This window comes from Jaculus jaculus, chromosome 9, assembly GCF_020740685.1.
Source record: "Jaculus jaculus isolate mJacJac1 chromosome 9, mJacJac1.mat.Y.cur, whole genome shotgun sequence".
NCBI lineage: Eukaryota > Metazoa > Chordata > Mammalia > Rodentia > Dipodidae > Jaculus > Jaculus jaculus.
The window spans coordinates 79,728,564-79,872,742 of NC_059110.1; the positions used below are offsets into that span (position 1 = coordinate 79,728,564).

Consider the following 144,179-nt stretch of genomic DNA (forward strand, 5'->3'; position numbering starts at 1 on the left):
AGATATTAATCCTCTATCAGGTATAGAGCTGGCAAAGATTTTTTCCCATTCTGTAGGTTGCCTCTTTGCTTTTTTCACTGTGTCCTTTGCAGTGCAAAATCTCTGTAATTTCATGAGGTCCCAGTGATTAATCTGTGGTTTTATTGCCTGAGCAATTGGGGTTGTATTCAGAAAGTCTTTGCCAAGACCAATATGTTGAAGGGTTTCCCCTACTTTTTCCTCTAGCAGTTTCAGAGTTCCAGGTCTGATGTTAAGGTCTTTAATCCATTTGGACTTAATACTTGTGCATGGCGAGAGAGAAGAATCTATTTTCATCCTTCTGCAGATATATATCCAGTTTTCAAAACATTTGCTGAAGAGGCTGTCCTTTCTCCAGTATTTTTGGCATTTTTATCGAATATCAGGTGGCTACAGTTACTTGGGCTTACATCTGGGTCCTCTATTCTGTTCCACTGATATACATGTCTGTTTTTGTTACTATGACTCTGTAGTATAGGTTAAAATCAGGTATAGTGATACCACCAGCCTTATTTTTGTTGCTCAGTATTATTTTGGATATTTGAGGTTTTTTGTGATTCCAAATGAATTTTTGGATTGCTTTTTCTATTTCCATGAAGAAAGCCTTTGGAATTTTGATAGGGATTGCTTTAAATGTGTAGATTGCTTTAGGTAAGATTGCCATTTTCACAATATTGATTCTTCCAATCCAGGAACAAGGGACGTTTCTCCACTTTCTAGTGTCTTCTGCAATTTCTCACTTGAGTGTTTTAAAGTTCTCATTGTATAGATTCTTTACTTCCTTGGTTAGGTTTATTCCAAGGTACTTTATTTATTTATTTATTTTTTTGATGCAATTGTGAATGGGAGTGATTCTCTGATTTCATCCTCTGTGTGTTTATTGTTAGCATATATGAAGGCTACTGATTTCTGTGTATTTATTTTGTATCCTGCTACATTGCTGTAGGTTTTGATCAGCTCTAACAGTTTGCTAGTAGAGTCTTTAGGGTCCTTTATGTATAGAATCATGTCATCTGCAAATAATGATAACTTAATCTCTTCCTTTCCAATTTGTATCCCATTTATGTGTGTCTCTTGCCATATTGCTATGGCTAAGACTTCCAAAACTATAATAAATAAAAGTGGGGACAGTGGACACCCTTGTCTTGTTCCTGATTTTAGTGGAAAAGCTTCCAGTTTTTCCCCATTTAGTAATATGTTGGCTGTAGGCTTGTCATAAATAGCCCTTATTATATTGAGATATGTTCCTTCTATTCCCAGTCTCTGTAGGACTTTTATCATGAAGGGATGTTGGATTTTGTCAAATGCTTTCTCTACATCTAATGAGATAATCATGTGATTTTTGTCCTTCAACCCGTTTATGTAATGTATTACATTTATAGATTTGTATATGTTGAACCATCCCTGAATCTCTGGGATAAAGCCTACTTGGTCAGGGTGAATGATCTTTTTGATATACTCTTGTATTCTGTTTTCCAATATTCTGTTGAGAATTTTTGCATCTATGTTCATGAGGGAGATTGGTCTGTAATTTTCTTTTTTTGTTCTATCTTTGCCTGGTTTTGATATCAGGGTGATGCTGGCCTCATAGAAGGAGTTTGGTAGAATTGCTTCTTTTTCTATTTCCTGGAAAAGTTTAAGAAGCAATGGTGTTAGCTCTTCCTTAAAGGTCTGGTTAAATTCAGCAGTGAATCCATCTGGGCCTGGGCTTTTTTTAGTTGGGAGTTTGTTGATAACTGTTTGGATATCCATGTTTGTTATAGGTTTATTTAAGTGATTAATCTCATTTTGGTTTAATTTAGGTAGGTCATATAAATCAAGGAAATCATCCATTTCTTTCAGATTTTCATACTTTGTGCAGTATATGCTTTTGTAGTATGTCCCTATGATTTTTTGAATTTCTCTGGAATCTGTTGTGATGTTATCTTGTTCATCTCTGATTGTATTAATTTGTATCTCTTCTCTCTTTCTTTTGGTCAGATTTGCTGAGGGTTTATCAATCTTGTTTATCCTTCCAAAGAACCAAATCTTTGTTTCATTAATTCTTTGGATTGTTTTTTTTTTGTTGTTGTTGTTTGTTTTTTTTTTTTTTGGTTTCTATTTTTTTTGTTTCTATTTCATTAATTTCTGCCCTAATCTTTATTATTTCTTCCCGTCTACTGATTTTTGGTTTGCCTTGTTCTTCTTTTTCCAAGGCTTTAAGGTGAAGCATTAGGTCGTTTACTTGTGACCTTTCTAATTTCTTAATATAGGCACTTAAGGCTATAAATTTACCTCTTAGAACTGCCTTAATTGTGTCCCAGAGATTTGGGTATGTTGTGTTCTCATTATCGTTTGACTCTATAAATTTTTTGATTTCCTTCCTGATTTCTTCATTGACCCACTCATCATTTAGTAGTGTATTGTTTAGTTTCCATGATTTTGTGTATGCTCTATAGCCTTTCTTGCTACTGATTTGTAGTTTAATTCCATTGTGGTCAGATAGAATGCAAGGAATTATTTCAATTTTCCTGAATTTGTTAAGATTTGCTTTGTGTCCTAATATATGGTCTATTTTAGAGAATGTTCCATGTGCTGCTGAAAAGAATGTATATTCTGCAGCCTTTGGATGAAATGTCCTGTATATATCTGTTAAGTCTATTCCTTCTATGACCTCATTTAGTCCAGATGCCTCTCTGTTTATTTATAACTGGGATGACCTTTAAATTGATGAGAGTGGGGTGTTAAAGTCACCCACCACCACTGTGTTTGGTGTTATCTGTGACCTTAGTTCTAATAGTGTTTGTTTGATGAATTTGGGAGCCCCCATGTTAGGTGCATATATGTTTAGGATTGTAATGTCCTCCTGTTGGAGTATGCCCTTAATCAATATAAAGTGACCTTCCTTATCTTTCTTGACTAACGTTGGACTAAAGTCTACCTTGTCTGATATTAGGATAGCAACCCCTGCTTGTTTTCTAGGCCTATTTGCTCTAAACACTGTTTTCCAACCTTTCACCCTAAGATAATGTCTATCCTTTGTAGAAAGGTTAGTTTCTTGGAGACAACAAATTTAGGATCCTGCTTTTTAACCCAGTCTGCAAACCTATGTCTTTTCGTTGGGCCATTGAGGCCATTGATATTAAGAGATATCATTGAAAGGTGTGTATTTATGTTTGCCATTTTTTTTTTTTATGGTTCCGGTTCTACCTGTGCTCTCTTCTGTTAACTAGTATTTGAGTATTGCTTGTTTTTCTAGGTTCCTTATATGTGTGCTTTTCCTTTTCTTCAGCATGGAGGATTCTATCAAGTATTTTCTGTACAGCTGGTTTTGTCTTCAAATACTCCTTTAATCTGTTTTTGTCATGGAATGTCATTATTTCTCCATATATTTGAATGGATAACTTTGCAGGATAAAGTAACCTTGGTTGACAGTTGTTATCTTTCAGAACTTGGAATATATCACTCCAAGCCCTTGTGGCTTTAAAAGTTTGTGTTGAATAATCTGCTGTAATCCTGATGGTCTTGCCTTTGTAGGTAACTTGATTTTTCTCTCTAACTGCTTTCAATATTTTTTTATGATGTGTGTGTTTGGAAGTTTGATTATAATATGGCAAGGAGAGGTTCTTTCCAGGTTTTGTCTGGCTGGGGTTCTAAAGGCTTCCTGTATCTGCATTGGCACCTCTTTCCCAATTTGGGGGAAATTTTCTTCTATGATTTTGTTGAAGACACCTACTATGCCTCTGGAGTGGAATTCTTCTCCTTCTACTATGCCCTGAATTCTTATATTGGATCTTTTCATAGTGTCCCGAATTTCTTGAAATTCCCACTCATACTTTTTTATAAGTTTGTCTTTCTCTTTGTTGGCCTGTATTAGATCTGCCACCTGGTCTTCTAGCTTAGATATTCTGTCCTCTCCTTCATCCATTCTACTGGTGAGATTTTCTACAGAGTTTTTTATTTCATTAACTGTGTTCTTCATTGCTAGTAATTCTGACTGGTTTACCTTTATTATTTCTATTTCCTTATTTATGTCTTGTATTGCCTTCTTTATTTCATGAAATTGGTGTCCTGCATCTTCTTTGATTCCTTTGATTTCCTCTTTGATTTCTTTTTTGATTTGTTCTTTGCCGTCTTTGAACATATTTATAATCATTCTTTTGAACTCTTTCTCAGGCATTTCCTCTAACTCTTTCTCACTGGAGGACATTAGGTGTATTTACATCGTCTTGCTTTTTAGTGTTTCTCGTGTTCTAATGTATATATTTTTTCATCTTTGATTAAGTTGATGCTTGGATTTTCTAGCTAGCTGGGTATTCTTAGCTGTATCAATTGATTTGATGTTATATATTTTCAGGGTAGGAGCTTAAGGTCTTAGGTGTGGCTCTTAAGACTCTCAGAGTATCTACAAAGGTGTTCCTAGGGGTAGAGTGTCCCTGCTATGGGAGTATTCAAGCAGGTTGAGTGTAATAAAATACAGGTAGATTCTAAAATTTAACTAAACACTGTACACATTCAATCAAAAACAGCCCCAACTATGTATGCAAGAGTAGTTATTATAACAACCAGATCCTCTATCAACAAAGAGGTTAAGATTTCTGGTCTGTTGAGGGATCCAAGTCAGCTTGCAACCAAGTGAGACCCTGCCCTGGTGCAATCCCATTTACCTTGGATGATTTTGGTCTCAGTCAAGTTGCTGCCTGTGTCATCGGGCTGCTGTTCTGATTTCTGGAGCTGGGCACTGGCTTTTCCTGCGGGGCAAACCGAGCCTGGCAAGTGTGGCCCTGCAGATCAGCACCTCTGCTGCTGGAACTGCTGCTGCTAAAGCTGCCGCTGCTGGGTCTGTAGCCGCTGCTGCTGAAGCTGCTGCTGCTGGGCCCACCGCTGCTGCTGCCTCTGCTGCTGCTGTAGCTGCCACTGCTGGAGCCACCACTGCTGGTGAAGCTGCTGCTGCTGTGTCTACTGCCACTGCTGCCACTGAAGCTGCTGCTTCTGGATCTCCCGCTGCTGCCGCTCTTGGGTCTGCTGCTGCTGAGTCTGCTGCTGCTGCCGCGACTAGAGCTGCTACTGCTGCAGTCGCTGTTACCGGTGCCAGAGCCACTGATGTTGCTGCCGAACTCTGCTCCTGCTTGGGTCCTGCTGTTGGTTCAAGTTGGCGTGGCCAGGTCCTGGGACCGCTGCTCTGTTTGCCAGAGCTGGGCTCAGGCATTGGGGGAGGGGAGGGAGCCGTAGCTGCTCTGGTTCTCTTGCTGTTCCAAATGTGCTTCTACTTCGTGGTCTGCTCCTCCGTTGCTCACCACCTCTCTCTCTTGACGATTTCTGAGTTGCGGAGAGCACCGGTGTGAGTGGAAGCTCCCTCACCTGGCTTTTCCTGCGGCTGGAGCCAAGTCTGGTTGCTTTCTGTTGTGCTGCCACTGCCACTGTTGGCAGAGCTGCCGAAGCCGCTTTTGCCGGCCTGTGCAGGCTCTGGATGCTCTGGATCTCTTCTACTTCTCTGCTGACACTTCAATTTCCTATACACCTCACTTTTTAGTAAAAGTGTGTATTTTGCTGAGTTTTTTTTTGGTCTTTTTTCCCTCCTAGGCTGCTTTGGCGTGGTACCTATGCCGCCATCTTAACCAGAAGTCTGAATGACACATTTTTAAACAATAAATTGGTAGTGGAAGAAATCAAAAAGAAGTTGTAAAATTTCTAGACTTGAATGATAATAAAAACACAACTACCAAAACTTACGGCATACAATGAAGGCAATAACCAGGGGCAAATTCATAGAGCTAAATGCCTTCATAACAAAGACAAAGAGATCACAAATTAATAACCTAACAATCCACCTGAAGGCATTGGATAAACAAAAGAATCTAACCCTAAGAGCTCCCGACAGAAAGAAATAATCAAGATCAGAGCAGAAATTAATGAACTAAAAGCTAAGAAATAATTTAGAAACTCAAGAAATGATGAACTAGGTCATTGGAAAAATAAACAACATTGATAAACCCTTGGCCAATTTGATCAAATGAAAAAAGAGAAATCTCAAATTAACAAAATCAGAAATGTAAAAAGAGAAGTCACAACAGATATCAATGAAATTGGAAGGATCATCAGGACATACTTCCAAAACCTCTATTCCACAAAATTAGACAACCTGTAAGAAATGGATGAATTCCCAGTCACATGATACCTACCTAAACCAAACTCAGAGCAGATTAATCTCCATGGAAATTGAAAGGTAACCAAAAACTTCCCCCAAAAGAAAAGTCCAGGACCGGAAGGCTTCTCAGCCAAATTGGATCAAATTTTCATTGAGGAATGAAAACCAATTTTTCTCAAAGTGTTTCACACAATTAGAGAATAGGGAATGTTCCCCAACTACTTTTATGAAGTTGGCATCACCCTAATACCAAAACCATAGAGATATAAGAAGAAAACTATAGCCCTATTTCTCTGATTAACTTAGATGCAAAGATCCGAAACAAAATCCTCACAAACCAAATTCAGCAAAATATCTAAAGCATTGTCCACTTTGATCAAGAAGGATTCATCCCAGGGATTCAGGGATGGTTCAACATATGGAAACTAGTCAACATAATGCATAACATAAATAAATTCAATTAGAAGAACCACATGATCATTTTTATAGATGTAGAGAAGGCCTTTGACAAAATACAGCATCACTTCATGAATAAAACACTGCAGAGAATATGCATGGATGGTTTATCTCTCAATACATTAAAAGCTATTTATAAAGCACCTAAAGTCCAAATAATGCTTAATGGGGAAAGACTCAAGGAGTTCCCAATGAGATCAGGAACAAGACAGAAGTGCCCATTCTAACCACTGCTTTTCAACATAAGTACTAGAAGTACTAGCCCAAGCAAAAAGACAGAAGAAAGAAATAAAAGGGACAAATATTGGAAAGGAAGAAGTCAAACTTGCCCTATTTTCAGATGACATGATCCTATACATAAGTGACCCAAAAGTCTCCACCTCAACACTTCTAAACATAAGTCCTTCAGCAATGTGGCAGGACACAAAATCAATGTACAAAAAGTCACCACCATTTCTATATGCAAAGACCAAATATACAAATCAGGAATCAGTAAGGCTGTCCCATTTTCAATTGCCACAAAAAAAATCAAATACCTTGGAATAACACTAACCAAGGATATGAAAAACCTATATAATGAAAACATAAAAACACTCAAAAAAGAAATTGAGGAGTACTTGAAATGATGGAAAGACCTCCCATGCTCCTTGATATGTAGAATTAATATTATGAAAATGCAATTCTACCAGTAGCAATATACAGATTTAATGCAATACCAATAAAAATTCCAGCATCATTCTTCACAGATATAAAAAATGATCTCAAAATTCATATTGAATGGCAGAAGAGTTCAGATGTCCATGCATATTCTCAGCAAAAGAAACACCTCCGGAGGTATCACCATACCTGATCTGAAGCTGTAATACAAAGCCATACTAACAGAAACAGCAAGACACTGGTACAAAAACAGACATATAGACAGTAGAACAGAACTGAAGTCCTGGCCTTCAAGTTAAATAAGCACCACTACTTAATCTTTTCCAGAGTGCCGATAACATAGACTTAAGAAAAGACAACTTCTTCAACAAATGGACAAATTGGATAACCACATGTAGAAAGATGAGCAAAAATCAACGTCAAATGGATTAAACACCTCAACATATGACCTGAAAGTCTTCAACTACTAGAAAAAAAAGTAGGAGAAACTCTCCATGATATAGGAGTAGGGAAGGATTTCCTGAACAATATACCGGTAGCCCAGAAAATTAAGCAATCATTCTACCAATGGCATCTCATGAAGCTAAAAAGCTTTTGCACAAACATACCATAAGCAAAGCCAATAAGTTACCCAGAGAATTAGAGAAAAATTTTATCAAAGAACTAAAAAATCTAAGCAAAACTACACTCAAAAAAATGGGGTAGAACCAGGAGTGTTGGCACACGCCTTTAATTCTAGCATTCAGAAGGCAGAGGTAGGAGGATCTCCACAAGTTCAAGGCCACCCTGAGACTATATAGTGAATTCCAGATCAGCCTGGCCTTGCGTAATACTCTTCCTCAAAAGAACAAGAAACAAAATAAATGGGATAGAGAACTGAATAGGAAGTTCTCAGAGGAAAGAGTACAAATGGCTAGCATACACTAAAGAAAATGTTCAACATCCCTAACCATCAGGGAAATGCAAATTGAAACAACTGTGAGATCTCACCTCACTCCAGTAAGGATAGCAATCATTCAAAAATCAAATGAAAACAAATGTTAGTCAGGATGTGGGGAAAGATGAACCATCATTCACTATTGGTAGGAATGCAAAGTTGTACAACCACTATAGAAATCAATATGGAGATTCCTGAAAAAGATGAATATAAAACCACTAACAGACCCAGTCATCCCCTTACTGGGCATTTACCCTAAATGCATCACTGCAGAGATATTTGCTCAACCATGTTTATAGCTGCTCAATTCATGATAGCTAAGAACTAGAATCAACCCAGGTGCCCATCATTGGATGAATGGATAACAAAGTTGTGGTACATTTACACAATGGAATTTTATTCATCAGTAAAAAAAAAAAATGGTAAAATGAAATGTGTAGGCAAATGGATGGACTTAGAATAGATCATACTCAGTGAACACATATAATCACAGAAAGACAAACAGAGCATATTGTCACTCATCTTTGACTTCTAACCTGGATCAGACCGAGTTGCTGGCTTATCAGATAGGCAACTGGAGGCCCAGACAATAGGGATAGAAGGGCTTGAGGGGAAGGGGAGTCTTGGGGGGGGGGAATAAACACAAAACTAAACCCAAAATGAACTGGTACCATAGAAACCTTTCTCTTTGAAGGCAGATTAAAATATTTAATCCTCAACAGGAGTAGAGGGGTATCATGTGAAAAGAAGGGCCCTGGCAAGAGTGGGATGTAGCCTAACCTTCAAAAAGTTTGCTTCTGACCTGTAACTCCCAGTACCAGAAGTTTGGGACATCCACATTGAGCTGTTGATCAAAGAGACCTACAAGATCCCAAAACAAGACAGGCTTTTGTCAAAGTACTTGATAACCTGCCTGAGGTAAAAGGTAAGACCCTATTTCCCATGACACCATATGCTAATGACACAGAACACAGAGAGACATGCTGGAATCCGGAAGAGAACCAGCCTCAGACAGCCTGTCTAAGGTTGAAAAGTGCTACATGAGCTACTGGGGTAAACAGGCCAACAGTGGTGTGAGCAAGTGGGGGTCACCAGCCTGACAAGAAGTACACACCAGTGCAATGGTGGCACACAGCCTTGGTGAGTAACTAACGGCTTTCTGATTAGCTAGGAGATCCACTCAGTGGAGAGGAATAGGGAACCAGGTCAGAATCTTATGGAGACAAAAATTGTGTTCTCCTGCCTGGCATGGTGGTGCACTCCTTTAATCACAGGATTCTACTAGGGAGACACTTTATGCGGTTGACACATAAAATGGAATAGCATGGCTGGAAGCTGGAAGAGAGTCAGTCCCCAGACAGTCAGAGCGTCTAGTGCCAGAAGGTGCTACATGGGTGACTGGGGAAAAATGACCAATATCTGTCAACACTAATTTTCACTAAAGAATCTATTAAAGGAAAATGATTTCCTTTATATCTGAGACAATGAAGAAATTAACAAAATATGTGTTATGTAGGTAAACCAAAATGAGTACTGACTATAAGAAAACACTAGCAAAATTGCCTTTTGAGGGCTTACATAGAGAGAGAAATAAAGTTCACAACAGCAGAACCTGAGTAAAAAGAGGAGTACACGAAATAGACATAGCCGGAAGTCCTTGCATTGTGTGAGAGGGAAATAACAGCTCCAGCTAATGGCAGACCTTAGTAAGTCAATGAGCATGTGGTAACCTAGAGAGATGATGAAAGAACAGGAAAGTATGCTACTCCTAACCAACAGAGGAATAGAGATGGAGTAGTGTATAAATGAATAGATCCAAGATTTTTCTAAATAATAGAAAATTAAGATTTCTCTAAACAGACATGAGAACAAATAATTGAGTTCACATTTATATAAGTGGCATGGTATAGGGATGCAATAGTGAAGACTTATGTCCCTCCAAATTCAAATATTGAAGCTCTCACTCCCAGTATGACAGTACCTGGAGACGGGGACTTTGTGAGAAAGCATTTAGGTCAGTCAGCAGAGCTCTTCTGGAGCAGACAGGAAAGAGCTTGCTTTCCTCTCCTGGCTCAGTGCCTTGAGGACCAGGAAAAATGACAGCCATCGATGACCAGGAAAATAGCTTTTGCTCCCCGAAGCCCTATCTGATGCAATGCTGGCAACCTCTTCTCTGTCTCTCCAGCCTCAGCATTGTGAGAAACAGGTCTGTTTATCAAGCCACCTTGACTGTTCTGCTATATCTGCCCAAACTGACTGAGGTAAATTTATGAAGAGATTACAGGATCGGAAGAGGATCTACAGGGTTATGTGAATGGCAGTTTCATCTATGACAACTATAATATTGTAAGTAAAAGCTGTTCTAAATGTTTTACCTTAAATCATTTAATATATGCATTAATAGTTAGTGACAAATATTATCTGCTATCAAGATAGCATTTCAAATTCCCAGGAAACAACAACCAAAGAGTCTTTATACATGGTCTAAAGAAAATTACAGATCTATTTGGGGGGGGGAAAAACACAATTTAGATATTAAATAGGTGTCATACAAAAATAAGTCCCTGTTACATAAAAATGCTAACTATAATAAAAGATACTATAAAAGACTTGGAATGAAATGACTAAGTAATTCTTATAATCTTGGTATTGGAAAGAAATTTTTTCTAAAATAAGATATATAATCCAGAAGCCACATAATAGAGGATTAACATTTTTAATCTCATAAAATTTTAAAGCCCTTTTGATGAAGAATGGCACCTTCAACAAAGTTAAAGTACAGCAGCAATTAGGAAACATTACATATAACACTTAACACAGGCAGAATTTATAACCAGAGTATATGAAGACATGAATAGGCAATTCACAGAGGAAAATATAAATGTCAATAATCATATAAGAAAATTTACAGCTTCCACTAATCAGAGAAATAGAAATTAAAACAGTAATGAAACATGATTTTTGTACTCATTATATTGCCAAAGTTAAAAAGATCGATAGTAACAAATATTAACATGGATGTAGGGAAGCTGACGCTTTCAGGTACTTCCTGAAACACTGTGAGCTTGTGAGATCATTCGAAACACACTAACCATCACCATCCAACATTTAAATGTGCGCCTCTGCTTCTCGAGAAATGTCATTCCTGGAACCCAAGCCTGAGCAAGAACCAACATGCGCACACGGGTGCTCACCGCCACAGCGCTGTCGCCTGGAACCCAAGCCTGAGCAAGAACCAACATGCGCACACGGGTGCTCACCGCCACAGCGCTGTCGCCTGGAACCCAAGCCTGAGCAAGAACCAACATGCGCACACGGGTGCTCACCGCCACAGCGCTGTCGCCTAGCATGGAAGAGCAACGTTGGAGGGTTGAGGGTGTTTTAAGCAGATATCAATAGGAGACAGAGTAAATTAACTCTGGGATCAGGGATTTCTCTGCACACATCAAAAGAATACAGTAGAGCCAGGTGTGGTGGCGCAGGCCTTTAATCCCAGCACTCGGGAGGCAGAGGTAGGAAGATTGCCATGAGTTCGAGGCCACCCTGAGACTACATAGTGAATTCCAGGTCAGCCTGGGCCAGAGTGCGACCCTACCTTGAAAACCAAGAAAAAAAATAATACAGTAAGTGACTGAGAAAATGCTTGCAAAACTTTATGTTCCAGGGTTCAACTCTCCAGCACTCACATACAGACAGATACAATAATGCATCTGGAGTTTGTCTGCAGTGGCAAGACAGTGATACACTCTTCACCCCCGTCACACATACACATGCAAAGAAATAAAAAAGTAATACAGTACACATTCATGTATTGACATGGAAGATATCCAAGATATATCATCAAGGACAATCAAATTGGAAAATAACTTATGGCACCACATGCATGCATGCATGCATGCATGTATGTACATACATATATATTATGTATGCATATGCATGTGCACATATTTAAATGTGTATGCACATAAATATGCATGTCTGTGTGTATATACATATGCATGTACATGGCATATATATATGTATTTATATATATATATGTATGTGTATATATATATATATATATATATATATATACACACACACACACATACATACATACATATACATACACAACATTGGAAGAATGAACACCAAAGTGCTGACAGTGGTTATCTTGTAAGGAAGGCAGAATGAGTAATATGCAGTTTAATGACAACTTTTGTTCATGGAAGAAATGTTTTGCCCCAAACTGAGACTAAAGCAATCTATGTGTTTAGTATCTTTAAGAATGTTCTGGGACTTACTAAAAGGTTTGAGGAAGGTCAGGCCTTGGGTTTCTGAGAGCTGACACCTCATGGTGAATGAGCTCCTTGTCAGAGATGTAACCCTGTTGCTTGGTACATCCAGTTAATAGTCCCTGATCGATTTGCTATTCCTTACTTCTCAGATATATGGCCTGGTGTTTTTGATTAATGAGTCATGTCTGATGGTGGTTTCAATTTATCCATGCCATGGATTTAGCCCCACTGGTGAGGGGAAATGATTTCTTTATGACCATGTGAAGTCAGACACAAAGTCATGTCCCACTAGGCGACTTTGAGACAAGGAAAAGAGTTCCACATTCAGCCAGGGGAGGTAAATCTCTCCCAGGACTTTTGGACAGCTCACTCCCCTTGCTGTCTGTGCTAAATCCTTCATTAATAAGTAGTAAACTTTGACTCATGTCTGGAAATTTTAATTGACTATGATTTGTGCTGTGCTGTTTAAATATTGTAAAATTCTCAGAAAGCTCTGTTGTAATCCTTTGGAAAATATAGTTATACAAATGACCCCAAAGTATAGCTTTTTATTGAATAGTTTCTTAATCAATGGATATTAATGCCAGAAGCTTAGAAAATAATTTTATGTTAAAAGTGGAATTTTAAGCTCAAAAAGATTTTGTGAACTGCCTGGTATTTTTCACTGGTCCCTTAATAGATGACAAGGAACTAGGTAGAGGAAGGATGATGCAAAAACAAATGACTTTTCTGTCATGAAGTACAGAGTCAGAAAAAGAAGGGCCACAGACAAAGCACTGCACATCTCTCCAAAACCCTGCAGGCACGTGCCCTTCCATTCTTAGCCTGGACTCCACAGGCCAGTCAGCCCTTCCTTTCTGGGAAGGTTCCACTATCCCTGCTTCCCTCTTTATCTCTACTGACCCAGTAAGACCCCAGCCAGGAACAATGGGATGAGCTCATTTCTACACACCAGCCACAGGGCAGCAAACTGTCCCCAGTGAAGACCCCTTTAAGGGAATGGACAGTGTACACTTTAATCTCATGACCACAAAGTTCAAAGCAAGACTCAGTCCCCTTCAGCTCCCAATAAGTTTGTTTAGGTTGGTTATGGAAGGAGCTTAGGTCATGAGGGCTCCATCTTCATGAATGGATGAGCTAAAGCCACTCTTGCTGAAGTAAGTTCTTGTAGAAGCAGGTTATTATAAAAGTGAACTCAGCTTCCTCAGCTCTTTCTTGCTCTCTGTCATACTTTGAAGCAGTAAAAGACCCTAACATCAGTAGCCAGCATCATGCTCTGGGACTCGCTCAATCTGTGGTATTTTGTTATAACAACAGAAAATGGTCTACAATAATCACTACCTCAGAAAACTGTTTTGTAACTTTTCTCGCTCCTGTAACCTCCTCACATTTTGTTCAATAAGAGCACATCATTCTTTCTTTCTTTCAGAAAGAAAATGAAAGAGTAACTAACAAGGCTCCCTCCTCTTCCCAGCACTAGATTCTCATTCCTATCTTGGGGAAGATGGGTACTGCTCCCCTCAGAGGCCTGGGTCCCCCAGAGCTTAACCTCTGTCATGTTCTCCAGAAATTTATGTATTTGAAAATATAAATCCCATGCAAACAAGATGTACACACCTGTGCAGTGTGGCCCTTAGCCATGGCAGGTAACCCATGGCTCTATGACTACATAAGAGACCCATTCAACAGGAAGGAACTCATAGGTGGTACTGGGAACCGAGTCAGAATCCTATGGATACATGGGTCATAGACTCAACTGAGAAACTCCCATTAGTCTTAGGGCAAAATAGAGGATAAACCCATCAAAATCTCTCTTAATTAGTTATGACTATCTTCTTTAACTCATGCTTCTCTCACTCTCTGTTGGAGAATGTGTTTTCTCTTTTACAGAAGACAATGAAAACCAGGTAGAGCCAAAATTCATTAGTAAGATAACAAGAGGTAGCTGATCCCATATATGAAATAAGCCACCTCTTGCACATGAGCCAGGGTCCAGGTGAAACCACAGAGGAAGTGGCAAGTTAAGCCGGAGTGCTGCTCTCACTATTAGCCTGGCAATCTGCTCCAGTGTGACGGTGATAGACACCAAGGATACACAAAATGTATGAAAGCAGAAATCCAGAAGTTGCTAAGAGCATAACACTAAAGTAGACTTATAACATAACAGTCAAGGTGTAGGGAACAATGAAGAAGAGGGGTCACAAAGATTGTAAGAGCCACAGGATGCAAAGGAAAGGCATTGCCCATCCGCCAACAATGACTGACTGCTGCTCTCATAACTCATAACCCATAACTTCATGGTAAATAACACCACTGAGAAGAGCCCTCAGCAGAATGGGGGCAGGGAAGAGGGGAATGGTACCAGTATATGGTTTATCCATACAACAAAGTTTCTAATAAAAATAAAAATAGCCCAATGTGGTGGCACACACCTTTAATCCCGGCATTTGGGAGGCAGAGGTAGGAGGAACACCATGAATTCAAGGCCACCCTGAGACTACATAGTGAATCCCAGGTCAGCCTAGGCTAGAGAGAGACCCTACCTCAATTCCCCACCCAATAAATAAATTAATAAAATAAAATAAAAATAATTTAAACTCCAAGGTTTCCACTCCTCTATCAAAATCTTTCACAGCTTGTTCTGTACTTAGCAGGAAATCCTAGTCCTCATCTGGTCCCCACTCGCCTCTCCAGGGCTTGAGTGGCCTCAGTTATGTCATGATCCTCAGTTTGGAAGCAGGAAACAAACCTCATCCCTATCCCTTGTTCAAATTTTAAATCCCTTCAAGATCTGCCTGTTCTTGTTCACTCCTCAGAACCTTTAAGTTTTCCAATTCTGTTGAGAGTTTATACTTAGGGCTGGAGAGATGGCTTGGTGGTTAAGATGCATACCTGTGGAGCCTAAGGACCCAGGTTTGATTCTCCAGGTCCCATGTAAGCCAGATGCACATGGTGGTACATGTGTCTGGAGTTCACTTGCATTGGCTGGAGGCCCTGGCATGCCCATTCTCTCTCTCTCTCTCTCTCTCTCTCTCTCTCTCTCTCTCTCTCTCTCATAAATAAATAAATAAATAATCTTTAAAACAACCAAGTGTTTATACTTAATATCTGAAGAGTCTGTCTGCTGGGAGCTTGCTCCACCATACTGGAATTACAGTGGGTACTATAGCACACTGAATTCCCAACAACGCTCAGCACTGTCATTTTGTTTACATGCATCCCCATCAGCACTGCTGCACCAAATAACGCTAGAACATTTAATTGAATTAAATTTTTACTATTTGGAAACCCAAAAATAATGACAGATGGGCAGAAGAAAGTTATGTATAAAGACTTTCAATGGAGGAAAGTTAGAGGAATTGAGAGCAATTCTGTAATTTCCTTGAGGCCAATTAAACAAAATAAATTATAGGACTACATGTGCCTTACTGTCTGGTAATGGGAAATATGCATTCTTTGAGGAAGTCATTTCCTGGCACATTCCCTCAGTCATCTTTCTGTATGTGAGTCAGTTGGTAGATTATAGTCTCATCAAGGGTCAAAGAAGAGGGCTAGTCTGAATTTAAGATCAGGGTTCATCCTAAATTCAATAGTAAGATATAGCCTCACTTGTTGTTAGTAATAAGCATGTATACCAGGTTTTTCATGACTGTTAATATCCCTGGATTTAAAAACTCAGTGAAACAATTCAAGCAAAAGGTACCTACAATGCACATGGAAAGCAATGATAATGATAGTGCTGGTGGTAGTGGTCTGGTGATGCTGGCAGTGGTAGTGTTTCTATAAAGGAGGACCACTTTCACATACTGACAGATTCTTAACTCACTGTTCCAGTGACTGCTAACTTAGAATGTCACTCATTGGACTGCCTCAGTGAAGACTGAAACTGTTTTCAAAGTTCAGCATTGTAGACACAGAAAACTGTCTGGGCTCCAGGCATCAGCCTCCTGGCCCCTCAGAAGCTGTGATGGAGCAAGTGTTCAGGAGAGGCCTCAATGCCTGCACTGGGGACAACTTCTGGGATTCTCTATTCACTTTCCACATGAGGACCAAGAGCTTTGGGGTGAAAAATTAATCAGAGAAGCAATGACCTGAAGAGGTGCTAGGGAATGGGGAAGCATGGTACACACTAATCAGCCTGGTGTGGCCAGAAGCCAGTCTGCCTTCCTCATATAGTTCCTATTTCCAAGCCCACCCCAATCTGTCACCAGAGGCCACCAAAGGACCATGGGCTCCCATCTGTATCTTAGGGGAAACTTATATAGGTATCCACATTCCCTCACTAATGCGAGGCAGCTGGAGTACAGGCTTTCATGGAGTGTAAATCTGCACTTACAAACAGGGACTAATCTGTAACTACAGTCAAGATTTAAGCTGCAGTCATGAGCAGAGGTGGGGAGCAGAGAATAGTGTAGTTATCCTCCCATATCCTCAGAAGACTGGTTCCAAGAAATACTTATCCACGCACTGTTGCAGACTCCAAAATCCATAGACACTCTTGTCCCTTGTACAAAATGTTTGCACAAAATATACACACTTTCTCCCATATACTTAAAATCATCTGTAGATTACTCAGAATGCAAAATATGATATGAATGCTAAATAGTGGTATGGTCAGGATCAGAGTTCTATCTCAGGTATATACCATGGCTCTGCCTCTGTCTATTTTGTGACCAAAATAATGACTTAGCTTATGTTCATGACCTATTCATCTTCTCAGAACCCATTGATATAATGTCAAGAGCATTTGCTCGCAGATTTCATTTAACACCTACTTGTGACATGTAGAAGTCATCACCGGGTGAACAAGAGACGGAGACATTAAATATGGCCTCTCACTGAGACAGTAGCGGTCTACATGTTGACAGCTGGGCATTGAGTGATGGGCCTCTCCTTCTACCTTGCTTGTAACAGGGTCTTCCTTGTTGTTTCTTCCATTGCATGTGCATCAGTCTTGCTGACTGGTACAGTTCTGAATTCTGACTCTGCCTCCCATTGCCACAGGCACACTGGGAATTACAGACATGTATGCCACTTTGCATCTGACTTTGTGTAGGGGTCAGCAGGCTTGCAAACAAGGGCATTCCACCACCGAGCCCTTTCCCCAGTTCCCAAACATATATGTATAAGGTCAGAAAGAAAGAAGTAAGTTGCAAAATAAAAGTATAAGCAGAAGCCTGGCAAGGTAGTACATACTGTCTACCCAGCCTGCAGGAAGCAGAGGCAGGAGATCAGGAGTTTGATGGCAGCCTGAAATACACAACAAGATGTAAAGCTTCCTACCTTAAAAGACCAAAGACAAAGCAAACAAAAAAGTGCAAATGGACATTCTAGAAGGGAAGAATGGTGGAAAGCAGCATTTTAGGTCAACCTTAAAAGGAAACAGAAAAGCAATAAGCAGTTTCTACAGGTGGGAAAATCTCTGGGATTTAGATGCAAAACATGCAAGAGTTCAGAGCAGGAAGAGTCAGAAATTCTTATGGCCTTCATCACACAGGCTCCAGGGAACCACATGTCAATCAGTGAGTGTTGATTTCTTCATCTACAGGATGGGGAAATGATAACATTGATCACAGAGCCAGGAAAATAAGTAAATTCAACAGATTATAGCTAGCAATGTCATTGCCCCCTCCCCAGCCACCACACCTCACCTACCTGCCCCAGGCATGCAAACTGCACTCTTTTTTTTTCCCTCCAAGTTCAGGAATGAGGCTATCTCACCAAGACTGTCACACAAATCGGTGAGGTGCTGGTGTCTGGTAGCTGCTGGAATCTGAGAACAGCAGGACCTGGGCTGTCTGGGGCATTTCTGACTGGAACCTTCAGTCAAGGACTACTAGTCTGCAGGCATCCACAGGTCCTGTTAGAACCCCTGAGTAGCATCTGCATCCATGAATAATTAGCAATGGAAGCGTGTTGGGGGGTAATTTTTTGCAGGGGTTTTGGCTCCATGAAATTGTGGACTTCAAGCTGCCTCTTTTATCAGAAGTGCATGTTCTGTGTGATTGCATAGGTCTGTAATCTCAGGAGGCTGACACAGAAGATTGCAAAATCAAGGCAAATCTGGGTACACAGTGAGACCAAGTCTCAAAAAATTATAGTAGGACCTGCCTAAAACCAAAGTCTAGGACTGTGCCTCCTGAGTCAGACTGACACTGTCTTGTCTCCCAGCCTGCCATGGGAGAGACAATGAGTAACAGGGATGGCAGATCCCAAAAGGCAACTTTGATGATCAATGATGCAAAATAACTCAGAATTTTTTGAGTGTATATGTGTGCTTATGCCTATGTGTATGCATGAAAGCATTTACACATGGGATTATGCATGTGGAGGCCATAAATCAACACTAAATGTCTTTTCTGTTGCTCTCAACCTTAGTTTTCAAGACAGAGTCTCTCACTGGAGTTCACTGATTCGGCTAGACCAGCTAGCCAGCAAGTCCAGGGGACCTTCCTGCCTCCACAGGTATCACAAGTGCATACTGCCTTCCCTGGCATTCTACATGGGCGCTAGAGCTCCAAACTCAGGTTCCCATGTGTGTGCAGCAAGTGCTTGACCCACCGAGCCCATGATTCTGAGCTTTAACCTCCCTCCTCATCTAGTTCATGTACTTCCAGCATGGATGGGATTCTCGGGCTGGAGAGATGGCTTAGCGGTTATGCGCTTGCCTGTGAAGCCTAAGGACCCCGGTTTGAGGCTCGGTTCCCCAGGTCCCATGTTAGCCAGATGCACAAGGGGGCGCACGTGTCTGGAGTTCGTTTGCAGAGGCTGGAAGCCCTGGCGCGCCCATTCTCTCTCTCTCCCATTATCTGTCTTTCTCTCTGTGTCTGTCACTCTCAAATAAATAAATAAATAAATAAATAATTTAAAAAAAATTTAAAAAAAAGGATGGGATTCTCACCTACACTCCAAGCATATCATTCCACCAGTGAACAGATCACATTGAGAGAAAGCCTTGATGGGGCTGGAGAGATGACTTGCCTGTGAAGCCCAAGAAGTCCTGTTCAAATCTCCAGGTCCTACAAAAGCCAGCCACACAGTGATACAAGTGCACACATCTGGAATTCATTTACAGAAGCTGAAGGCACTGGTGTGCCCATTCTCTCTCTCTCTCTCTCTCTTTCTCTCTCTCAAATAAAAAAATAGAGAAAGCTTTCACGATGAGCTGAAATTTCTCTTTGGGACAGGTGAATGAGAGGATCTCAGGCACTCCTTGTCAAAGCCTCCCCATTATTCACTCAGCGTACAAGTATTAATTCCATTATCAAATGGTCAGCCCTGGGGAATGAACTTTTAAAGGCTTAAAGCAAGGTAGGTTAATTAAAATCTTTGATCAAAGCCCCATAAACAACATAAAACTTCTCTTTCTTAATTATCCTGGATGGTCTCACAAGCACTGAAGCCAGAGGGGTGAAGATGAAGAGGTGGTGAGATAGAGTAGATGGGAGGAGCTGAGAAGACTCTCTCAACAAGGAGTGGCCACCAGCCGGAAATGGCCACATTAACCTTGCAACCAGCTTCTTTTGCCAGGAACACTGGGGAAGCAGAGAAGCCTATCCTAGCTTAGCTAGCAATGATTTCCTAAATATTTTCTATGGCAGCTGCTCTGTTGAATGTCAGAGCACAGGATCCATCTGCCACTGAGAAGTCTCTGGGGAGGCTAAGAATGGACACTGAGCATGATGACACATGCCTTCGTTTTTGTTTGTTTCAAGATAGGACCTCACTCTAGAACTGGCTGACCTGGAGCTCACTCCATAGTTCCAGGCTGGCCTCAAATTCACAATTCTCCTACCTCTGCCTCCATAGTGCTGATATTAAAAGGTTTGTGCCACCACCATACCCTGCCTTAGAATGAATACTGGGAACTGGAGGTGATAATCTGCTCGACCAGGTAGGAAGAGTCTACAGATGGATGGAGCAAGAGCTTCAACCCTTGCCTAGGAAGGTCAAGGAATGCTTCTTGAGCAGTGGCCTTGAGTTTGGACATGCCAGATATGTTGGAGTCAGGGAAGTGCTAGTTTAGAGCAAGTATCAGCTGAGTGGAAAGGCCTGGAGGTAAAGACATGCTGGACTCATTAGGAGTGGGAGGTACAAGCCCAGGTGACAGCAGTGAGGGACAAAACCAGAGATGAGCAGGTAGATGTTGAACCATTTTAAGCTAATGACGGCTTCCAAGGGAAATTTGTGGGGAGCTTGAGAGATTTAGGGAAGTTGGATAGCTACTTTGAAAGGAGAAGTGCCATGAGAGTTTTGGAGTTACTTGCCAATTCACCAATATACCAACACACCAACACATTTAGAGTCTTACGAATTTAAAGAATTAAAATCCATAGACCAGAGGGTAAGACTTAAAGAGACTTTATTAGATTAAGAGAAGGAGAGCCGGGCATGGTGGTGCATGCCTTTAATCCCAGCACTTGGGAAGCAGAGATCCAAGAAGCCTGCACTGCAGGGTCCTGGCTCATCTAGCAATAAAACTCAACCTTTAAGTGATGTGTCATGGCACCAGAGGGCCACTGCACAGACTTCCTTGCCCCCTCCACTCCCTAACCTATTGTTCCATTATCGACATGCATGTCAGTTATTAACATAATAAATAGTATGCCCATTGTAATCATAATTTTTGATGTAGAAAATTTATGCTTTGGTACTCTTTGTAAAGTATAAATAAGGGCATCCTGAGGAAACTGCAGTTTTCATTGATATTTATCAACATGCAATTCAAGCAGACACAATGTACTTTCTGTGGAATTACAACTTCAAGGGACTATCCTGGGCCTCCTCCCTTTCAATCAGCTTGTTCCTCTTGGGCCTCTATGTGTAGACATTCTGCCATGATGATGTTGACATTTCCCTGAGTACAGTGCTTCAGAAAAATAGTGATGGTTAAAAAATTACCTCCACCCTTTCCGAGTCTGGAGAAGAGATGGACTGCCAAGAACCACCCTTCTGCTGAAACTCAGAAAAGAGAAAGATGACCCCTAGTTGACCAAGACTCTTAAAACAGGATATGACCTCTCCAAAATCCCATCCTTTGTCTTACAAATGATTAGTTGGGTTGTTTGTTTTCCTGAAACTAGCTCCACTCAGAGGTAAACATTTCCTGTTTGGCTGACTGCAACTCTCTGATTACAAAAACAATCCCAACTATAAAATCCCTCCACCTATAACTTGGCTTTTCCTCCCCATTAAAACCAAAGGCGATGCCATCCTGGCATGACTGTGATCATTTGATGTGGGATACATAAATAGAATGCATTGCCTTCTGTGTCAGGGTTTGTCTGACAGGTGCCACCATAATTGCTACCTATATTTTGGGAAGATGACTGACTGCCAAAGTCAGAACAGAAAATGGGGACAAGGTCACATTTTGTCTTTAGGTTCAATCAGCGGTTATAGCCCAGGGAGGAAATTTCTGTCTCCAAGGACCTGAGGCTGTACGAGGCCTTCTTGACAATTGGGAGGATGTGGGTCAGGAAGGAATCAATAGGAGGGAAAGGTTTCTAGGCCCAGGGGCCGAGGGCTCAGAGTCCCTAGGGGGCCCTGCAGCATGCAGAGGCCGAGAGGCTGCTCCTTTAGCAGTCGCAAGCTAAGGGGAAAGCCGCTTTTCTACGTCATGGCCATGTTGTCTGGAGTCTTGTAGAGTCTGAAACTAGGAAACCATGGCATCAAGAGCAGACACGGGCGAGGCTTTGCTTTGCTCCTTTCTCCATCGTACACAACTAACTTTGTGCCCTTCTCTGTGGTCCTGTTTACCCTTTAGGATGAATTCAGATTCCATTGGTTGGTCAGTTCTCCATCACTATAACAAATAGCTGGAGAAGATGTTTATTTTGTCTCATGGTCTTGAAGGTTTCAGTTGCCCTGTCATTTTTAGGCCTGTGATGAGGATGAGGCAGCACACAGTAGGACCATGCATCAGAGTAGAGCTTCTCTCCTCATGTCCAAAAAGTGAGAAAAAGGAGAGAAAGGAGCTGGGGTCCCCCTCAAGGGCATGCTCCAATGATCTAAAGACCTATTTCTGGGCTCTGCTTCCTAAAGGCTCCACTACCTCCCAAAGTACCACCAAGCCTTCAGCATATGGGCCTCTGGACCTGCAGCACCTCCTCTCCAGGCATTCTCCGTGTGAAATGTGGAGTCTGTGGCGCATTCCCTCTCCAGCACTCATCCAGTAGCAACACTGCAATCTATCCTGTCCCAGTGAGTCCTACGGAGCACAGTGAGAAAGAAGCAGGTGTTGAAACCAAAATGTGGGTTCCAACATCTACTTAATGTCTGGCACCCTGTTGCCTTGAGTGTGGTGCTAAGTACCCAGTGAGCCTGTTCATGAAGTCTTGATTAACAGTCTATATAGCAGCCACCTGGGGGTCCATGCTGGGCTCTAGATTCCTATGTAGTGGTTTGGAGTAAGCTTGTTTTTCTCCATTTACCTGGTCCACTAATCAAGGAATCATTGGTGCTGGTCCTAGACCAGCACATAGTTCCTGTGCAGAAAGGGCCAAGCTTCTGTGAGGAGCTGAATGAGTGGGATACTTTATTTTTCCTATTTTTATCTGTATACATCATGCATGACATGCAATAGGTGCTGGAAATAATGGTAGTTAATCATCTCTCTGATACCTGGAAAGTGTCCTACAGGCAGGATATGTGTCTAATTCCCCCATCCAAACACCTTGCACCCAGAAAACTAAACTATGCATCTGTGAGGAAAATAACCATGTCACTTCTTTCCTGTGTCCTGAGTGTACATGCAGAGAATCGGGGCCAACAAGGGACCCTGCCCACTGTTGGCCCCACCCTGCTTCTTCTGCAGGAGAAGTTCTGGCTTCCACAGGAACCCCCATGCTCAGGAGCCTATTTCAGTTAGAAACAGGCTCCCTGCCTCAGCACAGCCATACACAGAGGGAAACAGTTGGCTTCATAACCTTGGGGGTAAAAAAGACAAATAAGTGTGGGGCTCCTTTTCGGTCAGGTAGGTAGTGCCAAGGGAAGGACCAGGCCTGCTGGCTCCTCCCTAGGGGTTGAGGGGATGATGAGCGTTGGACGACTCAGAAACCTCTCCTGGCCACCGGAGAAAAACCACACTGAGTCAGGAGTCTTTTCGATGCAGAAACTTGCAGAAACAACTAGCTTTATTACTCTGAGCAGTTGCCTATATCATGTTGGGGACGAAGGCGGGGATTTTAGGATGGGGGCAGAGATAAGGGCCAATAGTAAACATAACTATTGAAATGGTAATTACAATTGCCATGTGGAAGTGGCAGGCCAGAAACCATTAGGCATCTTGTTGAGTCCTAGCTGGCCAGAGACAGGTCGCCAAACTTTAGCTAGGCTCAGGAAGTTCCACTAGGCCTCACGCCTTGGCCTTTCAGAGTCCAACAAATAAGTCTCCAAAGCTTTCTCAGGGACCTCAGGAAACTGGAAAACATATGTCGCAACATATAGATACTTGACAAACTCCAGCAGCAGAGGAAGCCCTTTCCCTCCCACACTGGCTAAGGAGGACCTGGGGGTGGTACCTCCTCTCCTTCCCCAGCAGGGCTCCATCAATGTCTCATCTTAAGCCTTTCAAGCAGCTGATGAGCAGTCCACCCTCAGCAAGAGATCCTCTTCTACCTCCAAGGCCCCTGCATGTGAAGCTCAGGTACCCTTGTGCTCTTGGGGACAAAATCATCTGTTCCAGGTGCCATGAGGTTGGATGGATTGTCCCAGGGATCAGGGCAAAGTGCTGGAGTGGCCCTCCTCTTCCCAGCCACCCACACCCTCTCCTACTAAGAGTTCTGATTAAAGGTGCTGCTGGGCTTCAGAATTTTTAAAGCTCCCCAAATTCTAATGAGCATCCCAGGTGTGAAATACCTGGCCCAGGAAAGGAAAAAAAGTTATTTTTCAGAGTTTAACTTCCAAAACTAAGCTCTGGAAGACCTTCATGTAGTAGTTAAACAATTTCCATTGTCCTGTTACAGGAATTAATGAGTCAATGATAATAATCAGGCAAAATCCACTTCAGAGAGACAGCCTTTATTTACACGTGGATCTGCTGGCTAATGCCAAAAACCTGACAGAGGCCCTGAACTCAGGTTGTTCTGCACTTATATATACCTTTTACAATCCTTTGTCTGAATTATCCCGCACTTAGAGAGGAGAGAGATTTACACCCATAAGTGTAGGGTTCAGTCAAATAAGATTAAGTACAGGCAGCTGTCTCCTGAGATACGGTAGTTATATATTGTCCAAGGGGTCAGGCTCAGAGTCACAGAATTCTTATTAGCTACCATCAGAGGAATCTCCCCTGCTGCAGTTTCAGAGGAGGGAATTGGATCATCTGTCGTTTCACTGGAAGTCCTAAATACATTTACATGTCTTTTAGATACATTGATTATATTCAACCTAAACTAATATAAGCTGGGAACATTAAATATATGGTATTCCTTCAATAATCTTTGTCACAAAAAGGATCAAATTCTGAACGTCCCAGATCACAGAGAAGGAGGGATGCTGGGCACAGGGTGAGAGCTGTCTCTGTATGTAAGAACCCAGAGGCAGCAGCTCCAACCCACACCCCTGCACAGCAGGGTCTCAGGCAGGCTCACAAGGTAAAGCCATCTCCCTGGCTACTACTGCTCTGAGCACAAGCCCAGCAGGGAGACAAGACCAGTCCTCTGGAGCCCCAAGGCTGCATGAATTATGGCCTTGGGTCAGATCTAGTTCTTGATGTCCCCACCCCTACACCTCATCCAGTGCCTATGTGGCTCTTAGTACATAGGCTGAGTCACGTGGCATGGATTATTTTTACCTCCCCCAGAAGGAAACCTATCTAAGCTTCTCCCTACCAAACTTTGTTTCTAATCTTCCTTTTAATAATCCTATGTTCCACTCAACAGGAAATTAAATTCTGTTAGAAGGGAGCAAGCACAAAGGAAGGAGCTCAAGAGAGGTAGCCATTGGTTGGTAGTCTCCTGCTCCTAGATAATGCTAAGAGCCAAAGGGTTCCTGTGTGTTTCCCACTCCCATCCTTGTGACCCACCTGGAGGACTAAGGGGATGGCATCAGCACAGCAGGTGTGTGACAGAGGTCTACATAGAGTGAGAATATGAAAGAACTTTATGAATGCTCTCATTGTCTAGGCTCTGGGATAGAGCAGGGTTTTGACAGCAGGGGGCGCAAGCAAGCAAGGGTAGGAGGTACTATGCAAAGGCAGAGATGCCAAGAAGGAGCAAATAGGCCAAAGAAATGTAAGCAGAGAAAAGTAGAGGCTGTGTTCACCTGGAAGGGACCACACAGGAAGAGTGTACGTTGAATCAAAAATGGTTTTGTTTCTGCTGAGTTAGATATGGGGAAAATTCAGGCGCAAGTTAAGTTTAGCTATAAAAAATGAAGACAGTTACATTTCTGCACTTAACTATAAATTTCAAACCTATTGTGAGGTCTGTTCAGAGAAGAAGAAATATACACAGCAAAGGAATAGGAAGAGATGCCCTGCCTCAGTAGCCATCCAGCAAACACAAATCAAAACACTAGCATCCGCCATTTGGGCTTATGGAGTAGGAGGCATTTTACAAAGGAGCACCTCTCTCAGAGTAGGTAAAGCTATCAGTCCCTGACGCGATGGCGCTGAACTACACATAATCTCGCAGAGGGACAGCTGAGCAATTAGAATTACAAGAATTACAGTGAGAGTACTCTTGGTGCAGTGACTTTAGGAATTTATTCTAAGGAAAGAATAAAGGGTGAGAGAGAACTTTGGGGATGGGGTCATTCGTTACAGCTTTTACTCTGATTCTGAAAAATTGAGGGACAAAACCCAAATGGCAAATAATGTATACCCAGACAAAATGCTTAATGAAATAATGTGAACCACTAAAATAATGTTAGACATATATTTTGTGGCTAAGAAAGGTGTTTATAATATATTGTCAAATGATAGGTTAAAGTAATGGTCACTGGGCTGGAGACATGGCTTAGCAGTTAAGGCGTTTGCCTGCAAAGCCAAAGGTAGATTTGATTCACCAGGACTCACGTAAGCCAGATACACAAGGTGGCACATACATCTGGAACTCATTTGCAGTGGCTGGAGGCCCTGGCATGCCCATTCTCTCTCTCCTTAATTAAATTAATTAATTAATTAAAAATAAGGGTTACTGATGGTTAATCACTGGACAGATGATAGATTAGAAAGATAGATGATATCTATATATGTATAGATACATATATAATTCATATACATGAAATAATAGAAAGACCTACTTCTGAAACGCAAATAGAGTTTTGCTAGGATAATACAACTACTACCTTTATTTTACTTAGCCATATTTCTAATGTTTCTATGGTAGGCATGTATTACATATGCTGTTCTGGTTTGAATGTGAACTACTCTCAGGCTCATGTGTTGAACACTTGGCCCTGACACTGTTTTGAAAGGCTGTGGAACCTTTAGGAGGTAGATCCTCATGGGAGAAAGTAGGTCACTAGGAATAGATTCTATAGTCCAGCCCCACTTCCTATCTGCTCAGTGCTACCTGTTCTCCCAAGATGTGAGGAGAGGAGGAGTCCCATTGCATACTCCTAAACACTATAGAGGCCCTGCCACCAGGCCTTCCCTTCCATGATGGACTGTGTCTCCTCCCTTAAGTTGTTCCTTGCCGGGCATTTGATCACAATAGTGAGAAAGTAATGACTAGAGTGTGATCTTTGAAAGTTAAAGGGGCAGATTAATCATGTGCTCTTAATTCTGCAATGTCTGAAACCCACTAAGATAATAAAAATAACTTCAAGAGATAATTTTACATCTTTTTTAATAAATGAAAAGATAAAACTGCAATAAGATTTTGGAGGCTGAAAAGCAGTGGGAAAGCAGTTGGAAGGTTTTTAACTAAGAAATGCGTCTTCTTTCTTCCTTCAACTCCTAGAATGTCAGGAGGGCCATAGAAAGATCCTCTCTAAGTCATCCAGGAAAAACCTATAGATATCAACACTGGGATTCCACAAAGGCCACCTACCACGAAGCCTACTAGAAGGGCAGAACTGATGAAGCAAGATGGTGGGTATTGAATATTACCTTCCAAAGTTTTCAAATTTCCATGTTGAAAGGAAGATGATTTCCATACATCTTCACCTAACATGCCTATCAAGTATGTATAAAGGTCAAATAGAGATATTTTCAGAAAGATGTCAAAGAATCTTCCTTAAGCACCATTTCTCATGAAGACATTGAAGATGTTTTCAATCCAACAAAGGAGGTCCACAGAAGAGAAAATCCCCAGGAGAGAGGACACAGGAAATCCTGCCAGGGAGAGGAAAAGAGACTCCATGCTGATCAGACAGAAGGACTCAGGTGACAACCAGGCAGCAAGCTGAGCACACACAGCCCAGAGAGGGACTGGTTGGTGATCTCCTCAGGAAACTCAGAAACACAGAACACTTCATACCTAACATGTGCACAATTGGCACAGTTTGGCACTGGGATGACAATGAGTCCATTGGAAACCAATGACATGAAACTCCTAAGACAATTATTAACTTCATGGGAGACAAGAAGATGAATAGTTACCACATACAGAAGTAACCATATGACTGACCACTCAGGAACGTCCAGCTGTGGCTGAGTTCTTCCCTCAGCTGGGCCCTGACCCAGGCCCAGCCAGTTTGAGTCAAGGGGCCCCCATCCCTTACTTTCCGCATGGATTCTTTACCACATCCAGTTCTCTACATGACAGTTGCTTCTTGAACTTTCTTTTTCTCCTCTTTCTTTCCATGGTTTTTTCCAGGTCCTCCACATGGAATCTCTAGCCATGTGGGTGCCTTTCCTCGGCTCTGTACTTCCTTCAGTAAATGTAATTTAAAAAATAGTTACTATATGACCTGCCACAGTCCTACTTTGAAAGACTTTCTTTGAGATCATAATGCACACCTACCAGAGTGTGATGGTCAGCTTTCTGTTGTTAGGACAAATGCCAGAAGTACACACACAAAGAGAAAAGCTTACTTCTGGCTCACATTTTCAGGAGGTTTCAGAGTATACTTGTGGTAAGTCAGCATATCATGGAAAGATCACACGGTAGAGCAAAACCACACACTTTATGACCAGGAAACATAAGAGAGGAAAACAGCAACCAGACACCCACGGTTGCTGTTGAAGACACATCTCCATTGACTCGAAGACCTCCCACTAGGCCCCACCTGTACAGGTCTACTGCCTCCCAACAGCATACATAGGGGACCAGGCCTTAAACATGTGGACCTTTAGGCACATTCCAGATCACAGTCATTACAATCTGTTGAGAAGAAAAGAAAGAGGCTATGGTAGTCTGAATGTGACTCCGGTGTTTCATTGAAATTAAACTGGTAACTTGGGTCTCCAGCTTCCTGGCTGGAGGAGATGTCACTGTAGGAGGCAGAAGAGGCAGATCCTGAACTCCAGCCCTACGGTATGTTTGGGAGGAGATCTGAATTCTAACCCAGAGGTGTGAAGAGAGCAATTTGAGCTCTGGGGGTCCATGTTTGCTGGTGCTGCTTGCTTGCTGCAGCGTTTCCCTCTTCTTGGATCTATGGAAGTAAGCAGCTTCTTTTGCCATCGAAGGAGTTTCCCCTGGATCTGTAAGCTTGTAACACACCCCTTCCTCCTATAAACTGTGTCTGGTGAGATGTCTGTCCCAGTAACACAGAGCTGACTGCAACAGAGGGTAATGGAGGAAGTCAAAGGGCTAAAGTCTTGTCATTCACAACAGGCAACCAGTAGGTTTGCCCCAAATGGGAAAACAAAGAAATGGCTACTAGCCTGTTTACAGTTGAGAGGTAACTACTAAGAACAGGTTAAAGAGTTGAAAGTTGTTTACTCAGGGAATGGACAAAAGGGAGGACTGCTAATTTCTAGTGTCATAAAACTCACTGAGCTCCTTGAATTATGTATATGTGTAACTTAGATACAAATAAAAATGAATTCTACAAAAGGACTTCCATGTCACTTTTAGCTATAACAATATGTGACTCAAATTGAGTTTTTATAAGTCACAGGAGGCAGCTTTCTGGAACTGTGGTCTTGCAGCATCTCTTGTTAATTGTCAAATGACTCCTCCAGTTAGCAGATCACATTCTCACTCACTCAGTGGTTTAGGTTCAGGTAGATCTCAGCGGGGCCATGCCTGAGCTTCAAGATTCAGCAGCAGCGAAGCACGGGCTAATGAGAGGTGAATTCAAGGCACCTGCTCCTATTCCAAATAGACCTCTGACTAGACAGTCAAGGGCAGCTCATGCCCCTGTGGCAGACTCTCTTGACCCTCTCCTCCATCTCCCTGCACCACCATTTGCCTTCCCAGGGCTGCACGTGTTCTCTGACCCAGATGGCTTGTGGGCCTTGTCTTCACCACCTGTCCACTACCCTGCTACATTTGTGCCCACTTCACATCCACGATGAATACTGGGGGTGCTGGCCTCGGGGCGAGTCGATGCCAGAAAAATCCTTGGGGCCTTTAGCCAGGGCGAAGGTGGCCCCAGCAACCATCCTGAGCAGCTGCCCTGCCAACACAACATGGGTTTCTCCACCAGCAAGCCAGCATTTACTATTTTTAAAATAAAGTGGTGCCACGCAGCATTAATTCAGGAGGAGATGCTGCAAATTCCAGGCCCTTCTAAAAGCTTGTTTTCACAATGAATTAATGGGCCTTAATTTAACACTGCATCAACAAACTGGGCTGCTGAAGGAATTCTAAGTAGCTACTATCTGCACCAGCTCTGCCCCTCAGCTGCCAGGGCCACAGGACCCCCATGGCCACAGCAGCCTCACTCATCAGTGAGCAAGAGAATCACAGCCATGACTCACATCTACCCAGTGCTTACTATGTGTGCAGAGAGACCCATGCTAAATGCCTTGCATGTTTTGCTGCCCTTGGCTTCCACCAAAACCTTTGAAGTAGAAGCATAACACTAGCTTTATTCTACAGAAGAGCAAAGCTTAGCTAGTCAAAAGTACCTTAAGATAACATGTGTGCATTCATTTATTGGTAGAAATCCTCAGAGTAAAAATCATGTTTGAGGGGCCCAGGTTCTGTAAGTACACCACTTTGTGATCAGATCTTCCTTTGGCTACCTATACTTTCTAAATTAGATGAAACTTATCAACCTTAATTGATAGAAATTGATTCTAATGCAGCCCACTTGCTCTGCAGACCTGTGGGCTGCCAGTGTCCCTCTTGTCATACCCCACCCTCAGAATTGTGCTTTCTACTGGACTAGGCCTCCTTCCTTCACAGGTTAGAAGGAACGCCTGTCTGGAACTATTTTCTATTTCAAGACCCACTTATTTGAGTCAAAAAGAAACCTCTTGGCAGAAGAGATGGCTCAACGATTAAGGCATTTGCCTGTAAAGCCTAACAACCCAGGTTCAATTCCCCAGTACCAATGTAGAGCCAGATGCACAAAGTGGTGCATGCATCTAGAGTTCATTTGCAGCAGCTGGAGGCTCTGGTTGTGCATGCTGTCTCTCTCTCTGTCCTTACAAATTAATAAATAAAATGTCATTAAATGTTCTAACAAAAATGCTGTTCTTACTTGGAGCTCAGAACTAGAATACTTCCAAACCCCTATATTCTTAGCCCCTGCTAGCTTCTGCTGCCCTCCTCTGTCCAAGAATCCAATGCCATTTAGCCACATATTTTCCAGCATTTCCTATGTGGTAGACTCTTGGAAGCTCTGAGGAGATAGAGTTGAGCCCACCCCTGTCTTCCACAGCAGCTCATAGGCCAGCAAGTGTGCACCTGTGTGCACGTGCACACACACACTCCTATCTCCAGTAGAAGCTGGACACTGATCCGTGTCATAGAAATATAACAGAAGGCACTGAAGAGGGTACATCTAGTCCCCAGTCCTGCAAGGTGTCAGAGCTAAACCAATGTGTAATCTAGCCCTGAACGATGAGTAGGGTGTCAACCTGCAGATGGGGGAGTGGGGAATACCAAAATTCTGGCAAGGAATGAAATAGTCAGTTGCACTGAGACCTACAGAGAACAAATGGACTGCAAGGGATGGGAGGTGTCTCAAGACTCCACGGGGGTAGAGAAATGGAATATGAGAGGTGAAATTCAAAGGAGAGCCAGGAAAGTAAGAGCTATGGATGTTCTGCCAAGGGTTCTAGACTTTTCTCTGCAGGTATTAGGGAGTTATATATGCTACTGAGCAAGACAGTAACATGGTCTGGCCTGTATACATATGAAGGACATGTAGGTAGAGGACATATTATATAGATAGGAAAAAATCTGGAAATCTGGAAATAACTATAGGTAATGTTTTTATAGTCTTAGATGGAAATGACATTTTATGACACCAATTTTATACTTTTCCGTACAAAGGCCACCCTCAAACTTTCTCAGTACATAATCACAGACAGAGGACTCTCGGAGCCTTTTGTAGAAAACAGCTGCAACACTCAGTCTCCTTGTGAAGAAACCTGAAAGATGAAGTTGAAGTGTATATAATTTGAAAAAGAGAGTGATTCAAATTCAAGATGGTTGGCAGAGCATGCATCCTGTGGTAGTTTGAATGGGAAATGTCCCCCATAGCCTCATGTGTTTGTGATTAATCTTCATACTTGCTTAACTGGTGACAACTTGGGAGGTAGAGCCTTGCAGGAGGAGGTGTGTACTGGTTGTGAGCCTTGAAATTTATTAGCCCAGCTCCAAGCCCAGTGTTTAGACTACTTCCACCCAGATATGTGACTAGAGGTGAGCCAGCTTCCTGCCAGTGCCATGCTTTCCCCACTATGATGAAACTTCCCCTTGAAGCCTGAAGTAAACTCTTTCCTCTCTTGAGCTGCTTCTGGTCCAGTGCTTTGTTCTAGAAATGAGGAGGTAACAGCTACACATACATACCTCCACTTCCTGACAAGCTACATTAAAATAACAGAAGGAAAGCAAAAATAAAAATCACCTTATAAAAAAATGAAAAAAAAATTACCTTATAGCTGCAATGGAAAAGAAGGAGGAAGGGTATTGATTAAAGTTAACAGCCACTTCCAAGTAGTAAGAAGTTAAAATGTAGAGAAAAAACTTTCAGAGAAATGAGGAGAGAGTAATATAGGTGAATACATTAACATATCTTTCTTATAACTGTCTCACCCATTACACCCATAAGGAGACAGAACTTAGTTATAATTGGTAAATAGGATTCAACCGACATGTATAGAATTTCATTACTTAAAAACAATATATATATATTTATAAATACTGGCTAGGATGTGACCATAAAGCAAACTTAAACAAGTTCTAAAAATATAGGACATGTAGAACATGGATGAGTAGATTCTCTGGCTAAAATTTGCTAAAAGTAGAAATATTTAACAATAATATACAACAAACCTACTCACAAAAACTTTAGAACTGTCCAACTAAGAGTATTTAAAACTTACGACATAAGAAGCATAGTGTATGCAATCCCATGGGGGAGAAACAAAGCCCAATTCAGAGGAAAACTAATCATCCAAAATATTGTTGTTATTTAAAAAGAGAGAATGGAAATAAATAGACCGAGCTTTTGCTTAAGTAATCTAGATAATAAACTATGGGATGTTTTTAAAGGTAGAATGAAAGATTTATCTTTGTGGTTAAAGCAAACAAGAATTCATTTCTAAAAATCTATAGAACTGAACAAACTAAAAACTAATTATTTGAAAATTCTAATAAAATGTACAAGCTACTAGGAAGACTGTAAAGAATAAAAAAAGAAACATGAATACTTAATATTTTTTAAAAACTGACTAGAGCTGCAAAGAGATCTAAAGTTGCTGAAGAATGCTGATTACAATGTTGCCAATAAATGTGAAATAATGATTTTCTTAGAAAACAAATACTTCAAATATAAGTGAAGGTTAAGAAAGAATCTGAGATGATCAGGGAAGGTAAAAAAGAAACTAATTGTCTTAAATCAGGGTCAAGGGCTCAAGACATGGCTAGTAGTCAAGGCACTTCCTGGGAAGCCTAAGGACTCAGGTCTGACTCCCCAGAACCCACACAAGCCAGATGCACAAGGTGACGCATGTGCACACGCGGCGCACACATCTGGACTTTGTTTGCCGTGGCTGAACTTCTGGCATACCAGTCCCCCCTCATCAATTAAAAGAAAAGCCAAGTTCAAAGACTTTCTAGGGAATGCCTATGATATATTCATTCTGGATGCATCCCATATTGTTTAAGCTGTTCCATAGGTTAGGAAATTACAGAGCACCTCTTCCATCACTCAGAGAAGTAAAGTCCAGAAAATGACAGCACACAAATTCTGTGTGCACACTTGTACACGCATACACCAAGAATCTATAAACCAGTTCACTTATGAATATAGATGCAGCGATTCTAAATAAAATACTAGCAAATTATATTTAATTGTGCATTAAAAAAACTTTGGCATGTTCACCTAAGATTTATTCTAATGATACAAGGAATGTTCAACACCAGCAAAAATACGAACATAATTTACTATAATAATAGATCACCAAAACATCTACTGGAGGACTTCTGCTTTCAGGGAGATGAAGGATATGTTCTTTTGCTTATTCCTCCTGCTAAGCACACTGAATGCCTGGGCATTATATTACAAAGTAAGCTGGGTGTGGTAGGCCATGCCTTTAATTCCAGCACTCAGGAGGCGGAGATAGGAGGATCACTGTGAGTTTGAGACCAGCCTGGGATTACAGAGTGACTTCCCGGTCAGCCTAGGCTACAGCGATACCTTACTTCATAAAAAAAAAATACAAAAAAGGGGCTGAAGGGATGGCTTAACAGTTGATGCACTTTCCTACAAAGCCAAAGGAGCCAGGTTTGACTCCCTAAGACTCACGTAAGCCAGATGCACAAGGTGGCGCATGCATCTGGAGTTAATTTGCAGTGGCTAGTGGCCCTGGCACACCCATTCTCTCCCTATCTCTCTCAAATAAATAAAGAAAAATTAAAATTGCTGGGCATGGTGGTAAAAATACCCAAAAAATGTAGTCATAAGAAGACATGGGTACATACACTTTTAATACCAGCATTCGGCAGGCTGAGGTAGTAGGATCACTGTGTGTTCTAGGCCAACTTGAGACTAATTAAAGGTCAGCTTGGGCTAGAACAAGACCTTACCTTGACAAACAAACAAACAAACAAAAAACAGAAGAAGAGAAGATGACATTGAGAGATGAAGAGAAGACAAACTGACCTGACACTTCAAAAATCCATGGAACAGTGGGGTGTGGTGGCTTACACCTTTAATCCCAGCACTTTGGAAGCAAAGGTAGGAGGATTGTCATGAGTTCAAGGCCACCCTAAGATTACAGAGTAAATTCCAGGTCAGCCTGGGGGCTAGAGGGAGATCCTTCCTCAAACAAACTGGGCTGCGGAGATGGCTTAGTGATTAGGGCACTCTTCTGGGAAGCCTAAGGACCCATGTTCTCCTCTCCATAGCTCATGTTAGCCAGATCCCCAAAGGTGAGGCAAACTCAAGGTGGCACATGCCCGCTAGGTGGCACAAGTGGCTGGAGTTTGATTTTAGTGGCTGAGGCCCTGGAGCTGCCAATTCTCTTTTCCTCCCTCCATCCCCAAGCACACTCACTCACACTCTCTCTAAAAATTTTTTAAAAAAACCTAGAAGAAAAGAATCCATGGAGCAGCCTAGTGGTAAGGTCCTGGGTTATCCTTTGCCTCATTTGTGGCAGGCTTAGAGCCAAACAAACTGGGCACCTAAACACCAATGAGGTAGACCAAAACAGCTCCAAATGGCCTGCTTCCTCAAGGTGAAGTGCCAGAAAGAGACAGGTTGGCAAGATCAAAAAAAACAAAACTTACTGGTAATAATTTCTTTGCTCAGCAAAAAATATGACATAAAGATATGTTGGCTTCCAATCGATGTATGTCATCAAAGGCTAAATGGAGAGCTTATATGTCACCCCCACCAGCCAGAGGGTCTCCTCCCCAGTGGGATGCTGTTAAATGCAATCTAGAAGAGAGCCACCACCACTACAAGTAACAAGGACACACTACTGTGGTGTCCTCAGAAGCTGCATGAGGCTCGCCAAACATGAGCGGATGAGAAGATGTCAGTGAAAGCCTAGTGGTAAATGAGAAATCCTACCCACTACCAGAAATGGAGAGAGGCCCCCAATTCCAGTGTCCATGGAGCCAAGCATGGGACCTGGAATTCTACCCTCACATAGCTAAGTAGCTAGGATGAATCCCCCTTCCCTGATCAAGTGGGATCAAAGGAATCCACATAAAATCGAAAGCATAAATAAGATCAAAATTTCAGATATGGTGTGAATGTGTCCTTCAAAAATGTGTTGAAAACTTAGTTGCCAATGTGTTGGGAGGTGGGCCTAATGAGAGGTTTTGGGTATGTAGTGTATGCATTAACGTTATCATCACATGAATCATGTAAAATGAGAAGTTTGGTCCTCCTTTCTCTCTCTCTCCTTTTCTTCTTTGCTCCCTCCATATAAAGGTCCTTTTCAAATACTGACCCTTTGATCTTGGACTTCTCAGATTCCACAAGCATGATAAAATATATTGATTATGCAGTCCAAGTAGTCTAGGCTTCAAAATATAAAAATCATTCCAAGAAGAAGGAAGATACAAAACTGAATGAAGATGATTCATAAATGATCTTGTGTGTTGTGTTCCTTCCAACAGACATGTTGAAACCCCAGCCCCTAGTACTATCATAGAATGTGGAAGTTGGCTCTTTACAGATATATTTAGTCATTATTAGATCAGATTGGAGTAATCATGTGACTGGTTGTCCCATAAAAATGAGACATAGAGAGTAATACACAGAGAATGTCATGTGAAGACAGGTAAACATTGGAGTAAAGCATATATGACAGTGCCAAGGATGGCCAACTGCCACCAGCAGCCACTTGAGAGGCACGGCAAGGCTCTCCTTCAGCCTTGGGAGGAGCCAACCCTGACATCTCCGCTGCAGATTTCCACCCTTCAGAGCTGTGAAAGAATTTCTGCTGCTAGCTACCTGGTATGTACCCATGTTTTAGCAATGCTAGGAAACTAACACATGTGGCAACATTGATATAGTAGACAGACTAGAAATATCTGACAGGTTTTTAATCACTGTCAGAAAAGTATTACAAGAAGCAACTAAAAAGTGAAAACAAAAATAGTTTCAGCTGGGCATGTTGGCACACACTTTTAATCCCAGCACTCAGGAGGCAAAGGTAGGAGGTTTGCTGTGAGTTCAAGGCTATCCTAAGGCTGCATAGTGAATTCCAGGTCAGCCTGAGCTAGAGTGAGACCCTACCTCAAAACAAACAAACAAACAAAGGCTATGGAACCAGGTGTGGTGGTACATGCCTTCAATTCCAGCACTTGGGAGGTGGAGGTAGGAGGATCATTGTGAATTCAAGGCCACCATGAGACTACAGAATGAATTCCAGGTCAGCCTGGACTAGAGTAAAACCCTACCTCAAAAAACAAAAGAAAAAAAGGCTCTGGAGCTGGGTGTAGTGGCACACACCTTTAATCCCAGCACTTGGGAGGCAGAGGTAGGAGGATCATAAGAGTTTGAGGCCACCCTGAGACTACATAGTGAGGGAAATGGATAGGGAAAGGACTATACTAAATGAAGTAACCCAGGCTCAGAAAGTCAAACAGCACATATTTTTGCTTATATGTGGATCCTAGCTACAAATGTTCAGATTTGTATGTGAGTTGGAGTAAAAGTCTATAGAGGTCAAGAAGCTAGAAATGGCTATAATGGAGGGAGATGAGAGGAAGACTTAAGAGGAGGGTATTATGGATATGTAAGTAGAGGAACAGATTACTGAGGAGGAAATGGCCTAAGTAGGGTCTGGGGAAGGGTCTGAGTAAAGCAAGGGTAGAAGGAAGGTTAATCAAAATGCAAGATGGGGCTGGAGAGATGAACTTGGTGCTTAAGGTGCTTGCCTGCAAAGCCAAAGGACCCAGGTTCAATTTCCCAGGACCCTATCTCAATACAAAAAAAAAAAAAAAAAGTAGTTTCAACAAAAAGTGATGTTTCAAGGAAGAAGATATGAAATATAATCAGATGGAACATTTAGAATAAAAAAAATATAGAGCTGGCCATGGTGATGCATGCCTTTAATTCCAGCACTTGGGTGGCAGAGTTAGGAGGATCGCTGTGAGTTCGAGGCCATCCTGAGATTACATAGTGAATTCCAGGTCAGCCTGGGTTAGAGTGAGACCCTGCTTTGAAAAACCAATAAAAAGCAATAAATATGAAGGACTCAATGGCCGAGCTCAAAAAAGAATCAGTGGACTTAAATATAGAACCATACAAATTCTACAACTGAAAAATAGAGATTTTAAAAAGACTGAAAAAATTAATGGAACCTCAGGACATGTACAACTATGACAAAAGGTCTAAAAATATCTAATGTTCATGACATTATTATAGCAGAAGAATAGGAACAGGATGATAAGGCTTGAAAAGGACTCTAAATATAGCCAGGAACTCCCCAAATTTGGCAAAAGACATAAACCTACCGAGTCAACATAATCCAAAGAAATCCATCCAAGATACACTAAAGTTCAACTTTGAAAAGTAAATAAAACCAGGATCTTGATAGAAACAACACCTTACCTACAAGAAAAAGGAATTCCCATGAGGGGAGGCTTGGAATCAAAGGCCATGGATAGATACTAGAGCAGAGCACATGGAAAATGTTCAAAGAATTTGTCAACCTACTGAAAATGTCCTTCTGAAATACTGTAAACAAATGAAAGTTCATGTGAAAAGACATAAAATAAAACAAACAGAGTGAATTAAAAACAAGAAAATTACAGATTTAAGCCTCAGCATACCAGTAACTACATTAAGTGGGAATGTTCTAAATACCAAATAGAAGACAGATTGGTAAAACTGAGTTTAGAACATGAGCCAACTGTATGTTGACTATAAGAAGATAACTTCAGAGCTGGAGAGATTGATTAGTGGTTAAATCAGTTGCCTGTGAAGCCTCAGGCCTAAGGACTCAGATTTGATTCACCAGTACCCACATAAGCCATATGCACATGGTGGGGCATGTATCTGGAGTTCGTTTGCAGTGACTAGTCACCCTATCTGCTTTACCCTCCCCCCAAAAAATATTTTTTAAAAACTAACTTCAAACATAATGACATAGGGCTGGAGAGATGGCTTAGCGGTTAAGCGCTTGTCTGTGAAGCCTAAGGACCCTGGTTCAAGGCTCAATTCCCCAGGACCCACGTTAGCCAGATGCACAAGGGGGAGCACACATCTGGAGTTCATTTGCAGTGGCTGGAGGCCCTGGCGTGCCCATTCTCCGCCCCCCTCTCTGCCTCGTTCTCTGTCTGTCACTCTCAAATACATAAAAAATTTTTAAAAAACATAATGATGTAAGTACTAGGAGATAGTGGTATTTATATTAATAGCAGATAAAATAGACTTTAGGAAAAACATTGTGTGAGAAACAGAGAAGGGCATTACATGATGACAAAAGAGTCATTTTTAAATGTTGCAACACCGTACATGAGAGCCACAAAATGTGTGAAGCAAAAATAACGAAATGAAATAATAAAGTATGCAGCTGCATTTGAAGGCTCAAATCCATCTCAACAATGGATACAGAAACCCAACAGAAAGTCAGCAAGCATACAGAATAACTCAACACATCAACCAACAAAACTAGTCAGCGTTTACAGACATTCCACTCAAAACCAATAAAATATACATTCCTTTCAAATGCCCACAGAACACACACACACCAAGGTAGATCATATGCTGGGTTATAAAGCAAACCTCAATAAATTTAAAGGAACAGAAATCATACAGAGTGTGCTTTCTGACTAAAATGGAATCAAACTAGAATCAATAAAATAAAAATAGTGGGAAAATCTCTGAACACAAGGAAACTAAACAATGCACTTCTAAAGAACCCATGGCTGAGCTAAAGAGGCTGTCTTGAGGAAAACCAAAAAATATATTCAACAAGATAAAATTAAAATGTAGCAAATTTTGTGGACACAGCTTAAGAAGTGCTGACAAAGAAATGCATGAGTCTAAATACATGCATTAGAAAATAGAAAGAGTCTTAGATTGATAATCTAAGTTTACACTTCAAGAACTAAGGTAAAGAATAGCAAAATAAACTCATGTCAAGGAGAAAGTAGGAACTAATAAATAGAGCAACAAAAATCAATGGATTTAAAATGGAAAAACAATAAAACAAAAAAAAAATGAGTCTTTGAAAAAATAAAGTTGATTAATTACTAACAATATTAACTCAAAAAAAAAAAGAATACAAATTGAGGCAGGCATCAAAAGAATGATACAGGAGCTGGGGAGATGGTCTGTAGTTAAGGCACTTAACCTGTGAAGTCTAAGGACCCAGGCTTTACTCCTCAGAACCCATGTAAGCCAGTTGCACATGGTTACACATGTGTCTGGAGTTCATTTGCAGTGACTACAGTCCCTGGTATACCCATTCTCTCTCTTTCTTTCTCTCATAAATAAGTATAAATATAAAAGTACGATACAAAAATACTACAAACTGCAGGCTACTCATCAATTTGACAGCATAGATGAAATGAACCAGTATTTACAAACAAATAGAAAAAATCAGCAAAGGACACAACAAAGCCATCGACAGAGTAAAACAAATACATATGGCTTATCCATATGTCAGTGTCACTCATAATTTAAATTTGCAAACATTTTCACCTACTAAATTGACAGAAACCTAAAAGTTCAAGAAAGAGCACAGAGGAGTAAGTTCTCATACACACTACTACTACTATTGAATATGAAGTTCCCTTACATTTAAGTGACAAATGCAAACTATAAAATAGTGCATGGAATTTTTCTACATATTCTACATATTGGAGAGTAGTTGCCTTTGGCACATACAGCATACAGAAGCATATCCTGCCCCCATATGAGAACTTAAGATTTTATATTAGTGGCAAATATATCCTCTTTATTGTATTTTTCTAGTTACTTGAGAAATCCATGCTTATTGCAATAAACTAAACAGTACAGAAATGCATAAGGGAAAGTCAGTAAATTTTCTATGTCCATCAGTGTTGCACTCCACACCCAAGGTTACTGGTGTTGACATTCTGCTGGGTACTCTTGCATACTTTTCTCCATCATGTGCAAACACATCAACATAGAGGTTAGAAATTTTATTTTATTTTTAAAGAAAAGATTATATAACTCAGCTTGCTTGAGAAATTGTTACACTTCATAATATATTACAGTACTAATTTACCAATGCTTTTTAGTTTCTGCATACCAGTCTATCATAAAGATGTGCCATGGTTTAGCCAGCTGCAATCTTGGGGAGATTACGATATTGCCCTACTCCAAATACTGAAGGAAACAAAGTTCTTGTGATACTGTATTTAAGTGTTGCCATTGTTACCAAGAAGAGAATGCTGGGAAAAGTGCATTTGTTCCTGGTAACAAAGAAGGAAAAATCAGTCAAGTTAGTTTTGAAATTTTTGAAGTTTCTATTTTGGAGGTGTACCTAGCATTTAATATGACCTAGGAAAAAGGCAACTTGGAGGAGTCAGACAAAATCAGCAAGGTAATGGCATGTCAGCAGGGGAGGACTGAGCAAGGATAATTATTTTAATTTTTTAAAACGTATTTGTGAGGATACTGAGACAGACAGTCAGTGAGTAGTGAGTTTTGGAAGGCCAGGGCCTCTTGTCACTGCAAATAAATTCTAGCTGCATATGCCATTTTGTGCATCTGGCTTTACATGGGTACTGGGGAATTAAACCCAGGCTATCAGGCTGTTCAAGTAAGCATCTTTAACTGTTAGGACATCTCTTCAGACCCAAGGATAATGTTTACCAAATAATTAGTAAGTGTGGGAGGTGCATAAGCCAGAAAAGAAAGAGGATGCTGACTCCAGAGAAAGAGAAGAACATGTGAAAAGACCTGAACCATATTCATGTTGCCTAGAGAATATCACTGATAATAGGGAAGCAGGGGCTTACCAGATGGCCTAGGAGAGTGATACTCCAGGGTGTGCCAGGCAGAGGGAATTTCTATGTTGATGTCTGGAGTGTGTGTGTGTGTGTGTGTGTGTGTGTGTGTGTGTGTGTGTGTGGTGAGTGTGTGCTGGGCAAGACAGAGAACAAAACTAAGAGATGGGACTTACTCTACATATGCCTGTGATTCATCAAATACCTTTAAGCAGGCAATGGCATGTTGAAAATTCTCAGACACTCACTTGGGGGAGAATCTTATCAGCAGAGTAATCTAGGAGGCAGTGAAGCACATATCTAAGGAGGATACATCTGCAAGGTCATGAAGAACCTTGAAATTGCATGCAGAGGTTGGAAGGAGTTTGGGTCAATAGAGAGTCAAAGGCACATGGATCCATCTAACATCACTGAGGCCTCCTCTAGTGCATTCCAGAACTTGGCAGTCCCTGTGTCTGCAGAAGCTATGAATAAACAGCGTCCCACCCCATGTCAGATATATTAATTCACTTAAGTTCTCAACAGGCCTTCTCTGACCCAGTAATCTGGCCACAGCCTCAAACACTCAGCAGGTCTTCATTCTGTACAGCCTGGCCCAATGTCACTGAAAGTCCTCCAGGGCACCTGGCTAACCATGTTGCTGAAGATTTGGAAATGGGGCTCCATGGAGACCACATGGGCTGAGGGGTTGACAGTTGCCTGTGGACAGATTAAGAATCTCTTCAGTTCCCTGGAATTTTATGGTTTCAAAACAGTTAGCCTTTCCTCCTCATTTCCTTCTTTGACAGACAATGTCCTACAAATGAAATAGAGACATCCTCTCTGATCTCCCCATGTGAGAGGAAAATTCCTCAGCTTCCTTACAATACATGATCTTGTATATACAAAGACTGTGCTTCTGACCTGTCCCTTCTCCTCACACGGGGGAACCAACTGGTTCTGAGTCCTATTCAAAGCACAGAACATGGACACTCAGAAGCACCTGTGCTCCCACACACCTGAAATGTGATATACAGATAGGGCTCACTAGGGCTTGAAGAATGACTCAAGGTTTTTTCTCCTGTGGGTGGATCAGGCAACCAGGAATAGGGTTCAGCCTATAACTTCATACAACTGCCCCATGATAACCCTGTGATGGTAGCCCAGGCATCCTCAACTCCACATTTCACTTAAGACTTGGGAGACCAACACCTTCAGAATTGAGCCCTGACTGTCCAGGGCAGACCTGCCTGGAGCTGTCCCAATATCGATGCCACAGAGCAGCAGGTTTATTACTCAGCATGGCAAATTCTGTTAGAGACACTGTGCAATGGTGTGCTGAGGCCCACAGGGTCTCACATGAACTCCACACCAACAGGGCAGCTCCTCCTTTGTGATTTTTTTGTCTCTTATTTTGGCCCATGGGCTATCTTTCAATATTAAATCAAGAATTTAGAAAATTGCTGAGCATAGTGGTACATGCCTTTAATCTGAGCACTCAGGAGGCCAAGGTAGGAGAATTGATGTGAGTTACAGCAGCCTGATATAGTGAATTCCAGATTAGCCTGGGCTATAGCAAGTCCCTACCTCAAAAACAAAAACAAAACAAAAAAAAAAACCAAAAAAACAAAAACAGAAACCAGAATTTAGAAAATTGACAAAGGAACTCCATGGGCAGGCTATTTTCCCAGTGAAGTTTGTGATCCCAGTTACCTGGATTCACTTAGGCAAAGTCATCTACAGATGAGCCCTGTCATGAATTATCAGGGCTTCTGCATCCCAGAAGATGGTCCTTCAAAGGCAGGAGCAGTCAGGGAGGATGCTGAGTTAATAAGTGGGGATGTGGAGACTTGTTCCTCTAGCAGTGAAGGGAAGATATACTTGTTTTGACCAAAGATGGAAGGAGCGGTAGATTTTCAGCCATGTTAAGAATTCATCCTACAGCCGGGAACTAGGGATGGGGCTCAGTGGTAAAATGCTTACCTAGCATGTGTAAGGCTCTAGGTTCCATCCCTGTCACTGAAAAAAAATGTAGAATTAATTCTACAGCCAGATTCGAAGTTCATTTGTGGCCTTGGGCCAGAGAAAGAGTGTTTTCCTCCTCCTGGTAAGCTAATGCATTTTGTGCTTACTGAATCTATACCAGCAGAACGTCCCTGGCTTGGTGAAATCCAACAGAGTTGCCAAGGGAAAGCGTCATAGAAACAGCATCTCAGTGGGCTGGAGCAGCGGAGAAGGACACACATTAAGGGGCCTTTCTCCTTTGAAGGATGCTGCTTCTCACACATTTTGGGACACAAATGGTCTTGCATGAAATAAATACATGAGCTACAAATATTTTTAACATTTTTTTCTCTTTCTTTCTTCCTTCCTTCCTTCCTTCCTTCCTTCCTTCCTTCCTTCCTTCCTTCCTCCTTCCTTCCTTCCTTCCTTCCTTTCTCCCTTCCTGTCTTCCTTCTTTCCTTCCTTCCTTCCTTCCTTCCTTCCTTCCTTCCTTCCTTCCTTCCTTCCTTCCTTTCTGTCTCTCTTTCTTTGTTCTTTTCTTTATTTTTTTGTGACACAGGGTCTTATGTGGTCTAGGTTGACCTTAAATTTGCTCTGTAGTTCCTAATGACCTTGTAGTCCTGATCCTCCTGCCTCTACCTCCCAACTACTGGAATTATAGGTATATACCATTATGCTTGGCCTTTTTGCATTTTTGAAATAGAAGAAGAAGAAGGTAAAGTTGGGCACAAACAAAGAGGAGGGGGATGTATCTTTTTATGTCTCTCAATGCCTAAGATAAAAGGTATGCTTTTGTCTTTTCCAGAAGAATTTTTTTTTTAATTTATTTATTTGCAAGGAGAGTGTGAGAGGGAAAGGGAGCTCCAGGGCCTCTAGCCACTTAAACTGCAGATGCGTGCGCCGTTTTGTGCATCTGGCTTTACGTGGGTATTGGGAAATTGAACCCAGGCAGTTAGGTTTTGCAGGCAAGTGCCTTAACTGCTGAGCCATCTCTCCAACCCCTCCAGAAGAATTTTATTGATCCCTCATGTAACATAAAGGTTTGGAATTTTAATCACAGTCCAAAAGTTAAGGCCTATAAAATATAGATAACTTAATTTCTTTGTGATTTTTTCTTATTTCCCCTTTGTATTCTTCCAGGATGACATAAACCGGGCAGTCAGGTTGGAGGCCTACTCTCCTCTCTTGGATCATAATCACATTCCTGTACAGACAGTTCTAAAGCAGTTGGAAGCATCAATGTGGTCCATCCACAGAGCACCCCCTGCTATTCCACCATCCTCTCTGTCCCTCACAGGTGCCTCACTCCCATTCATAGCCCTTTCAGGTCTCTCTCTTTTTCTGGCTTGTCTGCAAACCCAGGAATGTTGAGCTAATCAGTACCCTAAGTACAGGACAGGCATTCCTGCAAATAGCCTGCGTCCTTATCCACCTATAACTAATTTTCCTAGGCATGCTTGGAGTCTCTTCCCTCTACCCTGGAGAATGGTGGTCCCTGCTCCCAGAGCCCATAGTCTTTCCTTGGGTCATGCTGCTTCCACAGGGCTCTCCCTAGAAGATATGAAAAAGGCTGCACTGCCAGGACTTGGGGGCAGCTAGACTCAGCCTTCACTCCCTGGAGCTTTTGTGGGCTCCTCCCTGAGCATTTGGAAGTTTTTCTGTTCCAGAGACCAGATGGTGGCTGCACCTCTCAACCTCTTGCTCTTAAGCATTTGTGTCTGAATGTGCAAAAGAGCTCTCTGTTCTGCCTAATAGCATTCGTTTGGAACATAAAAGCCAGGAAGAGATTCCATAACACTTTCCTTCCCACCATCCTTATGCCTCCTTTGAGGCAACATAGACATAATGGTCATAGAAATGGAGGGGATATTATGCTTTGAGATTAAAAGAAAGTCTGTACTAATTTGCAATATCTTCCTGTCATACTAAGCTGTTCACTTTTAATTAATTAATTTACCTATTCTAGTTGCACTGTTGTTGCCAATTGTTAAATTTACAGCCACCTCCTAAGCTGATTACTAAACCATTAGTAACTTATAACTGACCATAGTAGGAACATTTACACCACAAAAGTGGCAAACATTGCACATTAGAGCACCCCCACCTGCCTTCAGAGAGCCATCTGCTAACTTTTCCCCACACACCATCACTTATACTGGCTCCATTCTGTAAAGGAGTTAAGGTAGGTTCTCCAAAGTTTAGTGTGTCAGAGGTGTTACTCATTGCCAGGTCCACTTATGCCATATGTGATAGAATTTTTTCAACCTTGGTTTCTGGTGAAAAGGCTTCCATGTTTGCATGGCTGTATCCCACCCAACCCTACAGATAGCCATGCTAAATAGCCTGGTTGAGCTCCTGACACAATACCAGGCAATCTATTCACTGGGCAAATTCCAAGTGTTGGAGACTTTGGCTTAGTTGAATTTATGTGCCACTCTCGATCTGCAAATGTGATTTCCAAATGGAATGGCCACCACCACAGCATGTCCCTCTTATCATCCTATAGTGTGGTTGTGGCAGAATAGGGACATTAAAGATGGATTTAGACTCGTGTTTTGAGTGAGTAATCCGCAGATGATGGTGCTCTTTGTGAAGGTTGTAAAAACTTTAGAAGGTGGAACTTCACTAGAGAGAGCATGTCACCAGAGAACTAAAATATCCCAAACTGCTTCCTTCCTCACTTCTACTCCTGATCAGTCATGTTGTGAACAGTCTCCTCCACCACCTGCTCCCACTGCCATGAGCAAGTTCCTGTGTCAGTCAGCTGTGGATTAGGCTAGTTAAGAAGGAAGGGAGCTGGATGGATTCCAACAAAGCCTGGAGGGAAATGATGATCACAGCCATCATAGCTCCCCTGATTGCCTGTTCTTCACATATGAAATACATGTATTTCATCCTTACAATAACCCAGCAGGCAGATATTACTACCTTTCACTTATAATGAAGGAAACTGAGACTTGCAGACACAGTGACTGGCTGGTGGCAGATATGAGAATGGAGACCCTAAGAGCTAATTCCACAACACGTGTTCCAGGGTTGTTGAATGTGGCAGAGATGCCATGGAAAAGACACAAGTGCCCGTGGAGCATAAGAATGTTAATAGCTAAGGCTTGCATGGCAGTAGGAGGGGTCAGACCCCATCCTAATAAGTCAGGACACTCTTGGAGACAGTGACACGTATTGTCATTTCCAAGTTCATCAGACTAAACTGGGGCATGGCAAGTCAATGTAACTTGTCCAAGGTCACCAGGTATTAGATAGCTTCTCTCTCTCTCTTTTTGAGGTAGGGTTTCACTATAGTCCAGGCTGACCCGAAATTCACTATGGTAGTCTCAGGGTGGCCTTGAACTCATGGCAGTCCTCCTACCTCTGCCTCCCGAGTGCTGGGATTAAAGGCTTGTGCCACCATTCCCAACTCAGATAGCTTTTCAATTCAGCATGTTAACCCCTCTGGGAGCCTGAAGCAAGCACAAGCCCCTTTCCCCATAGCTCACCCCTACCTCTTGCCAGTATTGCTACTTGTATGGGAGTGCCCTTGACTCTTACATGTCAAAAGCTGAGATTTTTGACCCTTCCTAGCTCTAATCACATCTGATAGGCACACCAGCTCTCAATCAATATGGTGGACCGTGCCTCTGGATGCAGGCACCAGCCACCCTGGCCAGTCCTTCTCAGAGCCTCAGGCACTGAAGCCTGGTTCTGCCTCTCTTGGCCAATCTTCACTCCACTGTGATAAGGGCAGTTATTTTGTGTGAGAAATGGGACCAACAGAAAAAAAAATCACTCAAGCAATTAAAGAATCACTGCATTTTTCATGATTAACTTCATGTTCTCAGATTGAATGCAGGAAGCTGTTAGCAGAGTGTTTCCATTCTGTACCTGACATGAGCAATGGGAATATTTGTTCTGCCCGGGAGGATTACACCTTCCATTAATCTCCGTTTTATTGAAAGTTTAAATAACAGACAGACACAATGTGATCAATTAGCACTGTAATTCCAAGGAGATGTCATAGTAAAATTAAATCTCAAAGACATTCGCAGCAAAGATGCCTGCAAGTTCTCTTGGTTTCCCTCCACCATCACAGTGTGTATAATTTAATTGAAAGTTTATTCTGCTATGTGCCTTGTCTACTAAATTTTAATTTAACATTGTAATGAGGAGGGTGTTTCTGAGGAGATCTTCTCAGGCGAGGTTTCACAAATTAAGAAAACAAGTGAATTGGTAGTACTTTCCAGCAGTCACAGAAGGAAAGGAGACCCCCACTTCACAATCTTTTAGAGAGGATCACAGATGCTCTGAGAACCAACCCAGTAGACATTTGATACCTGTAGCAGATGGACTAGGGGGTGATCACAGCATAAAAGCCACATAGGTCCCAAGAGATTGGGATCTCTTGCCAGACAACTTTGAACATGCCAGAGAATACCTCTTTCCCCTTGCTCCTCCTTCCAGTGTCTCTCTGGTGTCCCCTCATGGCAAAATCCAAGAGGAAATCCCCCAAGGTGAAAATGCCTCTGCGTAGCAGAGCAGAATCTGAAAGGCAGGCCTAAAGGTGAGAGGCAATAGTGTAGGAACCGGCATAACCCTTGAGGTAACTTGCCTCTCTGGCCTTCAGTATCCTTGACTAGATGCTAGGGTTAATAATATCCAGTTCTGAGAGCTCTGGTGAGACTGCAAGAGATGTAGATTGGCTGGGGGGAAATCATAGGATACAGTGATAGGTATATAGACATAGGAAGGTTCCTAGGTATGATGTGAGTAGATGGGAAGGGCTGTTATTTTCCACTACACAAGTTTCCTTTGTTCAAGGTGACCTCAAAAAAAAAAAAGTCACATAGCTGTAGTTTCAGAAGGGTCTTCGCTAGATTAGGAGGTGGTCTGAAGCTTAGGCTGAGAAAAGAAGCAGATTGAGGGACAAGAGCCCACAGAATTTTCAAAAGCAGAGCCAAAGACAAGTGAGCTTTGGTCCGTTCTGCTTCACCACGGCCAGAAGTTGGGCATCCTCTGAGCCACTCCATTATAACCTTGAACTTACACTCCACCAGAAACCTCCACAGTACCTGATCCTTGGTCTACATACATCATACCACAGTACAGAAATGTACTGTGGATTTGAAATGGGGGCAACTAGAGCAACCTAGGTGTTGGGTACACTAGCGCACCTTCTGGTGAAAGGTGGTGTTACAGCCCAGCCTTATTAGACCTTACATGTGCCCTGAGTAAGTCTCCAAAACCTGCCAAGGAGGAATCAAGAAATTTCCAGAAGAAGGAAAGAAAATGCTAATTGTGAGAGTTTAATCAAATAGCCAAGTGTCACAGGACAGGAAAGAGATGTAGTCCCCCTAAATTTATTTCTTCTCACTCTGCGCTTTGCCCACACCTTTGCATTCACAAGCATCCTTGCATTCTTCATACATACAGATTTCCACTGCAGGTGCTCTGCCCTTGCTATCCCCCTTGCCCAAAGTGTTCACTCATAGACTTTCCTAGCCTGCTTCATGATCCCTACTCAAATGTCTTCCCCTCCCATGTGACTCCTCTGACCACTGCATTTAAAACACCAATAATTCCTGTTACTCTTGCTCTGCTTTTCATCATTCCACTTATTGCCTGCCATTATCTTATATACCTATTCATTTCTTGTCTGTGTCTTCAGAATGCAAATTCTCTGAGGATAGATGTCTTTGTTGTCCTATATTATATCCCCACACGTAATATGAGTCATTCAAAAGGCATGTGTTGAATTATTAGAGAAAAAGAATGTGATGTGACTTGATAACAGTACTTTGAAGGTGATTCCTATGTATCCTAACAGTTGTGCTGTGAAGACACTTCTCAGATGAGACATGGCAAGTGTCCTCACATGAGAAAGGACCACCACAGTACAGAAATCAGTGACCATCGGGGCAAGGGGTTAATACCTGACATTGTCCTTCCCTAAATGATCCTCTTTGTTTTCATCGATGAAGTGTACTCCACTGTGAGGTGTAGATTGTATCTGTAGTGGAGGGAGCATGTTGTGATATACTGGTCAGAGTAAGAGGACTGTAAGTAGACCACCAGTGTGCTCAGAGACCACAGGATCAGAGAATTCTGCCTATGGAAAAGTTTTAGGGCCCCACAGTCATTGCACTGTTGCATCTCTTTATATCTGCATAGGAACAGTCATTAAATCCTCATGATACCATGCCTCTCTCCGGACTTAATAATAGAACTCAATGGAGAACTAGTAATCAGTTTACAGGAATCTATTTTGCTCCTGTATTAGTTACTATTTATTTATTTACTGTTGTGACTAAATACTTGTCCAGAAGCAATTTAAGGAAGGAAAGAGTTTGTGCTGGTTAATAGGTTGAGGTTACAGTTCATCATGGCAGTGAAGGCATAGCACAGGACTGTGATGCAGCCGGTCACATTCAGTCCACTGTGAGGAAGCAGAATGATGAATGTTAGTGTTCTCACCTTTTTATCCAGTCCAGGACCCTAGCCCACGAAATGGTGTTGAATGAAGCTGAAATAGGTCTTCCCTCCTCAATTAATTTAATCCATATCACAGGCATGCCCAAAGGCTCACTTCCGAGGTGATTCTAGGTCCTGTTAAGTTGCCAATCAACAGAAAACATCACAGCCCTCAATTTGACAAATAGAACTCATTCTGTGAAGCAATGACCATCCTAAATTTGATGGCATCTAGCCCAACCAGTCTCTTCTCATTGTTTCAGACAGATATTCAGACAGAGAAAACAATTAGTAACTTAAGAACAGAGAAGGGATTTTAAATAATAAAATCTGAATTGTATGGAGGCAAACAAGGAATTCCCTTGAATATTGTTGATGATATGTTCAAGACACACACGAAAGGTGCAGAGGGACTTCTTTTGTAAACTTCAGTCCAGTTGGGCCAAACTTATCACCTGTCAGCTCCTGGTCAAAGTCTTCCAAGGGAACTTCCAGAGTCTGTGGCTTCTGTGATATCCTGGTCCCCAGCACCAGCCATGCGAGCTCTGGGGGGAAGAGGGTTGTGTGGCAGAAAAGTGAGAAAATTATGTTTCCTTTCAATCCTAGCTTCATTTCCCCCAAGCACATGACACTAAATCTCACACTTGCCACTCCTTGGACCCAAAGATTGTTCTGAATCATGACTTCCTTAGCCTCCATATAAGCCCTTCCCTAGAATTTTTATCCAGGGCAGGTGAGTCTGCTCCCCAACAGCCCTCCTGACCAAGCTCAATTACAGCGTTAACTGTGCTTCTAGCCTCCAAGAAAAATTATTTAAGCAGCCTCTGATTTTCTCATCAGAAATGCCATTCTAAAGGTGTGCGTGGTGGTGCACACTTTTTTTTTTAATTTTTATTTATTTATTTGAGAGCGACAGACACAGAGAGAAAGACAGATAGAGGGAGAGAGAGAGAATGGGCGCGCCAGGGCTTCCAGCCTCTGCAAACGAACTCCAGACACGTGCGCCCCCTTGTGCATCTGGCTAACGTGGGACCTGGGGAGCCGAGCCTCGAACCGGGGTCCTTAGGCTTCACAGGCAAGCGCTTAACCGCTAAGCCATCTCTCCAGCCCCTGGTGCACACTTTTAATCCCAGCACTCAAGAGGCAGAGGTAGGAGGATTGCCGTGAGTTCAAGGCCACCCTGCAACTACATAGTAAATTTCAGGTCAGCCTGAGCTCAAGTGAGACCCTACCTCAAAAAAAAGAAAGAAAGGAAGAAAGAAAGAAAGGAAGGAAGGAAGGAAGGCCATTCTGGAATTGCAAAAGCAAAATTTACCTTTCCCACCAGAGGCTTTGGTCTTCCACTGTCCTTCCTCAGAAAACAGATCTTTAGTTTATGACAACCAGGTCCATGAAGAGGGTGGGTACCACACATCTCCCTCCTGAGGATCTGGTGGAGCCCAGTCCTGAGACCTGGTGCCCAGCTTCTCCCTCCAAGCTCCCAGATAAGCTTCCTTCCTGCACAACCTCGACACCGTTCCTTCAATACCCCAAGAACTTTCCTGAGATCAAAGCAAGTCACCATCAGAAGAACAAAGCCTTGTGCATGATGTCAGGGCCCAGGAGACAGAAGCTGTCAGTCAGGTCCTAACAGGACACAGAATCCAAGTGAGGTGGTACAAAGAAAGAGACCCAAACCAAATGAAGGTACTTCTCCCAGCACTGGGGGTGGGAGTGATGAGGTGCCACAAGCCTGGCCACAGCGGGAAGGCATTTCTACCCATCGACCTAGAAGGTGGAGGGAGGAAATCAGGTGACGAACTCAGTGAGAGCTGGAGTCACTGGAAAGAACCACAAGCTTTCTCTTTTGGTGCCTCACCAGCCAAACTCATGTGCTGGCTGTTCAGCAAGGAACCTCTGGGTGGTATCCTCCTTATGGGTCAGCCTCCAGGGCCAAGCACAGAATACAGCAGGGGACAGTGTGGAGCTAAGATGTGGGCAGTGGCACACAGAGAAGGAATTCTCTGTGCAAGCAAGGCTTGGTTAGAATATGTGCTCTCTAGTGCACCTGCCCCTTCCTGAGACCTGTGTGTCATCTGCCATCACCACACCTGGTCCTGCTCTGTCCATCTGTCTTCCCTCTGTCATAAGTAAGGCCACTGCCAAACTCGAGAATACAGAATCTCCCATCTCTCCATCCTCTTCCATTCCCTTACTATTCTCTTTTTGCAAAGATTCATTTTATTCCCTCAGCTAGACTTTTTACCACTGTCCCTGGTCAGAAGAAGCTTTGTAAAACCTAGACTGGCTTTCAATGGTAAGCAGGAAAAGAAACATGAGGGAAAAAAATCCCTCAGGTTCTTTTCAGAAGTCCAAGACCTAGGAACCAGCTAGGTACAGAATGCCACAGAGTCCCCACTGAAAACCAGCCAGTTTTGTGGATGCACAGGCTTCCTCGACAGGGCAGCAGGGAACCTGAATTCTAGTTCTGCAATGTCACTAGCTTCCTTTCAGTGAGATTAGCCACTTTGTGCTGACAAACTGCTCATATAATCCTTCTGAAAAAAGAAACAAAAAAAAAAAAAAAACCCACTGTCTAAAGAGGAAGGCCTGGAACTAGAAGGAGCTGTTACTGTTTCCCTGGTGTAGCTGGGTTTGAGGCTAAACCAGCTTCATAGCCTTAAACACAGATGTTCTGTGAACACATACCAATGCGAGCCCTAGGAGATAAATCAAACACTTTGTCCAATTCCCAAGTTGGATCCTAAGTCCTCTCTCCTCCCCCACGATACGTCACATGCTAGTTTCTGTTAGTGTTAGTGTTAGTGTGCTACTATGGTTCTTCCATAGGGTTTTTTCTCAGCCTATTAAAAAAAATGAGGCTCGCTGGCCATTCCACAAATTTACAGTCATGTCTGACAGCTAACAAGCACTGTGGCCAGGAAGTGCAGCAGAGTGAAGGCCCAATTACACAGAGGAGAGCCTCCTACAAAGGCTTAAATGTGCTAACAACCACCATGGAAGGCCAGGGAGCCCCTAATGGCCTGCCTGCTGTCAGAGAGGCAGCAAAGAGCTGAAGGCAAGCCGGCCTGCCACAGCTGCAGTGCCCAGATGTCTGTCATGAATCTCTCTCATTCAAAATCAGTCTTGTTGACCCTAAAAGGGGAGGGGACATCACTAGGCCAGGAGACATGCACAGTCATTGGGTCGCTCCAGGTGGCTTCTCAACCCCTTGTCAAAGGCATCCAGTGTTCTCCATTACCTGCACTACAAAACACCAACTCCCCTGCCCTGCCAATGAGTAAAGTTCACTTCTCCATTTCCAGCCCTCACAAAGGGCAGTTTCAGGGGAGGCAGCCGATCAGCAGAATGCTACATACTTGCTTAAAGACAGAGTTTCAAGGGTATGGTGTGTATACCAATCATCCCAGCACTCAGAAAGAGGAAGTAGAAGAGACATGTCTCAAAAAAAAAAAAAATGGCAAGAGCTTGGGTATAACTCAGTGGTAGAGGACTTTCCTAGCATGCATAAGTGCTTGTGCTCAGTCCCCAGCCAAGCAGGAGGAGGAGGAATAATGGGAAGGGGAAGAAGAAGAGGAGGAAGAAGTGAGCATGATGGTTAATCTTGATTGTCAATTTGACTGGATCTTGAGTCATCTAGGATGCAAATCTTGAGGTGGGAAGAGCTACTTGAACTGCAGGTGGCACCATCCCATTGCTGGAGTCCTGGACTGAGGACAAAGGAGGGTGCTAGTTGAGCACTGACATTCACTACGCTCTGCTTCCTCACTGGGGACTGAGTGTGACCCACCCTGCATCCAGTGCCTGCTGCTGTGCCTTCCCTGCCATGACTGACCATGTCCCTTTGAACTGTAAGCCAGATTGAACCCTTTCTCCCTTAAATTGCTTCTCACATATTTTTATTTATTTTTGTCACTTATTATTATTGTTGTTGTTATTATTATTATTATTACAACATGTTTTGTACGGATACATCATATGTTGGTACCCTCTTTTCCTTGTCCCCATATTACAGCAATAAGAAAGTAACTAATACAAAATAGAAGGAGGGAGGAAAGAAGGGAAAAAGAGGAGGCTGAGGAGAGGGAGGACAAGAACAAAATGCAGATTCTTAGGTCCCCTTCTTAGATCCAGAATTAGAAACTTGAAGTTGGGCAGGAGATGGATTTTATATGCTTAGCAAGCTTTCCTGAGTGAGTCTCGATAATTCATTCATTTGCAAACTCATTCAACCAATCAACAGACATTTAATAAGCAGTCAGTCTGCTGTTGGTACTGTGCTGGGCAAAGATGAGCAAGAGACATTCACTCTCTGTTCCCCACAAGGCACTACTTGAGGTCCAAGTCAAACAATCACCCATGTGAACATGAACTTAGGCACCACCTTGGATATGGCCAGAGTGCATGCCCCAGCTGGTGGCAGTTTATGATGGAGACTTTCTGGAGAAGGTGTATTAGGGGCATACCCTGAGGTTTATTAACCCAGCTCACCAGTCCTAGCACGTTCTCTTCATATCACTTCCACCCAGATACATGTCAGCTTTCAGCTTTTACCATGATGAAGCTTTACTGTTTCCGGAGTCATACTGTGGTTGCTTGATATCACCTTCCATGACCCCAAAGCCCATCTCCCTTAGGGCAGAAGCATACACTCTAGATGGCCTTTGGAATGGACTTCTAACCTTTGGGAAAAAGTCAGTTCATCATTGGGATGGCTGGACAGTTCTTTTCTGCTAGACACTTTCATACAGTCACCAGATTGCCCATCTGGTACTGACCAGCTCTCAGTGGGCTTTGCTGGGCCTTTGTTTTGCCACCAGATGAACAGAGCTATGATGAGTTAGGCAGAAGTTCCAGCACACAGACCCAGGAAAACAGTGTCCAGTTAATTACGTTGAGGCATCTCCACAGAGTTCTGTAACAAAGCCATCTCCAGAAGTTAATTACCACCTGGCACCTCCATGGAATGCTGTGACAAGACCACATTCCATCCTCACCTGAAACTCCAGGCTATTTGGATGCTATGTAGGAAAGAGGTGTTTTTCTTCCTTATCCTCTGTCTCCAGTATTTTTTCTAGAATTTTCCAGGCTTCTGCTGTGTGTCAGGGGACCTAGGGATGGATCAGAGCCAGGCCCAGAGTCACTCACAGCTCAGAAGCAGAAAGAGCTAAGAGTTCACTGTAATCCCATGTGACAAGTGACACAGCAAATGGGTGAAAAGGTATTCAGCCACACTGGCATCCATTTGCATCAAGCCCTCAAAGAGGATTTACTCCTTGTGGGCCTTAAAGGATGTGGAGACCAGTCACGGCAAGGTGAGGCCATTACCAGCATGCCACCTGTGAGTTCAGCATACCCTGCTGTGCCATGGAACTTTCTGACATCAGATGCAGGTTAGGATGCCCACATGAGCCCTCTTTTCTCCTGTCACAGATGAAACATGTGACTCCCCAGCTGGGCCATGCTACACTGTGATTCAGAGGGGAGGGGGCTTAATGGCAGAGAACAGTAAAGAGGAGCAGATGGCTGACCTCAGGACTCACCTTCTCAACCAATAGCTTTTCTGGTTTGTACTTAGATTCACAGAAGCATAAAACAGGCAATTTGGATTTGAACTTAAGAGGTTATCCTCCTATGCTAGGAAGTAGTGATTTGGCCCAGTAGAAATAACAATCCTTTAAATTTGCCTAACATTATATAGTTACACTTCATTTCGTGTGGCTGGCACCTGCAGATGTAATCAGCATTCACATTCACCCTGTGATTGTCCAAAGTGATCCTTTGTGGGACTTGGTATAAACCATATATCCACTCACCATTCAGGACATTTTGCCCTAATCTTTTAGTTCCCTTGTGGCCAGTTCCTCTGGGTTTAAGGCTTGAGAAAGCCCACAGTCTGGCCCTTGTGGAAGAAAATAAACTATCCTGAGTAAGTGAAGAGAATCTGAGATAATAGGGTATCTTAATGAGCAGCTCAGACAACACCCAGCTCAGTGGAGCACAGCGGACCTGACAGGAAATGTCTCGACTCCAAACGCAAATGGGGTGTTGAGTAAAAAGCAGGCAGCACAGGGAGCATGCTTGACTGAGAAAGGGAAAAATGACTATGACTGGAGGGCCAAAAAAAAAATCCCAATTACCCTAAACTTGGCAACTGATTCTTCTTGCATAAATAGAACTCCAGCCAGGCATGGAGACCCAGGGCACCTCTTGGGATAGAGATGGGCATGGGATCTGTTAGTGAAAGAGGGCCTTAAATTTGCTTACTACATATCCCCATGGGTCTTAGAAGACATGGATTCTTAGCTTTTAACTTGGGAATGAGTCTAAAGAGTCTAAGTTTGACTGAAGTAGCCAGTGGTCTCACTGTTCAGAGCTGAAGAAGGATGGTTCAGAGTGGTGTTGGGAGAACTATCTCCAAGACAGCTGCATGGAGAGGCAATAGCACTCCTGAAGGCATCTGTGTAAGCAAGGACACTCCTGGAAATCAGAGGCCAAAGAAAAGGTCACAGATTGCCCACAGAGGGTGGATATATAAAGGGAAACGAGATTACGGCAACATATTAAAGAATAGACCCTGGGCTGGAGAGATTGCTCAGTGGTTATGGTGCTTGCCCATAAAACCTAACGACCCGAGTATGTTTCCCCAGTGCTCATGTAAAGCCAGTGGCACATGTCTCTGGGGTTTGTTTGCAGTGGCTGGAAGCCCTGATATACCAATATTCCCCCCTCCCTCTCTCTCCTTGGAGTGGTGGTGCACACTTTAATCCCAGCACTCAGGAGGCTGAGATATGAGGACTTCTGTGAGTTTGAGGCCAGTCTGATGAGACTAATTCCAGATCAGCCTGGACTACAGCAAGACTCTATCTCAAAAAATAATTAAAAAAAAATCTTAATGCTTCAGCTTCATTTCTTTATAATATGACTGGCTATGGCCTCAAGGTAGCAAAGTTGCCTCACATGCCCCTCAACTTTGAGCTGGGCCAATGACTTTCTTTGGCTGAAAGGATATTCCTGGACAGGAGGCAAAGAATAGGCAGGGTGGGGTTATAAATATTCATGTACCTTGGTTAGCTTACCCACTTGTATTACAGTGTTCCCCATGACAAGAATATGCCTGGGCAGCTATTGAGACCTGGGTCTGGACCACAGAATGAGCAGGGAGAGACTATAAACCAAACCCACAAGCTGTAGCTGTTGCAGTCCAGATCCACACCTTCAAACAGACCCACCAACCAGGCACAGTCTGCCTGTAGCCCCATGCCCATTAGAATAAATTCTGGTTTTAAGCCAATGAGCCTTAGAACCATTTGTTACATAGCAGGATACAAAAATGTTGTTGGTGCCAGAAGTCTAAAATCTCAGAAGCACTAGGGAGTGAAAGGTTAGCTACAATCTGCAGCTGATGCCAGGGGAAATAATTGATCGCTTCTGCTGTCTCACTTATTTTCTTATCCCAGTTGACACCTTTCATCCTCACTGAGGTTCCTCATTAGCTAGTGACATGGGGAAAGGAGAGTATAGCAGTGAAATGGTCACTTGTATTTGTCAAAGTGGCTAGGCTAGTGAACCCAGTTCCTGAAATGCTAATATGCATGATATTATGAAGGTATCTTGTAGATATGGTTAAAGTCTTTGATCAGTTAACTTTTAGTAAGGGGGATTATTCTAGATAATTTCCTGGTCCAATTAGTTGAAAGCCTTAAGAGGAAAAGCTCAAACTTTTCCCTAAAGAAGAAATTCTGCCGGCATATAGCAACTTGTATTCATGCCTGCAAGTTCCACATTTCCTCTTCTAATAGGCGGTCCTGCAGATGTTGGACTTGCCTAGCCAGCCCATACAATTACATGAGCCAGTTCTATGCAACAAATCTCTCAAAGCATGTTTCATATTGGTTTTCTGTTTTTTCCTCTTTTTATTTGTTAGAGACAGCCAGAGGGAGAGAGAGAGAGAGAGAGAATGAGAATGGGTGCACCAGGGTCTCTAGCCATGGCAAACAAACTCCAGACACATGTGCTACCACATGCATCTGGTTTATGTGGGACTTGGAGAATTGAACCTGGGTCCTTAGGCTTGGCAGGCAAGTGCCTTAACTGCTAAGCCATCTCTCCAGCCCTCATATTGGTTTTCTTACACTGGTTGAATGTTGACTAAAACAGATTTACCAGTGCCTGCAAATGGAATGCTTCTATAATGCCCAAGAATGTTGATGTGGGTTAGAGCAAGATCCTACCTCAAAACAACAAAAAAAGGGCAGAGTATAGCAGAATACTGAAAGACAGGATAGAAATAGTCAAGATTGCCTTGAACACGCTGTTAGGAGAAAACTGGTTCCAGAAGAAAATAGGTAGTAGGATATGAAAATTGATATCTGTGGTGGCTTAAGCCTCATGTGTTTGTGATTATGCCTCATACTTGATCCCAAGATGGCAGCAATTTGGGAAGGATGCAAGGCCTTTAGTAGGTGGAGCCTGGAGGTGGTGTGTCACCAGGAGCGGGACTTGAGACTTGATACTCCAGCCCCTTTGCTAGCTTTAGCTGCTGTGACAAGACGTGATGCCCTGTGCTATTTGTTCTTTTCTTGCTTTCTCCACAATGGTCAAACTTCTTGAAACTGTCAGCCAAAATAAACCCTTTCCTGACATAAGGTGCTATTGGTCAGGTGGTTTACTCAGCAACAAGAAGGTAACTGTCACAAAAAAAAGTGTTGGTGAGAGTAGGGGCATTGGGGTGAACAGCTTGACCATGTTGATTTCAGTCTTTTGTAACTGGTTTGTAGGAGAAACATGGAAAAAAAATGGAATTTTGGACTGAAGAGGCCTTGAAGTGCTGGGGATCACATCTTTTAAATATTTTTTGTTTTATTTATTTATTTGAGAGAGACAGACAGAGAGAGAAAGAGGGAAAGAGAGAGAGAGAGAGAGAGAGAGAGAGAGAGAGAGAGAGAGAATGGGCACGCCAGGACCCTCAGCCACTGCAAACAAAATCCAGACATGTGCGCCCCCTTGTGCATCAGGCTTACATGGGTCCTGGGGAATAGAGACTCAAACCGGGGTCCTTAGGCTTCACAGGCAAGCACTTAACCTCTAAACTATTTTTCCAGCCCCTGGGGAGCACATCTTGATGGATCACTCTGAGGACCGCTTCAGAGAAATGTAGATTGTGGGGGTTGGCTTATGAGGTTTCAGAGAGAAGAGAAAGATTTTTTTTTCAGGAACTAGGATAAAGGCAGTTCGTGTGATATTCTGACTACATTCTGCCTGTATCCTGAGAACTTGAGCAAATTCGAATTTAGAAGTAAAGAATCGGTATGCTTGGTGGAGGAAGATATAGAGCAGAAGGAGATATAGTTTCAGGAGTATTACACATGAAAGAAGTAGGGTCAAGGAGTTCAGCCATGGTTCCAGGGGCCACTGAGGCTGGATACTGTGAAATCAGAATTGAAGTCCCTGCAAGGAAACCTTGGAACTGTGAAGTTGGACTGTGGGCTATAGTGGAGACCCCTGAGTGATGAAGATGCCAGGACTATGAAAGGCCACTAAGAAATTCTGATGGCTTGGGGTGGAATCTGCCCAGGAAACAAGCAGATGAGCTGGAGGAGTGGAGTTGTCCAAGTCATCTGGAACCCAGAGGATTTCATCACAATCCCAGGTACCAGACACAGAGCTGCAGGGTTTTGTTTCCCCTGCTGGTTTTTCTTCTTGTACTAGTCCAGTTCTTCCTTGCTATGTCCTCATTCTTCCCTTTTGGAGAAGAACATTTACTCTGTGTCATCATGTATTGGAAGAAAATAAATTGAGTTTTGGCTTTACAGGGCTCACAGTTAAGAGACTGTCCTGAGTCTCAGATGAGACTTTGGACTGTTGAGCAGTGTTGAGACTGGTAAAGACTATGGGGACTTTTAAAGTTGGATGGAATGCATTTTTCATTATGAAATGATCAGGAGTACATTGGGGTCAGGGACTGAGTGTGGTGGGTTGAAGGAAATGTCCTCAATATGATGATGCATTTTGAATATTTGGTCTCCAGGTGGTGAAAATTTGGGGAAGTTGTGGGGCCTTTGAAAGGTGAAGCCTTGGTGGAAGAGGTTATGTTGCTGGGGTGAGTGTTGGGTTAATATAGCCCATCTCCAGACCTTCGACTTAGACTACTTCCTTCCCACTGACGTGGAGCTATGCCTCAGGCTTTCTGCTTAGGTCTGCCACACTTTCCCTGCCATGATGAAACTTCCCATCAAAACTATAAAGCAGTGCTGGAGAGATGGCTTAGTGGTTAGGCGCTTGCCTGTGAAGCCTAAGGATCCCAGTTCGAGGCTTGATTCCCCAGGCCCCATGTTAGCCAGATGCACAAGGGGGTGCACATGTCTGGAGTTCATTTGCAGTGGCTGGAGGCCCTGGCGTGCCCATTCGCTCTCTCTCTCTCTCTGTCTATCAGCCTCTTTCTCTCTCAGCCTTTTGCTCTCAAATAAATAAATAAAAATAAATGAAAAAAAATTAAAAATCTAATGTTTCTTAAAATATCTTTAAAAAAACTATAAAGCAAATTAAACCCTTTTGTATTCAAACTAGACAGGACAAAGTCAAGTTAGCTCTATTTGCAGATGTCATGATTCTATATATAAGTGACCGGAAAGTCTCTATCTCAAAACTTCTAAAGGTGATAAATTCCTTCACCAAAATGGCAGGATACAAAACCGATGCACAAAAATCAGTAGCTTTTCTATGCAAGTGACAAATATACAGAGAAAGAAATCAATAAGGCTGTCCCGTTTTCAGTAGCAAGAAAAATTAAATACCTTGGAATAATACTAACCAAGGATGTGAAAGAACTATATAATGAAAACAAAAACACTCAAGAAAGAAATTGAGGAGGACTTGAGAAGATGGAAAGACCTCCCATGCTCCTGGATAGGTAGAATTAATATTGTGAAAATGGTAATTCTACCAAAAGCAATGTACAGATTTAACACAATACCAATAAAAATACTAGCATCGGCCAGGCATGATGGAGCACACCTTTAATCCCAGAACTCTAGAGCCAGAGGTAGGAGGATCACTGTGAGTTCGAGGCCACCCTGAGACTACATAGTTAATTCCAGGTCAGCCTGAACCAGAGTGAGACCCTACCTTGGAAAAAAAAAAAAAAAACCCGGGCTGGAGAGATGGCTTAGCGGTTAAGAGCTTGCCTGTGAAGCCTAAGGACCCTGGTTCCAGGCTCGGTTCCCCAGGTCCCAAGTTAGCCAGATGCACAAGGGGGTGCATGCATCTGGAGTTCGTTTGCAGAGGCTGGAAGCCCTGGTGCACCCATTCTCTCTCTCTCCCTCTATCTGTCTTTCTCTCTGTGTCTGTCGCTCTCAAATAAATAAATTAAAAATTAAAAAAAAACCCGACAGATTCAGAGACTTCTGGTCAAGATGGCGACCGCCTAGCTGCACTACAAACAAGGGAGAAAAAAGGCAAGTATTTAAGGGAAATTAGGAACTTTTTGAAGAGGGAGGGCACAGATTGGGGTAAAAGAGGGAAGCACACACCCCCGCCACCCACGCCCCGCCACCCCACCCGCCTTGAATCGCCGCATCGGGCGTGGCCTGCGCCCCAGTGGCCCGGCGCCCTGTGCGCACCAAACCCCACGCGCCCCACCCCCCCCAGCGTGCCCCTCCCCCCCAGCGCTCCCCACACTCCTTATCCACACGTGGCAGGCGCAGCCCCAGCGAACCAAGGCTTCCCGTGCCCGGGCACCCAGGCCTATCCCGCGCCCCCGAGCCCCCCACGCGCCCCAGACCCCCGCGCCCCACCCGCGTGCCTCAAGACAGCCCCCCCCGCCCGCCCCACCCGCCCGCCCCGCCCCCCCCCGCCCCCCCCGCCCCCCCCGCCCGCCCCGCCCCCCCCGCCCGCCCCGCCCCACCCCCCCCGCCCCGCCCCACCCCCCCCGCCCGCCCCACCCCCCCCCGCCCGCCCCACCCCCCCCGCCCGCCCCACCCCCCCCGCCCCACCCACCCCCCCCGCCCCACCCCCCACGCGCCCCACACTCCCTATCCACACACGGCAGGCGCAAGCCAAGCGCCCCGCGCACCGGGAGCCCAGGCGTGCCCCGCCACCCCACATTCCCCACCCCCCCCCCCGCGCCCCACGCCCCACCTCCACACACCTCAAGCCCCACCCCCGCGCACCTCCCCCGCGCACCCCCCCCGCGCCCAACGCTCCCTAACCACACGCGGCAGGTGCGCTCCAAGCGCCCCGCAGCGTCCGGCGCCCGGGCACCCAGATGTGCCCCATGCCGCCCGCGTGCCCAGAGACCCCCGCGCCCCACCCCCGCACTCCTTGAGCTGCCCCCACCCGTGCGCCCCACCCCCGCCGCACATCCAGAGTGCCCCATGGCGTCCCGCAGCATCCCACACTCCATCTTACCTCAGTGTGCTCCACACCCCCTGCGTGACCCACGACCCCCTTGACCTCTCCCCCGCGTGACCCGCCCCCTCCCCCCCTGCGAGTCCAGAGCACCCCGCGGCGTCCCACAGCGTCCTGCGCCCCCCGCGCCCACCCGAGTGCCCCGCGCTCCTAGCCATCCCCCCTCCCCGCACGCCCTGCGCCCCCACCCCCACGTGCCCCAGAGCATCGAAGCCCTGAGCCCCGTGTGCCCTGAAGCGCCGCCTGCCACCCTCCCCGTGCCCCCACCCCGCACGCCCATCGTCCCCCCGCCACACGCGCCCCGGGAGCCCCCGCGCGTCACGAGCGCACCCCTGAGTTCCCAGGCGTACCCTGCGCCCCCTGAGCCCCACCCCCACGCGTCCTGCGCCCCGGCGTGCCTGAGCGTACCCCGTCCCCCCTCCACGCCCCTCACAACCCACTCGACACTTCCCGCAAGCCCCGCCCCCCCCCACATGTCCAGAGCACCCCGCGGCGTCTCTTGGCATCCCACACCCCATGTGCCCCGCGCCCCCTCCCCCCACGCGCACCCTGCATCCCCCTGCGCACCCCGCGCACCCCCCACGTGCCCTGAGCCCCTAGCCCCCCGCGCCTCCCGCACGCTCCCCCACGCCCCCCTGTGCACCCTGTGACCCCCCGCGTGCCCCGCGCTCCCCCCCGTGCCCCCCGGGTGCCCTGCACCCCCCCCGCGCCCCGCACACCCCCCCCGCATGCGCACCCCCCTCGCCCCCTGACTGATCAGAGTGCCCCACGCCCCCCGCCCCTCCAGGGCACCCCACCCCGCGCCCCCTGAGCCCTGCTGCCTCCCGCACACCCCACCCTGATTGCCCAGTGCCCCGGCACACCCCGACCCCTCCCCGTCCGCGTGCCCCACTCGCTCCATACACACCATCGCACCCCGCGCCCCCTTCCGCCCACCCGCCCACACACCCTCCGCACATCCCGCATGGCTGTGCTCTGATCGGGCACCCACCAGTCATGCCTACCAGCCTGCTGCGCTCAAGCTGAGACCTCCTACCTCGTCCTTGTTCTCTGATGCTGCAAGTAGACCAGCAACGTGTTGCTCGGTTCGTAGGCCTGTGGGGGCCACCCCTGCCGTGAATAGGTGGCTGCCAGATCCCCTGCTGCTGTGCTCACATCACTTGCCGCCGGTCAGCTTCTGCTGTGTCCTGATTCCGTACCCACATCATCTGCCTCTGCACTACAGTTGCACGTGCAGCGGGCCCACTCCCACAGCAAGACCCACATAAGTCCACACTGAGTCACTAGTGCCAGCGCAGGTGCCATCCCCTACCTGTACATCGCCACCCATTCCCCTTAGGCGGAAGAGCACAGACTGTTTACAGACCCCAGTGTACCCAGCCAGAATCTAGGCACCTTCAGGGCTTGCTACCTCAGTCCCCTTTCAAGCTCAAAGGCAGGCAGCTTAGGTGCATTACTGGGTGAGAATTCAGGCAACTTTGGTGCCCCTGTCAGGCTATAGGTAGGCGGCTTTGGCAAGAGTGAGCAAAAACCCAGGCTGCTTACAACTGCCCCAGGCTCCTTGGATTCACATTAAGCTAGATCCCAGGCTGCTCCACCCACCTACCTGCCCATACACTGACATGGGTAGACCACAGCGCGAAAGAAATAACACGAAAAATAAAATGGAAGAAAATCCAGACAGATCACCCAGTCCAACAAGGATCACAACTAACCAAAACATAGAAGAGTGTCTAGGATCAGAACATCAAGTGGAAGCAATGAACAATGCAACCCTGACCAAACTACTGCTAGAACTGACAGGAAAGCTACAAAGGATAGATAATCATATGGATGCTACCATCACAAAGCTAGAGCAATGTGATAAGACCCTGGAAGGAATTCAAAGAGATGTAAGAGAGTTGAGGGAGAGTGAAAAAAAAGAGGACCTTAAAAATCAGCTGGCCACACTAAATGAAAACATAAAGAAATGCAAGGATGATTTCCAAGAATCACCAAGAAAATCAGAAAATGAGGTGAAAAGGGAGCTGGACAGAGCGATGGAAGTGATACATAGGAAAGTAGTAGAAAATGCAAACTTAATTGAACAAGTCCAAAACTCGCTAGAGGCTCCCAAGAATACAGTCAGCTAAGTGGAAGATAGAAATTCTGATCTGGAAGACAGGATGGAAGAAACAGTTCGAGAGTCCAAAAATTTCAGTAAGTTCAAAAGTTCCTGTGAACAGAACATGAGAGAATTGTGGGATACACTTAAACATCCTAATATCAGAATCACTGGAATACCAGAAGGAGAAGAATTTCAGACCAAAGGCATGGAAAACTTATTTAACATAATAATTGAAGAAAACTTCCCCCATCTCTTAAAAGAAAGGGCCATCAAGATTCAAGAAGCAAACAGAACTCCTAACCAATTAGACCAAAGGAGAAACTCCCCAGGGCATATTATCAGTAAGATTCTAAACATTGACACCAAGGAAAAAATCCTAAAAGCAGCTAGGGAAAAACAGCACACCACTTTCAAAGGAAACCCCATCAGAATTACTTCAGACTTCTCAATGGAAACCCTGAAAGCTAGAAGGGCCTGGAATGAGACTCTCCAAACTCTAAGAAACTATAGCTTCCAACCCAAACTACTCTACCCGGCAAAAGTCTCCCTATAATAGATGGTGAAAGGAAAACTTTCCATGACAAAACTCAGCTTGACAATTATATGAACACAAAACCAAACCAACAGAAAGTACTCCAGGAAATTCTCCACAGAGAAGAAACAAATAACCAAACACAAATGCCTACAAGAAGCAGATCACAGTAACCAAACCCAGAGTAGATAGAAAAAAAAAAAAATTAAAAACCATGGAAATGTCAACACACCTCTACCACCACAACATGACAGGGATCAAATCAAATCTCACAGTCATCACCCTAAACATTAATGGCCTTAATTCACCCATCAGGAGACACAGGCTACCAGGGTGGATCAAAAAATTAGACCCCTCAATCTGCTGCCTTCAAGAAACCCACATTACCACTAAAGACAGAAACCTCCTCAGGGTGAAAGGGTGGAAAACAATATTCCAAGCAAATGGGAATAAGAAACAAGCAGGTATCGCTATATTAATATCAGATAAAGTTGACTTCAAACCAAAAACAATCAAAAAAGACAAAGAAGGCTACTTCCTACTCGTAAAGGGAACAATCCACCAAGAGGATATTACAATCATAAATCTGTATGCACCAAACACACGGGCACCGCAGTTCATAAAACAAAACCTACTTGACAATAAAACAGAATAACCACAAACACCATCATAGCTGGGGACTTTAACACACCATTATCAGTAATAGACAGATCATCCAAACAGAAGCTCAACAGGGAAGTAAGAAAGCTCAACAAAACCATAGAGCACTTAGACCTAACAGACATCTACAGAACTTTCCATCCCAAATCCACAGACTACACATTCTTCTCAGCAGCCCATGGAACATTCTCTAAAATAGACCATATACTGAGTCACAAAGATAGCCTCCACATATTTAGGAAAATTGACATAATTCCCTGCATGATATCAGATCATAATGCTATATTCCTAGAAATCAACAACAAAAAAAACAACAAGAGCCCCAACGGCAACTGGAAACTGAATAGCACACTCTTAAACAATAAATGGATAGTGGATGAAATAAAAAATGAAACTGCAAAATTCCTGGAACTGAATGACAATGAGAACACATCATACCAAAACTTGTGGGACACAATGAAGGCAGTCCTCAGGGGAAAATTCATAGCACTCAATGCCTTCATAAAAAAGACAGAAAGATCCCAAAACAATAGCCTAACCATCCACCTAAAGGCATTGGAAAAACAAGAAAAATCCAACCCAAAGAGCTCCAGAAGGAAAGAAATAATTAAAATCAGAGCAGAAATTAATGAATTGGAAACCAAGGAAACAATTAAGGCAATTGACAAAACAAAGAGCTGGATCTTTGAAAAAATAAACAAGATTGACAAACCTCTGGCCAATTTGATCAAGCAAAAAAAGGAGAGACTCCAAATTAACAAAATTCAAAATGAAAAAGGAGAGATCACAACAGACATCAGTGAAATTGGCAGAATCATCAGGACTTATTTCAAAAACCTCTACTCCACAAAACTGGAAAATGTGGAGGAGATGGATAAATTCCTGGATGCATATCATCTACCAAAGCTAAACTCAGAGATCAACCACCTCAATGAACCCATCACACTAATGGAGACTGAAAAAGTAATAAAAAACCTCCCAAAAAAGAAGAGTCCAGGACCAGATGGATTCCCAGCCGAATTTTATCAAACCTTCATGGAAGAACTCAAACCAATCTTCCTAAAACTGTGCCACACAATTGAAGAACAGGGAAAACTATCCAACTCCTTCTATGAAGCTAGTATCACCCTAATCCCAAAACCAGGCAGAGATGCCACAAGAAAAGAAAACTATCGGCCTATTTCCCTAATGAACATAGATGCAAAAATCCTCAACAAAATTCTCGCAAACCGAATCCAACAACACATCAAAAGCATTATCCACCTTGACCAAGTGGGATTTATCCCAGGAACACAAGGGTGGTTCAACATATGAAAATCTGTCAATGTAATACACCACATAAACAAGCTTAAACATAAAAATCACATGATCATTTCGATAGATGCAGAAAAGGCCTTTGACAAGATACAACATCACTTCATGATCAAAACATTGGAGAGAATCGGCATGGCCGGTTCACATCTTAATATAATAAAGGCAATATACAAAGCTCCAAAGGCCCAAATAATACTTAATGGAGAGAGACTGGAGGAATTCCCATTGAGATCAGGAACAATACAAGCATGTCCTCTCTCACCTCTGCTTTTCAATATAGTTCTGGAAGTCCAAGCACAAGCAATAAGGCAGGAGAAGGACATAAAAGGGATACAATTTGGAAAGGAAGAAGTTAAGTTAGCTCTATTCGCTGATGACATGATTGTATATGTAAGAGACCAAAGGCCAGTGGTAAGACCCTATTGCTGAAGACTCCATACGCAGCTGATGCATAAAATTTCTCCTGTTTCTCTTTCTTCTTTTTCTTTTTCATTTCCCTTTTCCTTTGGCACTGGATTGTAATTCCCTGTACCAGAATGTGGTCTACATCCACAATGAGCAGTTTATCAGAGAGATCTACTGGATCTCCCAAAACAAACAAGACAGGCTTCTGTCAGGGCATTTGATTACTCACCAGAGGTTAATGGTAAGACTCTACTTCTGAAAACACTAAATACTATTGGCATGAACCAGGGAGGAACATGATTGGAATCTAGAGGAGAGCCAGTCCCCAGACAACTAGCCCATCTAGTGCTGGAAGGCACTACATGAGCTACCAGGGTAAAGTGGCCAGCATCTGACTAAGCAACTCAAAGTCTAAGCAACTCAGAAGCAAACAACCTGGAAGTGATGCTCACACAAGTGAAATCGTGGCACACAGCCATGGTGTGTAACCAACTACTCTTGGATTGGCTAACAGATCTGCTCAGTGGAAAGGAAACCATATCCAGAATTGGGAAACAAGTCAGAATCATATCCAGATAATGATTCTGCTTTCCATTGTCAAGCTCCAACTGCCCTTAGACTTTAAGAGGGTCTGAACCCTTTCAATTCTCTCTAACTAAGTAATGGTTATCACATTTAATTGGTGTTGGCTTTATTCTCTGTTGGAGAATCTGCTACTATTTTTCAGATGGCCACTGGACCTGAGGAGATAAATGACCCAGTGCACTCGACCCCAGCCCCAGCTGAAAGCACAGAGGCATTTGGGAAATGAACAAGAGTGCTGCTTCCTTAGCGAATCTGATATCAACACAAGGGTGATGGAGAAAGATACTGAGGACACTCAACACCTACCAAACCAAAGACCCAGACACTCCTCAGAGCCCATCACTGAAGTACACTTAAAATGCTCCTAGCATGGCTCAGGGAATTTTGTGGAAGAGGGGGTGGAGACTGTTAGAGCCACAAATTGGGACATTTTGCACAGAGACATTGCCCCTCTCCCCCCATAATGAATGACCCACAATCCCCATGGGGCTGATCTGCATCCCCAACAAAGAAGGCCTCTTCAGAAAAGGGGCAGGGAGGAGGGAATGGATGGTACCAACATGTGTTGTTTACATACAAAATATGTCCATATCTAATAAAAATAATAAAAAATAAACCCTTTCCTTCCATAAACTACTGGTCAGGGGTTTTGTCCCAGCAATGAGAAGGTATCATTGTAACAAATCACTAAATCACTTTTAATGATTATTAGCAGAAAGAATGTCAAAGGTGCTTCTAGGGAGATCTCAGAAAGAAATGAGCAACATGTTATTGAAAACCACAGGACAGGGATTTGTGCTATATGCAAGCAGAAAAAGGTAAACTAGGATCTACAATTATACAGAAAGCAGAACTTGTAAGCAATGAATATGAAGGCTTTAGCTGAGGATATTGCCTAGTAAAATGTTGGAGATACACCCTGATTTCTTGCTTTTTGTAAGAACATACCAGAAGAATGAGATAAGTGGAGGAAAACTTGTTAAGGAAAAAGATTTGAGGCCAGCATTTGGGAAGCAGTGGCAGCAGGATTGTAAATTCTTGAGGCCAACCTGTGATGGTAATAAAACTGCATTTTTTTAAAGGTTCTTTCTATCTTCCTCCTTTTCCCTCTCTCTAATAAATGAGTAAATAAATAAATAAATAAATTTAAATGAGGCTGAAGAGGTGGCTTAGCAGTTAAGGTGCTTGCCTATGAAGCCTAAGGACCCAGGGTCAATTCCCCAAGACCCACATAAGCCAGAGGCAAAAGATGGCACATATGTCTGGAGTTTGTTTACAGTGGCTAAAGGCCCTGGTGCACTCATATTCTCTCTCTCACACAGACACTTCTCTTTTTCAAATAAATAAATAAAATATTTTTAAAAGGATTGGGAGATTATCAGAAAACTATATATGCTATCAAATATATGGTGAAGTTAGGATAGTCATTGAAGAAAGCATTCACTGGAGAGGAGATTAAACAATAGATGAAAGCTCGGAGAGCTGAGGCCCACTGGCCACAGAATGCTAGAAGCCTCCAAAAACTGGAAAAAACACACACATTTGGATTTTCTCTTAAAAATTCCTACAGGAATGCAACCTTGACAAGGAAGATATGCAATCCAGAATTGTAGGATGGTAAATTTGCCTTGTGTCAGCACCAAGTCCATGATAATGTATGAGAGAGCAGCAGTAGGAACCTGATACTGTGAAGAGAAACAAGTTCGCCCCAACTACCTTTTCTAACCCACATTTCTAATGAAGTTTGGAACTTTGTATATTATCTAAGTTAGTACATTCTAATTACTACATTGAGACTGACCAGAGGTTAAGGTGCCCAGAGGACATTTTATGATGTCACTGTGAGAGAGAAGGGTGAGGCTTTCTGCAGATCTTGGCAAGAGCAGGAAGTCACCTTCCAACATGAGTTTACAGAGGCAAAATTGAAGTTGCTTTCTGATGCCTTCCAGAAATTTTGCTCATTTCTGAAAACAGTGCCACCACCATTTGGACATTTCAGTAAGAAGTCACAAGGTGGATTTGATCCCAATATGGGTACAACAATGGTCAGTAGAAGGCCTATAGGGACCTGTAGGCAGAGGTCATCATCGCTTAGCATGGAGACGTCATTGCCATGGCCACAGCACATAAGGTAGAGAGATCAAAGCTTCATAGCAGCACTAGACCTTCACAGACCTGGCTACTGGGGCCTTCATTTCTGGGTCATCCACTACTTTTCAACTGAACAGCATGTTCAGCTGAATTGAAACTTCTCTGAGGCCTCTGAGCTGCAGCCCAGGAAGGGAGGAGTTACACCTATTCTTTAATGCTTAGGGGCATCTGGAAAATAATTTACCAAGGTTCTTCTGATACATACTTGGCACAGATCTAGAGTCAGGGGCCAAATTGCTAAATATGAAAAAATACACCTTGAGTGCAACAGCAGTCACATATGCCACACAGCAAGGCTGAAGGCAGTGGAGTGTGCGACGGAGTCTATATCCAGAAGACTGCCATTTTATAGGTGTGCATCCGAAACAAAAGGATGAAGTTTCAGAGACAGGATTTCCTCACTAGACAGACATAATGCCTGTCTCAAGGGTTCTATGAGGAGATAGGCACAAGATGATAGGTAAGTTCAGCACACAAAAACATGATGGTAATGAGGGAGTTTTTGGTTACTTGTGTACAACAATGGTAACCAAATCTGCCTTCAGTGCCTTCAACATGCTTCTCAAAACACTGCCCCTGTCCCCTCCACACGCTTCTCTACACTGTCCTGTCCCTAGCCCACCACCCGATTCTCCACACTTCCCTGTCCCTTACCCCTCCACCTCCTTCTCCACACTGCACTGTCCCTCAGCCCCTCCACACGCTTCTCCACACTGCCCTGTCCCTCAGCGCCTCAACCCGCTTCTCCACACAGCCCTGTCCTTCAGCCCTCCACCTCCTTCTCCACACTGCACTGTCCCTCAGCCCCTCCACCTGCTTCTCCACACTACCATGTCACTCAGCCTTCCACCCGCTTCTCCACACTGCCATGTCCCTCAGCCCCTCCACCCGCTTCTCCACACTGCCCTGTCCCTCAGCCCCTCCACCTGCTTCTCCAGACTGCCCCTGTCCCTCAGCCCTCCACCCGATTCTCCACACAGCCGTGTCCCTCAGCCCTCCACCTCCTTCTCCACACTGCCCTGTCCCTCAGCCCCTCCACCTCCTTCTCCACACTGCACTGTCCCTCAGCCCTCGACCTCCTTCTCCACACGGCCGTGTCCCTCAGCCCTCCACCTCCTTCTCCACACTGCCCTGTCGCTCAGCCCTCGACCTCCTTCTCCACACTGCCCTGTCCCTCAGCCCTCCACCTACTTGTCCACACTGCCCCTGTCCCTCAGCCTTGCAACTGCATCTCCACAGTGACCTGACGCTCAGTCCCTCCACCCGATTCTCAACACTGTCCTGTCCCTCAGCCCCTCCACCTGCTTCTCCACACTGCCCTGTCCCTCAGCCCTCAACCTGCTTCTCCACACTGCCTTGTCCCTCAGCCCCTCCACCAGCTTCTCCACATGCCCTGTCCCTCAGCCCTCCACCTCCTTCTCCACACTGCCCTGTCCCTCAGCCCCTCCACCTACTTCTCCACAGTGCCATGTCCCTTAGCCCTCCATCTCCTTCTCCACACTGCACTGTCCCTCAGCCCTCCACCTCTTTTTCCACACTGCCCTGTCCCTCAGCCCTCCACCTCCCTCTCCAAACTGCCCTGTCCCTCAGCCCCTCCACCTACTTCTCCACACTGCACTGCCCTCAGTCGTCCACCTCCTTCTCCAAACTGCCCTGTCCCTCAGACGCTCCACCTCCTTCTCCACACTGCCCTGTCCCTCAGTCCTCCACCTGCTTATCCACACTGCCCCTGTCCCTTAGCCCCTCAAACCGCTTCTCCACACTGCCCCTATCCCTCCGCCCCTCCACCTGCTTCTCCACACTGTCCTGTCCCTAAGCCCTCCACATGATTCTCCACACTCCCTTGTCCCTCAGACCTCCACCCGATTCTCCACACTGCCCTATCCCTCAGCCCTCCACCTGCTTCTCCACACTGTCCTGTCCCTAAGCCCTCCACATGATTCTCCACACTGCCCTGTCCCTCAGCCCTCCACCCACTTCTCAAATCTGCCCTGTCCCTCAGCCGCTCACCTGCTTCTCCACACCACCCTGTTCGTTCCTCAGCCATCCACCTCCTTCTCCACACTGACTTCTCTCTTAGCCCCCTCACCCACTTCTCAACACTGCCCTCTCCCTCAGCCGCCCACCTGCTTCTCCACACTGCCCTGTCCCTCAGCCATCCACCTGCTTCTCCACACTGCCCTCTGCCTTAGCCACTCCACCCGCTTCTCCGCACTGCCCTGTCCCTCACCCCTCCACCAGCTTCTCCTCATGCCCTGTACCTCAGCCCTCCACCTCCTTCTCCACACTGCCCTGTCCCTCACCCCCTCCACCTGCTTCTGCACACCGCCCTGTCCCTCAGCCCTCCAACTCCTTCTCCACACTGCCCTGTCCCTCAGCCCTCCACCTCCTTCTCCACACTGCAATGTCCCTCAGCCCTCCACCTCCTTCTCCAAACTGCCCTGTCCCTCAGCTCCTCCACCTCCTTCTCCACACTGCAATGTCCCTCAGCCCTCCACCTCCTTCTCCACACTGCCCTGTCCCTCAGCCCTCCATCTGCTTATCCACACTGCCCGTGTCCCTAAGCCCCTCAGCTCCTTGACCACACTGCCCTTGTCCCTTAGACCTTCAAACCGCTTCTCCACACTGCCCCTATCACTCCGCCCCTCCACATGCTTCTCCACACTGCCCTGTCCCTCAGCCCTCCACCTCCTTCTCCACACCTCCACACAGCCCTGCCCCTCAGCCGTCCACCCGCTTCTCCACACTCCCCTGTCCCTCAGCCCTCAACCTCCTTCTCCACACTACCCTGTCCCTCAGACCCTCCACCCGCTTCTCCACACTGCCCGGTCCCTCATCCCTCCTCCTCCTTCTCCACACTGCCCTGTCCCTCAGCCCTCCACCCTCTTGACCACACTGACCTGTCCCTCAGCCCCACCAGCAGCTTCTCCACACTACCAGGTCACTCAGCCCCTCCACCCGCTTCTCCACACTGACCTGTCCCTCAGCCCTCCACCTCCTTCTCCACACTGCTGTGTCCCTCAGCCCTCCACCTCCTTCTCCACACTGCCCTGTCCCTCATCCCCTCCACTTGCTTCTCCACACTACCATGTCACTCAGCCCCTCCACCAGCTTCACCACACTGCCCTGTCCCTCAGCCTTCCACCTCCTTCTCCACACTGCCCTGTCCCTCGGCCCTCCACCTCCTTCTCCACACTGCTGTGTCCCTCAGCCCTCCACCTGCTTCTCCACACTGCCCTGTCCCTCATCCCCTCCAACTGCTTCTCCACATTACTATGTCTCTCAGCCCCTCGACCAGCTTCTCCACACTGCCCTGTCCCTCAGCCCTCCACCTGCTTCGCCACACTACCATGTCACTCAGCCCCTCCACCAGCTTCACCACACTGCCCTGTCACTCAGCCCTCCACCTCCTTCTCCAAACTGCACTGTCCCTCAGCCCTCCACCTCCTTCTCCACACTACCCAGTCCCTCAGCCCTCCACCTCCTTCTCCACACTGCCCTGTCACTCAGCCCTCCACCTCCTTCTCCAAACTGCCCTGACGCTCAGCCCCTCCACCTCCTTCTCCACACTACCCTGTCCCTTAGCCCTCCACCAATACTCAACACTGCCCTGTCCCTCAGCCCTCCACACGATTCTCCACACTGCCCTCACCCTAAGCCCCTCCACCCGCTTCTCCACACTGCCCTGTCCCTCAGCCATCCACCTCCTTCTCCACACTGCCCTGTCCCTCAGCCCGGCCACCTCCTACTCTACACTGCCCTGACCCTCAGACCCTCCACCCTGTTCTCCACACTGCCCTATGCCTCAGCCATCCACCTCCTTCTCCACACTGCCCTGTCCCTCAGCCTTCCACCTCCTTTTCCACTCTGCACTGTCCCTCAGCACCTCCACCTGCTTCTCCACACTGCCCTGTCCCACACACCTTCACCACCTTCTCCACACTGCCCTGTCCCTCAGCCCCTCCACCTCCTTCTCCACACAGCACCTGTCCCTCAGGCCTCCACCTCCTTCTCCACACTGCCCTGTCCCTCAATCCCTCCACCTCCTTCTCCACACTGACCTCTCCCTTAGCCCCTTCACCCACTTCTCAACACTGCCCTGTCCTTCAGCCCCTACACCTCCTTCTCCACACAGCTCTGTCCCTCAGCCCCTCCACCTGCTTCTCCACACTGCCCTGTCCCTCAGCCCCTCCACCCGCTTCTCCACAATGCCCTGTACCTCAGCCCTCAAACTGCTTCTCCACAATGCCCTGTCCCTCAGCCCCGCCACCTCCTTCTCTACACTGCCCTGTCTCTCAACCCTCTACCTCCTTCTCCACACAGCCCTGTCCCTCAGCCCCTCCACCACCTTCTCCACACTGCCCAGTCCCTCAGCCCTCCACCTCCTTTTCCACACTGCCCTGTCCGTCAGCCTTCAACACGCTTCTCCACACTGCCCTGTCCCTCAGCCCTCAAACTGCTTCTCCCCACTGCCCTGTCCCTCAGCCCCGCCACCTCCTTCTCCACACTGCCCTCTCCCTTAGCCCCTTCACCCACTTCTCAACACTGCCCTGTCCCTCACCCACCCACCTGCTTCTCCACACCGCCCTGTTCCTCAGCCATCCACCTCCTTCTCCACACTGACCTCTCCCTTAGCCCCCTCACCAACTTCTCAACATGGCCCTGTCCCTCAGCCGCCCACCTGCTTCTCCACACCGCCCTGTTCCTTAGGCCCTACACCCGCTTCTCCACACTGACCCTGTCCCTCAGCCCTCCACCTCCTTCTCCACACCGCCCTGTCCCTCAGCCCTCCACCTCCTTCTTTACACCGCCCTGTCCCTCAGCCCTCCACCTCCCTCTACACACTGCCCTGTCCCTCAGCCCCTACACCTACTTCTCAACACTGCCCTGTCCCTCAGCCTCTCCACCTGCTTCTCCACACTGCCCTGTCCCTCACGCCTTCACCTCTTTCTCCACACTGCCCTGTCCCTCAGCCCCTCCACCTCCTTCTCCACAGTGCCCTGTCCCTCAGCACCTCCACCTGCTTATCAACACTGCCCTGTCCCACACACCTTCACCACCTTCTCCACACTGCCCTGTCCCTCAGCCCCTCCACCTCCTTCTCCACACAGCACCTGTCCCTCAGGCCTCCACCTCCTTCTCCACACTGTCCTGTCCCTCAGCCCCTCCATCTGCTTCTCCACACTGCCCTGTCCTTCAGCCCCTCCACCTCCTTCTCCACACAGCTCTGTCCCTCAGCCCCTCCACCTGCTTCTCCACACTGCCCTGTCCCTCAACCCGCCACCTCCTTCTCTACACAGCCCTGTCCCTCAGCCCCTCCACCCACTTCTCCACAATGCCCTGTACATCAGCCCTCAAACTGCTTCTCCACACTGCCCTGTCCCTCAGCCCCGCCACCTCCTTCTCTACACTGCCCTGTCTCTCAACCCTCTACCTCCTTCTCCACACAGCCCTGTCCCTCAGCCCCTCCACCACCTTCTCCACACTGACCAGTCCCTCAGCCCTCCACCTCCTTTTCCACACTGCCCTGTCCGTCAGCCTTCAACACGCTTCTCCACACTGCCCTGTCCCTCAGCCCTCAAACTGCTTCTCCCCACTGCCCTGTCCCTCAGCCCCGCTACCTCCTTCTCCACACTGCCCTCTCTCTTAGCCCCTTCACCCACTTCTCAACACTGCCCTGTCCCTCAGCCATCCACCTGCTTCTCCACACTGCCCTCTGCCTTAGCCCCTCCACCCGCTTCTCCGCACTGCCCTGTCCCTCACCCCCTCCACCCGCTTCTCCTCATGCCCTGTACCTCAGCCCTCCACCTCCTTCTCCACACTGCCCTGTCCCTCACCCCCTCCACCTGCTTCTGCACACCGCCCTGTCCCTCAGCCCTCCAACTCCTTCTCCACACTGCCCTGTCCCTCAGCCCTCCACCTCCTTCTCCACACTGCAATGTCCCTCAGCCCTCCAACTCCTTCTCCAAACTGCCCTGTCCCTCAGCTCCTCCACCTCCTTCTCCACACTGCAATGTCCCTCAGCCCTCCACCTCCTTCTCCACACTGCAATGTCCCTCAGCCCTCCATCTGCTTATCCACACTGCCCGTGTCCCTAAGCCCCTCAGCTCCTTGACCACACTGCCCTTGTCCCTTAGACCTTCAAACCGCTTCTCCACACTGCCCCTATCCCTCCGCCCCTCCACATGCTTCTCCACACTGCCCTGTCCCTCAGCCCTCCATCTCCTTCTCCACACCTCCACACAGCCCTGTCCCTCAGCCGTCTACCCGCTTCTCCACACTCCCCTGTCCCTCAGCCTTCAACCTCCTTCTCCACACTACCCTGTCCCTCAGACCCTCCACCCGCTTCTCCACACTGCCCGGTCCCTCATCCCTCCTCCTCCTTCTCCACACTGCCCTGTCCCTCAGCCCTCCACCCGATTGACCACACTGACCTGTCCCTCAGCCCCACCATCAGCTTCTCCACACTACCAGGTCACTCAGCCCCTCCACCCGCTTCTCCACACTGCCCTGTCCCTCAGCCCTCCAACTGCTTCTCCACATTACTATGTCTCTCAGCCCCTCGACCTGCTTCTCCACACTGCCCTGTCCCTCAGCCCTCCACCTGCTTCGCCACACTACCATGACACTCAGCCCCTCCACCAGATTCACCACACTGCCCTGTCCCTCAGCCTTCCACCTCCTTCTCCACACTGCCCTGTCCCTCAGCCCTCCACCTCCTTCTCCACACTGCACTGTCCCTCAGCCCTCCACCTCCTTCTCCACACTGCACTGTCCCTCAGCCCTCCACCTCCTTCTCCACACTACCCAGTCCCTCAGCCCTCCACCTCCTTCTCCACACTGCCCTGTCACTCAGCCCTCCACCTCCTTCTCCAAACTGCCCTGACGCTCAGCCCCTCCACCTCCTTCTCCACACTACCCTGTCCCTTAGCCCTCCACCAATACTCAACACTGCCCTGTCCCTCAGCCCTCCACACGATTCTCCACACTGCCCTCACCCTAAGCCCCTCCACCCGCTTCTCCACACTGCCCTGTCCCTCAGCCATCCACCTCCTTCTCCACACTGCCCTGTCCCTCACCCTCCACCTCCTTCTCCACACTGCCCTGTCCTTCAGCCCTCCACACGCTTCTCCACACTGCCCCTGTCCCTCAGCCCGCCACCCGCTTCTGCACACCTCCTGGCCCTCAGCCCTCCACCTGCTTCTCCACACTGCCGTGTCCCTCAGCCCCTTCACCTGCTTCTCCACACTGCCCTGTCCTTCAGCCCCTCGACCCGCTTTTCCACACTGCCCCTGCCCCTCAGCCCCTCCACCCTCTTCTCCACACTGCCCTGTCCTTCAGCCCTCAAACTGCTTCTCCACACTGCCCTGTCCCTCAGCCCGGCCACCTCCTACTCTACACTGCCCTGACCCTCAGACCCTCCACCCTGTTCTCCACACTGCCCTGTGCCTCAGCCATCCACCTCCTTCTCCACACTGCCCTGTCCCTCAGCCTTCCACCTCCTTTTCCACTCTGCACTGTCCCTCAGCACCTCCACCTGCTTCTCCACACTGCCCTGTCCCACACACCTTCACCACCTTCTCCACACTGCCCTGTCCCTCAGCCCCTCCACCTCCTTCTCCACACAGCACCTGTCCCTCAGGCCTCCACCTCCTTCTCCACACTGCCCTGTCCCTCAACCCCTCCACCTCCTTCTCCACACTGACCTCTCCCTTAGCCCCTTCACCCACTTCTCAACACTGCCCTGTCCTTCAGCCCCTCCACCTCCTTCTCCACACAGCTCTGTCCCTCAGCCCCTCCACCTGCTTCTCCACACTGCCCTGTCCCTCAGCCCCTCCACCCGCTTCTCCACAATGCCCTGTACCTCAGCCCTCAAACTGCTTCTCCACAATGCCCTGTCCCTCAGCCCCGCCACCTCCTTCTCTACACTGCCCTGTCTCTCAACCCTCTACCTCCTTCTCCACACAGCCCTGTCCCTCAGCCCCTCCACCACCTTCTCCACACTGCCCAGTCCCTCAGCCCTCCACCTCCTTTTCCACACTGCCCTGTCCGTCAGCCTTCAACATGCTTCTCCACACTGCCCTGTCCCTCAGCCCTCAAACTGCTTCTCCCCACTGCCCTGTCCCTCAACCCCTCCACCTCCTTCTCCACACTGACCTCTCCCTTAGCCCCTTCACCCACTTCTCAACACTGCCCTGTCCTTCAGCCCCTCCACCTCCTTCTCCACACAGCTCTGTCCCTCAGCCCCTCCACCTGCTTCTCCACACTGCCCTGTCCCTCAGCCCCTCCACCCGCTTCTCCACAATGCCCTGTACCTCAGCCCTCAAACTGCTTCTCCACAATGCCCTGTCCCTCAGCCCCGCCACCTCCTTCTCTACACTGCCCTGTCTCTCAACCCTCTACCTCCTTCTCCACACAGCCCTGTCCCTCAGCCCCTCCACCACCTTCTCCACACTGCCCAGTCCCTCAGCCCTCCACCTCCTTTTCCACACTGCCCTGTCCGTCAGCCTTCAACATGCTTCTCCACACTGCCCTGTCCCTCAGCCCTCAAACTGCTTCTCCCCACTGCCCTGTTCCTCAGCCCCGCCACCTCCTTCTCCACACTGCCCTCTCCCTTAGCCCCCTCACCCCCTTCTCAACATGGCCCTGTCCCTCAGCCACCCACCTGCTTCTCCACACCGCCCTGTTCCTCAGCCATCCACCTCCTTCTCCACACTGACCTCTCCCTTAGCCCCCTCACCCACTTCTCAACATGGCCCTGTCCCTCAGCCGCCCACCTGCTTCTCCACACCGCCCTGTTCCTTAGGCCCTACACCCGCTTCTCCACACTGACCCTGTCCCTCAGCCCTCCACCTCCTTCTCCACACCGCCCTGTCCCTCAGCCCTCCACCTCCTTCTTTACACCGCCCTGTCCCTCAGCCCTCCACCTCCCTCTACACACTGCCCTGTCCCTCAGCCCCTACACCTACTTCTCAACACTGCCCTGTCCCTCAGCCTCTCCACCTGCTTCTCCACACTGCCCTGTCCCTCACGCCTTCACCTCTTTCTCCACACTGCCCTGTCCCTCAGCCCCTCCACCTCCTTCTCCACAGTGCCCTGTCCCTCAGCACCTCCACCTGCTTATCCACACTGCCCTGTCCCACACACCTTCACCACCTTCTCCACAATGCCCTGTCCCTCAGCCCCTCCACCTCCTTCTCCACACAGCACCTGTCCCTCAGCCCTCCACCTCCTTCTCCACACTGCCCTGTACCTCAACCCCTCCACCTCCTTCTCCACACTGCCCCTGTCCCTCAGTCCTCCACCCTTCTCCACACTGTCCTGTCCCTCAGCCCCGCCACTTCCTTCTCCACATTGCCCAGTCCCTCAGCCCTCCACAAACGTCTCCACACTGTCCTGTCCCTCAGCCCCGCCACTTCCTTCTCCACACTGCCCTGTCCCTCAGCCCCGCCACCTCCTCCTCTACAGTGCCCTGTCTCTCAGCCCCTCCACCTGCTTCCCCACACTGCCCTGACCCTCAGCCCCGCAACCTCCTCTTCCACACTTCCCTGTCCCTCAGCCCTCCACACGCTTCTCCACACTGCCCTGTCCGTCAGCCCTCCACCTCCTTCTCCACACTGCCCTGAGCCTCAGCCCTCCACCTCCTTCCCCACACTGCCCTGTCCCTCAGCCCTCCACCTCCTTCTCCACACTGGCCTGTCCCACAGCCCCTCCACCTCCTTCTCCACACTACCCATGACCCTCAGTCCTCCACCCGTTTCACCACATTGTCCTGTCCCTCAGCCACGCCACTTCCTTCTCCACACTGCCCAGTCTCTCAGCTCTCCACCCATTCTCGACACTGCCCTGTGCCTCAGCCCCTTCACCTGCTTCTCCACACTGCCCTGTCCCTCAGCCCCTCCATCTGCTTCTCCACACTGCCCTGTCCTTCAGCCCCTCCACCTCCTTTTCCACACAGCTCTGTCCCTCAGCCCCTCCACCTGCTTCTCCACACTGCCCTGTCCCTCAACCCGCCACCTCCTTCTCTACACAGCCCTGTCCCTCAGCCCCTCCACCCGCTTCCCCACAATGCCCTGTACATCAGCCCTCAAACTGCTTCTCCACACTGCCCTGTCCCTCAGCCCCGCCACCTCCTTCTCTACACTGCCCTGTCTCTCAACCCTCTACCTCCTTCTCCACACAGCCCTGTCCCTCAGCCCCTCCACCACCTTCTCCACACTGACCAGTCCCTCAGCCCTCCACCTCCTTTTCCACACTGCCCTGTCCGTCAGCCTTCAACACGCTTCTCCACACTGCCCTGTCCCTCAGCCCTCAAACTGCTTCTCCCCACTGCCCTGTCCCTCAGCCCTCAAACTGCTTCTCCACACTGCCCTGTCCCTCAGCCCTCAAACTGCTTCTCCCCACTGCCCTGTCCCTCAGCCCCGCCACCTCCTTCTCCACACTGCCCTCTCTCTTAGCCCCTTCACCCACTTCTCAACACTGCCCTGTCCCTCAGCCATCCACCTGCTTCTCCACACCGCCCTGTTCCTCAGCCATCCACCTCCTTCTCCACACTGACCTCTCCCTTAGCCCCCTCACCCACTTCTCAACATGGCCCTGTCCCTCAGCCGCCCACCTGCTTCTCCCCACTGCCCTGTACCTCAGCCCCGCCACCTCCTTCTCCACACTGCCCTCTCTCTTAGCCCCTTCACCCACTTCTCAACACTGCCCTGTCCCTCAGCCACCCACCTGCTTCTCCACACCGCCCTGTTCCTCAGCCATCCACCTCATTCTCCACACTGACCTCTCCCTTAGCCCCCTCACCCACTTCTCAACATGGCCCTGTCCCTCAGCCGCCCACCTGCTTCTCCACACTGCCCGGTCCCTCAGCCATCCACCTCCTTCTCCACACTGCCCTCTCTCTTAGCCCCTTCACCCACTTCTCAACACTGCCCTGTCCCTCAGCCACCCACCTGCTTCTCCACACCGCCCTGTTCCTCAGCCATCCACCTCATTCTCCACACTGACCTCTCCCTTAGCCCCCTCACCCACTTCTCAACATGGCCCTGTCCCTCAGCCGCCCACCTGCTTCTCCACACTGCCCGGTCCCTCAGCCATCCACCTGCTTCTCCACACTGCAATTCCCTCAGCCCCTCCACCCGCTTCTCCTCATGCCCTGTACCTCAGCCCTCCACCTCCTTTTCCACACTGCCCTGTCCCTCAGCCCTCCACCTCCTTCTCCACACTGCCCTTGTCCCTCAGCACCCCCTCCTTCTCCTACTTCCTCTGTCCCTCAGCCCTCCACCTCCTTCTCCACACTGCCCTTGTCCCTCAGCACCCCCTCCTTCTCCTACTTCCTCTGTCCCTCAGCCCTCCACCCACTTCTCCACACTGCCCTGTCCATCAGCCCCTCCACTACCTTCTCCACACTACCCAATCCCTCAGCCCTCCACTTGCTTCCCACACTGCCCTGCACCTCAGCCCTCCATCTCCTTCTCCACACTGCCCTGTACCACAGCCCCTCCACCCGCTTCTCCACACTGTCCTGTCCCACAGCCCCTGAACTCACTTCTCCACACGGCCCTGTCCCTCTGCCCCTCCACCCACTACTCCACACTGCCCCTGTCCCTCAGGCCTCCACCTCCTTCTCCACACTGCCCTGTCCCTCAGCCCTCCACCTCCTTCTCCACACTGCCCTGTCCCTCAGCCCTCAACCTCCTTCTCCACACTGACCTGTCGCTCAGCCCCTCCACCCGCTTCTCCCCACTGTCCTGTCGCTCAGTGCTCCACCTATTTCTCCACACTGCCCTGTCCCTCAGCCCTCCAACAGCTTCTCCACACTGCCCTGTCCCTCAGCCCCTCCACCAGCTTCTCCACACTGCCCTGTTCCTCAGCCCTCCACCTGCTTCTTCAGACTGCACCAGTCCCTCAGCCCTTCCACCTGCTTCCCCACACTGTCCCTGTCCCTCATCCCCTCCACCTCCTTCTCCACACTGCCCTGTCCCTCAGCCCCTCCACCCGCTTGAACACACTGCCCTGTTTCTCAACCCTCCACGTCTTTCTCCACACCGCCCTGTCCCTCAGCCCTCCACTGCCTTCTCCACACCGCCCTGTCCCTCAGCCCTCCACCTCCTTCTCCACACTGACGTGTCGCTCAGCCCCTCCACCGCTTCTGCACACTGCCCTGTCCCTCAGCCCTCCACCCGCTTCTCCACACTGCCCTGTCCCCCAGTCCCTCCACCTCATACTCCACACTGCCCTGCCCCTCAGCTCTCCAGGAGCTTCTACACACTGCCCTGTCCCTCAGTCCCTCCACCCACTTCTCCACACTGCCCTGTCCCTCAGCCCGGCCACCTCCTACTCTACACTGCCCTGACCCTCAGACCCTCCACCCTGTTCTCCACACTGCCCTGTGCCTCAGCCATCCACCTCCTTCTCCACACTGCCCTGTCCCTCAGCCTTCCACCTCCTTTTCCACTCTGCACTGTCCCTCAGCACCTCCACCTGCTTCTCCACACTGCCCTGTCCCACACACCTTCACCACCTTCTCCACACTGCCCTGTCCCTCAGCCCCTCCACCTCCTTCTCCACACAGCACCTGTCCCTCAGGCCTCCACCTCCTTCTCCACACTGCCCTGTCCCTCAACCCCTCCACCTCCTTCTCCACACTGACCTCTCCCTTAGCCCCTTCACCCACTTCTCAACACTGCCCTGTCCTTCAGCCCCTCCACCTCCTTCTCCACACAGCTCTGTCCCTCAGCCCCTCCACCTGCTTCTCCACACTGCCCTGTCCCTCAGCCCCTCCACCCGCTTCTCCACAATGCCCTGTACCTCAGCCCTCAAACTGCTTCTCCACAATGCCCTGTCCCTCAGCCCCGCCACCTCCTTCTCTACACTGCCCTGTCTCTCAACCCTCTACCTCCTTCTCCACACAGCCCTGTCCCTCAGCCCCTCCACCACCTTCTCCACACTGCCCAGTCCCTCAGCCCTCCACCTCCTTTTCCACACTGCCCTGTCCGTCAGCCTTCAACACGCTTCTCCACACTGCCCTGTCCCTCAGCCCTCAAACTGCTTCTCCCCACTGCCCTGTCCCTCAGCCCCGCCACCTCCTTCTCCACACTGCCCTCTCCCTTAGCCCCTTCACCCACTTCTCAACACTGCCCTGTCCCTCACCCACCCACCTGCTTCTCCACACCGCCCTGTTCCTCAGCCATCCACCTCCTTCTCCACACTGACCTCTCCCTTAGCCCCCTCACCCACTTCTCAACATGGCCCTGTCCCTCAGCCGCCCACCTGCTTCTCCCCACTGCCCTGTACCTCAGCCCCGCCACCTCCTTCTCCACACTGCCCTCTCTCTTAGCCCCTTCACCCACTTCTCAACACTGCCCTGTCCCTCAGCCACCCACCTGCTTCTCCACACCGCCCTGTTCCTCAGCCATCCACCTCATTCTCCACACTGACCTCTCCCTTAGCCCCCTCACCCACTTCTCAACATGGCCCTGTCCCTCAGCCGCCCACCTGCTTCTCCACACTGCCCGGTCCCTCAGCCATCCACCTCCTTCTCCACACTGCCCTCTCTCTTAGCCCCTTCACCCACTTCTCAACACTGCCCTGTCCCTCAGCCACCCACCTGCTTCTCCACACCGCCCTGTTCCTCAGCCATCCACCTCATTCTCCACACTGACCTCTCCCTTAGCCCCCTCACCCACTTCTCAACATGGCCCTGTCCCTCAGCCGCCCACCTGCTTCTCCACACTGCCCGGTCCCTCAGCCATCCACCTGCTTCTCCACACTGCAATTCCCTCAGCCCCTCCACCCGCTTCTCCTCATGCCCTGTACCTCAGCCCTCCACCTCCTTTTCCACACTGCACTGTCCCTCAGCCCTCCACCTCCTTCTCCACACTGCCCTTGTCCCTCAGCACCCCCTCCTTCTCCTACTTCCTCTGTCCCTCAGCCCTCCACCTCCTTCTCCACACTGCCCTTGTCCCTCAGCACCCCCTCCTTCTCCTACTTCCTCTGTCCCTCAGCCCTCCACCCACTTCTCCACACTGCCCTGTCCATCAGCCCCTCCACTACCTTCTCCACACTACCCAATCCCTCAGCCCTCCACTTGCTTCCCACACTGCCCTGCACCTCAGCCCTCCATCTCCTTCTCCACACTGCCCTGTACCACAGCCCCTCCACCCGCTTCTCCACACTGTCCTGTCCCACAGCCCCTGAACTCACTTCTCCACACGGCCCTGTCCCTCTGCCCCTCCACCCACTACTCCACACTGCCCCTGTCCCTCAGGCCTCCACCTCCTTCTCCACACTGCCCTGTCCCTCAGCCCTCCACCTCCTTCTCCACACTGCCCTGTCCCTCAGCCCTCAACCTCCTTCTCCACACTGACCTGTCGCTCAGCCCCTCCACCCGCTTCTCCCCACTGCCCTGTCGCTCAGCGCTCCACCTATTTCTCCACACTGCCCTGTCCCTCAGCCCTCCAACAGCTTCTCCACACTGCCCTGTCCCTCAGCCCCTCCACCAGCTTCTCCACACTGCCCGGTTCCTCAGCCCTCCACCTGCTTCTTCAGACTGCACCAGTCCCTCAGCCCTTCCACCTGCTTCCCCACACTGTCCCTGTCCCTCATCCCCTCCACCTCCTTCTCCACACTGCCCTGTCCCTCAGCCCCTCCACCCGCTTGAACACACTGCCCTGTTTCTCAACCCTCCACGTCTTTCTCCACACCGCCCTGTCCCTCAGCCCTCCACTGCCTTCTCCACACCGCCCTGTCCCTCAGCCCTCCACCTCCTTCTCCACACTGACGTGTCGCTCAGCCCCTCCACCGCTTCTGCACACTGCCCTGTCCCTCAGCCCTCCTCCCGCTTCTCCAGTCTGCTCCTGTCCCTCAGCCCACCAGCTGCTTATGCACACTGCCCCTGTCCCTTAGCCCTCCACCCGCTTCTCCACACTGCCCTGTCCCCCAGTCCCTCCACCTCATACTCCACACTGCCCTGCCCCTCAGCTCTCCAGGAGCTTCTACACACTGCCCTGTCCCTCAGTCCCTCCACCCACTTCTCCACACTGCCCTGTCCCTCAGCCCGGCCACCTCCTACTCTACACTGCCCTGATCCTCAGACCCTCCACCCTGTTCTCCACACTGCCCTGTGCCTCAGCCATCCACCTCCTTCTCCACACTGCCCTGTCCCTCAGCCTTCCACCTCCTTTTCCACTCTGCACTGTCCCTCAGCACCTCCACCTGCTTCTCCACACTGCCCTGTCCCACACACCTTCACCACCTTCTCCACACTGCCCTGTCCCTCAGCCCCTCCACCTCCTTCTCCACACAGCACCTGTCCCTCAGGCCTCCACCTCCTTCTCCACACTGCCCTGTCCCTCAACCCCTCCACCTCCTTCTCCACACTGACCTCTCCCTTAGCCCCTTCACCCACTTCTCAACACTGCCCTGTCCTTCAGCCCCTCCACCTCCTTCTCCACACAGCTCTGTCCCTCAGCCCCTCCACCTGCTTCTCCACACTGCCCTGTCCCTCAGCCCCTCCACCCGCTTCTCCACAATGCCCTGTACCTCAGCCCTCAAACTGCTTCTCCACAATGCCCTGTCCCTCAGCCCCGCCACCTCCTTCTCTACACTGCCCTGTCTCTCAACCCTCTACCTCCTTCTCCACACAGCCCTGTCCCTCAGCCCCTCCACCACCTTCTCCACACTGCCCAGTCCCTCAGCACTCCACCTCCTTTTCCACACTGCCCTGTGCCTCAGCCCCTTCACCTGATTCTCCACACTGCCCTGTCCCTCAGCCCCTCCATCTGCTTCTCCACACTGCCCTGTCCTTCAGCCCCTCCACCTCCTTCTCCACACAGCTCTGTCCCTCAGCCCCTCCACCTGCTTCTCCACACTGCCCTGTCCCTCAACCCACCACCTCCTTCTCTACACAGCCCTGTCCCTCAGCCCCTCCACCCGCTTCTCCACAATGCCCTGTACATCAGCCCTCAAACTGCTTCTCCACACTGCCCTGTCCCTCAGCCCCGCCACCTCCTTCTCTACACTGCCCTGTCTCTCAACCCTCTACCTCTTTCTCCACACAGCCCTGTCCCTCAGCCCCTCCACCACCTTCTCCACACTGACCAGTCCCTCAGCCCTCCACCTCCTTTTCCACACTGCCCTGTCCGTCAGCCTTCAACACGCTTCTCCACACTGCCCTGTCCCTCAGCCCTCAAACTGCTTCTCCCCACTGCCCTGTCCCTCAGCCCCGCTACCTCCTTCTCCACACTGCCCTCTCTCTTAGCCCCTTCACCCACTTCTCAACACTGCCCTGTCCCTCAGCCATCCACCTGCTTCTCCACACTGCCCTCTGCCTTAGCCCCTCCACCCGCTTCTCCGCACTGCCCTGTCCCTCACCCCCTCCACCCGCTTCTCCTCATGCCCTGTACCTCAGCCCTCCACCTCCTTCTCCACACTGCCCTGTGCCTCACCGCCTCCACCTGCTTCTGCACACCGCCCTGTCCCTCAGCCCTCCAACTCCTTCTCCACACTGCCCTGTCCCTCAACCCTCCACCTCCTTCTCCACACTGCAATGTCCCTCAGCCCTCCACCTCCTTCTCCACACTGCCCTGTCCCTCAGCTCCTCCACCTCCTTCTTCACACTGCAATGTCCCTCAGCCCTCCACCTCCTTCTCCACACTGCCCTGTCCCTCAGCCCTCCATCTGCTTATCCACACTGCCCGTGTCCCTAAGCCCCTCAGCTCCTTGACCACACTGCCCTTGTCCCTTAGACCTTCAAACCGCTTCTCCACACTGCCCCTATCCCTCCGCCCCTCCACATGCTTCTCCACACTCCCCTGTCCCTCAGCCCTCAACCTCCTTCTCCACACTACCCTGTCCCTCAGACCCTCCACCCGCTTCTCCACACTGCCCGGTCCCTCATCCCTCCTCCTCCTTCTCCACACTGCCCTGTCCCTCAGCCCTCCACCCGCTTGACCACACTGACCTGTCCCTCAGCCCCACCATCAGCTTCTCCACACTACCAGGTCACTCAGCCCCTCCATCCGCTTCTCCACACTGCCCTGTCCCTCAGCCCTCCACCTCCTTCTCCACACTGCTGTGTCCCTCAGCCCTCCACCTCCTTCTCCACACTGCCCTTTCCCTCATCCCCTCCACCTGCTTCTCCACACTACCATGTCACTCAGCCCCTCCACCAGCTTCACCACACTGCCCTGTCCCTCAGCCTTCCACCTCCTTCTCCACACTGCCCTGTCCCTCAGCCCTCCACCTCCTTCTCCACACTGCTGTGTCCCTCAGCCCTCCACCTCCTTCTCCACACTGCCCTGTCCCTCATCCCCTCCAACTGCTTCTCCACATTACTATGTCTCTCAGCCCCTCGACCTGCTTCTCCACACTGCCCTATCCCTCAGCCCTCCACCTGCTTCGCCACACTACCATGTCACTCAGCCCCTCCACCACCTTCTCCACACTGCCCTGTCCCTCAGCCCTCAACCTCCTTCTCCACACTGCACTGTCCCTCAGCCCTCCACCTCCTTCTCCACACTGCACTGTCCCTCAGCCCTCCACCTCCTTTTCCACACTACCCAGTCCCTCAGCCCTCCACCTCCTTCTCCAAACTGCCCTGACGCTCAGCCCCTCCACCTCCTTCTCCACACTACCCTGTCCCTTAGCCCTCCACCAATACTCAACACTGCCCTGTCCCTCAGCCCTCCACACGATTCTCCACACTGCCCTCACCCTAAGCCCCTCCACCCGCTTCTCCACACTGCCCTGTCCCTCAGCCCTCCACCTCCTTCTCCACACTGCCCTGTCCTTCAGCCCTCCACACGCTTCTCCACACTGCCCCTGTCCCTCAGCCCGCCACCCGCTTCTGCACACCTCCTGGCCCTCAGCCCTCCACCTGCTTCTCCACACTGCCGTGTCCCTCAGCCCCTTCACCTGCTTCTCCACACTGCCCTGTCCTTCAGTCCCTCGACCCACTTTTCCACACTGCCCCTGCCCCTCAGCCCCTCCACCCTCTTCTCCACACTGCCCTGTCCTTCAGCCCTCAAACTGCTTCTCCACACTGCCCTGTCCCTCAGCCCGGCCACCTCCTACTCTACACTGCCCTGACCCTCAGACCCTCCACCCTGTTCTCCACACTGCCCTGTGCCTCAGCCATCCACCTCCTTCTCCACACTGCCCTGTCCCTCAGCCTTCCACCTCCTTTTCCACTCTGCACTGTCCCTCAGCACCTCCACCTGCTTCTCCACACTGCCCTGTCCCACACACCTTCACTACCTTCTCCACACTGCCCTGTCCCTCAGCCCCTCCACCTCCTTCTCCACACAGCACCTGTCCCTCAGGCCTCCACCTCCTTCTCCACACTGCCCTGTCCCTCAACCCCTCCACCTCCTTCTCCACACTGACCTCTCCCTTAGCCCCTTCACCCACTTCTCAACACTGCCCTGTCCTTCAGCCCCTCCACCTCCTTCTCCACACAGCTCTGTCCCTCAGCCCCTCCACCTGCTTCTCCACACTGCCCTGTCCCTCAGCCCCTCCACCCGCTTCTCCACAATGCCCTGTACCTCAGCCCTCAAACTGCTTCTCCACAATGCCCTGTCCCTCAGCCCCGCCACCTCCTTCTCTACACTGCCCTGTCTCTCAACCCTCTACCTCCTTCTCCACACAGCCCTGTCCCTCAGCCCCTCCACCACCTTCTCCACAATGCCCAGTCCCTCAGCCCTCCACCTCCTTTTCCACACTGCCCTGTCCGTCAGCCTTCAACACGTTTCTCCACACTGCCCTGTCCCTCAGCCCTCAAACTGCTTCTCCCCACTGCCCTGTCCCTCAGCCCCGCCACCTCCTTCTCCACACTGCCCTCTCCCTTAGCCCCCTCCCCCACTTCTCAACATGGCCCTGTCCCTCAGCCACCCACCTGCTTCTCCACACCGCCCTGTTCCTCAGCCATCCACCTCCTTCTCCACACTGACCTCTCCCTTAGCCCCCTCACCCACTTCTCAACATGGCCCTGTCCCTCAGCCGCCCACCTGCTTCTCCACACCGCCCTGTTCCTTAGGCCCTACACCCGCTTCTCCACACTGACCCTGTCCCTCAGCCCTCCACCTCCTTCTCCACACCGCCCTGTCCCTCAGCCCTCCACCTCCTTCTTTACACCGCCCTGTCCCTCAGCCCTCCACCTCCCTCTACACACTGCCCTGTCCCTCAGCCCCTACACCTACTTCTCAACACTGCCCTGTCCCTCAGCCTCTCCACCTGCTTCTCCACACTGCCCTGTCCCTCACGCCTTCACCTCTTTCTCCACACTGCCCTGTCCCTCAGCCCCTCCACCTCCTTCTCCACAGTGCCCTGTCCCTCAGCACCTCCACCTGCTTATCCACACTGCCCTGTCCCACACACCTTCACCACCTTCTCCACAATGCCCTGTCCCTCAGCCCCTCCACCTCCTTCTCCACACAGCACCTGTCCCTCAGCCCTCCACCTCCTTCTCCACACTGCCCTGTCCCTCAACCCCTCCACCTCCTTCTCCACACTGCCCCTGTCCCTCAGTCCTCCACCCTTCTCCACACTGTCCTGTCCCTCAGCCCCGCCACTTCCTTCTCCACATTGCCCAGTCCCTCAGCCCTCCACAAACGTCTCCACACTGTCCTGTCCCTCAGCCCCGCCACTTCCTTCTCCACACTGCCCTGTCCCTCAGCCCCGCCACCTCCTCCTCTACACTGCCCTGTCTCTCAGCCCCTCCACCTGCTTCCCCACACTGCCCTGACCCTCAGCCCCGCAACCTCCTCTTCCACACTTCCCTGTCCCTCAGCCCTCCACACGCTTCTCCATACTGCCCTGTCCGTCAGCCCTCCACCTCCTTCTCCACACTGCCCTGAGCCTCAGCCCTCCACCTCCTTCCCCACACTGCCCTGTCCCTCAGCCCTCCACCTCCTTCTCCACACTGGCCTGTCCCACAGCCCCTCCACCTCCTTCTCCACACTACCCATGACCCTCAGTCCTCCACCCGTTTCACCACATTGTCCTGTCCCTCAGCCACGCCACTTCCTTCTCCACACTGCCCAGTCCCTCAGCTCTCCACCCATTCTCGACACTGCCCTGTGCCTCAGCCCCTTCACCTGCTTCTCCACACTGCCCTGTCCCTCAGCCCCTCCATCTGCTTCTCCACACTGCCCTGTCCTTCAGCCCCTCCACCTCCTTCTCCACACAGCTCTGTCCCTCAGCCCCTCCACCTGCTTCTCCACACTGCCCTGTCCCTCAACCCGCCACCTCCTTCTCTACACAGCCCTGTCCCTCAGCCCCTCCACCCGCTTCTCCACAATGCCCTGTACATCAGCCCTCAAACTGCTTCTCCACACTGCCCTGTCCCTCAGCCCCGCCACCTCCTTCTCTACACTGCCCTGTCTCTCAACCCTCTACCTCCTTCTCCACACAGCCCTGTCCCTCAGCCCCTCCACCACCTTCTCCACACTGACCAGTCCCTCAGCCCTCCACCTCCTTTTCCACACTGCCCTGTCCGTCAGCCTTCAACACGCTTCTCCACACTGCCATGTCCTTCAGCCCTCAAACTGCTTCTCCCCACTGCCCTGTCCCTCAGCCCCGCCACCTCCTTCTCCACACTGCCCTCTCTCTTAGCCCCTTCACCCACATCTCAACACTGCCCTGTCCCTCAGCCACCCACCTGCTTCTCCACACCGCCCTGTTCCTCAGCCATCCACCTCCTTCTCCACACTGACCTCTCCCTTAGCCCCCTCACCCACTTCTCAACATGGCCCTGTCCCTCAGCCGCCCACCTGCTTCTCCCCACTGCCCTGTCCCTCAGCCCCGCCACCTCCTTCTCCACACTGCCCTCTCTCTTAGCCCCTTCACCCACTTCTCAACACTGCCCTGTCCCTCAGCCACCCACCTGCTTCTCCACACCGCCCTGTTCCTCAGCCATCCACCTCCTTCTCCACACTGACCTCTCCCTTAGCCCCCTCACCCACTTCTCAACATGGCCCTGTCCCTCAGCCGCCCACCTGCTTCTCCACACTGCCCGGTCCCTCAGCCATCCACCTGCTTCTCCACACTGCAATTCCCTCAGCCCCTCCACCCGCTTCTCCTCATGCCCTGTACCTCAGCCCTCCACCTCCTTTTCCACACTGCACTGTCCCTCAGCCCTCCACCTCCTTCTCCACACTGCCCTTGTCCCTCAGCACCCCCTCCATCTCCTACTTCCTCTGTCCCTCAGCCCTCCACCTCCTTCTCCACACTGCCCTTGTCCCTCAGCACCCCCTCCTTCTCCTACTTCCTCTGTCCCTCAGCCCTCCACCCACTTCTCCACACTGCCCTGTCCATCAGCCCCTCCACTACCTTCTCCACACTACCCAATCCCTCAGCCCTCCACTTGCTTCCCACACTGCCCTGCACCTCAGCCCTCCATCTCCTTCTCCACACTGCCCTGTACCACAGCCCCTCCACCCGCTTCTCCACACTGTCCTGTCCCACAGCCCCTGAACTCACTTCTCCACACGGCCCTGTCCCTCTGCCCCTCCACCCACTACTCCACACTGCCCCTGTCCCTCAGGCCTCCACCTCCTTCTCCACACTGCCCTGTCCCTCAGCCCTCCACCTCCTTCTCCACACTGCCCTGTCCCTCAGCCCTCAACCTCCTTCTCCACACTGACCTGTCGCTCAGCCCCTCCACCCGCTTCTCCCCACTGTCCTGTCGCTCAGCGCTCCACCTATTTCTCCACACTGCCCTGTCCCTCAGCCCTCCAACAGCTTCTCCACACTGCCATGTCCCTCAGCCCCTCCACCAGCTTCTGAACACTGCCCTGTTCCTCAGCCCTCCACCTGCTTCTTCAGACTGCACCAGTCCCTCAGCCCTTCCACCTGCTTCCCCACACTGTCCCTGTCCCTCATCCCCTCCACCTCCTTCTCCACACTGCCCTGTCCCTCAGCCCCTCCACCCGCTTGAACACACTGCCCTGTTTCTCAACCCTCCACGTCTTTCTCCACACCGCCCTGTCCCTCAGCCCTCCACTGCCTTCTCCACACCGCCCTGTCCCTCAGCCCTCCACCTCCTTCTCCACACTGACGTGTCGCTCAGCCCCTCCACCGCTTCTGCACACTGCCCTGTCCCTCAGCCCTCCTCCCGCTTCTCCAGTCTGCTCCTGTCCCTCAGCCCTCCAGCTGCTTATGCACACTGCCCCTGTCCCTTAGCCCTCCACCCGCTTCTCCACACTGCCCTGTCCCCCAGTCCCTCCACCTCATATTCCACACTGCCCTGCCCCTCAGCTCTCCAGGAGCTTCTACACACTGTCCTGTCCCTCAGTCCCTCCACCCACTTCTCCACACTGCCCTGTCCCTCAGACCCTCCACCCGCTTCTCCACACTGCGCTGTGCCTCTGCCCTTCCAACCACTTCTGCACACTGCCCTGTCCCTCAGACGCTCCAACTCCTTCTCCATACTGCCCTGTCCCTCAGGCCTCCACATGCTTATCCACACTGCCCCTATCCCTCAGCCCCTCCACCCGCTTCTCCACACTGCCCCATCCTTCCGACCCTCCACCTACTTCTCCACACTGCCCTGTCCCTCAGCCCTCCACCCGCTTCTCCACACTGCCCTGTCCCTCAGCCCCTCGACCCGCTTCTCCACACTGCCTTGTCCCTGAGCCATCCACTGCCTTTTCAAACTGCCCTGTCCCTTAGCCCCTTCACCCGCTTCTCCATACTGCCCAGTCCCTCAGCCCTCCACCCATATTCCACACTGCCCTGTCCCTCAGCCCCTTCACCCGCTTCTCCACACTGCCCTGTCCCTCAGCCCCTTCACCTGCTTCTCCACACCGCCCTGTTCCTCAGCCATCCACCTCCTTCTCCAAACCGCCCTGTCCCTCAGCCCTCCACCTCCTTCTTTACACCGCCCTGTCCCTCAGCCCTCCACCTCCCTCTACACATTGCCCTGTCCCTCAGCCCCTACACCTACTTCTCAACACTGCCCTGTCCCTCAGCCTCTCCACCTGCTTCTCCACACTGCCCTGTCCCTCACCCCTTCACCTCTTTCTCCACATTGCCCTGTCCCTCAGCCCCTCCACCTCCTTCTCCACACTGCCCTGTCCCTCAGCACCTCCACCTGCTTCTCCACACTGCCCTGTCCCACACACCTTCACCACCTTCTCCACACTGCCCTGTCCCTCAGCCCCTCCACCTCCTTCTCCACACAGCACCTGTCCCTCAGCCCTCCACCTCCTTCTCCACACTGCCCTGTCCCTCAACCCCTCCACCTCCTTCTCCACACTGCCCCTGTCCCTCAGTCCTCCACCCTTCTCCACACTGTCCTGTCCCTCAGCCCCGCCACTACCTTCTCCACATTGCCCAGTCCCTCAGCCCTCCACAAAATTCTCCACACTGTCCTGTCGCCACTTCCTTCTCCACACTGCCCTGTCCCTCAGCCCCGCCACCTCCTCCTCTACACTGCCCTGTCTCTCAGCCCCTCCACCTGCTTCCCCACACTGCCCTGACCCTCAGCCCTGCAACCTCCTTCTCTACACTGCCCTGTCCCTCAGCCCTCCACCCGCTTCTCCACACTGCCCTGTCCCTCAGTCCTCCACCTCCTTCTCCACACCGCCCTGTCCCTCAGCCCTCCACCTCCTTCTTTACACCGCCCTGTCCCTCAACCCTCCACCTCCTTCTCCAAACTGCGCTGTCCCTCAACCCTCCACCTCCTTCTACAAACTGCCCTGTCCCTCAGCCCCTCCACCCCCTACTCCACACTGCCCTGTCCCTCAGCCTTCCACCTCCTCTTCCACACTTCCCTGTCACTCAGCCCTCCACACGCTTCTCCACACTGCCCTGTCCCTCAGCCTTCCACCTCCTTCTCCACACTGCCCTGACCCTCAGCCCTCCACCTCCTTCCCCACACTGCCCTGTCCCTCAGCCCTCCACATGCTTCTCCACACGGCCCTGTCCCTCAGCCCTCCACCTCCTTCTCCACACTGGCCTGTCCCTCAGCCCCTCCACCTCCTTCTCCACACTACCCATGACCCTCAGTCCTCCACCCGTTTCACCACATTGTCCTGTCCCTCAGCCCCGCCACTTCCTTCTCCACACTGCCCAGTCCCTCAGCCCTCCACCTCCTTCTCCACACAGCTCTATCCCTCAGACCCTCCACCTGCTTCTCCACACTGCCCTGTCCCTCAGCCCCTCCACCCACTTCTCCACAATGCCCTGTACCTCAGCCCTCAAACTGCTTCTCCACACTGCCCTGTTCCTCAGCCCCGCAACCTCCTTCTCTACAATGCCCTGTCTCTCACCCCTCTACCTCCATCTCAACACTGCCCTGTCCCTCAGCCCCTCCAACTCCTTATCCACACTGCCCAGTCCCTCAGCCCTCCACCTCATTTTCCACACTGCCCTGTCCGTCAGCCTTCAACACGCTTCTCCACACTGCCCTGTCCCTCAGCCCTCAAACTGCTTCTCCCCACTGCCATGTCCCTCAGCCCCGCCACCTCCTTCTCCACACTGCACTGTCCCTCAGCCCTCAACCTGCTTATCCACACTGCCCCTGTCCTTCAGCCCTTCCAGCTCCTTCACCACACTGCCCCTTTCCCTCAGCCCCTCCACCCGCATTTCCACACTGCACCTATCCCTCCGCCCCTCGACCTGCTTCACCACACTGTCCTGTCCCTCAGCCCTGCACATGCTTCTCCACACTGCCCTGACCCTCTGCCCTCCACCCGCTTCTCCACACTGCACCTGTCCCTCAGCCCTCCACCTCCTTCTCAACACTGCCCTGTAACTCATCCCTCCACCTCCTTCTCCACACTGCCCCTGTCCCTCAGCCCTCCACCCGCTTCTCCACACTGTCCTGTCCCTCAGCCCCGCCACTTCCTTTTCCACACTCCCCAGTCCCTCAGCCCTCCACCCATTCTCCACACTGCCCTGTCCCTCAGCTGCTTCACCTGCTTCTCCAATCTGCCCAGTCATTCAGTCCCTCCACCCGCTTCTCCACACTGCCCTGTCCCTCAGACCATAACCTCCTTCTCCACACTGCCCTGTCCCTCAGCCCCTCCACCCGCTTCTCCACACTGCCCTGTCCCTCAGACCATAACCTCCTTCTCCACACTGCCCTGTCCCTCAGCCCCTCAACCCGCATCTCCACACTGCCCTGTCCCTCAGCCCTCCACCTCCTTCTCCACACTGCCGTGTCCCTCAGCCCTCCACCTCCTTCTCCACACTGCCCTGTCCCTCAGTCCTCCACCCATTTCTCCACACTACCAATGTCCCTCAGCCCCACCACCTCCTTCTGTACACTGCCCGGTCCCTCAGCCCTCCACCTCCTTCTCCACACTGCCGTGTCCCTCAGCCCTCCTCCCGCTTCTCCACACAGCACCTGTCCCTCTGCCCTCCACCTCCTTCTCCACACTGCCCTGTCCCTCATCCCTTTCACCTCCTTCTCCACACTTCCCCTGTCCCTCAGTCCACCACAAATCTCCACACTGTCCGGTCTCTCAGCCCCGCCACTTCCTTCTCCACACTGCCCAGTCCCTCAGCCCTCCACCCGCTTCTCCACACTGCCCTGTCGCTCAGCCACTCCAACCGCTCCTCCACACTGCCCTGTCCCTCACCCATCCACCTCCTTCTCCACACTGCCCTGTCCCTTAGCCCCTTCACCCGCTCCTCCACACTGCCCTGTCCCTCAGCCGCCCACCTGCTTCTCCACACCGCCCTGTTCCTCAGCACCTCCACCCGCTTTTCCACACTGCCCTGTCCCTCAGCCCTCCACCTCCTTCTCCACACTGACCCTGTCCCTCAGCCCTCCACCTCCTTCTCCACACTCCCCTGTCCCTCAGCCCCTCCACCTCCTTCTCCACACTGCCCTGTCCCTCAGCCCTCCACCCGCTTCTCCACACTGCCCTGTCCCTCAGCCACTCCACCTGCTCCTCCACACTGCCCTGTCCCTCAGCTGCCCACCTGCTTCTCCACACCGCCCTGTTCCTCAGCCCCTCAACCCACTTCTCCACACTGTCCTGTCCCAGAGCCCCACAACCCACATCTCCACACTGCCCTGACCCTCAGCTCTCCACCTCTTCTCCACACTGCCCTGTCCCTCAGCCCTCCACCCGCTTCTCCACACTGCCATGTCCCTCAGCCCCTCCACCCGCATCTCCACACTGCCCTTATCCCTTCGCCCCTCCACCTGTTTCTCCACACTGTCCTGTCCCTCAGCCCTCCACACGCTTCTCCACACTACCCTGTCCCTCAGCCCTCCACCTCCTTCTCCACACTGCCCTGACCCTCAGCCCTCCACCTCCTTCTCCACACTGCCCTGTCCCTCAGCCTCTCCACCTCCTTCTCCACACTACCCATGTCCCTCAGTCCTCCACCCATTTCTCCACACTACCAATGTCCCTCAGCCCCGCCACCTCCTTCTGTACACTGTCCTGTCCCACAGCCCTCCACCCGCTTCTCCACACTGCCCGATCCCTCAGGCGCTCCACCCGCTTCTCCACACTGACCTGTCCCTCAGCCCTCCACCTGCTTATCCACACTGCCCCTGTCCTTCAGACCTTCCAGCTCCTTCACCACACTGCCCCTTTCCCTCAGCCCCTCCAACCGCATCTCCACACTGCCCCTATCCCTCCACCCCTCCACCTGTTTCCCCACACTGTCCTGTCCCTCAGCCCTCCACATGCTTCTCCACACTGCCCTGTCCCTCAGCCCTCCACCCGCTTCTCCACACTGCCCCTATCCCTCCGCCCCTCCACCTGCTTCCCCACACTGTCCTGTCCATCAGCCCTCCACATGCTTCTCCACACTGCCCTGTCCCTCAGCCCTCCACCTCCTTATCCACACTGCCCTGTCCCTCATCCCTCCACCTCCTTCTCCACACTAACCCAGTCCCTCAGCCCTCCACCCATTCTCCACACTGCCCTGTCCCTCAGCCCCTCCATCTGCTTCTCCACACTGCCCTGTCCCTCAGCCCTCTACCTCATTCTCCACACTGCCCTGTCCCTCAGCCCTCCACCTCCTTCTCCACACTGCCCTGTCCCTCAGCCCCTCATTCTGTTTCTCCACACTGCCCTGTCCCTCAGCCCCGCCACCTCCTTCTCTACACTGCCCGTTCCCTCAGCCCTCCACCTCCTTCTCCACTCTGCACTGTCCCTCAGCCCACAAACTGCTTCTCCACACGGCCCTGTCCCTCAGCCCCTCCACCTCCTTCTCCATACTGCACTGTCCCTCAAACACTCAACACCTTCTCCACACTGCCCTGTCCCTCAGCCCTCCACCTGCTTATCCACACTGTCCCTGTCCTTCAGCCCTTCCAGCTCCTTTACCACACTGCCACGTTCCCTCAGCCCCTCCACCCGCATCTCCACACTGCCCTTATCCCTTCGCCCCTCCACCTGCTTCTCCACACTGTCCTGTCCCTCAGCCCTCCACCTCCTTCTCCACACTGCCCTGTCCCTCAGCCCCTCGACCTCCTCCTCCACACTGCACTGTCCCTCAGCCCTCCACCCGCTTCTCCACACTGCCCTGTCCCTCAGCCCCTCGACCCGCTTCTCCACACTGCCTTGTCCCTGAGCCATCCACTGCCTTTTCAAACTGCCCTGTCCCTTAGCCCCTTCACCCGCTTCTCCATACTGCCCAGTCCCTCAGCCCTCCACCCATATTCCACACTGCCCTGTCCCTCAGCCCCTTCACCCGCTTCTCCACACTGCCCTGTCCCTCAGCCCCTTCACCTGCTTCTCCACACCGCCCTGTTCCTCAGCCTTCCACCTCCTTCTCCACACCGCCCTGTCCCTCAGCCCTCCACCTCCTTCTTTACACCGCCCTGTCCCTCAGCCCTCCACCTCCATCTACACACTGCCATGTCCCTCAGCCCCTACACCTACTTCTCAACACTGCCCTAGCCCTCAGCCTCTCCACCTGCTTCTCCACACTGCCCTGTCCCTCACCCCTTCACCTCTTTCTCCACACTGCACTGTCCCTCAGCCCCTCCACCTCCTTCTCCACACTGCCCTGTCCCTCAGCACCTCCACCTGCTTCTCCACACTGCCCTGTCCCACACACCTTCACCACCTTCTCCACACTGCCCTGTCCCTCAGCCCCTCCACCTCCTTCTCCACACAGCACCTGTCCCTCAGCCCTCCACCTCTTTCTCCACACTGCCCTGTCCCTCAACCCCTCCACCTCCTTCTCCACACTGCCCCTGTCCCTCAGTCCTCCACCCTTCTCCACACTGTCCTGTCCCTCAGCCCCGCCACTTCCTTCTCCACATTGCCCAGTCCCTCAGCCCTCCACAAACTTCTCCACATGTCCTGTCCCTCAGCCCGCCACTTCCTTCTCCACACTGCCCTGTCCCTCAGCCCCGCCACCTCCTCCTCTACACTGCCCTGTCTCTCAGCCCCTCCACCTGCTTCCCCACACTGCCCTGACCCTCAGCCCTGCAACCTCCTTCTCTACACTGCCCTGTCCCTCAGCCCTCCACCCGCTTCTCCACACTGCCCTGTCCCTCAGTCCTCCACCTCCTTCTCCACACCGCCCTGTCCCTCAGCCCTCCACCTCCTTCTTTACACCGCCCTGTCCCTCAACCCTCCACCTCCTTCTCCAAACTGCCCTGTCCCTCAACCCTCCACCTCCTTCTCCAAACTGCCCTGTCCCTCAGCCCCTCCACCCCCTACTCCACACTGCCCTGTCCCTCAGCCTTCCACCTCCTCTTCCACACTTCCCTGTCACTCAGCCCTCCACACGCTTCTCCACACTGCCCTGACCCTCAGCCCTCCACCTCCTTCCCCACACTGCCCTGTCCCTCAGCCCTCCACCTCCTTCTCCACACTGGCCTGTCCCTCAGCCCCTCCACCTCCTTCTCCACACTACCCATGACCCTCAGTCCTCCACCCGTTTCACCACATTGTCCTGTCCCTCAGCCCCGCCACTTCCTTCTCCACACTGCCCAGTCCCTCAGCCCTCCACCTCCTTCTCCACACAGCTCTATCCCTCAGACCCTCCACCTGCTTCTCCAGACTGCCCTGTCCCTCAGCCCCTCCACCCACTTCTCCACAATGCCCTGTACCTCAGCCCTCAAACTGCTTCTCCACACTGCCCTGTTCCTCAGCCCCGCAACCTCCTTCTCTACAATGCCCTGTCTCTCACCCCTCTACCTCCATCTCAACACTGCCCTGTCCCTCAGCCCCTCCAACTCCTTATCCACACTGCCCAGTCCCTCAGCCCTCCACCTCATTTTCCACACTGCCCTGTCCGTCAGCCTTCAACACGCTTCTCCACACTGCCCTGTCCCTCAGCCCTCAAACTGCTTCTCCCCACTGCCATGTCCCTCAGCCCCGCCACCTCCTTCTCTACACTGCCCTGTCCCTCAGCCCTCCATCCACTTCTCCACACTGCACTGTCCCTCAGCCCTCCAACTGCTTATCCACACTGCCCCTGTCCTTCAGCCCTTCCAGCTCCTTCACCACACTGCCCCTTTCCCTCAGCCCCTCCACCCGCATTTCCACACTGCACCTATCCCTCCGCCCCTCGACCTGCTTCACCACACTGTCCTGTCCCTCAGCCCTGCACATGCTTCTCCACACTGCCTTGACCCTCTGCCCTCCACCCGCTTCTCCACACTGCACCTGTCCCTCAGCCCTCCACCTCCTTCTCAACACTGCCCTGTAACTCATCCCTACACCTCCTTCTCCACACTGCCCCTGTCCCTCAGCCCTCCACCCGCTTCTCCACACTGTCCTGTCCCTCAGCCCCGCCACTTCCTTTTCCACACTCCCCAGTCCCTCAGCCCTCCACCCATTCTCCACACTGCCCTGTCCCTCAGCCGCTTCACCTGCTTCTCCAATCTGCCCAGTCATTCAGTCCCTCCACCCGCTTCTCCACACTGCCCTGTCCCTCAGACCATAACCTCCTTCTCCACACTGCCCTGTCCCTCAGCCCCTCCACCCGCTTCTCCACACTGCCCTGTCCCTCAGACCATAACCTCCTTCTCCACACTGCCCTGTCCCTCAGCCCCTCCACCCGCATCTCCACACTGCCCTGTCCCTCAGCCCTCCACCTCCTTCTCCACACTGCCGTGTCCCTCAGCCCTCCACCTCCTTCTCCACACTGCCCTGTCCCACAGCCCCTCGACATCCTCCTCCACACTGCACTGTCCCTCAGCCCTCCACCGGCTTCTCCACACTGCCCTATCCCTCAAATGCTCCACCTCCTTCTCCACACTGCCCCTGTCTCTCAGTCCTCCACAAATTCTCCACACTGTCCGGTCCCTCAGCCCCGCCACTTCCTTCTTCACACTGCCCAGACCCTCAGCCCTCCACCCGCTTCTCCACACTGCCCTGTCCCTCAGCCCCGCCACCTCCTTCTCTACACTGCCCTGTCCCTCAGGCCTCCACCCGATTCTCCACACTGCCCTGTCCCTCAGCCACTCCACCCGCTCCTCCACACTGCCGTGTCCCTCACCCATCTACCTCCTTCTCCACACTGCCCTGTCCCTTATCCCCTTCACCCGCTCCTCCACACTGCCCTGTCCCTCAGTCGCCCACCTGCTTCTCCACACAGCACTGTCTTCAGCACCATCACCCGCTTTTCCACACTGCCCTGTCCCTCAGCCGACCACCTCCTTCTCCACACTCCCCTGTCCCTCATCCCCTCCACCTGCTTCTCCACACTACCATGTCACTCAGCTCCTCCACCCGCTTCTCCACACTGCCCTGTCCCTCAGCCCCATCACCCGCTTCTCCGCACTGCCCTGTCCGTCAGCCATCCACCTCCTTCTCCACACTGCCCTGTCCCTCAGCCCTCCACCTGCTTCTCCACACTGCCCAGTCCCTCAGCCCCGCAACCTCCTTCTCTACACGGCCCGGTCCCTCAGCCCTCCACCTCCTACTCCACACTGCCCTGTCCCTCAGCCCTCCACCTCCTTCTCCACACTGCCCTGTCCCTCAGCCCCTCCACCTCCTTCTCCACACTGCCCTGTCCCTCAGCCCTCCCCCTCCTTTTCCACACTTCCCTGTCCCTCAGCCCTCCACACGCTTCTCCACACTACCCTGTCCCTCAGCCCTCCACCTCCTTCTCCACACTGCCCTGACCCTCAGCCCTCCACCTCCTTCTCCACACTGCCCTGTCCCTCAGCCTCTCCACCTCCTTCTCCACACTACCCATGTCCCTCAGTCCTCCACCCATTTCTCCACACTACCAATGTCCCTCAGCCCCGCCACCTCCTTCTGTACACTGCCCTGTCCCTCAGCCCTCCACCTCCTTCTCCACACTGCCTTGTCCCTCAGCCTCTCCACCTCCTTCTCCACACTACCCATGTCCCTCAGTCCTCCACCCATTTCTCCACACTACCAATGTCCCTCAGCCCCGCCACCTCCTTCTGTACACTGCCCGGTCCCTCAGCCCTCCACCTCCTTCTCCACACTGCCGTGTCCCTCAGCCCTCCACCTCCTTCTCCACACTGCCCTGTCACTCAGCCCCTCGACCTCCTCCTCCAAACTGCACTGTCCCTCAGCCCTCCACCGGCTTCTCCACACTGCCCTGTCCCTCAGCCCCTCCACCCGCTTCTCCATACGTCCCTGTCCCTCAGCCCTCCACCGGCTTCTCCACACTGCCCTGTCCCTCAACCCTCCTCCTGTTTATCCACACTGCCTCTGTCGCTCAGCCCCTCCAGCTCCTTCACCACACTGCCCCTATCCCTCCGCCCCTCCACCTGCTCCTCCACACTGTCCTGTCCCTCAGCCTTCCACATGCTTCTCCACACTGCCCTGTCACTCAGCCCTCCTCCCGCTTCTCCACACAGCACCTGTCCCTCTGCCCTCCACCTCCTTCTCCACACTGCCCGGTCCCTCATCCCTTTCACCTCCTTCTCCACACTTCCCCTGTCCCTCAGTCCACCACAAATCTCCTCACTGTCCGGTCTCTCAGCCCCGCCACTTCCTTCTCCACACTGCCCAGTCCCTCAGCCCTCCACACGCTTCTCCACACTGCCCTGTCCCTCACCCATCCACCTCCTTCTCCACACTGCCCTGTCCCTTAGCCCCTTCACCCGCTCCTCCACACTGCCCTGTCCCTCAGCCGCCCACCTGCTTCTCCACACCGCCGTTCCTCAGCACCTCCACCCGCTTTTCCACACTGCCCTGTCCCTCAGCCCTCCACCTCCTTCTCCACACTGACCCTGTCCCTCAGCCCTCCACCTCCTTCTCCACACTCCCCTGTCCCTCAGCCCCACCACCCGCTTCTCCGCACTGCCCTGTCCGTCAACCATCCACCTCCTTCACCACACTGTCCAGTCCCTTAGCCCCTCAACCCACTTCTCCACACTGCCCTGTCCCAGAGCCCCTCAACCCGCTTCTCCACACTGCCCTGACCCTCAGCCCTCCACCACCTTCTCCACACTGCCCTGTCCCTCAACCCTCCACCCGCTTCTCCACACTGCCCTGTCCCTCAGCCACTCCACCTGCTCCTCCACACTGCCCTGTCCCTCAGCTGCCCACCTGCTTCTCCACACCGCCCTGTTCCTCAGCCCCTCAACCCACTTCTCCACACTGTCCTGTCCCAGAGCCCCTCAACCCACATCTCCACACTGCCCTGACCCTCAGCTCTCCACCTCTTCTCCACACTGCCCTGTCCCTCAGCCCTCCACCCGCTTCTCCACACTGCCCTGCCCTCAGCCCTCCACCCGCTTTTCCACACTGCCATGTCCCTCAGCCCCTCCACCCGCATCTCCACACTGCCCTTATCCCTTCGCCCCTCCACCTGTTTCTCCACACTGTCCTGTCCCTCAGCCCTCCACACGCTTCTCCACACTACCCTGTCCCTCAGCCCTCCACCTCCTTCTCCACACTGCCCTGACCCTCAGCCCTCCACCTCCTTCTCCACACTGCCCTGTCCCTCAGCCTCTCCACCTCCTTCTCCACACTACCCATGTCCCTCAGTCCTCCACCCATTTCTCCACACTACCAATGTCCCTCAGCCCCGCCACCTCCTTCTGTACACTGTCCTGTCCCTCAGCCCTCCACCCGCTTCTCCACACTGCCCTGTCCCTCAGGCGCTCCACCCGCTTCTCCACACTGACCTGTCCCTCAGCCCTCCACCTGCTTATCCACACTGCCCCTGTCCTTCAGACCTTCCAGCTCCTTCACCACACTGCCCCTTTCCCTCAGCCCCTCCAACCGCATCTCCACACTGCCCCTATCCCTCCACCCCTCCACCTGCTTCCCCACACTGTCCTGTCCCTCAGCCCTCCACATGCTTCTCCACACTGCCCTGTCCCTCAGCCCTCCACCCGCTTCTCCACACTGCCCCTATCCCTCCGCCCCTCCACCTGCTTCCCCACACTGTCCTGTCCATCAGCCCTCCACATGCTTCTCCACACTGCCCTGTCCCTCAGCCCTCCACCTCCTTATCCACACTGCCCTGTCCCTCATCCCTCCACCTCCTTCTCCACACTAACCCTGTCCCTCAGCCCTCCACCCGCTTCTCCACACTTTCCTGTCCCTCAGCCACTCCACCCGCTCCTCCACACTGCCCCTATCCCTCCGCCCCTCCACCTGCTTCCCCACACTGTCCTGTCCATCAGCCCTCCACATGCTTCTCCACACTGCCCTGTCCCTCAGCCCTCCACCTCCTTATCCACACTGCCCTGTCCCTCCGCCCTCCACCTCCTTCTCCACACTGCCCTGTCCCTCAGCCCCTCATTCTGTTTCTCCACACTGCCCTGTCCCTCAGCCCCGCCACCTCCTTCTCTACACTGCCCGTTCCCTCAGCCCTCCACCTCCTTCTCCACTCTGCACTGTCCCTCAGCCCTCAAACTGCTTCTCCACACGGCCCTGTCCCTCAGCCCCTCCACCTCCTTCTCCATACTGCACTGTCCCTCAAACACTCAACACCTTCTCCACACTGCCCTGTCCCTCAGCCCTCCACCTGCTTATCCACACTGTCTCTGTCCTTCAGCCCTTCCAGCTCCTTTACCACACTGCCACTTTCCCTCAGCCCCTCCACCCGCATCTCCACACTGCCCTTATCCCTTCGCCCCTCCCCCTGCTTCTCCACACTGTCCGGTCCCTCAGCCCTCCACCTCCTTCTCCACACTGCCCTGTCCCTCAGCCCCTCGACCTCCTCCTCCACACTGCAATGTCCCTCAGCCCTCCACCCGCTTCTCCACACTGCCATGTCCCTCAGCCCTTCCACCAGCATCTCCACACTGCCCTTATCCCTTCGCCCCTCCACCTGCTTCTCCACACTGTCCTGTCCCTCAGCCCTCAACCTCCTTCTCCACACTGCCCTGACCCTCAGCCCTCCACCTCCTTCTCCACACTGTCCTGTCCCTCAGCCTCTCCACCTCCTTCTCCACACTACCCATGTCCCTCAGTCCTCCACCCATTTCTCCACACTACCAATGTCCCTCAGCCCCGCCACCTCCTTCTGTACACTGCCCTGTCCCTCAGCCCTCCACCCGCTTCTCCACACTGCCCTGTCCCTCAAACACTCCACCTCCATCTCCACACTGACCTGTCCCTCAGCCGTCCACCTGCTTATCCACACTGCCCCTGTCCTTCAGACCTTCCAGCTCCTTCACCACACTGCCCCTTTCCCTCAGCCCCTCCAACCACATCTCCACACTGCCCCTATCCCCCCACCCCTCCACCTGCTTCCCCACACTGTCCTGTCTCTCAGCCCTCCACATGCTTCTCCACACTGCCCTGTCCCTCAGCTCTCCATCCGCTTCTCCACACTGCCCCTATCCCTCCGCCCCTCCACCTGCTTCCCCACACTGTCCTGTCCATCAGCCCTCCACATGCTCCTCCACACTGCCCTGTCCCTCAGCCCTCCACCTCCTTATCCACACTGCCCTGTCCCTCATCCCTCCACCTCCTTCTCCACACTGCCCTGTCCCTCATCCCTCCACCTCCTTTTCCATACTACCCCTGTCCCTCAGCCCTCCACCCGCTTCTCCACACTTTCCTGTCCCTCAGCCACTCCACCCGCTCCTCCACACTGCCCAGTCCCTCAGCCCTCCACCCATTCTCCACACTGCCCTGTCCCTCAGCCCCTCCACCCGCTTCTCCACACTGCCCTGTCCCTCAGACCATAACCTCCTTCTCCACACTGCCCTGTCCTTCAGCCCCTCCAGCCGCTTACCACACTGCCCTGTCCCTCAGCCCCTCCACCTGCTTCTCCACACCAGTATGTCACTCAGCCCCTCCACCCGCTTCTCCACACTGCCCTGTCCCACAGCCCCTCGACATCCTCCTCCACACTGCACTGTCCCTCAGCCCTCCACCGGCTTCTCCACACTGCCCTGTCCCTCAGCCCCTCCACCCGCTTCTCCACACGTCCCTGTCCCTCAGCCCTCCACCGGCTTCTCCACACTGCCCTGTCCCTCAAATGCTCCACCTCCTTCTCCACATTGCCCTGTCCCTCAACCCTCCTCCTGGTTATCTACACTGCCTCTGTCGCTCAGCCCCTCCAGCTCCTTCACCACACTGCCCCTATCCCTCCGCCCCTCCACCTGCTCCTCCACACTGTCCTGTCCCTCAACTTTCCACATGCTTCTCCACACTGCCCTTTCACTCAGCCCTCCACCCGCTTCTCCACACAGCACCTGTCCCTCTGCCCTCCACCTCCTTCTCCACACTGCCCTGTCCCTCATCCCTTTCACCTCCTTCTCCACACTGCCCCTGTCCCTCAGTCCTCCACAAATCTCCACACTGTCCGGATCCCTCAGCCCCGCCACTTCCTTCTCCACACTGCCCTGTGCCTCAGCCCTCCACCTCCTTCTCCACACTGCCCTGTCCCTCAGCCCCTCCATCTGCTTCTCCACACGGCCCTGTCCCTCAGCCCCGCCACATCCTTCTCTACACTGCCCTGTCCCTCAGCCCCTACACCCGCTTCTACACACTACCCCTGCCCCTCAGGCCCCAACCGCTTCTCCACACTGCCCTGTTCCTCAGCCCTCAAACTGCTTCTCCACACTGCCATGTCCCTCAGCCCTCCACCTCCTTCTCCACACTGCCCTGTCCCTCAGCCCCTCCACCTCCTTCTCCACACGGCCCTGTCCCTCAGCCCCTCCACCTCCTTCTCCACACGGCCCTGTCCCTCAGCCCCTCCACCTTCTTCTCCACACTGCACTGTCCCTCAAACACTCCACCACCTTCTCCACACTGCCCTGTCCCTCAGCCCTCCACCCGCTTCTCCACACTGCCCTTTCCTTCTGCCCTCCACCTGCTTTTCCACACTGCCCCTCTCCTTCAGTCCTTCTCCTCCTTCTCCACACTGCCCTGTCCCTCAGCCCCTCGACCTCCTCCTCCACACTGCACTGTCCCTCAGCTCTCCACCCGCTTCTCCACACTGCCCTGTCCCTCAGCCCCTCCACCCGCTTCTCCACACGTCCCTGTCCCTCAGCCCTCCACCGGCTTCTCCACACTGCCCTGTCCATCAAATGCTCCACCTCCTTCTCCACACTGCCCTGTCCCTCAGCCCTCCACCCGCATCTCTACACTGCCCTTATCCCTTCGCCCCTCCACCTGCTTCTCCACACTGTCCTGTCCCTCAGCCCTTCTCCTCCTTCTCCACACTGCCCTGTCCCTCAGCCCCTCGACCTCCTCCTCCACACTGCACTGTCCCTCAGCTCTCCACCCGCTTCTCCACACTGCCCTGTCCCTCAGCCCCTCCACCCGCTTCTCCACACGTCCCTGTCCCTCAGCCCTCCACCGGCTTCTCCACACTGCCCTGTCCATCAAATGCTCCACCTCCTTCTCCACACTGCCCTGTCCCTCAGACCTCCTCCTGCTTATCCACACTGCCCCTGTCCCTCAGTCCTCCACAAATTCTCCACACTGTCCGGTCCCTCAGCCCCGCCACTTCCTTCTCCACACTGCCCAGTCCCTCAGCCCTCCACCCGCTTCTCCACACTGCCCTGTCCCTCAGCCCTCAAACTGCTTCTCCACACTGCCCTGTCCCTCAGCCCCGCCACCTCCTTCTCTACACTGCCCTGTCCCTCAGCCCTCCACCCGCTTCTCCACACTGCCCTGTCCCTCAGCCACTCCACCCGCTCCTCCACACTGCCCTATCCCTCACCCATCCACCTCCTTCTCCACACTGCCCTGTCCCTTAGCCCCTTCACCCCGCTCCTCCACACTGCCCTGTCCCTCAGCCGCCTACCTGCTTCTCCACACAGCCCTGTCCCTCAGCACCATCACCCGCTTTTCCACACTGCCCTGTCCCTCAGCCCTCCACCTCCTTCTCCACACTGCCCTGTCCCTCAGCCCTCCACCTCCTTCTCCACACTGCCCTGTCCCTCAGCCCCTCCATCTGCTTCTCCACACTGCCCTGTCCCTCAGCCCCGCCACCTCCTTCTCCACACTGCCCTGTCCCTCAGCCCCGCCACCTCCTTCTCTACACTGCCCTGTCCCTCAGCCCCTACACCCGCTTCTCCACACTGCCCTGTGCCTCAGCCCTCAAACTGCTTCTCCACACTGCCCTGTCCCACAGCCCTCCACCTCCTTCTCCACACTGCCCTGTCCCTCAGCCCCTCCATCTGCTTCTCCACACTGCCCTGTCCCTCAGCCCCGCCACCTCCTTCTCTACACTGCCCGTTCCCTTAGCCCTCCACCTCCTTCTCCACTCTGCACTGTCCCTCAGCCCCTCCACCCGCTTCTCCACACGGCCCTGTCCTTCAGCCCTCCACCCGCTTCTCCACACTGCCCTTTCCCTCAGCCCTCCACCTGCTTATCCACACTGCCCCTGCCCTTCAGCCCTTCAAGCTCCTTTACCACACTGCCCCTTTCCCTCAGCCCCTCCACCAGCATCTCCACACTGCCCTTCTCCCTTCGCCCCTCCACCTGCTTCTCCACACTGCCCTGTCCCTCAGCCCCGCCACCTCCTTCTCCACACTGCCCTGTCCCTCAGCCCTCCACCTCCTTCTCCACACTGCCCTGTCCCTCAGCCCCTCCACCTCCTTCTCCACACTGCCCCTGTCCCTCAGTCCTCCACAAGCTTCTCCACACTGTCCTGTCCCTCAGCCCCTTCACCTGCTTCTCCACACTGCCTTGTCGCTCAGCCCTGCCACCTCCTTCTACACACTGCCCTGCCCCTCAGCCCTCCACCCGCTTCTCCACACTGCCCTGTCCCTCAGCCCCTCCATCTGCTTCTCCACACTGCCCTGTCCCTCAGCCCCACCACCTCCTTCTCTACACTGCCCTGTCCCTCAGCCCCTCTACCTCCTTCTCCACACTGCCCTGTCCCTCAGCCCTCCACCTGCTTCTCCACACTGCCCTGTCCCTCAATCCCCATCACCCGCTTCTCCACACTGCCCTGTCCCTCAGCCCTCCACCCGCTTCTCCACACTGCCCCTTTCCCTCCACCCCTCCACCTGCTTCTCCACACTGCCCTGTCCCTCAGCCCTCCACCCGCTTCTCCACACTGCACCTGTCCCTCAGCCCTCCCCCCCTTCTCCACACTGCCCTGTCCCTCAGCCCTCCACCCGCTTCTCCACACCGCCCTGTCCCTCAACCCTCCACCTCCTTCTCCACACTGACCCTGTCCCTCAGCCCCACACATGCTTCTCCACACTGCCCTGTCCCTCAACCCTCCACCTCCTTCTCCACACTGCCCTGTCCCTCAGCCCTCCACCTCCTTCTCTACACTGCCCTGTCCCTCAACCCTCCAACCGCTTCTCCACACCGCCCTGTCCCTCAACCCTCCACCTCCTTCTCCATACTGATCCTGTCCCTCAGCCCTCCACCCGCTTCTCCACACTACCATGTCACTGAGCCCCTCCACCCGCTTCTCCACACTGCCCTGTCCCTCAGCCCTCCACCTCCTCCACACTGCCGTGTCCCTCAGCCCCTCCACCTCCTTCTCCACACTGTACTGTCCCTCAGCCCTCCATCCCTTCTCCACACTGCCCTGTCCCTCAGCCCTCCACCTGCTTCTCCACACTGCCCTGTCCCTCAGCCCTCCACCTGCTTATGCACACTGCCCCTGTTCCTTAGCCCTCCACCCGCTTCTCCACACTGCCCTGTTTCTCAGCCCTCCACCTCTTTCTCCACAGGGCCCTGTCCCTCAGCCCCTCCACCCGCTTCTCCACATTGCCCCTGTGCCTCAGCCCCTCCACCTGCTTCTCCACTCCGCCCTGTCCCTCAGCCCCTCCACCCGCTTCTCCATACTGCCCTGTACCTCAGCCCCTCCACCCGCTTCTACACACTGTTCCTGTCCTTCAGCCCCTCCACCCGCTTCTCCACATTTCTCCTGTCCCTCAGCCCGTATATGTGCTCCTCCCCACACTGCCCCTGTCCCTCACTCCCTCAACTCTCCTCCCCAAACCTGGTCCTGCCCAGAGATGTTTCCCACCTGATCCTCCCCCTCTTTTTGGCTGAGTACTGCTATTGCTACCTCCACTACTGATATCATCATCTGCGCCCCAGCACAAGGCCTTCAGTCCTGAAAGCCCAGTAGCCATAAACAGTTAATGTGATTATTGCTTTTAGCCCACATTCGCAATAGCTTCCTCTCTTTAATCACTTTGAAAGTGTTTCAAATTCCTTTCCTACGTGACTGAAATCAAAGTGGCACCTGTGAAGGCAGGAAGACTGCCTGCCAGAGTGAGGCAGAGATGTAAAACAGTCAAGCTCTGATGGAGAGAAATTATGTCTTTCTTAATTCCCTTTACCCTATAATTACCAGGCACAACCATGTGACTCCACGGCAAAAAATAGCTTGCCACATAAAAGGTGTTGTCTATATAATCCTGCCTCGTGTGTTCAGGAAAGACCCACATGGGAGGCTCTGACACAGTCCTGCCCATGCATATGCAGCTCACCTTCCTCTCCTACCTCTCAAGGCTCCACTGGCCTCCAACTACCAAGTATTAATGCCAAGACAACCATTCTGCCTTGACCTATTCCAACTTCAGGAGCATTTGACTGGACCAGTTCTTGCACTTTATCTTTGACTTCCCTACTGGCCATCTTTCTGTCTGCCCCACCCTCAGTTTCCTTCCAACCTCTCCCTCCTCATCCCTGTTGACCAGCATCCTCTTTGCTTCCTCTAGCCCTCCTGCTGTGTCTTTTCTCTCCCTGTCATCCCTCTGTTCCCTTCCTCACCTCTTCACTCACACTGTTCCAGGCATTATGACTACCCTGAAGTCTCTGAAAAGGACCTCCTGGCTGTTATCTCTGGACTCCAGGACAGAAAATTCCTACTTAGTGTTCACACCAGGCTTCCCTATGGGACCATCCCCACTTCTTCCTGATCTCTCTCTGTCTGTCTCTGTCTCTCTCTCACCCTTCTCTCCTCCCCTACTATGGCTTTAATCGCAAAATATTCTCCACCTCATCTTCTCCTCATGTTAGCGTCCAATCTGAAGCCACCCACACAATGCTGCCCAAAGAACATCCCAGCCTTTGGGTCATAGAACCCCTAGTTTCTGGCTGTGACCTTCAAGTTATATAACTTTGGATAAGCTATTTCCATATTCATATTTGTCAAATGAAAAAAGAAAATTCTTACCTCTGTTTTTCCATTTGTTTCATCATTCCACTTCCAAAAGACAGTATTTTACTGTAAGTTTTACCAAAAGGATGTTTACTACATCTAATTTTAACATACTTTATGCACTTTGACCAAGTACATTTTTAAAGGACTAAACTGAATTGCCCAGTGGATGAATACAGTGGACACATGTTCCCTGTTTCCCTATTCTCCCACCTCTGCCCTTCTGGCTTCTTATTTTCTTGGATCTACAGAAGGAATCTTAGAACTAGTGCCTCTGATCCAGACACTATTGTTCCCATACGCTTGCAACCCAGTGCCACACAGCTCTTGCCAAAACTTGGTTCCAAACCTGCCACTCTCTTTGTAGGTAGGACCCTTCAGGGATGGATGCATGGTCCCAGGGTAAAGCTCCAAAGGAGAAGCCATGTAAACATGATGGGACAAGATGATCCCTGACTACAGAACCATGTAGGCTCCTTTCAAACCTTCATTCCTCACACCATTGGCAGTTCAAACTTCCAGCCTCTGTTTCCTCAAGTGTTTTTATAAGAATAATAAATCCTAACTCAAAAGACTATGTGGCTGTCCACATTCCATCATGCACAGAAGAGGGGTTCGTGAGGCCCCACCCCTCTCTGAAGAGCTATTTGGCAGTGACTGGTTGCTGAGGGAAGGGGAGTCATCTTCATGGATATAGTTACTGATAAATTTCTCCATAAATAACTCTCCACCCATATCATGCAAGCAACCCTAACAAAACCAATGGATTGCCAAAATATAAACAAAAAAGGCATGAAAGTACTGGGAGACTAGTTGGGAAGAAGGGGTTCAGCTGGACTGGGAAGGAGACAAAAGAAGGTAATAGAAGGTGAATGTGATCAAAATATATGATGTACATGCATTAACTTGTTAAAAGATACATAAATAAAATATTTTAAGAAGATTATGGTGGAGGCCTCATCTCCCCAGACCCAGAAGTCATGTCAGGGGTAAGCAGTGGCACTAACACTGCTCTCATGGCTAGTCTGCAAGCCAGCTCCAGGGAAATGGCAGCACTGTGGTCGCCCAGCCCTCATAACGACAGAGATCCAGAGTCTACAGAGAAAGCCGCAGTAAAGCAGTTCTCTGTCTTCTCACCAAAGCTCGGGGAGCACCGTGGAAGAGGGGCAAGAAGATCTTTAGGGCCTCAGGGTGGGTGAAATAGCCTGAGACACCACGTTTCCACCATTCCTGCAGACAGACTGAGGCCACGTGGTTCCCACAATGAATACTAATAACCCTGCCAAAGACCCCTATCAAAAGTGGGGTGGGGGAAAGGGAAGGTCTATGTATGCAACCTTTTGTAAAAATCCAGTGAACTTTTAAAAATTATGGTGAAGGGCTGGAGAGAAGGCTTGGCAGTTAAGTCACTGGCCTGCAAAGCCTAATGACCCTAGTAAGATTCCCCAGTGCTCATGCAGAGCCAGATGTACATGGTGACACAGGCATCTGGAGTTTGTTTGCAGTGGCTTGAGGCCCTGGCATGCCCCTCCCTGCACCCCGGATGTCTCTCCCTCTCTGACATCCTCTTTGTGCTTGTAAATATATAAATATTTTTAAAAGATTATGGTGGAAATCAAACAAGCTAAGAGACCACCAAAGTTTGTGCACATAGCTGGTGTCTCCCTTCCCCCTTGACACCTCTTCCCCCACACACTCCTGGGTCCCTGACCAGCTCCTGCACACAAACCTCAGCTTCTGTATTTATGCTTCCCTACCCAGCTTTCAGGGTATACACCCTTCTTGTATGCCATTTAAGCAAAGCGATGGCTTACCGTCTGCCAACAACACTGGAGGACCGAGCTAGCCGATTAAGGTCACCACAGGATGGCCAGCCACAGAGTACAGCCCTATCCCTATCCACAGCACAATTTGAAAAACATGTCCACATGGAAGGTCTGCCTTGCTCAGAGCTTGGGCTTTGGGCTTCAGGGATTCCTTTACTGCGCAAGATGCTTTTTTTTTTTTTTTTTTTTAAACAAAAAGTGGATATGGCATTCACAGAGGCAACAGCTGGGTTATAGCCACACGGAGGAAGGAAACAGCCCCTGAATCACAACATCCTGTCTCCCCATCGTGGAAACTGAACAGGGCAATGGAGTCGAGATTGCAGATGAAAGCCCACATCAGTGTGGGTCCTTCCGAGGGTGGTGGCAACAAGGGAAACTGTAAAGGCATGCCCGTGTGGACTCTGTTCGAGGTGGCTGTCCTGTGGCTGGCCATTCTCCTGCTCAGAGTCCCTGTTCAGACTTAAAAACAAATAATATCTGCATACTTTAATTATGACCTTGGACACTCGGATCCAGCCCCATGCAGTTTGTCCCCTTTCCTGAGGGTGTTCTGTCTGTCACTCCAGACCCTTGGAGGTGTGCCCAGAAACTTCACTGGTTGGCAAAGCATCCTTTAGTAGACAGGCTAGAAAGAGCCAAAAGCTAGGTCTGAGCCCTGGGACGTGAAGCTCTGTGCACTGTTCTCTGGGCTGGTAGTGTCAAGAGCAAAGACACAGGGAACTCCCAAACTCCCAATTTGGCCATGCTCCAGGCCTGGAGAGAAGTAAGATATTGGGATCTGAGGTTTCCCTAAACTATGGGAAAGTAAAAAACCTATGCCAAGGTAAATTGGGATTATGTGTCATAGTAGAAGGACACCAGGCATAGGTTACAGAGGAATGAAAAGTTCGCAGTCTCAACAGAGCGCCATAGCGCAGCCGGGCCCTGAGCGCCCCCCTGTATTTCTCCACAAGGAGGCGCTGAAGCATTGCCCTAGAAGAGGAAGAGTCTATTATGCCCCCCTCCAATCCACGCTCAATAATTTGCTTTGACCAATAGAATTCAATCCCAGTGATCTCTGGGACTTCAAAGAGACTGCAGAGCTTGAGAGATGGGTTCGTGGTTAAGATACTTCCCCGCTAAGCTTAAGCAACCAGCGTCGTTTCCTTAGTACCCTTCTAAGCCAGATGCACAAAGGTGGCACATGCATCTGGAGTGTTTGCAGTGGCTAAAGGCCCTGGCACACACTCTCTCTCTCCCTTTCCCTTTCTCTCTTTCTCCCTTTCTCGTTCTTCCTCTCTCAAATAATTTTTTAAAAAGTACTGTTTTGTGGGTTTTTTTTTTTTTTTTTGAGGTAGGGTCTCCCTCTAGCCCAGGCTGACCTAGAATTCACTCTGTAGTCTCAGAGTGGCCTTGAACTCACAGTGATCCTCCTACCTCTGCCTCCCGAGTGCTGGGATTAAAGGTGTGCACCACCACGCCCAGGTTTTGTTTTTCTTTTTTTAGGTAAAGACACTTTGCCAGTTGTGGTGGCACACACTGGTAGGAAATTGCTGAAGAGGTGGAGGCAGGAGAATTAGAAGTTCGAGGCCAGGCTGGGTTACACATTAAAAGAGAGAGAGAGAGACTTTGCCGTTTCTGAGGTTTTTTGTTTTATTTTGGGTTTTGTGTGTGTGTGTTTTGCGTTCTTTTCTGCTCTGCGAGTGCTATTGAAGAAAACACATCTTGAATGATTGCCTGTATGTGAATCAATGAGCCCAGTGACCACCAGAACCAAGTGTCAGACTTGTATGCAAAGCCATCTATACTCTCAGCCCTGCCGACTGTCCCATGAGCCCAGGAAACCCAGCAGCATCCATGAGGAACAGTCAGCATGGGAGGTTAAGTCACTGAAGTTCAGCAAGAGATGACTGCTGCAAAGCCACAGTTACCTACCACTGGGTTTACTTCCCAGCTCTGCCACCAACATGCTACAGGCTTCATTTCTGTTTTTTGGGCTTCTGGTTCTCTTGCAATAATATTAAGAGAATGAAGCCTGCTACAGTGGCGCAGGTTTTTAATCCCAGCACTTGGGAACTTGAGGCAGGAGGAAAGCAAACTTGAGAGCAACTTGTCTCCAATCAGTTGACTGAGGGACCAAGGGATCAAAGAGAAACAGAAAAAAATGCAGATTTTACAGCTGGCTTATCAGGGATCCCAGGACTACCACTTACTAACTGTGTGACCTTAGGCAAGTTACTTAACCACTGTCAGCTTTGATTTCCTCATCACCTATACAAGAATAATAATGCCTGATTAGGTTTCTGTAGCAATTAACTGTTCAGTACATAATGGATGCTAGGTAAACAGCATCACCTTCAGGAAGACAGAATTATTGGACTCTAGAGCCACGCTGTCCACATCCAGTCCCACTGGTGCCACTTCCTAGGTGTGTGATCTTAACATCCAGGCCTCAGAGTCTGTATTTCTGAAATGGGTAGACTATCCTAAGCGCACACTAGCTCCAGGGTAGCTGTGGAATAGAAAGTCCTTATCTGTAAAGTGCTTGGAGCTATATCTGAGACACAGTAGGTGGCTTGAACCATATGATCTCAATCTCTCTGTCTCTCTCTCTGTGTCCTTCCCTCTCTCCCCCTGTGTGTGTGTGTATGTTTTCAATTTCATTCAAAGACTACACCTATTTATCCTTCACCAGATCAATCAAGCACAAAGTTCAAAGCATTTCTAAGGCTTAGCAGGTGACTCATCCAAAGTCACAGAGCTAATGGATAACAGGAGAAAAGCTGAAGCTCCTGTCTTCAGGACACAAGCATAGATGTGCTGCTATAACCCCACCTCCTTTACTGTGTGCCTGGCCCCCTGCTGCTCTCTGGAGTTACAGGAAGGAGTGAGATTCTTTCCCCAGTCTTGGGTCTCCTTGGGATAACAGACTCAGCTTGTGATGTAGTCTGCATGGAGAGTAGTGGTGCAGGGCCGAGAAAGCATAGATCCTCAGAGCTGGAGCTTCCAGTCTGAATAGGAAGGAACCATGTGCATAAGGAAAGGAGTGCACTGGAGACAGAAGGCGTGGTACAGGCAGGAGCCTACAGCCTATACTCATAGCCTGAGTGCAAATAACAGAATCTCTGTAAGAGGCTGGGAAGGAGATAAGATTTCTTTCTGCCACGTGTGATGCCATGAGTTTCCTCACAATAGTAGTGAAGATCCCAGCAAGGACCTCAGGCATCCACTATTTTCTTCGTCATCAGAACCTGTGCACAAAGTCAAGGGCTACACATGACCTTGGAGATGCCCTTCCAACCCTGCCTTGGAAAGGAGAAACAAGAGGAGGCAAGTTGGTTCTCGCCAGACCTTCACTGCACTGCCCAGACCTTGACAATGACCAACCCTACTATTCGGGTTTGAATCTAAAAGCCTCTCATGGGCTCATGTTTTAAACACTTGCTCCCCAGCTGGTGGGAATAATTTTTAATGCTGTAGAACCTTGAGAACATGGGGTCTAGCTGACAGAAATAAGTCACAGAGGAAGGGTCTTTGATGGTTATACCAGCCTCTAGTTCCTCCCTTGTTCTCTGATTCCTGACCTGCTGTGATGTGAACAGCCTTGGAACATGCTCCTGCCATTATGAACTAAAGTGTGCCACCATGGATCCTCTGAAATCATGAGCTAAAAGAAATCTTCAGGGCTGAGGAGATGGTTTCATGGATATAATGCTTGCTTATGAGCATGAGGACTGGAGTTCAGATCCTCAGCACCCACATAAAATGCCAGGTGGACATGACAACCCACCTGTAGTTCCAGTGACAAGGGGTGCACTGAGCAGACCGGCCAGCTACACTAGCCAAACTGACAAGCTCTGGGTTCAGCAGACACCTTGTCTCAATAAATAAAGCGGAGTGCAATCAAGGAGGGCACCTGGCATCGGCATCTTGATCTACACACACATGTGCCCAGTCACCAGCACAGTGTACTCACAGGCACATGAACATACGTGTGCATATACAAACTCAAATTTAAGTTGTTTCCATTTGTTTTTATTCAAGGTAGGGTCTCACTGTAGTCCAGACTGACCTGGAATTCACTATGTATTCTCAGGCTGGCTTTACAGTGATCCTCCTACCTCGGCCTTATCAGGTTTTTGGAAACAGCAACAAGAAAAGTTACTAGCATGTTGCCAACATTCAGCTCTCAGAGCCAGTATTTGGACACTGACTAGTAAGGTTTGAATTAATTCAAATAGCTCACAATTGAATCTTGAATCCCAAACGTTTGTATGGTTTGAAGGATGTTTGAAGGTCATCTGGTCTGGCTTGACCCCATACAGTAGGGAGCAGTGGAGGACGGCAGCAGAAGTGACTCTACCCAAAGACCAAGGACTAATGAGCCCCCCAAGGACAGCTGGTGTTCAGGGTGGGGATCTCACCCACACTTTCGCATTGGAACAAGTGGATCCGTGAGCTTCAGGAACAAGCCTTGCAGGGCTGCTGAGTGGATGCCCTGTGCGTTCCATAAGTCCTTCCTGAAACTCTCCAAAGAATCATGCATCTTGACAAGTATGCAGCCTGTGGGGAAAATCCATCCTTGCTCTTGAATTCTCATTTCCAGTTATCTCCAAGAAATTATTTGGAAAATCAAAACACTATGTTTTGAAGTACTCTTTAAGATTCACCACAGTTCAAGTGGTTTCCATAAATCTAGGATGCAAAAGGCATTTTTCAAAGGTTTACTGTTCCCCAAATAACAATAATGCTATATTGACTGACTTCAGGGGAGCTCTGGGAGTTTGGAAAAACCAGTCAAGTAAGCAAGATCTTTAACTGAGAAAAGAGGAAGAAAGTTGGTGAACTTGACAATTTTGGTAAAGTTCATAGCATTTTCCTGTTTTGACAGCTCTTTTGCAGGTCTCAGTGCCTCCGGGTGCTGGGTAACACCCTCCTTGGCCTCCAGCATCACCCACCCATCTGCCCTCCATGCAGTTGCCAAAGCCTCCTATTTAAAACACAAATCAGACATTATAGCTCAATAGCTTACTGCACCATCTATAGTGTGGCTCTTCAAAGAGACCATGATGGTCCTCTGGCTTCTGCAAGATCCTCCAGCCTGCCCCAACCAGGAATGAACACTCTTCAAATATTGATGATCTGAAAATTATTACAGATACAGACTTGCATTCTTTCATGCAACTAACATTCAGTCATCACCTACTGTATGACAAACTCTGAAATTTAACAAGAGGAAAAAGAGCCAAAGAGCTCTGCCTTGCTGGGGTGATACTAACAGAGGAAGACCAACAAATTGATAAGGAGGGGTTATTGCATGTTAGTGATACATTAAGCATCAGCTTGTTGGATAATGAAGACAAAGCCACAGGCACCAGGGCTAGAGATTGAGGGCAGGAAACAAGCCACCCCCTTCCTCTTTGACACCCATTTTCCCTGGAAGTAGACAGAGTGTTACTTGACATGAGCTCCATAATGCTGATGTCCTGTGTTTTAATCCAATCCAGGCTAACCACACTCAGACAAGACAAAGGCACAATTTTCTGACCTGTCGCTCTGCTTAAGATGGCTTACATCTGACCCCATAATGAAAATTTTGCAGATAATGTGAGAAGACACCAACAGATTTAAAGTAATAGGGGGCCCACCTCCTAGAGAAGTAGTCAGGGTCACTGTCTTAGTCAGGGTTGCTCCAGAGCTAGCTAAGAGGGTGACTGCATAGCCCGTTAGTTAGCAGGACTAACATTCAAGGGCCATCTTTTGGGAAGCATTGAGAATGTGGGTTTAAAACCTGGCTTAAAACTTGGTTTTGCCTTCAGTTAAGCTGTGTGTTGGGCCTCAATTTATTCCCCTGGAAAGCTAAAATATTAATGGCTGCTGGATTCAGGGAGGTTATAAAGGAGGAAACCTGAGTTGCTCCTGTTGTGACATCAGATATGAATCTCACTAAAGTCTCCTGCTGCGCCACAGCCACACAGACAGCCACACCAGGTCATTCAGTCAGCCTGTGTTTGTTTCCTTCTCTTTGTGTCTCTCTTGTCTCTCTTGGTTTCTCGGTGTACCATGATCTGTTTTCTCTGCTGGGGTGTGCATGTGTGTGTGTGAGTAAGAGTGTTTCTTTTTATGCATTTGTGTCTTTCTGTGTGTCCACATATCCATCTATGGTTGTGGCTCTGTGCCTAAGATATTTTGTCTTTTTATATTTGTTTCTTCATTTTTTTCCTTTCTATATATTTCTTCCTTTCTCTATTTCTCTTTGTCTGTCGGTGACTCTCTCTCTCTCACACACAAACACAACCATTCACTTTCATGCTTTGCTGTCCTCAAAAGCAGAAATGACCTACTGACTCTTACAGTTCATTATGAGGAAAACACTGAGCCATCATTCTCTGCTCCTGCAAGGAGCTCGACAGCTGGAGCAAACAATGAGAAATTCAGAATTAATTGGGCGCTGATTATTTGCCAGGGGGGAAATAGTGAGATATATATGAAACAAAAGCCAACCTAGCAATAGTGAATACCTCAGCGATAGCAACAAAAGCAACCCTAATGAAGCATGACAATGGCAGCATGGAGCTGACAGAGGCCACTGCACACGAGAGGAAGGAAAACAAATGCTGTACTGCCCAGAGCCAAGCCAGGCCATTCACAGGCGCCCTGGGCCCCAGCAGCCCAGCAGCAGCCTCCTGAAACCCTCCAGAAACACAGCCCCATGCCCCACAGCTGGGCCCACCAACTCACTTGTTCTCCATGAAAACAGCTCAGGAGCACCTGCCTCACTGCTAGGAAAGTGAACCAGAGCCACACTTAGTCCCTGTGCTCAAACAATGCCAAGTATGGACCAGAGGGAGACCTAACAGACAAAGGACTGCAAGATGTTTCAAGAGCTGCAGGGCTGTGGCCAACATGAAGCCCAGAGTGCCTGTCCTTGAGACTGTGCATAGGGTACAGAGGTTTCAAAGAGAGGTTGTCTGGAAGCACAAATAAAAGTTGTTCACGAGAGAGGAATACATGCTGATGGCATGAGAGCCAAGAGGGCCCAGAGAGTCCAAAGGATCAAGAAAGGAGAGCTCAGGTGGCTCCACAAAGGGTGATCCAGCAACTCTTCTTCATGTAGACCCAAGAGAACTAAACGTAGATTCAAACAAATCCTACACAAATAGTCATTACAGCACTCGTCAAGTAGCCAAAAGTTGGGAAAGCGCCTGTGTCCATGAACAGATGAGTGGAAGAAAAAAGAGTATATATGCACAAGAGAATATTCATCTGTAAAAAGGTATGAAGTATGGGTATAGGTTAAAGCAACTAGGATGAACCTTGCAAACATCGTGCTCAGTGAAAGAAGCCAGGCCTACAAGACCATATGTCATGAGTATATCCATATGAAATGCCCAGAGCATGCAAATCCATGTGATCCATACAGACAGAAAGATTAGTAGTTGCCAGGGTCTGGAAGGAGGGAGGACTGGACAATGTTGGGACTTCTGCGGGATAATAAAAATGTATTAGAACTAGACAGAGGTGATGGGTGATGACTGCACCCAACTGGGAAGATGCTAGATTCTACCAAAGCACTCACTGTAAAATATGTTAATTTTACATGATGCCATTTTACCCCAATAAAATAGGAAAATATTTTTTAAAAAGTAAAGGATGTAGAGCCCAGGTTGAGCACAGAGGTGGTATGATGCAAAGTCCAATTGCCAAGGCCTTAAGTATCACTGGCTTTGCCTCATGGGTATAGAGGGGTCCTTAGCATGTTCACCTACTGGAGTGATCTCATAGGGGGTGCTTCAGGGTCACCTCCAGAGCTGCATATAGGCAGCACCTGAGAGAGCTCAGAGGAGCAGCAGACAGCGAGGCCAGATTCAAGGAGGTGAGCAGGTAAAAGGACATATAGAGGACAGGCATGGACCATGCCATAGGACTGTGGCTTTAGGTGCTGGAGAGATGGCTTAGCAGCAAAACCAAAGGACCCAGATTGGACTCACCAGTACTCATGTGAAGCCAGATGCACAAGGTGGCACAGGCATCTGGACTTTGTTTACAGTGGCTAGAGGCCCTGCCACACCCATTCTCCCTCTGCCTCTTTTTCTTTCTCTTTCTCTCTAAAATAAATGAATTAAATATTTAAAAGAATATGGAATTGGACCAGGAAAGACCCTCCAAAAGTTTGAGGAAGGAACTGTCCCAGACTGCTTCTGTGTCTTCCAAAGCACTGGTTTCAGGTTCCTGGGAGAAGAGGATGGGTACATGAGTCACATCTGTGTGACCAGTAGCTCAAGGTACAGTAGAAACCAGGTCAGTCCCATCATTAGCAAAACTCGAGCCCATGTGTGCATCTCAGAGATTTCTGCTCCCACGGGGGCTACTTCCGGGTCTATGCTTGACAGATTTGGTTTAATTAGCTCCATTTCCACTGTCTCCTTCCTTTGCCTCATCATGTTCAGAAATGCTGCCAGCCAAGTTGATACTCTGATTATATTTTCACAAAGAGCAAAGCAAGATTTGGGAAACATAGAGCCTGTCCCCTAGAGATCAGGCTGGAGGCTGTGGGATGAGCGCCGGGCTGGCTCATCAGTGGTTCAGAGCACCACTCCCAGCCTCCCAGAGCCTGGCCCGCAGCCACACATGGCCATGACTTTGACTGCCTGGCTCTCCTGGAGGCGCTTCCCAGGAAAGGCCAGCGTGAGGATGGCGATAACTAGAAGCAAGTGGTACCTGCTGCCACATACTCAGAGGTGGGCAGGGCCCTGAGGTAGTGGTACCAGGACAGGACACTGGAATGTAGAGAGAATGAATCCTGGGCTTCAAGGCAAGCTAGCCACCTCCACAATGAGCCCCATCCTTCCATCCATCCACAACCACATACATCCACATATATCCATCAGCCTGCCATCAGCACTTTATCATATTGCCCAGCCAGCCAATTGCTCTTTACCAAGTGTTTGCTATGTGCTGGTAACAGTGCCTTAACTCAGAAGAACCCACTGTGGGAAGATACAAGAGAAGTAGACTAAGACCAAGTGACAAGTAGCTTCCAGACATGCAACGAAATAAAACATGCTCAGAATCAGAGATCAGACCAAATAGAAGAGGCCTAAAGTCTCAGAGGAAATAGAGTCAGACTTCAGACTCCTGAGTTGGAGCCACAGTCCTGTGGCTCACAACATGGCAGAAGTCCTAATGGGAGTAAAAGCTTTCAGGTCCCTCTGGCCATGCCCAACTTGCATCCTGAAGTCTTCAGAAAAGCTGAGACTGAAGGTGAGGTGAGGGCCAAGCCCGGATGAAAGGGTCAGGATAAAGGCAGAGGCTGTGGTGAAAGGGTCTGCACCTTGGGGTCCTTCCACCTCATGTGTGACACTGCTGCAGCTTTGTCCTCTGGCCACACCATTATGAGACATGGAGAGATAGCAAGGGGCGACCATGGGTTCAGAAGTTACTTGTATGTTTTCCTTGTGTGTATCAGAGGGACCACAGTCTAATTTGCTCAGCTTGGAGGTCAGCATCTCTACCTTTAAGTCAATAAATGCAAAACAAAGGAGGACATTACTAAGCCTTGCTGATAGGAACCTCAGTGTCCAAAGGAATGTACTTCCAGACATGATGGGATGCTCAGAAGAAGGGCAATTCCTTTAGTTCCTAATGTATTCCAAGTTGGCTTAGAGTTCGCTGCAGCTAGCTGTAGCATTTTTGGAGAAGACAGTTTAAGTATCATGGCTTCAGAGTTGGGGGGCTATCTGATAGGCAGGAAGTGGCTTCAGAAGAATTGACCCACTAGCAGAAAGTTCGCTGCAGCCTTCATAATTGTTCTCATGGGCCTAGGCTGCTCACAGCAACCCAGGGAGTTGCAGAATGATAATAGGAAATGGGATTTGGCTCTGCCACTTGTCCTAAGCCATTTAGTTAGTGGCTCAACCAGAGTAAGACTTGGCCATTGAATGGTGCCACCTCCTGGGGACAGATGTGGGCAGAGACATTAGACTACATGGGACTGTAGTGACCAGCAGATCATATAAGAAGGCAGGGCCAAGATGGGATGGACATCACACCTTTCTAAGGGGCTAAGACAACTCTATTATGCAATGCAGTTTATAGCTAGGAGCCAGGTGGGTTGGGATACCCCTGCTCAGACTTGGACAAGCCAATAGCCTCCATCTGGAAGGCTCTCTGATTCATAATACACTCGTTTAATTTACAGGTTTCTCTAATAGAACTTTTCAGCATTTCTTCTTTGGTGGCCTATATAAACTCCATATTTCTTCCTTCTCCACAACATTTGATGCTTCTTGTCGGGGTACCTGATGCACCATCCATTCCATGGTCGTTCAGTCCAGGCATCTAGCTGAATACTGGTAACCTCGTGCTTGCCCTCTCCTAGCACAACTGCACCTGGGAGTCTTCCCTTCTGCTGTCACCCTGGACAGAACCACACTGAATCTGCCCACATTATTGTCCATTATCCCAAGACCACCCCTGGAAGTGAAGGAAGATGCTTCCTTTGCCACCATACTGACAGAAGAGGAGGCTACGGAAGGTCCTACAACCAGAAGAAAAGGGCATGGATGCAGAAAACAGACCACCAACTATGTTCCACCCAGGGTCCTAACTAGGCATGAGGGGCCTGGTCCTCTGACATCCTGGTCTGGTTTTGATGGAGCCCCATAAACTGTCCACCCTCTCTATGCAACAGCCTCAGCAGTGAGATCAGATACTGCTACAGGATCTGCAGAAACAAGACAGAGCAAAGAAGAGAAGACAGAGCTCCCCAAAGCCCGGTACATCCTTTTTGACAGGCCACTCGCAGGGTCTTGGGAGCTGGCTCCGTGGTTAAAGGTAATTGCTTGAACAAAACCTCAGAACTCAGACAAGCTACCAGCTTACTCCTGGCCAGATGAGGGCTGGCCACTCCTATCTACATGACCAATGGTCAAGGGGAAATAGCCCTTCCCTTCCCAAGGCGAAGAGGATGTTGTTGCAATTCAGGAAGTTTCAGAAAAGCTATAGGAAAAGGTCACAGTGGAATAACTTGTGGAGATTAAAAGAATGCCCAGATCTTTGGAGGTCGCACCTGCACAGCAGCCTCCTGGCTTTCTTTTTAATCATCAGTCTCTAATTCTGGGACATAAAATTACAAGCTCATTGATAATGATCAGTGATTTACTGGAGAAAACCCAGCCCTAATTAAGAGCAGGAGAAGCTGACACTGCTTTTCAACTTCCCACCAAAGTCCAGCAAGGAAATTACCTGGTTCTGCAGAGCAAATAACACTAGCAAGCACACAGGGAGCTGGGTTACCCAATAAACGTATGTGTGGCCATATTAATATGCAGAAAGAGTTGCTTGGATGGTTAGCAATTTGCTAGTAATTGGGACATTAACGGACATGGGGGAAGGCAGCTGGGCTGGCATTTCGAGCACAGAGTTGCACTGTCTGCTCATGCGGTAAGACAGAAGGCATGCAGGCAAAAGCAGCCATAGCTGGAGTAGGGAAATTGCTCAGCGGATAAAGTGCTTGTCACACAAATGTGAGTACCTGAGTTTGGATCCCCAGAACCCATGGAAAAGCCAGTAACTCCTGCAAGGAGAAGGGACTCTCCCAGAAGCTAGTTAGCCAGCTAGCCTGGTAAACACATTGGTGAACAATGGGAGACCCTACCTCAAACAAGGTGAAAGGCAAGGACCAACACCCAAAGTGATTGTCCTCTGACCTCCACATGTGTGCCATGGTACACACTCGCTTGCACTCACACACATGTCCATGCACACATACACATGAACCATGGCCAGCCCTCCCCAGTAGCTGCCTAGAGTCTGAGGTCAAGGATTAGGCTAGCCAGAATTCTGTCTTTGATGAGAGTCAAGGATCAGAACTGAGCCAGAATCAATTTGTTGCCTATGAAAGGTGAGTCCAGGATCAGAGATCAAGTACTCCCTGCCTGGGGTGAGGGCCTCTGGCTCACTCTGAGCCTCCATCGGGTACTTGGGCTCAGACTGAGTCACCTTCTTGTCTCCTGAACCTTCCTGCTTCCCTCCTCATGAGCCACAGCTCAATCTTACTGCCTCTTCCCTCTGACTCCAGCCATTGAGGTGTTGGAGAATGACCTCCTAGCCTTGATCAAAGAGACTTCTTTGAGCACTCTGAGGCAGAGGGCCCAGCTACTCATGGCACCCCCAGGACAGGTCATCTCCAGTGAATAGTATGAGGGAAGGTTGGATTATATAGTTCCCAAACTCCCACTAAGGTGCATACCTCCTCCTAAGCCATCCTCTGAGTTTAGTCTCCTAACAGCCTTCCTTATGAATACACTGACAAGCCTGGCAGAGCATATCAGAGGGTCAGCATGAATTAAGGACTCCCCACTTGGGGTGGTCTTCTCAGGAAAACTCAAGTATTCTTTGCAAGAAGGAGGCCTTTGATGTTCTGAGCAGGCAAGGTGCTCAGTACTATTAGTTCATATTTCCTGGTGGCTCTGCCTAGTGATGCCTGGAAGTGAGCAGGCCGCTACACATACTGTGCATCTCTGTAGGAGGGTCAGCCATCTGGGTGTGCCAGGAGTTTCCTGAGGCTCAGAGCTGTCGGTGCTGAGAACAGAAGAGGTCCAGCAAATAGGCTGTTCACCTTTCAGTTCTAGGAACATTCGCTCTTCCAGTCCCTGAGAACCACAGCTGCCCAGAGCCCCTCAGACCTGAGCTGTGGACCAGGACAGAGACAGTAGAAAACTTGTCAGCTTCCAGATGAACTTGAAGACATGTGTCTCCAAATAGAGATGATATTCAGGATTGTTTGGTTTTGATTTGGAAATATTATTGATGTTAGTGATACATTCTTAGCAATACTGGTAGCTTAGGCCCTTGTCAGGAAGCTGCCATTTTCTCCCTAATAACATAGTAAATGATAGGAATGCTATTAAGAGTAATTAAGTTGTATCAAAAGCTTACTACCTGCCAGGTATATGGTGAGCTCTTTTCATATAAAGTTGCTTTTAATCCTCGCAACCCAATGAGAAGAGAGTTGTTATTATCATCATTTCCAGGTGATTAAATGAAAGTCTACAGAGATTGTCACTTGGTAAAGCCAAAGAGTAAGGAGGTGCAGTCACTAGCTCCCAGCATGTCCCAGGTGGCACATGCTGAGACAATGCATTTTATAGGTGGTCCAGTTTCAGCTTGAGTCAGATTAAAAGGTAGCTATGCAGGGCCAGCTTCAAGGTCACGGGCATCTATTTATACAGGAGATGGAGGAACTTCCAAAACAACAAAAGCAAAATGACAGAAAACACTTGAGTTCATGTCACTGACCAACTCCTCTTCAACTCCTAGAATTACCGTTTCAGCCACCTGCTCACATGGCCTGTGGGGTGGGGACAGGTTCAGGCCCAACGTGCAAGGCCAGGCAAGAATCATTCTCCCCACTTTGAGTGCGAAGAAACTGAGGCTCAGAGAGGTTAAATCGCTTTTCCAAAGCTATCAATAATTGCATGCTTATCTTTTAATGTTTTTCTAATTACTTCCAAATACCCATGCTTGTGGTGGAGCCTGACCACGCCTCTGATTCTCTCTTGGCTCTTGCCATTAGGAGCGATACAGTGTCTGCTGTAGGGCCTGAGGGTTCAGTTCCCCTTGTGCTGCCCCCAGGCACACAGGCGGAGCTGGAGGATGGATCCCCCAGGCTCTGTGTCCCTCGGATGACAGAGTTTAAACTCATGTTCTGCACAGTCTCCCAAGGCCTCTAGCAGGACCCAGTACCATTAGCCCTGTGGAAACTTGTTCGGTGATACAGTTGATTTGACTTGCTTCTCTTCCCTGCCTCACCCCCTCAACTCCTACCTGAGATCACAGCCTGGATAAACCAGAGAACTCATATCTGTGTCTCCGCATCTGATTCTGGGGAAAATTGCCTAAGACAATGGCTTTGGAAAAATTTTAGGAATAAGAAAGACCTATATTGTGATAGTTGGTTTTGTCATCTTGATGGGTTTAGAACCATATAGGAAATACAACTCCAGGTGAATCTGTGAAGATGTTTCCAGAGAGAATTAACTGGAGGGACAAGCCTCACTCAAAGTGGGCAGCACCTTCTCACAGGTGGCCCAGATATAAAGAGGTCCAAGGAAGAAGCAGGGATTTTGCCTGCTGTTATTTCTTCCTGAGCAAATGTGTCTATTACTGCTGCTACCATCCTCCCCTAACACAGCTCCTTCAGTTTTCCAATGTGGACACAATGCCAGTGGCTCTCCAGAGAATGTTGGGCCTTCACTGCCAGATTGGAACTGCTGGTACATCCAGCTTTATGAACTGAACAGCCACTGGATTTTTCATCCTTTCCAGCATGCAGACAGCCTACTCAGCCTCCACCATGTAACTCCATCAAATAAGTTCCTTTGTATACCACATATAAATTCCATTGGTTCTATTCCTGTAAAGAGCCCTGCCAAACACACACACTTAGCCCCACCCAGGAGCCTTTTCACTGAATGCCTTCTCTACACCAGGCACCATGTTAGGCTTGGAAACAAATGACAAACAGTACCATCTCTGACTTCATAAAGTTTATACTCAAAAGGAAACGTTACAATCTCATGCATCTTATGAACTAGAAAGAACTTTTGTTAGTTTTCTTCCTATATAAATGTGTAATGTTAATATTGCAATTGGAAAAATATATAAATATCTGTCATGCCAAAACATTTTAATTCACCTTATCTTCCTCATCAGTTTACAAATATTTTCCTATCTATAATTAATCTTTTAAAACATGAGTTTGGGGCTAGGGTGATGGCTTAGTGGTTAAAGATACTTGCTTGCAAACCTGCCAACCTGGGCTAAATTCCCCAGTACTCATGTAAAACCAGATGCACATGTACCTAGAGTTTGTTTACAGTGTCTAGAGGCTTTGGCATGCCCATTCTCTCTCATTCTTACTCTCTCTCTTTTTTTTTTTTTCTCTCTCTCCTCTGCTTAAAAGTAAACAAATAATATTGCTGAAGATTCCACATACTTGGGCTGCAAGGCCACTGAGAAATCCTGCTGGAACTGAGCTGATAACCTCCTCCATGTAGACCAGCTGACAGAAAGCTGGAAGAAGCCATTCTACATGCAGTTCATTGGGAGAGAGAGATTCCACTAGTGAAGATACTCAACAGTGAACACTGCAAGCCTTATAATTGGCCAGCCAGGCCAAATGAGCCAACGGGTTCAATAGTGGCACATCTATCATGGTGGAAACCAACTGCCCTCTAATTGGACTGGAGGCCTGCTCCATGGGAGGGAATTCAACCCTAATACTGAAAACTTAAAACAGGAGTAGTCATGAGCCCTAGGGGTGTAACATCTGCTGATGTCTGGATAAATGTATATACTATGCTTATCAAACTGCCAAGTAAGCACTTCTCTTAATAGTCATACCCTTATATTATTAAGCTACTCTCACTTTGGGTAGAGAATCTTCTCTTTTCAGATGGCAGTGACCTTGGGACAACTCAGAATGTATCATAGTGCTGGAAAGAAGTGACTGGAGTACTGAGTAACATCTCGATCACACCCTCCAAAGATCAGGGTCTAATGTGGAAGAGGTGGTGGAAAGAATGTAAGAGCCAAAGGAAGGATAGGATTCCTTATAACGTGCTCCCTCCAGATATAAAATTGTCTGGATATCCATGAGCTCACAGTGCCTGACACTACCTACACAAGACCATCATAAGAGGAAGGAAAGATCATGACATCAAAACAAAAGAGAGACTGATTGAGATGGGGAGGAGATACGATAGAGAATGGAATTTCAAAGGGGAAAATGGGGGGATGGAGGGTATTACCATGGATATATTTTATAATCATTGAAGATGTTAATAAAAATTGTGAAAAAAGTAAACAAATAAAAATATTTTTTAAAACATGAATTTTCATGGCTAAGAAATGTTGCTTCCTATATACCACTGTTATTTAACCATTTCCACTGGTTTCCTATGTTCTATGCTTTCAGATAACATCATAGCAAGCCTTAATGAGATTCTCATGATAAATGTCATGATATAATTACATGGATATTTTTTATAGAAATATCTATGCAGAAGTAGACTCAAGAATGATGGAAGCAGGGAGACAAGTTGGAGCCAACAAGAATATTCCAAGTTAGAGAGGTTTAATCCTAAATCAAAGTGTTGGTTGCAAGTGAAGGGCAGAGAAGTGAGAGTGAGAAAGACAAAACTAGATGTGGGAGCAGCTTCTTTACAACTTCTTGTCACTAATTTAGAGCTTGCTTGTTCTTTGTCACCATATTCATTTTGACTTCCCTATTTAATTGCCAGTCCTTTCAGGGGAAATGTCTGTTTTATTGTTGTTGTTGTTTGCTTGTTAATTTTGTTTTTGTCTTTTGGTTTTTCAAGGTAGGGTCTCGCTCTAGCCCAGGCTGCTCTGGAATTCACTACGTAGTCTCAGGTTGGCCTGGAACTCACAGTGATCCTCCTACCTCTGCCTCCTGAGTTCTGTGACTATAGGCTTGTACCACCATACCCAGCTTGAAAATGTCTGTCTTATTCCTCCAGAATCTCAGTAAGACCAAGTATACAGGTCGAGACACATTTACTGGAGTGAAGTGTCCTCCCTTCAACAGAACAAATTATGCAGACCCAGTTATTCTTCCTAAGCCAGCCTACTGAATCAGTAATAACAGAAAGCCCCAGCCTGGGTACTGCAGAACTAGCCATCATCCAAGAAAGCCTCCTCATGTGAACTAACCTGCCTGTCATTAGAGCAAGAAAGGTCTTGCTTTTTCATTGGACCCAAGACATGTCAATCATCTCTTCTCTGTCAAGAGCCATGACCTGGAGGCTGCCTGTGTGGTTCACAGTAGGCATGTGGGGAGCAATGGTACCAGTGTCCTAAACTGGCCCCTGGGTTGTGCGAATAGGCCATGGTGAAGGCTAGCTTTCCAGAACTTTATTTCAGAGTTCCAGGGAAGGAAGTGAAGGTAATTTTGAGCTTAGCATAAATATATAAAACGCATACTAAGAAAAGATGTCCTCCATGGGAGGCAAAGGAACTTGTAGGAAGTGCCGAGGCAAAGTGAATGTTCAGTGACACCCTAAACAGCACAAGATCCTGCCCTGCACTGTCAGTAGCCTCCTCCAAGTTCACTGGCAGAGTAGAGATGATTGACATGTCATGAGTCCAGTGAAAAGCCAAATCACTTTCTGCTTTTGTGGGGTTTGGGATCTACACATGTTGAGAGTTGAAGAAACCTGTGTACCAGGAATCTTCCAGTAAGTGACCCTTGTCACTCTTATGAAATGGTACTATTGTGGTTCCTATGTTAAAGGTATAAAAACTGAAGTCCAGGGAGGTTAATTCAACTGGTCAAAGATTCTAGATGATGAGTGAAGAACCCAAGGTGTAGCTAACCCTCAGTTCTTCTCTACCTTCTACTAAAGCACTAGTTCTTTTTAAAACTTTTTATTAACCTTCATGCATATTCACAATATACCAGGATCATAATGCCCTCCCACCATCTCCCTTTGCCCCCTTCCTCATCCCCCTCCATCGAATCACCTCTTCTTTCCAACTGGTTTCTGTTCTATTTTGATGCCATTGGTGTCTTTCTCCCTCCTATGAGGTCATGAGTGCCAAAGCCACTTCGTGCCAAGAAGACAGGATGGCCAAGCACTCCTCCTCTTTCTTTGGCTCTCACATTCTTTCCACCTCTTCTGCAATGGCCCCTGAGCCATGGAGGGCTGAGGCACTAGTTTTTAACTAGAAGCCATTCTATTTCTATTTTGTTTTTATTGTTTTAGAAAACAATTGGCAATTTCAGGATCTATTTTTGTGGTCACAATGGGGCGGGGTGGGGGATACTTTGGGTATCTTGTGCCAGACCAAGGATGCCGCCAAACATCCTACCATGTACAGAATAGCTCTTCACAACAGGGAAGATCAGGCCCAATATGTCAACAGTGCTGAGGATGACACAAGCCCTGAGCTAGAATGTATGTCATAAACACCTGCATGAGAGGGTTCCACCCCCCCCCACACACACACAGTCCTAAGATCTTGTCTGTATGAACAGCCAACCTGACCAGACAATCCATTTCTGAGATGCTGGATATGGCCAAGACCGAAAGAAGCCCAGGTGTGGGTGGTGCAGCAGCAAGAGCATGAGCCCAGAGAGACATAGAGGGTGCCCAGGGACTAAATGACACCTCCTGAGGTGCCAGAGACAAGGGGAGACAGCTCCCAGAACTGCTTCCTTCCCTACAACCTTCCCACAAGATGTTTGTCCTCCTCAGCATATTCATTGGCTTCTGCTAGGATGCAAAACACAAAACACAAACAGTTCTTGGAGCTGCTTCCTCTCCCCGGACAACAAAGAACTAATATTTGTCTTAGCAAATGGCTGAGCTGTTCATCTTCTCTGGGAATGGGGATTTGTTTTCCTCTCAAGAAATCACTGGGGCTCTAAGTCTGAGAGGCTGACATCTGGTGGACCAGAGCCTGCTATGAGGCCTGCTGCACAGGAACGTGGGCCGTGGTGATGGGGCAGGAGCAGAGAGAGGCAGAGGTGAAATTAGCCAAGGTCTGACTAGACCATGGCTTCTATACACATTGCCACATTCACATGAGCCATGCAAGAATTGACCTTTCTTCCCTGTTTTTCAAGGTAGCAAAATTCAGAAAAGTCAGGTAGCTTGTCCAAAGTGACATACTTCATACAGGACATGAAAGGGATTTGAACACACCCCTCCTTGCCCCATGTGCAAGCCAATGCTGCACTTGGGGGAAACCCTGTCAAGAAAGCAGATGCCTCATGCACTTTCTAATGGGACACAGAAGAGTCACACAATGAGCTGGGGAAGAGAGCCAGGCCAGCAGAGAGCTGGATAGACCTTGATCCTTCCAGGAATATTTTATTTCTTCTTCTTTAGCTTTTTGAGGTATGTGTGTGTGTAGACATGTGTGTGCAGGTGCAAAGGTGTTTGAGTGCTTGTGGTGGCCAGAGGCTGATGTCTAGTGTCTTCCTTAATTACTCTGCACCTCATTTGTTTTTTGACACTGGGTATCTCACTGAACCTAGAGCTCAAGGGTAGGACCAGTCCAGCCAGCCAGTGAGCTCCAGGGATTCTCTGTCTCCCTATTCCCAGCACTGTGGCAGAAGCTGGTTGCCACCACGCCTGGCATTTGACATCAGTGCTGGGCTCCAAATGCAGATGCCCATGCTTGTGCAGTGAATGCTTTATCCACTGAGCCACCTTCCTGGTACCTGCCAGGAATAATTAGGATGCAGTACAACTTAAACTGACATAAGAAAATGTAAATACTAGGCTGGGGAGAGATGGCTCATTCCTTGCAAGCATGTGCCAAAAAGATAAAAACATAAACTTGGAAGTTCCTGGGGGCACTCGGAATCAATGGCTCACAATGTCATAAAGGACCTGATGCTTTTGTTTCTCCTCTCTCATTTCTTTTGAATCAGTTTCTCTTATGGTGTAGAAGTGGCTGCAGAAGTTTCAGGTATCTCATCTATACTCCATCATGGGGAGGGCTAGCCCTTTAGTAGATCTCCCAACCAGTAAGGAGTCTTTTGTTCTAACCTGCTTCTCACATTTCAGTGGCCCAGTTTCAGGAACATGCCCATTCTTGAACCAAACACTTAAGCAGGCGGCAGGGGAGGGGGAGGAGGCTTGAAATGTCTGGATTAAGCCTTGATTAACTGAATGAGATACAATAGAAAAGGAGGTGAAAGTATATTGGTGGGAAAGAAACAAGATCAACCCTTGGGATCAAAATACACTCTAAATTGACATGGCCGTCACATCAGCACTTCACCTAGAGAAAGGGATAGTGGGAACACTCGGGAGGGAGCCCCTGGGTCTACCAAACAATGAGTGAGATCAATCACTTCCACTAGAGTCAGGCTAGGGGTTGAGCAGCCGTCCTGTAAGGATTATAATCCACAGAACCAAACCAGTGTCCCTAAGCTATACTGACATAGGCTGAGTGTCCTGAAGTTGAATACTTGAAATCCAAATGGAGCCTCTGACACGTTTGAACTGCTAACACTGATGCCCGCAAGTGGAAGATTTCACACCTGATGTCATGTAACAGGTCACAACCAATATGTAAGTACACCAAATATACTGCATAAAATTATCAGCAAGCTATACATATAAGGTGAGTATGAATAAATATATTTATATTTATACTTGGTTCTCTTCCTTAAGATCTTTTGTTGTATATAATGCAAATATTTCAAAACCCAAGAGAAATTAAAAGCCCAAGCCTTTCCAGTTCTAAGCATTTCAGAGAAGGAATACTCAATGTATATAATAAAAATGTGAATAAATGAGGGAAAAGGGAAAGCTCTTCCTTAGGATGGAATTTCAGATAATAAAACAAGAGGCATGAGGAAAAAATAATATCACCATTTGGGATGGGGAACTGCCATTGAGCATGGTGATGTACCCCTATCATCCCTTTCAAGAGACCGAGGTAGAAAGATCACTAGTCTGAGGTCAGCCTGGCATACATAGTGAGACCCTGTCTTGTGAATGAAAGAAAGAACAAAACAGAAAAGAAAGGAAGAAAGAAAGGAAGGAAGATGGGAGTGAAAGAAGAGAGAGAAAAAGAGGAGGAAAATAGAATTGTTGACGTGGTGGTTTGAATCGGATGCCACCTGTAGTCTCATGTATTTTGAATCTTGCTCCCCAGCTGGAGGCACTTTGGGAAAGCTGTGAGGCTTTTTGGAGGTGGGGCCTTGCTGGAGGAGGTACATCACTGGAGGTGGGCTTTTGGGGTAATTTAGCTCAGCTCCAAGCCCAGAACTCAGATTGCTGCTTTCCTGCTGCTGTGGAGACATGGTGCCGAGCTAGGGCCCCACTCTTGCTGCTTCATCCCAGCTGATATGTGACAATGGGAGCCATGCTCCTTATCTTTCAGTGCTTTCTCCACCACGATGAAGCTTCCCCTCAAAATTTTAAGCCTGAAATAAACATATTCCTTCCAAAAGTTGCTTCTGGTTGGGTATTTTGTCCCAGCAATAAGAGGGTAATTTCTACAGTGGGTTTGTCTTTGAAAGGGGACTTGGGGCTTTCTTCTTCCTTGGCCCCTTTGCTTTCTGGTTCAGGAGATGAACAATTCACTATGCCATCTGCTCCTGCCCCATCATAGACACAAAGCACCTGCGTCTGTCAACCATGGACTGGCACCTCCAAAACTGTGAGCCAAAACCTTTTCTAACTATAAATTAATTACCTTGGCATTTTATTATAGCAACAGAAAGCTGATTAGCATGTCAGCATTCTTCCAAAGTGTCAAGGTCATAACAGATAAAGCAAGATTAATGAAATAAAACTAGGGGTTAGTGACAATGAAATGCCACATGGGATCCTGGACTAGATCCTGGACCCAAGCAAAGGTATTAATAGGACCAGTGGGGAATTTTGAAAAGGTTTACAGTTTAGATGATAATGCTATGTGAATGTTAACTGCATGACTCTGAGAAAGGCACTTTGCTTATATCTAGTGTTAACATTTGGGAAATCTGGGTTCACAGAAATATTTTGTGCTATTTTTGCAGTTTCTTGTAAGTCTGGCATTGTTCCAAAATTAAAAGAATTTAAAGCTTTAAACAGAAACTTCCTCATAAAAGATAAGCAATTTATAATATTCAAACTCAAGTTGTTTGTCTTGCAGTGTTAGCATCTTATACTCCTCCATTGCCCACAAGCTTTAATGAAATACTACAACACTCAGTGCCTATGACAGTGGACTTGCTTTTGGGGATATGCAAGTTCTGTCTGGGAAATAGGCATGCTCCACAAATCCCAGTGATCTGAGCACATGATGACATTGGTAATGTTTAATCTTAATGAATAACTTGACTGGATTGAGAAGCACTTAGATATCAGTAAAGCACACTTATAGCCCAGAAAAGGGCTAATTATGTTTGGGAGGGAACCACTCTGAATGTGGGCCACACCATCCCATAGGCTGGGGGCCTTGGTGGAATAAAGGAGAAAGGAGAAAGCCAGTTAGCACAGTGTGTTGTAATTCTGCCTTCTCTTGAGGAGGGGACTAGAGGGGAGGGAGGAGGCAGGGGAAAGGCAAGAGAAGGCAGAGATAGAGACAAAGGCAAATGTTTCAAGAAAGAAAATGATGGGAAGGGAGAGTCACATATTGAAGGACTGGTGAGGTTTGTGAAGAGAATCACCTATCTGTCCCTGGCCTGTGAGCCAGGGTTTCTAACTCTTTAAAGGACAGGAGAGAAGACGAGACAGGAAGACAGAAGAAGGGTTGAGAGAAGGAGGAGAAAGCTGAAGAAACCCGAGGGGCAGGGAGGCAGGAGCTGTGAAGAAAAAGGAAGAGGGAGACCTTCAGTCCAGTTAACTTGGCACAGAGAATAAGGGGACAAAGGAAGGAAGGAAGGAGGTCCTGGGGCTCCTGGCCTGTGACAGCATTTCTTTGCTGCAGCAGCAAAGACAAGCACTCCCTCCGAGGAGCTTGGGTCCCAGGGCACCCACATCATGTGGAGTCTTGGGATTTTCAGGTCCCAGGGCTGGATCTGGGGATCCAGCTTCTATGGAGGGGTCCCACACCCCACACCCGCTCTTCCAGGGACAGAGTAACAAGGTGCTGGCTTCAGTTCATAACATCCTTTGGTTACCAAAGGTTTCCTCACCCAGCTCTGTCTGGCACTTATTATTTTTAAATGGAAATGTATTAGAATTAATTTCACTTTGAGAATTATCTGAGAGCTTTGCAACTCCTCTTGGGAACATGAGTGTTATCCTCAGGGAGCTGCAAGCAGAACTGGGAATCCTTCTGCAGCAGACGTGTGCCATCTGCCAGCATCGGGGCTGCTGCCTCTGCCAACAGTGGTGGCTCAGACCCTGGGGGTGGCAGTGAGTTCTGGCAGAGCTTCCTCAATGAGCCTTTTCATCTTCAGAAAATTCTTAGCCTAATGTTAACATATCTTTGGGGAACCTCACATGTGAAATGAAATCCTGGAGGTGAGCAGACCACAGCAGGGGAGATAATGGATCACGTTTTCTAGATATCCGTTTCTATTAGCTGCAAGCCAAGGTCTGTATTGCAAATGGGGTTTGTCCATGAGGAAAGAGCATGCAATGCAGTTAAACTGAAGTGCAGCTTTGCACAGAGTCTTCCAGACAAATGCTGTCACTATCAGAGCAAGGTATTAGATTCATGCCGCTGGCCCAGCCTCCCCCGCCAGCAAGGCAGAGGAGCGAAAACCTCCTTGGACTTGGCCCTCGTGCTCATTAGCACTCTTCTACCTCAGTGGCTCCAACTCACAGGCTGTATGTGCCATTATTGCAAAGGACCCCTGAAGCCACGTGTGCCCCAAGCATTGTCTGCAACCTGAATAAAGTAGAAGCTGACAGAGCAAAGCACATCTCTGTTTCTGGTGGTTGCAGATGCTCTTGGCTTTTCAAACATTCAGTGTTTTTACAATTAATAATTAATACAAACACTGCTGCTAATATGCTAAAACATTTTGGGGCCTAATAAAAGTTTCCTGATATCTCAAAATATAATCTTCAGCATCCACCCAGAGAGGTCACCTAAAAGGAAAACTGCAATTAGACGTGGTTGCTAGGAATAAGCATAATGGGTGTGGGTGGATCTGTGGTGTGGTGCAGTACAGGGTTGGAACATTGGTAGATGTGGCACATGTGTATAAGGTGGTTGGGTCTGGGTATGGATAGCTGTGGGTAAGAATGAGTGCTGGTGGGTATCATGAATGTGAATGGACATGGGTGGTGTGAGTACTCATTATGCATCATTATGGAGGAGGATATATTCTGAGAGATGCATAATTAGGTGATTTTTATCATTGTAAGAACATCATAGAGTGACTTACACAGTAGTAACCCAGATGGTTTAGCTTAACTAGGCTGTATGGTGTGTGTGTGTGCGTGCATGCATGCGTGTGTGTGTGTGTGTGTGTGTATGTGTATGTGTGCGTGTTCAAGTACAAGGGAAAATACCACAATCAAAAGATGTGGGAGGGCTGGAGAGATGGCTTAGCGGTTAAGGCACTTGCCTACAAAGCCAAAGGTCCTCAGTTTGACTCTTCAGGACCCATGTAAGCCAGATGCACAACGTGGCGCATGCGTCTAGAGTTTGTTTGCTGTGCCTCGAGGTCCTGGCACGTGCATTCTCTCTCTCTCTTCCTCTCTCTCAAATAAATAAATAAAAATAAAACATTAAAAAAGAAAGATGTGGAAGGGCTGTGGAGATGGCTTAGAAGTTAAGGTGCTTGCCTTCCTCTGGACCTATGTAAGCCAGATGCATAGGTGGCTCATGAGTCTGGAGTTTGCAGTAGCTAGAGGCTCTGACATGCTCATTCTCTCTCTCTCTCCTTCTCTCTCTCTCTCTCTCTTTTTCTCTCTCAAATAAACAAAAAAAATTTTAAAGATGTGAGAAACAAGCTGTGAGGTTGCTAGTGCTATGACTCAGCATAGCATCTAACAGTATCCATTTCAAATAAGTGTCTTAGAATGACAATTAAAAAGTGCAGTATAGGGGCTGGAGAGATGGCTTGGCAGTTCCCATGCTTGCCTGAGAAGTCTAACAACTCATGTTCAATGGCCCAGAACTCACGTAAGCCAGATACACAAGGTGACGCATGTGCACAAGGTCACACATGAGGTTGGGCACAAGTCTGGTGTTCACTTTCAGTGGCTGGAGGCCCTGGCATGTCAGTTTTCTCTCATGTATGCTCACTTTCTCTGTCCCTCATAAATAAATTTTAAAAATTAAAAAAAGTTTTAAAAACTACAGTATATAGTGAAGACATCAACACAATGTGTAGTCATTTATTATCAATCATTAGATGCTGTACTTGTACATCTGGCAACATAACAAGTTCATTTACACAAGTAGTGTCAAGAATGCATAAGGAATGCTTTGCACTATGATGGATTTAATGTTACTAGGCAATAGGAATTTTCTAGGTCCATTGTAAGTGTGTGTGTGTTATTGTCACAGCTTTGGTTTTTTTTTTTTTTTTTCAGTCTCAAATCTTGAGCTGGCACAAATTTACTATGTAGCTATAGATGACCTTGAACTTCTGATCCTCCCGCCTCCATCTCCTGAGTGCTAATTACAGGTATGTACCACCATGCTCAGTTTATGTGATGCTAAGGATGAAGCCCAGGGCTTTGTGCATACTAGGCAGGCAAGCTCCTTACCAGTCGAGTTACAGGCCCAGCCCCAGATCCATTATAATCTTTCACACCAGTTCACTGGCATTTAATCATCACACAGCTGGGACCACACCTGACTCTATGAACCTGAATGGGTTTGAGTGATTGTGGGACAGTGAGGCTCTTTACATGTTCCATCCACCCACACACTTTCCAGTCACTCCCTGCAAGGAGGAAGGTTCCATGTGACCAGTCAATAAGCTGTGGGCAGAAGTGACCAATGTCCCTTCTGAGCTAAAACATAAAAGTTCCTTGTGCACCTCCTCATTGCCTGTCCTGGCACTGCAGTGACCTGCACTATCCAGGCAAAGACCATGCCAACTGTACCCCCACTGCTGACTTATTGGACACATAGCATGAATGAAAGCAATCTTACCTGTAGTAAAGTCCTAAGGGTTCAGGGTTAATTGTCCTACCTGTGACCTAGCTAGCCCTGGATAATGCAGTGGGGAAGGGGAGGATGAGTGATAGGTGAGGACTGGCAGTGATAAATGGTATAAACTGACATCCATTAATGCCTTCTACTTGTCCAATATTATTTATTTGACAAACCCTAGGGCTTCATTGGTGAATAAAACAGGAAAAACAAAGGCATGGATTGGAGAGATAGCTCAGCAATTAGACACTTGCTTGCAAAGCCTAAAGGCCCAGGTTCAATTCCCTTATACCCACATAAAGCCAGATGCACGAAGTGAAACATGCATATGGAGTTCATTTACAGTGGGAAGAAGCCCTGGTACACCCATTCCCTTTCCTCCTTCTGTCTTTCTCTTCTCTCTGTCTTTCTCCTTGAAAATAAATAAAGATATTGAAAAGAAAGAAAGAAAGAAAAGAAATAAAGAATAAAGGTATGGTGCCTGTAATCCCAGCAGTCAGGAGACAGAGGTAGGAGGATCTCTGTGAATTTGAGGCCAGTCTTGCACTACAGAGTGAGTTCCAGTTCCACTTGGGCTGCAGGGAGACTCTACCTCAAAAAAAAAAAAAAAAGTTCACATCTGTGGGGATTATATTCTAGCAGAGAAGAGGTAGACAAGAAACAAAATTAACTGGATAAACAGGTATATTAGAGAATGATAAATATGAGGGGAATAAGGTATGGTATACTGGCTAAGAACAGTTGTATGTCTAGCCCCAACAGAGGCGGGACAAAAGGACCCCAGACCCGATTCTGGGCTAGCATCAGAACAGTTACCTCCTTATCTGGGCAAAACCCTGAGAAAATACACAAGGAGTCTCTGGGGCCATCTTTGAACTTCACAGTTCTGAGCCATGAGAGCAAGAAAGTTCTACGTTGTCTTGTGAGGAACCCAGCTGGGCCATAGGGAGGATCAGTAGAGTGGTTGGAGGGATGTTTGCCATCCCACTCACCTAACACAAATCTGCTGGGGACCGACACAGAGACTGAATATATGAAGTCACGCTGCTTTGAACTGAGCCATTGTTCCTCCTCACTTTCTTCCGTCCTGGGCTTGGCTCTCAAGGTCTAGGGATTTTCTGCCCCTCTTGCTGTCCAAGAGCACATAACTGCAAGTCACCATTCTGGCTTCCATTTTTTCTGGCCCAAGTCAAGATACCCCCATTGGCTAATTAATAGTCATATCCCCTCTCTCCCCTCACTCACCTTCTAGAACTTTATGCAGTAAATAAAAAGAGCATCATGGATCCCTGCTGAATAGGAAGGAGGAAGACCAGGCTGGAGGAGGCTTTGAGAATGACATTTGAAACCAAGTGTGTCTTGCAGTGCCAGCATGTCTTAGACCCCTGGGAGAAAGATGTAACATAGACAGTTACTTGGTAGAGTGGAAATTAAGTACACTTCATTAAAACACAATATTTAGGTATCATAATTCTGCAAGAGCAGCTTTGAATAATTAAGGATGCATTTAATCGACTCTATTGCTCTGGTGTGAATATTAAGAGTGAGACAATAACAATTTTTAAAGTTTAGTAACTGTCAATTGATAAATGTTCAACACGAAAGGTCCTTGGTAATAGGCCCTACCCAGTCTGGGCTAATACCAGTTTCTACCACCACCTACCAACCTTGACCTCTATCTTCTTTTTTTAAAATTTTTATTAATTTATTTGAGAGAGTCAAAGTCAGAGAAAGAGAGAGAGAGAGAGAAATAGAGAGAGAGAGAGAAAAAAAAAAAGAAGGGGCATGTCAGGGTCTCCAGCTACTGCAAACTCCAGACACATGCACCACCTTGTATATCTGGCTTATGTGGGTCCTGGGAAATCAAACCTGAGTCCTTTGGCTTTGCAGGCAAGCGACTTAACTACTAAGACATCCCTCCAGCCCTTTATCTTCTTTTTCTGATAGAGTCTACAAATGTGGAGAGTCTATATTACTTCCGGATAGCTATCAACTTCATATTAATATTAAAAAATTATATTCAACACAAAGAATGTATTAAACTTTTTAAAGTAAAAGTTCACATTTTCCCATATCCTATGGCAATTCTATAAAAGAACTATTCTGCCCCTCTTACTTTAGAGACTTGGGCTGCCCCTAAATCCACATCCATGAATCAGTAGCTTTATGTTGTAATAAAAACTGTAATTTATAGGCAATCCAAGAAATTTCAGCATTGAAATAATGGCAATGGTATCAAGGGAAAATAAACTAAATAGAAAAACAGACAATCAATCGAAAAGTATTATATAATGAGATTAAAAATAGTAGGGGTATGTCAAAGTTTAATGGGTTCTTCAGACAGAGTTCAGGGCTTAGGGTCCTAAGAAACTGTGTTAGAAATTCAGCTTCATAGGGCCGATGATGTCGCTCAGTGGTGGAATGTTTGCCTGGAATTTGCAAGGCCCTGGGTCTCTAGCACTGTAAGAAACTCAACTTTGCTATTTTGAATGTGAGTTTTCAAATATCAAGCTGTGGTAGCTGAAATGAGAAATGACCAATCACTTCATGTGTTTGTGATTAAGTCTCCTACTCAATCCCAAGCTGGTGAAGCCTCTGGAAGGTGAAGCCTTGCTAGAGGAGGCCATGGGGTCCTCAAGTTTATTACTCCAGCCATACTGAGGGTTCGCTGGTCAGTTCACTCTTGCTGCTCCCTCTCAGCTGAAATGTGATAAAATGCAATGCCCAGCCTCACTCAGCCGTGATGAAGCTCCCCCTCAAGACTGTAAGCCCCAAATAAGCCCTTTCCTTCCTGTGCTGCTTTTAGTCATGTGTTTTGTCCTAGAAACAAGAAGGTAATTGCTATGTAAGCACATTATTTAGCACTTTCATATACGTTAATATGTCTTTAATGCTCAGTACTTCTGCTTTTATTTCTACATTTGATACTGCATATCCTAAACTGTTGTGCGTTACTATAGAATTACATAGTGTTATATAGTAATACTATAATGTGATAGATTGTACAATGAAATTAAACTAGATATCATAAATTGCATATTGCAATTTGTGCCAACAGAATTTATCCATAGGTTGTTTTTCATGATCTTCCTGACATTTCTTCAAAGGCTATCATTATCCATCTCTGTTTGGTCAATGTGAGGAGCCTTGGAATCTGGGTAGCCATTGGGGACCAGAGCTGAAAGCCAAGACTATGACCCTGGCCCAGAGGTCAAGCAAGCTCTGTTGCATCTACCAGTGCCAACAAGACCCTGCTGAACTTCTTACATCACCCTAATGCAAACAGTCAAAACTGATTATCAGTGTACAAATGAAAAGTTCAAGTATTACAGATAAAGTAAGGCAAACTTCCTTTGTCCCAAGTCCTTTCCTGAAAGGTGCCACTGTGTTCAATTTGCTGACAATACCTCCATAACATGTGTCAGTACATATGCAGTCATCCCTCAGTATTCACAGAGAAATGGTTCCAGCATTACCTAGATAATAACACCTGCAGTGCTCAAATACCTTACTAAAATGGCACAGTAAGACAGTCATGAAATTCCAGCACTGAGGAGGGTAAGACAGGAGGATTATGAGTACAGGGCCAACCTAGACTACATGATAAGAAGAGGAAGAGGAGGAACAAAAGCCCCAAATGAGATCCAGAAGAAGAAATACTTAGTGGTCTAGTTTCTGTGTTGACTAAAGTGGCTGGTGTCAGGCTTTTACTGCAGTCAATGTTTCTGGCCAACCCCCTTTCAGGCGTGACATTTTTCCATATTTGAGACTATGAAGTGTTTGGGAAGGGAGCAAAGTTCAGTTAATCTGAAAAATACAAGATTCCATGGATAGTTTGCCCTAAGAGAGCAGACAGGAGCAAAGAGAAACTTCTGAGAACTAGGTCTCCATGGGGAAGGGACTTTCATGGCTACAAGAACAACAGTGAGACTATAGAGATGGCTTTGCCGTTAAGTCTCTTGCCTGTGAAGCCCAAGGACCCAGGTTCAATTCCCCAGTACCCACAGAAGCCAGATGCACAAGATGGCACATGCATCTGGAGTTTGTTTTCAGTGACTGGAGGTTCTGGCTCACCCATTCTCTTTCGTTCTCTCTCTTTCCCTCCAATAAAGTAAATAAATGAATATAAAATAATTTTTAAAAAAAGAACTAATAGTTAAGTCACCTACAGTTTTCAATATGTGCAGCCAGCCTCATCCTGACCACTCAGTGCAGCATTTAGGATAGCCAGGTTTGCAGGTAGGAAGTGAATATGTGCATGTCTGTTTAGAACCTAACCTGGCTGGCACATTGGTGACCCTTGTTATAGATAGCAACACATGGTCACTGCTTCACTTTGGGAAAGCAGACTGCATGTTATAATGGGCAGGGTGAAGAGAATTCCAGAAATCTAGAATGAGTTGATCCCTTTTTGCTAATTTTATCAAAGTCCCTCAAAGCAGGCATGGATTCAGTCTGCAAACAGGAAAAAAGTAAATGGAACACTGGGGAAGAAGATGCTCTTGTGTTTACAGATTAAGTGAATGGAGAATCCCCTTATTAAGATCTTTGCAAGGTTGAAAACCCAACTGTTGTGTGTCCCAAGGCAGGTACCAACTGTTACTGAGAAGTGGCAACCTTCATAAGAACTGAACTAAGAACCCACTAACCAAAGCCAAGAGCCTACAATTCAGGAGACACACAAAACAGTCTTTGCCTATACCCTTGGCCTGGACTTCAATAGCTTTAAGATCCTGTGTGTCTAGTTGAGAAGGGACATGGATGGATCACATCCTAGCAAGTAAACTTTAAAGCCATACCTTATCAAGGCTACTAACCAAGGTACACCCAGGCAAGCCTGACCAGAGCAAGCAGACTTAGAGCTCCAACAACCTTTTGAGTTTATTGTTGCTATTCAGATATATGATAGATAGATTCATAGACAATAAAAAGACAGATAGGTGAAAATATAGGTCAACAGATAATAGACAAGTAGATGATAGATTGGTAGATGATAGATCATTAGATATATAATGAAGATAGATAAATAGAGATAGTAGATAATAGGTGATAGTTTGATAGATCATTAGGCAGGTGATATATATATATATAGATAGAAAGATATAGACAGGTAGATAATAGATAATAGAAAATGATAGATAGATAGGTAGATAGATAGATAGATAGATAGATAGATAGATAGATAGATAGATAGATCGATAGATATTAGGGCAAAAAGAAAGGAAGCAGAAGGTTGTGAGGGGGAGAGCTATATTCAGACTACTTCTTTCCCTTGTCTCATAGCTAAATCTCGGTAGAGATTGTTTTCAACTTTTCCTGGAGAGCTCTGTGAAGTACCAATGTCTGAGCTCCACCATCCAATCATTCTGATCCATTTGGATGGTGGTGTTGTCCAGGCCAGTATTATTTTAAGATTACCATATGATCCTTTGAGATAATCTGGACTGAGGGTCACATGGGGCTCAATCATGACATTAGAGGGCAGAGGTCATGGGCAGTACACAGGTAGAACTATCATACCACCAGTGGTGAGGTTTGGAACCCTCTTGTTGAAATGAAATTAAGGAAGTTTGTTACTATTACAAGTTTCAAGACATTTTTTAAAATAAAGAATGGAATTTTATTTTGTACATTTTCTAGATTCCTAAACTAAACTAAGGTCCATTTGACCTTAAGTTTTCCTCAGAATATGATTTTTCTCTGTACTCATATATTTTACTGCCTTTATATTATCACCAGTATGTAAAAAGATTTGAATTTAATTTCTGTTTTGGTTTATTCAGCATCTCAAGGGTAGTTCAAAATGTGTGCTTCTTCTAAAAGTTTCAAATAGATAAGATCCTTCAGTTATTTTTTTGTTATGAAGATCTAACATGCATTTGGTACATGAAAATGGCCCATTTTTATCTTTTAAAATTTACTATGATTTTCTTTGTGGCCCAAGATGGGCTGATTTTTAATCTAAAACATAATTACAAGTAATATGATTGTTAGACACAAAACTACAAGATCAGAGTGTTTTATTCAAATGACCTAGTTCCTTAATTATTTTTTTTATCTCTTGATATGTCAATTTATGAGTGAAGTGTGAGGCACTGTCCCGGCCTCCTTTCCCTTCTGCTAGAGCTTTATCTACAATAGTGGCTTGGGTTTTGTTTCTCATAGTCCTATCCAGCTTGCTTTAATATGCCACATCTATGTCACTGGCACATCATGGTTGTATTAGAGTTCTTCAGATAGACCAATAAGATGGACATGTGAATATGAAAGATAA

At 48.7% G+C, this 144,179-nt stretch overlaps 1 long non-coding RNA gene across 1 annotated transcript; it reads right to left on the minus strand.

Annotated features, from left to right (window-relative positions):
- Positions 1–49,890: 49,890 nt before the first annotated feature.
- Positions 49,891–112,447, minus strand: LOC123463361. The gene is made up of 3 exons (XR_006638901.1): positions 112,316–112,447; positions 50,331–50,420; positions 49,891–50,010 (listed from the first exon to the last, which is right to left on the minus strand). It is a non-coding gene; the product is annotated as an uncharacterized LOC123463361 (long non-coding RNA).
- Positions 112,448–144,179: the final 31,732 nt, after the last annotated feature.